Here is a 123,496-nt window from a genome sequence, read left to right as displayed (position 1 = left end):
TGTTTGAATGTGAAGCAGGGTGACTGTCAGCAAGCAGCCAGGATAAACACAGGTAAGAAAAAAAAAATCAAATCAAATCTGTGTTGCCTCTCAGTTGGACTTGGTCTCCCCTTGTCTGAACCGACTCCATAAAGCAAGCTGTTTCCCCTCAGCTGATCGCCCAGGTGATCGCGGTGAATGCCAGGACGCTGTAAAGAATTACAGAGCCGATGTCTGAACAGAACAGCAGAGCAGAGAGCCGGTGAGATCCTTCCATGTACCTGTCAGCCTGAAATGATGGCTGACTTCCTGTGGGCTGGAGAAACACTAATAGTCTCCAGCTGGACCGAGAGGAATTTTCACCGTGTGTGTGTGTGTGTTTGCCTCTAACAGCAGGAAACGTTACACCTACGTTAGGTCAGAGGATGACTTAAACACATGAATTCCTGCGTTCACCTGGTGTGGCACTTTCCCAGCAGAAGACTTTTGACTGTTCAGGGCTCAGAATGAATCCGACGGTGACTTCATGTGGAGGTTTGACAGCATCCTATCTGATCTTCTGCAGACTTTGCAGCTGCATTACGAATATCCCGCCAGCATTGTCTGCTGCCATATTGGAGCTCCGCTGGAGAATTTTATATGCACAGATAATGGACAGATAAAGTAAACGGCATCACAGCCAGAACAGACTCGGTGAGAAAATATTGTGTTCATGTGGCTGGAGGTGGATGGAGGAAATATACGAAATATTCTGACAAGGTATGTTTACTGTGAGAGAGTAAAGTGACTTGTTTTTTGCCCTGCATGACCTTTACTTTACTGCAAAAATCACATATACAAAATATTAATCTACATCTTCTAAGAACATAATAAAGAAATGTGGTTAATTAACATAATTAATAAGTTGCAAATGTTTGTTTTCTGATAAAATAGCCAATCCTACAATGCACTATGTATGCAGTGATAGTGACTCCAGCATTATTCAACTCTTTTCTGATCATGTTTAGGCATTGAAAGCTCTTGGTTAATGTTTGGGAAGGATCATGAACTGATACAAAAAAAAAAAAAAATGGCAGCAGCAATCACGATCTGTCCTTAACTGAAGTGGTTTTGTTGCCTAAACCTGACCACAGTCTGGAGGTGATCTGGATTCTGGTGTCACGGTCCTGCACTTCCACCTCCCACCATCCATCCTGCCCACCTCCCTGCAGCTGCCACGTAGTAAATGTACAAGTATACAATACTCAAGCACAAGTACACAATATTATACCAGTGTAAAATGCGCAAGTACAACGTAGAAGAAGTTACTTTATCGATGGTTTAGTTGTCCAATTGATAAGCTAACTAATAGACCAACAAACACCTGCTATCACTGACATTTACTAACAGTAGAGGGCACAATTTTTATTTGTATTGGAGATTTTTAGCTGCTGATCAACAAGGATCTTTAAAGATATTATACTGTATAACCAAAAATGCAACTGAGCTGCAGTGTGTGCCGGTGTTTGTCGATAAGAACGAAGCCCTGTAAAGTGAAGGCAAGATACATGTAGAGGTCTCAGTGATACACTGAGGGTGTTGTGGGTAAGCGGAGGTCACAGAGGAGCCGACGCTCACACCTCCCAAATCTCAAAACACGTTGTGCAGACCCTGCTCGTCAAACAACTTCCTGTCAGGTGGTGGGTTCAAAAGAAGAAAGAAAAAATGTTGACATTTCAACAAAAATAAGCCTTCTGTGAAAGAGACAAGGCGCGTGAACATCTCCACACGGAGCTCACACTGTGTGGTTCATGGCTGCTCTGTGCATCACATTTATCAAGCAGAAATGACATCACAGAAAAAAAAAAATTTATTTCATTTGGACTGAAATTGTTTTTGAAGATTTTGGCAAGAAAGAGAGAGAGAAAAAGATTTAAGAGGTAAGATTGAGTGCATGCTGTAAAAGCTAAACGCGGGCTGTTGATTTTATACGAGCGGTAGGCTAATCCACAGTCACCCGCGGTCACAGTGACCTTATCTTAATGGCATCATAAAATCTTAACAATCACTCAAACTGAGAGCAAATTCACCGCACATGAAAGAGGACACTTCTCTTTTTTTCAAACCAAACTTGTTCTCATTTCAGCTCTACTGTGTCTGCACGTTATTTCATAACCGTCTACAGCACGTGCCCTTTTAACGCTGTAATGTAGGTGGACTGTGTATGGGTGTAAAGTCTGCAAAATTGTCCAAATATGACAAGGCGGAAGCATGAATCTTTGCTTTGCTCTTGTGGAAAATGACCACCCTTGACTTGATGAATTGGCTTCTGTTTAGGAGGGACAAATGCACAGCGTGTTAATGATTTTTCCACCATAAAAGCTGGATAACTTGATTTTTATTGTAGAAATGTATCTCGCCTCTGGCTCAGAACAGTCTCGAGCTCATCTGACTTTACTGGAGTGAAATTAAACATTATCACTTCATCTCTCCACCTCCACCTTTTTCCATCATCAGAATTTCTCTCTGCTCAAGCGCGAACTTTCTCTTGTAATCTTGTCATGTATGTTTCATGGCGCAGACATCCACTCAGCCCCGTCGTATCTGAACTCGCAGCTCAGTTGCTTTGATCTGACGGGAGAAAGTGCAGTGCCTCTCTGGGGGAAGAGACAAGCAAGTCTTTAACATGGATCCAAGAGTTTCCTCAGAGGATAAACAATACATCACCAGCGGTTGGAAATAATTAATTGCATTTATTTTAATGTGTGTGTCTCAGTAGTTTGGGGTTCACACACGAACATCTTTATTTGGAATAAATATCCTCTTCCAGTTGACTGAATGTCTGTCCCATGCTGCTTTTCCCTGAAAGATAAGCAAAAACTCTGGTGTGATGTCGGCAAACAGAGGGAAATCATTACCAAACCTCGACGCTTTCGCCTGTGTTTCTCAGCCTCTTGCAGGTAAGAGCTCAAGTCAAACCGCAGCGCATACTTGAGATATCTGGCTGGAGGAATGCATGTGCTGCTTTCCATCGCGAGGTGTGTTTTCAAGGTCTCCAGGCTGCATGGAGGTCCCTGCTCCAGGCCTGCTCCGCATTAAAGCCACATGTCTCTGTTTTTCTTTCCTTCAGGCTTGTCATACCTGCAGCTCTCACACGTGCACGCTGCCGCCGTAAGGTGAAAACCTCACAGCTCCACACGGTGACTGTCTGGGTTTTACTCGGTGGGAAAGAGTCATCGGAGGTTTTAGAAACTCTTATAGCCACATGAAAACTTTCTGAAACATGGATGACGACTCGGAGAAGAGGTGAAGGAACCAGTAACTGGTGGAAAAAAAGACTGGATACACTTCATTTCATGTATTTATAGGCGAACACACCATAAAACACCTGGCAGGGAAAATCTTCAGCGGTGCTCATAAAATAACTTTAAAAAAAAAACCTAATAGCAGAGTTTTATCATTTTCTAGTAATTGTTGAGAATAAAAACATTATTTCCTGTCAGAACAAAATGCATAAAACGTTTCCACAAAAGCAACGAATTAAATTAAAAAATTAAATATTTCCTCTGAAATTAAACACATAAAAGCTGTGTTAACTGAATTTCTGCCCACCTGAGGGAAGCAGACACAGAGCCCAGCACTAACAGCTGAGATGCTATGAGAGCAGTGACAGTGACCCAAAACAGGAAAGTTTAAAGACATTAAGTCATTGATGCTTTGCTAAAATTACAATATTGATTACAGCAGCTTTAACTCTGACCCTTTGCGTAGACATTAGCTGCTGATGTGCTCTGCAAACTGCAAGTCGAATCATCCAAAGTCAAATTTGATTTGAATCAAAGAGCTCATGTTTGCTGTGCGTTACATTACTTAAAGCTAGAAGAACAGATTAGTGTCCTATTTTGTCCTCCTGCACTGCAGCAATGTGGCTCTGAAACAATCGTATTTTAGACATTAGAATGAAATTCAGGAACCGTTCAATATGTTTACTTGCGCTTCACGTCGTGTTTCATGTACATGTAGGGTGTTCAATAGCAAAATGATGAATCAGCGTTCTGTGGAGCGCTCTGAGGGAGCTGATGTAAAGTACAGGACAACGTACTGTGGTACAAAAGCCCTTCAGTAAATACTGCCTTACTTAAAGTACTGCACTTCAAAGAGGCGTTTTAGGAGATTTTCTGCTCACAGTTGATGTTTTTTTCACTATAAGACGAAAACATTCTTTCCTTTCTGCTGAAGAACAGTGAGCTCTCCTGCAGCCTTATTATCACAGTCAGTGTCTTCATCAGCTCTGCCCTGCTCCACATCTGGACGGCTACATGCTATATATTCACACACAATCATATGAAGGTGATGCGATATGCTCTCTAACACACACACACACACACACACACACACTGAGAGCTGGACAGGAAGGGCTTGGGTTTCATGTTTCCTGCGCTGTATTCCCCAGGCTGTTGGCTGATGTGAGCCGTTCCCAGTTTCCTGCAGCTTCCAGGTGAGTGTGCGGCTGCAAACTCGTGTTTTTACTGGGAAATCAGAAATCTCCTACTTTCACATCCTTTCCAGCACCTACTTATAGTGGGTTTGTCTGGGTACTTCTACACACACACAGACACAGTTATGAACATATGGTACAAGTCAAATCTTGGTCTTCATCCTCTAGTATCTTTACCTCCTAACTTTAACTTCAACACTTTATTTGAATGACTCTTACAAAGTATTATATAAAAAAAAGTTATATAATATATACAGGGTTTAGAGGGTATATCAATGCATATGTAACTGCCTAAAAACACAATTTTTTACACATTCAAACATGAAATTTGGAATTAGGTTATATCCGAAACCGTACCCCAGCAGGTTCAGGCCCCTTTCACTCTTCAATCATTAAAAAAGAAGAATTTTCAGGGTGATGTGAGGAATTATTTAAACAGCTAAAAGCACAACGCAGGATGCATTTATGAGGAACTCTTCAGGTTGTGTAAAAGTATCCAGCTTTAGTAAAAGTATGTGAATAAAATGGAAAAATAACACCACCACCGCACCAATAGGCATGAGTAGAAAGTCAAAACAAAGATACGTGCATTCAAAATGTGAAAATTGTGTAAATTAATATGCAGAGTGAACAGACTGCGACGATCATATTACACGTTTTAATCGATTTACTGAGGGAGAAATTTCAGCTTGATCCTTCTCTCCATCGACAATCATGTCAGTAGATTCTTGAAACTTGCTTGAACACTTTTGGTTCATCTTCATTTCTAAAGTCAGATTTACATTTTCTCTGAACAGTAATTCAGTTAAAGCATCGTGTGATTTGAGGGCCGAGCGGCACCGAACAGTAATGCAGCTGCAAAGATAAAAGTATGCATTGTTTTTCAGTTCATGCATATTGATTTTTGTACTGTAGACCTGCTGAAATGGAAGCTTTTGTCCACCTTTAATGTAGGAAAACAGCCCTGAAACCTCAGACTAAATGCATACAGTGCACGGCTGTGAGCCTGGAGCTGCCGTTTGTCTAAAAGTTTTACCACTAAAACTTCCTTTATCACCGTTTCTTCAGTCCTTAAAGCAGCTCTAACTGTCGTTCCCACATCCTCTCTCTTTCCCCTCCATCTCCTCTGCCGTCTTTATGCTTCTTCAGTGCAGTCGTCTCTGCAGTTTTAATGCTGCTGAGGTGGAGTCGTCTGTCTTTACAATGTGCTGCTTACGATGCCTCGGGGCGCACCGTCTCCATGCTGATCCTCTCCTCCAAACAGACGTAGACCTGCTTCGCTGTGCACAATATTTGATGGCAGTGCTGCGTTACAGCACCTGCAACTGAAGATTTCCATGTCGAAAAGAAAGGGTGTTAGTGTAGAGGACAAAACGCACCATCTCTGGAGTGAACGTACATGCTTGCAGCAAACTACTTGGAGGATGAATCGGCTGCGACTCGACTTTTTATTCGCTGTTTTCAGTCAGTGATTCACGTGGAATAAAACTCAACAGTTTACAGTAGCTCTGTTGATATTATGAAAAGTATTATCATAAGTGTCTGTCTAGAGGTAATTAACTGTATATACTGTTTAGTATTGAGACAGACAACTGTTGATTGATATTCAGAAAAAAAATCTTATCTCATCTGTGATCTGTAGACAGAATATGACCAGTAAGTCAGTTCTTTATACGACCACTTAATGTGCAAACAGCTGGATGATCTACGTGGCTATAAACAGGAAACAGCATCATTTGTGTATCTCAAGGGTCAAATATCGTGACTCTGTAGTGCGACCATTACTTCTACTGTGGCACATTATGTGTATTGATCACACATAATATGAAAGGACGTCATGAATGCTACTACTACTTTGTACTTCTACTGCTGTTACTATGTCTACCTACCTTACTTTTACTGTGACGCTACCACTAGTGGTATTTATACTGCTACAACTGCCACTACAGCTACTGCTATTAATCCTGATACTACTGCTGATATTACCACATCATCTGCTACTATGTAAACTACTGCTATCACGAGCCCTGCCATTACTACCTCTTGTACAATAACACAAACAGAGTACAGTGCAGAATCCTGTGAATGTGTAAACACTGAGCTGCTTTCTGATGGTCTGATACCATCAGAGCCAAGAGGTGGTGAGGAGGCTTTTCCTTTCCATCGTGTTCCCCGGTTCTCCGTACATTCTGTTTTCTGCATTCAGTTTTGTGGAAAATCGATCGAGAATCTCAGGTACAGTTGTTAGATACGCACTGGAGGAAAAAACCTCTGCAGCAACAGAGGAATTGACCGGCCTCTGAATACCTCACTCAGCTAAATATAGCCAGGAGATGCATGTCTGTCAGCCTCCCCCTTCCTCCCCCTTCACCATCCCCTCAAGCCCTTATCTTAATTATTTCCAGACCTTTCAGTCTGCATGCACACACACACACACACACACACACACACACACACACACACACACACAGCTGATTAAAAAAAATGCCAGCGTTGTGTTTACAGGCCGTCCTGCTGATCTTAAAGTCCAGTGAAGGCGCGACGGTGTGTGTGACGGCATACGCTGTTCATCTGTGTGCGCATGTTTTCTGTAAGCTTGTATGTGTTACATGCAGTCCACGTGTGTGTGCATGCGTATGAAGAAGATATTAGGAAAAAAGCTAAATTATTTTTATTGATTTCACTAATTAAACCGCCTGTAATCACAGAAGAGAAGCATGAGAAAATAAGAGGTTTTTAAGGGAGTTTTAAGATTTAGCTCGTTAGCTTTGACTCATGCATACGTGACATTTTCCTGTCGACTTGCCAGCAAACCATTCCTTTAAAATTGAAACTTGCTTGAGCTGCATAAGATAAAATAATAGACTGTTATGCTAATATAAAATCATAAAGTCATGTTTACACTAATTACCCATTAATGTTACATGACCACTGTTCATGCAGCCTAAGTACAGTCTGACTTGAAAAGCGACTTCTCCCTTGTCAGAACCTGGCATCCACATTACCCACAATGCAACCTGACAGATTCTTCCTCATTGCAGCAAATGTAAGCTCTAGCCACTAGCCTCAAGCAGCCGAAGCTCACTCCTTTCTCTCCACATCACACTGCTTCAATGAAGAACAAGCTAAAACATATTTAATACGCTGAACTGCAAAATGCACACAGTCCAATCTTAAGGCAAAAGAAGGGGAAAACAGAAGGGAAAAGTGCATCTTAAGAAGTTAAGATGGACTTAATGTTTACAGTGATAATTACACAGCTCACTCTTGTTTCAAGTAAAAAAATAATAATACAGCAGCATGTTTTGCAAGATTGCTATGATGAAGTATTTAATTGGCTAAAACATCATCTGGCCTTTTCAACTTCTAGACATGATAGATGTTAGATGTGCAAAAGGGTATCCAGAAAAACATCTTCAGTGTTATGTTCAGAAATTGTGTGTGTGTGTGTGTGTGTGTGTGTGTAGTGTGTGTGGCTCCAGGGTAGCCGGAGAGTGTGTAGAGATGGATGTGTGTGTTATTAGAGATTAGATTATGTCCATCCTCCTGTGCAGCCCCGGCGTTTCCCCCCGTGTGGAGGCCTCTGAGCAGTGAGGTGTGAGATCCACTTACCAAACCTGACTCTTCCAAACACCTGAGGAAACACTCCAGCACACACACACACACACACACACACATTACAGACACTGAGTTATGACTGCTGTGGGTCCAAAGCTCGCGTCTGCAATATGGAGAAAATCAGCGTTTAACCGAAGTGCCTTCCAGCAGCAGGGCCGCATACTGAGGAACACAATTTCATGTAATCGCCTCCTCATATTTTCTGAATACCTGTCGATTTTTTAAATTATGAAATGCATTTGAATAGCTGCCATCAGTCCCACTCATGACTGTGTCTTTAATTCAAGCAATAACATCAGATAAAACTTAAATGATCTCTGTGGGGAAATTGGTTTGCAGCGGCAGCGAAGAATAAAGTGACACCAACATCACGAAATGGAAGTTTGATAAACACACCGTGACAAAAAAAAAATGTTAAATGGCTTCAAGGAACTGTTATGTTGGCAGCAAACACTGCAGGCTTATTATCTTTCCCACTCTGATGCGTCATATTGAGACAAATTCCCTAATGGCGTGGATATGCACACATCAATAATTCATCATTTCATTCAGCTAATTAGCTGCTCCTGCAGAAAACACTGCAAATGTCAAACACGTTCAAATAATTGGTATGTCTCTGTCATAGTAAATGAACATATGAGCGGTCCCGGACACTTTTTTCATAATGCTCACTAATGATTTGAGTTAAAAAGTTATTGCCTGTAATTGATTTCTTTTAACGAGCCTTGTACACAAACCAGTTAGAAACTGGCTTTAAAGTCTAAAGACGCTGATGCTACATATTTTCTTATTGTTAATACATCCCATGAAAAAAGTCAGAGCTGGACCCACCTCAGTTGGCCTGTTATTTGTTTTTTTTTTTTTATTTGGTCTTATTTTATGTTTCTCATTTAATTCTAATATAATTTTCCTATTTTGAAACTCTAAGGTTTTTGGCATTCGGCCGTTAGACACAGGCAGGAAACACGGCTGAGAAACGCTGGGGGGGAAAGAGGGGCATAAAATTCAAACGTTCTACCAAAACAAGCTCCAACACTATTCCTCAAAGCCAGCGTCACTGCATCCGGGGTTCAGTCAGACCTTTCTCCAGTGCTGACACGCAGTGTGGAGACGGAGAGGCACCGAGAGAGCAGGGCTCATATACTGCTGAGTATGAGTTGATGGACTGCAGGTGTGCAGACCGGAGCAGGTGTGTAGAGTGGGCAGCAATCAGGGAGCCAGGAGAGTGAGAGAAGCACCGCACCCACACACACTCACACACACACAGCTGTGGAGCTGGATTCATGAATTGTTTTTGCAAAATGACAATAAACGATTATCACAATAGTTGCCAGTTTTTCATTTCCTGTCAATAAACTAAATGATTAATCAACTAATCATTTCAGCTGTGCTTGTATACACAGTTTGACAGTTTAGTCCATAACAAAAACATCATATTCTCTCAGCTTTGCATGCAGAAATGTTCATTTGTGAGGTTGTCAGATAATTACAATGGAGTAAGAAGTACAACATCTCCCCAAAAACAAACCATCACGTGAAATTTTTTAAGTGACTTGATATATTTGTGAACTGACAAAGAGGACAATGTGGAGTCCTGCTGTCCTGACATTTGGACCCGCTGTCTGCCAGATTTCACCAAGTTGAAAGAGAGGTGACTGGATTTGAAAGTGTGTGTGTGTGTGTGTGTGTGTGTGTGTGTGTGCACCAACTGTCTGCTAACAATGCCAGGACAAACACAGAACGGTCAGGCAGCTGCCCGCAGGAGGGAAGTTGTGCCTTTGATGTGTTTAATATGCAGCACATCAACATCCACTGAGTCGCCCTTGCATACGAATGTGTGTGTGTGTGTGTGTGTGTGTGTGTGTGTGTGTTCAGTGTGTTCACGTATGTGTCCATTCATACAGCTCATCTTTCAGCCTCACATGCAGTTGGTTGCGCTTAAAGTGCCACACACACACACACACACACACAGCATACACACTTTCATATTGTTGTATTCAGTGGTGGAAGTAGTATTCAGATCCTTTCTTTAAGTACAAGTACTCATCCCAAAATACTCCAGTTTAAACGTCGGCATGAGGAGTGATCATTGGTCAGTGTTAGGGTAAGAATCTCAGGGTGAGCCAATCAGAGGCAGAGTAGGGCGGGTCGTCCTGCTGTCATAGTGGGATTCATAAATTCCTGAGCTGTCCTCTTCCACGATGTTGCTTCTGCAGACATCTACAGTAGCCTAGAACGGACAAAGCAAACACAGGCTCTTGAACGCGCCTCTTGCGGTTTTCGTGGCCACCGTTGGTTCTCCTCTTCCTACGCTTGGAAGGGGAGCACTCAGATGGTTGTAGTCTGCAGCCTCACCACAAGATGCCACCAAATCCTCCACACTGGTCCTTTAACTTTCTGTAATGTCTAATTATTTCAGCTCCAGCTTTACTTGTATATACTGTTGACGAGTTTAACTCATAAATAAACATACGTTATTTGTACAGTTAAGAAATTGTGTGGTTTTGTCTGCTGTAAACGCTGTCATGACCAGTAATGACCACCAGGGGGCAGCGAGGCTAACTGTGACTGCATGAATCAACTCTGGCAGTGAGTTATTCTGCATCCTTGAAACAAACATTGAAAATAACAAAACAGAAAATGTTGGTTACAGATTGTAATCTTGTGGTTTCATGTATTTCTGTTCTGGGATAATAAACAAATGTATGAAAGAAAGGATTTAATTACTTTGGTTGAATTGGACTAAGTTGATTTCAGAGTCCTGGAGTTTGTTTTAATGGGAATCTTTCTGCTAAATCTGAGTGAAACGCACTTTATATACAACTACACTGCAGAGGCAGAGCTTAATTAAGTGCTGCTCTGTAGTCATATAGAGATGCCACCTGTATTATTTTAAGGACATGCTGATATTATATTTAATAGTTTATTCAAATGTTAAAGGTTGAACTGAAACATGAACTTTCACTGTGCCGTGATATCAAGCAAGTTTGCTTCTATTGGGCTTGTCAGAATCTTGTATGTCAAACAGTTGGTTGACATCGAGTTGATGAAGACTCTGAAAGCGCCTGTCTGTCTAAATCAGTGTTTCTGTCCTCAACTGGGGTTCAGGACCCTTCAAGAAGTCCAAGCGTCAAGAGACGATCACAGAGATGAACTACATGTTCGTACATACTGTAAGACAAAGTTAAATATTCTCTGACTAGGTGGACTCACTCACTTATTATCATTTTTTCTTTAGCAAAACTCTGGTTGTCCATCAGCCCAAGAGTACGTACTTTAGGATTAACCGCTAAGGGAAAAATACATTCATATTCATCCCGACCGAAGATTCAGACCTGCTGCTGCTTTGCTGCCCTTTATGGTTTTATCCTTCACCTAATTTGTTCAAGAACACAAAATCCCACAAGTGAGGTGCGAGCACTTTGTACTTTATCTTCAAGCTGTGAGAGCGACTCCGTCATTTTGAAGGTGTCATTGCCATTGTCACCGCTCGTGATCACGTTACATAATGAAACGTTTTCCCTCCTGACGCCTCCTCACCTGTCTTTGCTCTGTTCTTATAGGATTCATTATATAACTGCTGTACTCCGTCTCTCTTTTGAACTCTTGTCTCTCAGCTGTCACACAGAGGTACATTTGAGGCTTGTCTCACACATACAAACACACACTTCCCATCACTTTTTGGGACATCACATAGACTTACATTCATTTCCTGAAGTCCTACTATGGATTTAAGTCACAGAGATTTGCTTTGTGTCTCTATAAAAGGAGACACGTCCCCACAATGTGACCATGTAAACAGATTTATGTCCCCACAGTCATACACATCCACACACACTATTTCTGTGCATGAAACAAAGCTACACTTTGCTTCACTTCAATTGATCCAAAGTCGTCATTTGTAGCAACATGTTAGGAAAAAAAGGAAGATAGCTGTCACGACTCAGGGCCCAAATGCAGACAGAGCAGGATGATTTCAGTGATTTATTGATCGTGAAAGGCTTACGGGCAGGTACTGGTTCAGGTTTGGGTAGCAGCAGCTCGAAAACAAACACACAAAGCAGGAAAGCAGCACCACAGTTTGGACCGCCTGGGGAGATTAACCAGAACTGGGCTGATTAGTTGAAATGGAAAGCAGGTGAGGAGGAGGGCGGGGGAGGTCAGGTGATTGGGGGCATGTGGTGGATGGAAGGAGAGTGGAAATGATGGCAAAAAAAAAAAAAAAAAATGCATGGCAATGAGGGAAGATGGAGGTGACAGAGAGGAAGAATGAGGAAAAACAGGACTGAGGCAGACACTGTGACAATAAAAGGTCAATCCAGACCATCAGACCTGAAGTCTGCAGTCTGGGCTCAGATCTGCATAATCCCTAAGTTTCTTCTTCTCCTGTTCAACTGGTAGAAGGACTTTAGGAGTCATACTATCTTTTTCCTCCTCAAATTAAAAGATAATGTGTTTACTATGTTCACTGTCTTAGCTTAGCCAATTAGCACTGAACACAAAGTACAGCTGAGGCTGATGACATCTTACATGTATTCAGTCATAAACTAAAGTGCTTGATAGCACCTGGATGATGCTGCATGAAAAGTCAGATGATCTTGATTACAATTCACCCTGAGGAGGACAGGGAAATCCATCCCATACTTTGAGTCAAAAGCACAAATATGCATGCAGTTCTGTTCATTTCACATATTGTGTTCGACCACTTCAAGGCATCATTCACAAATGTACTCATCAGTTCAGACTAAAACATTTTCCTTGTATGCTACAAATGCAGAAAGATGCGTCCAATCAAGCCCTTCATCTCCATCAGTCCTTCACTCTGTAATTTTCCCCAAACTCAGAATCTGTCGCCACAACGGCCTGAACGCAATCAGTTTCTTCACCAGCAGCTAACTGGGAGTCATTCATGCAGGCTCACGTCTGAATTCTCCTGTTGCACAGCAGTGGGACCAGGACGGATGTGAAGCACACACCTGCGTGATGCTGTCACCTGGGAACCTGGATGTGAAAAAACATGAGCCAGCTCAGGTACAATATTTGCATTTGGCTTTGATTTAAGTTTCTGTAACAGTCTAGAAGTTTGTGAATGAATTGATTTTTGTTGTATTATATTCAGTGTATTGTACTCAACCACCACATGTTCCTTCTGACAGAGAAGCTTTTTATATGTACTAAAATGCATATGAAACAACACCAGGAACATTTGGCAATGCTGTAAGTCCAACAGTTGCAGCTCCATCAGGAGGCTTTGAATTCCTTTCCCTCACTTGACATGAGACAGAGCTTGAACAGGTGGTGCTGTGACTCTGGGTCGTTTTGGAATATCGCGTTTGATATTTATCGTGATGTTTTCTCTCCTTCTTCTTATTGACCCGCTGCAGTGCGGTTGTGTGTCTGAAGAGCTGCAGGTGGGCTGATGTGATTGGTTGATATGTATGCTGTTGGCTCCCTCGTGTCAGCCTCTCTGTAGTGTGATACACTGCATGTAGGATATCCCAATAGTTTGCAGTGCAAATGAGAGATGTTTTGGTGAGGAACAGTATGTGATTTATTTGGTGAGTAATGGATCTTTATTCTTGAGGTGAGATGGGAGTCACATTTGCTTCTGGAGTCTTATTTAAGTCATGCAGGACTCCAACAAGACGCACCATCCCTCAAAACTGGACCGTGGCACCTGTGACGTTGCACTCAAACTCAAAATGTTCAACTATGGCACCCTCATGAGGATGTGCAAGGTACTACATCATTAGAGCAACACTTCCACTTGAGTGCTGATGACGTTGACTCGACACAATAAACCTCCTGCAGCAGTAGTGAAATAACTAACTTTAAAATAAACACCTTGTTCACTAACTGGAAGACAGAAAGTTTTCTTGAAAATCTGTTTTTTAATTCTGATTATATCTACACAAAAAACCACTGAGTGCATCTTGTCATTTTTTTTGCATACATACATAAATCTAGACAGCATCAGCAAACATGACTCAGAAAACTATAAATAAGTGCACGTTCATGCATCACTGACACATGGAAATCTCTGCAGGACATCCGTGTGCATGAGTCTCGGTGAACCTTTGCGGGTCTCTCTGGGACCAGTTTAAACGACCGAACCCGTGGGACCCACAGGCAATTTCTATGCTTTTACCAGAAACATGGAAGACTTTGTTGTGCTGATTTCAAAGCCTGGCTCACACAGTTCGTCGTCTTCATCTTGGCAAAGGCCTGAGGAGCGCTGCCAAACACACGGGCCACTGAACCGCCAAGGGATTTGAATAAATGTTTCTGGAATCATTGCTTCCTTGTGTCCTTGTTAAATGAATTAAAAGGAGATGATACGGTAGCTCTGCTTGTTTTGGATGCAGGGAAAGAAACAAGGACTGTAGACAGAGACGGTTTAGAGTTGCTCTTGGTTATGCAAATGAAAAGGCGATTAATGTAGCTGATGAAAACAGTGGATCTGAATTGAATGCTCTTTTTTTTTCTGTGATGGTCATTTATTTATGAATTCAATGGAGAGAAAGCAAAAGGGGCTTTCTTCACGTGTCATTACAGTTGCAGGAAGAAAGAAAAAATCCGAAGTGGCAGCCATGGCTGCTCAGTAAAAACTACAGAAGTATCAACAAACCTGTGGAGAAATGGCAAAACCACCACTGCTGGCATTGCTATTAATGCCATCAACTCGCCTTATTTAAGGGAAGTATACACAGTTTGTTTGTATTTGGTTTCACGTGTTAGTGAGCTGCTACAAATGTCACAAATCTGATGTCAGAGGAGGTTTTGGTACAGTTTGTACACATTGATTCCATTCAAACTAGAAGCAATTTTACAATGCTCGTCATCTGAGGAGGCAACACCGTGCAGGTAACTCGTGGTCAGTGGACATCCACGAGGTCTGTCTTAACCTCTGGACGCCCAAAAGCTCCAAACATAAAGCAACAAGTGTGAAGGATCCCGAGGCCTCACAGGTTAACTACCGAATGATTCCGAATCGAATGAAGACATCCAGTTGGACTAAAATAACCACATCTGTCTGTAGTCAGTAATCAAGATAACAGAAGCTGGAAACCAAAGACTTTCTTTAAAGCAGCTTGAAATGGAGGAGGTTGACGTGTGATGCATTATTGAGCAAAGTGCAAAAGAGTCTTCTTAACTCTCAGATTTAAGAGTTACGGCTGCATGAATTTAAACAACTCTGGAGTCTTTTCATGTCACCTCGTCCCCTCCTTTCATGCTAACCGAGACTCAGACCGACTGTGCTGATTGACGGCATCATACGAAATCCAGGATAGATGGAAACATTCACAATACTGTCTCTTTATCTTGTAGAGTCAGTCAAATGAATACAAAAATCTGCACCAGATGGGAACAGAGATTCTGCCTCCCATCCGCCCTTGTCATTAGCCTGTTGAGCTAATTACACATTGCAGACTACATGCATACAGCCGAATAATACATGAAAGTGATAGCCTGGTAATTTTCACCAATTTAAAACAGCGCAAAGCAACACAGCTCTGCTCCTCACTGTTTTCTTCTCTAACAAGCTGGTGTAAACGTGTGAAGGACAGGAGACACCTACAAAGGTCTATGTGATATTCTGTTTATTTCTGTGTTTGTCTGATCACAGCTTATACGCTGTGATAATAAGGGACACTGATGAAGGCTGCACAAAACAGGCTCAGCAGTGAGGTTTATAATTTTCTTGACTCTCAGAGAGATATTTTATGCCTGTTTGTCAAATGTAGCTCAAAGCATGATGAACAAAGTGAGTCTACACAGCACACTGTTTGAAGAGTTTACTTCCAAAATGAGATACAGCCTTCAGTGCATCATGAAAAAAAATCTCCCTTATCCTTCTCTGATGTACATCATTTATTGATATTAATATCCAGTGTGTTTTATTTTGTGGCATCTAGCACTGAGGTTGCAGACTCCCTCATGGTGACCACCAAAAACACATAAACTCTGTCTACAGTCAATGTTTTTTTTGTCTGTTCTGGGCTACAGTAGAAACATGACAGTGCAACATGGTGGACTCAGGAGGACCTGCTCCCTTTATTGATATAAAGAGCTCATTCTGAGGTTATGAAAACACAACAATTGTTATTTTCAGGAGATTCTCCAGTAAAGAAAACCTAATAGAGAATGTAATATTATATTTCTGCCAAGAGTCCCCCTATTAATAGCTGTATGATTGCATTATGTGTTAGAAGCCATGAAAGAGGACCAGAGTAACTGTAAGTAAACTCGTATTTTTACCCTGTTGGTACATCACAATCTAGATTATGAAGTAAACTTAGGCAGCGAGGACTGTGAAGTTCAGCTGAGGTCCAGATCACTTTAGAAACCTCGCAGCAGCGTCAGGATGTTTGCTGTTTGATTGTGTTCTCTTTCAGCATCGCTTCCTGCTTCCTCGTCTTTATTGCTCATTAAAAATACAGCAGTTATAGCTTTTGTACACAAGGTGCCTGCAGCCACATTCAGAAAACAAAGCGTGATGATGGATATCCTGTCAGAGGCGGACCGGCTTGTTCTCAATCAGAAAAGCAATGACTGACTCCTCGAAGATTAAATTAAAGTAATGAAAACTGCAAAACATCACTGTGGTTGTATTGTGAGGGCATAGTTTCTTTGTTTCTGTTTATGCTGCTGCTGTGGCTGCCGGAGCACAGATTTATGATGCAGGAGTATTATATTAGGCACAGCTAGAACAACACACCAGGGAAACAACCGGATGTGTTTAAACTTTCCTAAACCTCCCTTACTCTTCTGTCTCTGGCAAACATCACGATGAAACGCAGCGAGGACGTGAAGAAAGTGAGTTAGGAGTTAACTCGTGACCTGAAGTTCAAAAGTTCAAATGTGGGCGTAGAAGGAAACGAGCATATTCGTTAAACAACAACACTGAATGCCACATGGGAGATGAAGTTGCCAAGATCTGGTGTAAGCAGCTGTTTCATCTCTGTTAAAAGAAAGAGGAACTCACATGTTATGATTCAGAATCAAGTTTTGTGGATGGTGACAAGAGTTTGAGTCTGGTTCTCTGTCGTTCTCAGTGTACTTCCACACGGTGCAGCGGACAGACTTACAGGAAAGAGACCAACTCAGACGGACAGTGAAATGAAGGAATGATGGATAAACAAGCATAGCTGCAGATGCAGTTATGTGCAGCAACAGCAGGTCAAACAAACAAATGTAAATTAGGATATGGGTGTTGCGTTTCCCCTCAAAACAAAACTTAATGGCGGTCGCTGGTCGGGGAAACTAACAAAAAACAAACTGCACTCAACACAAAATGGGTCCCTTGGGGTCTAAAAGGTGATGGGGAATAACTTATCCACAAACACCCACTAATTCTATCAAAATGATAGAAGAACAAAAGAAATGAGCCCCAAAACAAAAAAACTCTGAGTCACTAAAAAGGAGGGAGTGAAGTTCTGGAAAAGAAAGAATCACTACAGTTTAAGAACATTCACACACTCATTCACAACACCGCACACAAAACCAGGAGAGCCAACTGATGGTGTTAACCCTCCGGTGTCACACAGCCAACTGAAGCAGAGCCACAAGCCTCCTTTTATAGAGCAGCCCGGCTGATTAGTCCCAGCTGCGCTAATGAGTGCAGGTGCCATCAATAGGTGCACATCACTGAAGGGGTGGAGCTTACTGCCTACCTTCCACCGTAACATGGGCCAAAAAACTAGCCCACTATCATGTTTGCTTTCTTTAATTCGCTTTGGTATATTGCAGCATGCAGGTCTGCAGTGCAAAGGTTTTCGCTCTATGACCCGACATCGGGAACTTATATGAGAAAAAACACAAGCACTGCAGGCGGTTTGCACATGTCCTGGTATCTTCACATGGGCTCAGTTACTACAGCTTCAGTTCCCAACACACAAATATAAATCCACTTTTACTGAGGAACACCAGAGCTCAAATATAGCCTCAACCTCAAGTGTCTGATGCTTGTACATCTCTTTCTGCAGGTACAGTGGTGGAACAAATAATCCCTGCCTTTCAAAAGCCGGAGGCTGATGAGAGCTCTGTCGAACTGAAGTGACAGAAAGGGAGCAGTCAGATACATAAACACAAAGAAGAGAAGATAGGCAGAGAAAGAGCTTTTCAACAATGCTGCTTAATAAATCGAGGAGGCAGATCAAGGCTGGTTCTGCTATCTGGGTGAACTCGCGCTGGAGCGAGCCTGGTAGGGACAATAACGTGTTGGAGGGAGCGAGATAGTGAGATCAGAGTGAGATAGTTACCAATAAACTGTGTTTTCCTCCCTGCCCCTCATTTCCTTTTCAGTTCTCTTCTATTGTGTTTTGCCAAGGTGGTTCGAGGTGACGAGCTGCTGAGTGTGATATGATGAGTCTGACGGGAGGTTAAAACATTTATAAACGCATGAAAGCTTCACACTTTTCCACCAAGACTTCGACTGTCTGAAATGAATACAAGCAGAGTAAGCAGTGCTGGTTGTAAAAAAAAAAAAAAAAACACCCTTTGTACACTTGGAACATAGATTAAAAGGTGAGGTGGTGGCAACCTTAGCTTTCAAACAAAATGAACAATGTGCTTTACAGATAAGATTAAGCTTGTTAAATTCCATTTTGTTCTTATCAAACTTAAAACTTTATCTTTCTTTACATTTCCATTTTCAGTCTCATGTTGTGGTAACGCTGTACTTAAGGTCAACTTAGGTTTAGGCATGCTAACCACTTGGTTATGTTGCACCTGGGAGCAAGGGTTTGGACCCAAATGCAGACTACAAAGTCTATTTTTTGTTTATTAACAAAAAACAAAAAAGCAGTTAACAAAAGGCTTATGGGAAGGTGAAGCAGGTAAAGGTCGAATCCAAAGAAATCAGTCCAAACAGGCAAACAAATGCAAAAAGGGAGCAGAATTCAAAACAAGTGAGGTCCAGACATAAAACATAACATAAATCAATGGTCCAAAAGCAACTGGAAACTCTGGGAATCTGGGAAACACTGGGAAAACTGTTTGAGTGAAACAGACCCATTCCATCCATTCATGGAGAGCGGAGAGTTGATTCGGGTTAGTGGGCTGAGCAGAGAAATAGATCTGTTTATCATCTGCATAACAGTGAACACGCATCTTGATAGCAGCTGAGCAAATGACCCAGAGGAAGCAGGTACGAAATGAAATGAATGAAAACACGAGTGGTTCGAGGATCGACCCCTGAGGGACGCCACACAGCAGGAGAGCTGAGGGGGACACATGATTCTCACAGCAGAGAAATGTAAAGGAATAATTAATAAGGAACAGATGAGGATCACATTACATGTATAAAACAAAAAACATCACGTTTGTTCTTTCGCTCATCAAAGCGAAAAGTGACGAGAAGTACAGGTTTTTCCACACCAGCGTATTAAAAATGCTAAAAGCTAAAGCTAATCAATATCCCAAGACCATTATAGTAATTACACTAATTTCTGTTCATTTTCATAAACAAGTGTTTGTTACATCTGTCCCTCGAATGCAGTCTGCCCTGCAATGACCTCCTGTCTCTCTCTCTCTTTCTCACTGTGTGTCTGTGGTTTGTGATTGCCTGAGTGGAGACAGGTGTGGGGCCTGAGCAGAGCCTCTCCAGCTGCACTGTAATCAAGACGCCTGCAAAGACTCGGCTCCGCCACATCCACCCTGCCAGATCGTCGTCCCCGCTCAGTCCGGATCCAACCCCTTTGTCTCATCAGCCCTCCTCCCCCGTCTCAGATCTCTCTTCTCTCGCCTTGGCTTTGTCTGCGCCTGCGCTAGCTTAGCCCTTTAACAGTATTCATACAATTATTACAGGTGATAGTATCATGATTGCGAATGAAGAATGATGAATGTACAACAGTGCAATCAGTTCCTGGATTTGGTGTAAGTAGAAGAGAAGATGCGTAGACATTCACAGTTATATTCAGTTATGTTTCTGACCTTGGAAAGTCAAAAACCCTGCAGTTTCCTTAAACACGCTATCACTCCTCTCTCACACACAATGACAAAATGTCTTTTTCTCCCATCTCTGCGTCTCCCTGTCTCACATAAAGACTTGTGTCTGAATTCCCTTTGACAGAAGACGACAATGCAAGAAATAAACCGTGGAGCCAGAAATCTGAAGAGAGCTCAGAAAGAGTGCAAGTTAATACACAAGAAGCGGGAAGGAGAGTGACTATAATGGGTTTTGTGACTCAAAATGAGTCTTTCTGACATTCCCCATCTGGTCAATAATGAAGATTTGTCACTGAGGAGGCTCATTTCTCAGCCTGTAGACAGAATAAACAAAGACAAACAATAAATAGTCTTGTTTAACCTTTACTTCCTGGGAGTCTTCCATGTGAGCTTGTGGCTCTATGGATGCATTACCACACCCCCAACAACAAACCACAACAAACTTGCTACTGCTGCTATAAAAGCTTTATACAACAATATTTAGTAAACCTTTAGATTCCAATGTACAGCTTGATTCCTCCCAATTTAAAGTGCCATTAATACCAGTGTTACAGCATAGAAGGTACTGACACATATATGTAGTTACAAAGGAAAGAAACGTGAAGAAGGAGCAGCAGAATGATTTTGCAACAAAAATTCAGTCTAAAAAATGATGGTGAGAAAATGTAGATTGTAAAACGTACGTGAAGAAGATGACCTGGAACAAACATTCACACGGAGAGGAAAGACGTTAACAGACACTCAGTGATTTAAAAACGATGAAGACAAGAGCAAAATAAATGAAACGTTTCTTCTGTCATGCTCTCAATAAATCAAAAATGAATGCAGCTGCAAAAAACTAATGGGACAGATAAGTGGTCCCCCTAAACTCAGTGTATTCCTGTAACACTCAGAGTATCATCGCCATCTAGTGGCCACAGTGATGACTGACAGGCAGAGAAGGCTCTTCACTGTGACGCAGAGGGTACAGTGTCGTACTGGGATTGTGGAACAAAAGGACTTTAGATTTTTTTTAATAAATCATCTCAGCCGTCACAACATGCATCCATATTTGTCCTTCTGTCCATTTTGTCTGCTGCAGCAACCAACTTCAAATGTGATGGTTTAATTTCTTTAAAATAAACACACCCACAATCCCAGAAGCTTACAGAGAGAAGATAATTGGGAACATCTGACTTCCTGGAGGAAGAGATAGTACGGAAGTAAAGGAACACAACGTCAAGCAGCGTCCTGAGTCGACGCTTCAAGCTACATGTCTGTTCTCTGAGAGCAGAACCAGGTTTATTCATCTAGAGGTCGGGAAATTACTTTATTCACTGTGACACTCGAATTAACTCAGAGCACTTCACACTGCACTTCAAGACTTCCATTACACACACCGGACTGGTTAAGCCCCTGTCCCCCCAGATTTTGCAATCTTTAAATGGCCTTTTCAACAATGATGGGCTAATTAAGTCAATTATTCCTGACAGACTCCCCCTGGTGTCTGCAAGGTGCCACTGCGCCCCAGCAGCTTCAGGCCAGTTGAAGCCTCTGCACCTTGTGACGGTGAATGTTGGATACTGTGTGCTTGTCCTGTTTCTTTTATCGCTTTCTCATTTAAGCTTTTAATTTCAATATTTCCATTTGACTCTTCATCAGTTTGATTATTTTCTATTTTCAGATTTGATGGCCATTAAAAGCTTTTACTTCTTCCACTTTGTGCTCATCAATTTCAATCTTTATCCTCAGAGATGCATAATAAAACAGCCCAATTAACAGTGCATCAGGGTCAAATGAGTTTCTTTGAAGCCTGCCCACCTTCTCAATGCACACTCATTGCTTTTTTTATTTTGCACTACTGACCAAACTCATTGTTTGGCTTAAATTGAACAGGTACAGTTGAATTCATCAATATTCACTTGTTGCGCAGGTTTCTGAGAGAGAGATTTTAACTATTATTTCTTGTAATGCTGATTTAATGATAACGAATGAACTAACGGTGGACCAGTCTGTTAATCTGAAGCGTTAACTCTCGATACAGGGATTGCTTATATCCAGCTCAAAAGGACACCGTCTGACCACGACTTCAATGAAAAGTCTTTTTTATTAAACACAATAATGGGGATGAATATGAATAATGAATAATACGACAAATAATATGGGTGATATGACGTAACACAAACAACTGTATGGAAAAACTTATGGCAAAACAATGGCAGAATGAGTTTGGCAATAGTGAGAAGTAGTTTGAGGGAAAGTGGGGACGCGAATGCAGTGTTAATTTCTTGAATGAATGACTGAGAGAATCTAAGGAGAACTGACAGTATTATAACCTTACGACACCATCTCCTTATTCGAACCCACATAAGCATGCCTACTTTGCCAGCGTCTGCTCTGAACTGACACAAAGGGGCTCCAGGCTGTCGTTCGTGGCTCCAATCTGCACCGCGATCCAACGGGCGAACCAACTGAACCGCGGTTGAGAGCCGATATTGGACAGGGATGTTTCAGGAGCTGGAAGGCCTCCAGTGTCGGCTACAGACGAGGAACGGCTCCTGATGGTTATTTAACCCAGACAAGTGGGTCCAGGCTGGCTACAGGTCTGTGGTGCAGAGAGGTTTGCTAACCGCTACAAACCTCTAGATGGTTCCATAGAAGAAACTCAGACAAACTTTTGAGGAGAATTAAAATCACAGTTTTGTCATTTTATGAGCCAGAAACACAGGAAAAGCATTGATATCATACAGATTAGGAATTCAGTATTGTAAGAACATCCGAAGTTGAATCAAACATATAGATTTTGTTATCCGGGTGTGATGGGAAACAAGGCACACAGACATACAAAACAGTTTGCTTCAGGAATGTCTAATTTACAACCTATCAGCATTATCTGATTTTGGAGGTTCCTCTGAGACCTGGCACTCATCCATTCAGACAGATATTTACTGTCCTTATCTCTCATGGAGCTATCTGTCCGTGTCTCTTGCTCCCATGAAGGACTGTGAGAAGGTGTTCTACAGCCAGACATCTTGACTCTCTCTGAATTAACACTTCCCTGTAAACAGATGAAATGGTCAATAGCTCTTAAAAGTTGGGATGTTTTACAACTCCATTTCTCCTGAAGGAATGCAAAAAGGGGGAAATTAGGTCAGTTACAGTTCTGCTACACTATCTTTGCAAAAAAAAAAAAGCATGTAATGGTATCTTGATCCTTTCCTCCAAGGTCAGATGATAAACACACACATGTGGTAACACTGTTTCCCCCACACGTTTCAGTTCCTCAAATTCTGTTTCTAACTCACATTCACTTTTTCAGTTGTGTATGCACAGTCTTCTGGTCAGTTTCCACTCAAACTTAAGAAACCTTTATGTCTGATGCAAGGAAAAACTCCCAAAGCTACAATTTCCATATTATCAAGCTGACAAAAATAATTTCAAATCAAGCAAGTCAAGATAAACACAAATAAAAATGTTTCACTGCATATGTGACCAGCAGTGGTGCTACGATAAATGCATAGTTCAAAAACACAGAATGAATAAATGTAATACATCAATCAAAGCGTAAATTGTTTGGAGTCATCTACTTCAACCCAGGTGTTTTGCACACCGTAGAGGGCCATCACTGCAGAGAGGTTCAAGAACTTACGATGTACAGTGATTTGGATCAGTTCCAACGCAGAAGCTGAGCCACGTTGTAGTTTTGAGTGAGGATTTCCCGATTTGATCTTTCAGCCATTTCTCTCTATTCAAAGTCTATTATTGCTAACATGATCTTCTTTGTCTGTTGTTGGTAGCATCGCGTGCTGTCGGGCCACAGCAGCTAACAATCTCCTAATCACCAACAAACAGACTATGAATACGCCCAAGATCAAGACCAGTCCTACAATTATCCCAAGTCCTATCAACACTGCTCTCCAGGATGAGGAGAAAAACTGATCCCACCCCGACTGCGTACCCCTTCCTCCAAGTGAATTCTTTGCAAGCTCCTCACTTAGGTTCCTGAGATCATTCAGTGCTTTTGTTAGTTTTCCATCCTTTGCTGTGTGCATGGGAATACCTGCACAATACAGGTATCCATTGCGCTGACACATTCCCTGTTGTTCAGCCAATGTGATATCTCGTACAAACCTATGGTGCAAAGTCATTTCAGAGGCTGTGTGCAACTGTTCTTTGCTTGTTATGTGAGTCATAAATCTTTGTTGATTGTACCATGCATGATTGATCCAATGTGCATTTCTGTGCATCTGCACCCAGGGATATATAGCTCCATAATCTGTAGATACATGTGACGTAGCTAGGTTTTCCTGAGGGATGCCAACTGGCCAACCTGTACTTGTAATCCACACTCCATCATCCTGCTTCACTGATCTTTTAACAATTCCGTGGGTTGACTCGGTTTTGGGCACCAGTATTGTAATTCCTGATGTTAACATTACCATAGCACATCGGCCTTTCCATCCTGGAAGCAACGTCTGCCGTACTTTCCCATCCCCACAATACCAAAAAACATCCGCTACTGCCACTGTACCATTGGTCGCCAAGTCTGGAGTAGCCATAACTAAACCATTTTGTTTTCCAGGCATTGACACGTCTCCTGAGGCATTAAGTGTACTATTACACTGCTCTAGAGGTAACCACCCTAAGTCTTCTCCATCTGTAGCATTGCTCTCAAAACACCCAGGATAAACCATTCCAGGGAGTACCTGCACTACAGGTGGCAAAACACTTCCTGCAGGAGCAAGCAGTCCATCCAAGGTGGCACATGGCCCTGTCTCATTACCCAACCATAATCTACTATAATCTGGTGACATGAAATAAACGAGACACATCAAGGGACAATATTGAACTGTCGTATCAGAGCCCTCGGCAGCGTTGGTTCCATTATTAGGTCTGCAATCTAAACCCTCAAATGGCACAGCCTGTATTACCGGTACATGCTTACTGTCGTAACACACTATGGATGACATGTTTGTTAATGTTGCAGCTGTTGCGTTCATCCACCTGTAAAACAGATTACCCTTCAAAGCCTCTGTGCTTCTCCTGCTTCTCCTTTGTCTATAGTTAGATTTTTCAGATGATATCACCCATACTGCTAACAGTAGCACAAGTAGCATTGCAAGTCCAGTCACCACTCTCCTTCCATACTTAGCTCTGGTGTTCTTGCATGCTTCCTCGGGATCCATTTTCTTCATTCTCTGAGAGCCTCCCGTGCTCAGGAGCTGTATCCACCTCATCCTGGATTTCTTTTTGCCTCAGCAAGTTGTCCTTGATCTCCCTCTGGGTTCTTCCTAGATCTGCCGCTCTGGTGTAGTGGTTGGGGTGATACCAATCACACTTCTTCCTTGTACCTTGAGGGCAGTGGGTGTGGTTAGGATACTCTGAATGGTCCTTCTCTAACAAATCTAACAATATATTGACTTATAATTTGTATCTGTGCTTATATTTCATTGAAATGACTACCATCATTTCATTTCATGTTTGGTATATAAAAGCCTTAAATAATTTAAAAACATCAAAACTACTTAACATATTGAACATTTTATTTCTGTTATACAACAGTCTCACCAAGCTTGGGGGTTAATGTTACAAAAGTGGGACATTTCTTGATCATATTTAACAAATAACTTATACGATCATACTATTACTTTGTCTTGTATTAATTTAGAAAAACAGAAATTGAGTCTCAGATGAGGGCCGGCTTCCTTCGTTCACTGAGAAGAGCCGGTTCATAGAGCCGACTCGTTCATGAACGACACACCACTTGTCACCACTGGGCTGATGAGCTTCATTGTACCGTTATATGAAGTTGTCAAGCTGTACTAACCAATGAAGTTTGACTTCTGAAGCAAATGAAAACACATAAAAGCGGTGCACCAACGTTACCAGTGGCTCTCGTGAACATCTGTAATTTAGAAATTTAGTAGTTGTAATTTGGAGGTTGTTAAAAATGTTACAGGAATAACGTTACCTGTGATCCGCGGGCTACCGGAGAGAGAGCCGGTGAAGGACGTGTGAAAAGGTCGCCGAACTTTATTAATAAGTGTTCATTTTCACTTCCTGTAGAGTTATTACTACTCCAAACACATTGCCTCCAAAACGGATTTAACTGACGCCTGCAGTTACCGTTAAAATCGGTAACCAACGAGACAGGAAACTGAGGCTGCTTCACAATAAAAGTCTCACAATGGCTGATCGGCGGAGAGCTTTTATTATGAAGCATAAACGGGAAGTGTGATTTTGTATTGATGGACTCTTAATCATGAAGACTCCCACGCCTTGTTCCACCACGCGGGAGACGTGGGGAGTTTCCGTATCATCATATGTCAAGAGTGGGTGCAGGTGTAAGACAGCTGGGGCCATTAAAAATGAAAAATATAATGCAGGGCGTCAATTCAATGTGAACAGAACTCCAAGGTACAACAATGTGCCATTTCCTATTTTTACACATTCAAGTGTGGACAGTTGAGTCCACGCTTGAATATTTAATATATATAATATTTAATATATAATATATTTAATTTTAATATATATTTTAATATTTGGATCAATTGTTTTTTAATTACAAGCATCACATTTCGTTGCCTAACCATCCCTCCCTACTTAACACGGGCAGACAGCCTACTGTTGATTACTTTACTCAGCTGTATATGTTATCGCAGTGAAACAGCCAAGACGGATGAAGTTACGTGGTTAACATCACGACATCGTGTAAACTTCGCAAGGACATTTGGATATTCGCATCGCTTCGATAAGTTTTCTTAGATATGATTAAGTTTCTAAACACATCGAGACCAGACATTTCCAAACTTGATTTCATTATCAGTGTGAGGAAGAACAGTAACGCGGTTATGTGCAAGAACAACAAGTCACTAACGAGATGAAATCGTTTTGCTCACCTTCGACGCTTGCGACAGGAGAGCACCGAGAGCAGCTCGTGATGGCGGAGAGGAAGAGATGCGCCGCGTGGACCCTTTTCACTGCAGCTGACAGGGAAACTTCCACATGTGATGTGTGCAAGAAAGTAATTCGCCACTGTGGTACCACCACAAACTTATTAAAGCAGCTCACCCTCGAGAGAAGTCTGCTTTTCAGCCAAAAAATCAGGAGTATCCAGGTCATCTCTAGCATTAAGTAATGTTTTTCACAGTGTAACTGGTGATCAGAGAGGCCATTTCAGCAGACTGATTAAACTATTATCATATGTTGAAAAAAATCCGAATTGTTTAACTGGACCTCAAAAATATCCACTTATGTAAAGATATATACCTCAAACCTGAAATATGAATATGGCTGAATATAATAACCCTTTGTGTTAACTGTTGAAGGAAAATTAGTATTCCTATTTAGGCTACATGCAGATTACAGTTACAGACTTAATTGTCTTAATCATTTTGTTATTTCACTTCGATAACTCACAACGAGCCATGGATATTACAAGGACCATTGCTGAGATGATCGTGAAGGAGCTACAACCCATCTCTGTGGTTGAACAGGAGGGTTTTAAGAACCTGGTGAAGACGCTTGATCCCCGCTTCAGGATTCCAAGTAGGAAATATTTCATGGAAGAGAAAATACCTTCATTGTATGAAGAGTGTCGCTCAAAAGCAAAAAAAAAAAAAAAAAAAAAATGCCTCGATGCTGCTGGCAGTGCTGTATTGACCGCTGATCTGTGGACATCAAGAGCCACAGAGGCTTGTTCAACTGTCACTTGCCATATTATTGATGACAAGTGGTAAATGCAAGCGTATGTGCTAGAAACCAGTAGTTTCTCAGGAAAGCACAGTGCTTTTGTTGACTTGTTTTGCACAACTGACTGTTATTACTGACTTTATTTTTCCACAAAGATCTGTGTGCAATGTAAAGTATTTTCTGTTGTGTTGTTTATATTGTTATATTTATATTTTGTTACATTATTTTTATAAATACATAGTTAATAAAAAACCTCTTTATTTGCCAAAAATCTTTGTCCTGTGTTTGATCATAATCATAATCAAGCAACTAAAGACAAAATCACAAAATTATTCAATGACCATGACATGTCAAGTAAAAAGTATCGGTATCGGCGATACTAGCCCTGTATTTACTTGGTATCGGATCGATAACAAAATTCCCAGTATTGCCCACCTCTAGTGAGCAGCACCACACTTGGCAGGCTACAGTGTTTGGGTGCGCCGCTCTAATTTACCCGTGTAGAACGTTGCGTCACATTAGTTCCACTTTTGGCGCTCACGTGTAAAATCATAATAAACTTATAATTTCTTTATTTGGTCAACACGCGGGGCTACAGGGGTGGCCAGGGACATGTCTACAGAGGCACGGGCCTCCCTAGGCCTCCGTGTAGAACCGCCACTGGGTGTTGTACCGGCAGTAGTGCATCCACTGATCATCTCCAATTTTAGACCAATTAAACTCATATAACTGTAATCTTTTTTTAGACACATACTGCATTCTTGAAGTGTTCCATGCTGGTTTTATGGATCTTCACAACACTGATCTGTACTTTTAAACTTATTAATAATCTTTTAGTAGAAATAAAACTCATCATAAAAGTCATGTCTTTCCACTGGTGTAATGATCACAAACTGTGGTTTTGTTCTCTGAATTTTCTGGCTATACATGCGTTTTTCCATGCTGGTCATGAGCGACCGTCCTCTCGCTGCTCGCTGTTCCGACCTGCAGCATCTTCAGTTTCTCTGGAGTCAGAGTCCTGTTTGTTTGGAGCAACCTTTGACGTTCTGAGTAACTTTTGAGCCCTGAGGAACTCCACCGGGGACAGGTGCTAAGGAGGACACAGAGAAACCTAAGCTGATAGAAAAACTTCGGATGAGATCTGAACCACTCCAGAGCAGCAGCCCGTCAAAGGTGGTTTCTCTGTGTCCTCCTTAGCATCCGTCCATGGTGGAGTTCCTCAGGGCGCCATTCTTGGACCAGTCCTCTTTTACTGATCTTTGTGCTTTTACAGTGTTGCTTTCATTCTGAATTATTTGCTTTATTTTGATTGCAGAGCACTTTGGTCAACTGTTGTTTTTAAATGTGCTTTATAAATCAACATAGATTGGACTAGATTGGATAGGAAGACTGCACCAGCTTGTGATTGGTCATAATCTTTCATTTGCAAACATTCAGCTTCATATATAATTATCTTTGGTTAATTAGCATTGGTTGTTACTTTGCTGTCAGCCTGTTTGTATCTATAACTTGGCTTCAGTCTCTGCAGCATCGCAGCTCAGGTGAGTTCTGAAGAACTCCTGGATCTTCTTCCACAGGTGGACTTCAGCTGCTGAATGAGCCTTGGACTCACCTCCCCACAGGACTGGAAAGCCTGCAAGTCCATGTAAAGATGAGGTGCAGTGCGGTCCGTACGGTGGCTCCAGTAAGTGTCCAGCTTTTGGGTAACACAAACTCTCAAAGTTCTCCTTCCCATGATGCTTCAGTCTCTCCACCATCTCGTCCACGTAACCTTTGCTGTCCCAGTTGAGGTCGTCCTCTGAAGCCACAAAGAGGAGACGTCCTTCGGCTTGTTCAACGGGGATCAGACTGCCCTTGTTCTCCTCTGCCAGGGGATTGTTAACACCATACTTGATAATGGTAGCTCCTGACTCAGTGCGAATCACCTTGCTGGGGTCGAATAGTAACGGTGAGAGGATCTGATGACTCTTATAGAACAGAGGGAAGCCCAGATTGGCACTGCAGCCGTTGATCCACACTACGGCCTCAACACCCGGCACAAAAGCAGCAAGTGTGAGCGCAATATCTCCTCCCTTTGATCGGGACACTACGCCAATTCCTTTACTGCCCACCTGTGAAAAAACAAGAAAATTAGTGGTGATAAAATCTGTAGAAACACACAGAGCTTAGGAACTGGTCTATGAAGGTGAATCAGCAAACAGTGTAAAGACTGGATGAAATGTGGAGGTCTCATCAAGCATGCAGGCTCAATCAACTAGTGAAAAAAAACATTTCCTTTGTTGTCACATACAACATCCTGTGACCCCGGGTTCACAACTTGCTTCTGCTGTGCTCACAAATAGGAACCAGAACATTTCTGGCTTCCCACCAAATGTGTCAAAATGAAAGGTCTATAACTTTATGCTGCTGTGTTTCAAACTTACTCAAAGGACTCACCTTAGGCTGTCGTTGTAAGAAATCCTTTGCTTCTTCAAAGCGGTCCAGATGAATCTCTTTGAAGGTGCCAATCTTCTCATTGTACACCGGCACAGCCAGAACCACAAAGCCCTTGTTGGCCAGCAGACAGGCTCTTCTTTCTGACATAAAGCTGCACAAATCCAACACAGCAGGAAACGGACCGTCTCCTGGAACACAGACATACGAGTGAATGTCAGCAGATAATCACAGAGCAACTCTGAGCAAGGAAGGGACAGATACTTTCACCTTATAGCTTGGTATGACGCATTCTCTTAAAACATATGATTGGTTGTTCAATTTCGTCACAAGGATCAACTTCATGAATCTGACCTCTGAAATACCATTCACCCTCAAGGGAGCTGTGACTGGATTGTTTGATTTGTTGGTAAACCAACTGAATCCTTATCAGACTGGTGCCATCAAAATACAAATAAAGTTGGGAGCTACTTTGGGCCTTCTGTATTTATTTAGCCGATGTTATTCATTACATCTGTCCTTTTCCTGCTCTCCTGGTGATCCTAAAAACATTGTTATGAAGAAGAAGAAGAAACACACTTTTTATTATCACACACAACAATGCAATGCACTACATGCACACACACCATGCTTATGTGAAATTAATTCTCCACGTTTGACCCATCTTTGGTCCATCCCTCCTCCGCGGCGGGCCAGGAGCGGTGGGCTGCCAGCCGACAGCGGCGCCCGGGGACCCAGTTTCCTTCGTCACCATTGGTCAGGTGGTGATCTTGCATGTTTTTATGGAAGGGGCCTTTCTGTGTGGAGTTTGCATGTTCTTCCCATGTTCACCAGGGGTATCCTCCATAAAAACCCCCCACTAAAAACATGCAAGAAGATCACCACCTGACCAATGGTGACAAACAGCAGGCACTGAAGGCATGGTGGAGGACACGCCCACAGACAGGAATCAAATCCGGGACCTTCTAACTGTGAGGCGATAGTGTTGCCACTGTACCACCGTGCCACCCACCCATATACATTCATAACAACATACTAAAGGCTTTAATTAAGCTCTGATGAGGCAGAACATGGAGAACCACCGACCTGGGGGAGTAAACAGGACTCCCTGAAAACTCCCCTCTTTGATGGGGAGCCGGCTGACTCCATCTCCCATCAGAAGCCTCTCATTGGTCGCCTCTGCCAGCATCTTGCCCTCACCTTCCTCCTTGTGCACAGAGAACGTCACCATTTGTTGCTGCAGTGCATTATCCTTCTTAAAGTACCTGTGTGGGGCATCTGATCTCATCGACCACAGCAAACCCATGGGTTCAACCCCAACATAGCTCCCACCAAGTGAGGGGTCTCTGTCCAGGTCGATCTCCCCGCTCTCATCAGCCCTGTAGGTGGCCGAGGAGCTGAACACCACCCCCTTCTCGTCAGTCGATCTGGCTCTCATGGTGACCACCTGTCTGGGTCTCAGCCCGGCCACCTTCACCTGAACGGGCTCATCATACAAGCATCTGGCGTTCGGCAGCAGCCTCAGTGTGACTTGAGAGGACATCTCTTCTCAAACTGAGGATCCTTTGACTGGAACAAAGTAAACAGGCCAGTCAGCAAATATGACCAAATCTACCTGTGACAGCATTGACACTGTAGTGCATTTGATATTGAGCTACAGAACATTTTGTTCATGCAAGCAGACAGAATAAATGAGATAATTAAGTCTGCAAACTGGAAAAACTGCTTGTTGAATGTTGAAACTGAGCCTTTTCATGCAATGTGTCGCAGACCTGCCCACCAAACTCCATTCAAAATTTGTCAACTTTTAAACTTTTAATTAGCAGGCGACAGCTTTCCAATGTTAACGTTTATTTAATCATTTTAATGCAGTGGAGGTCACCGTTTATTGCAAAAGATATGAGGCTGCAGAATGTTGAAATGACCTGCGTCAGTATTGACACTGTCATGTATCTGATAAAGAGCTTCACTATTGTGTAAGAAAGCAGAGAAATTTAAGGTCAAATGGTTCATGGTTTTGTGCAGATACAGACTCGATCAGTTGTATTATCTGGGATGTAATATATATGTAAGTCTGTTAAAACACCTGTACAGATAACTCAATACCGCTTCTCTCCAAAGTGGCATCAAAATCTGCATTAATGACCGGGCAGTTTGTCGTTGCATGAACAAAGTCCATAAAGGTTACACATTAACTTTGGGCAGTTTTTCCCCCTGTGTTTCCTTTTGTTTTCCCTTCCCTCCCTTGTCGTGCTCCTCCCTGTCTGTCTTCCTCCCTCTGTGTCTGTGTGATTGACGTGTTACCAGCGCAGGCTCGTTGCTTGTGCCTGACAAACTCTGTTATCACAGGTTGTGTTTAGTGTGATTATTGGTAAATATTTTAACCTTTCTCATTTATCGACAATTGAGATATTTCAAAATGTGTTTGTACTTATTCATGTGCATGTGATCAAGCTCCATCTTTTCTTTCTTTCTTTCTTTCTTTCTTGTTTGATACTGTGTGTATTAGCATTTAATGGTGTCTGTAACTGAGTGGTGCTTGAATGTGTTTCAGGTCTAAAGATATCAGTTACTGACGAATGTAAGCACTATTAATTTTCACGCACGCATTCAAGTAGAACAATATGTCTGACAACTGAAAACACTTGGTGTTTAAACTGCCAACTGCAACTGCCATGTGGGTTAAGACCTGCCCCACCAAATTCAATTCAAAATTTGGCAAATTAAACTAAACTTCATGAGCAAGCAATAACATAACCTGCAGTTTCACACTGCAATTAAATCTGATGAATCATGGGTCGTTCTGGTTAATTCGGCAATGAATGTCAATGAAATCTGGAAAAAAAAATCTCAACAGAAGGTTATTCTGGGCTAAAGGTCAGCGATGTGAAAGTGGGTGAAATGGTCACGGAACTAATTTCCAAAGTTAAATTTTATTTCAGCTTCTTAACACCATGGAGGTCATCACATAACTTTATTCTGTTGAAGTTTAACGTTGTGTTAATGTTAAAAGAAGTTTTACGGAGGCAGTCAAGCTGAAACCACCTGACCACAGGACAATAAATGCGATGCAATACCTTTTTATAATTTGATTTAATTACAACCACAAGCGTTTGGTGAGTCTGGTGAATATCGAACTGCATACTGGGTACTGTGCTTGATCAAACATATCAAAATTATGTAAATGGATAAGTTAATCAATAATCGAGTTACTAACCTGTTATGTGAGCCTCGCGCCGACCTGCTTTAACCGCTGCTGAAAACATCAGCTGGTTTCATTGAATGAAGCTCTGTGCAGTTCAGCTGTTTGGCCTGCAGAGGGCGCTTATCAATCTGCGTTTTGTTTTGTTCTGTTTTTTCAAACTGTCAGAGGGTTTTACACACGAGACCTGAAGTTACACATCAGAGGTGAAAACTAACAAGTGTAGTACTTAAGCACACTTTTGTAATACTTAAACTTGAGTATTTTCATCATGTGCTTCTAAACTTTGCTCCACTTCAACCTGATGCAACATCAAAACGCAGCTTTCATGTTCATGTTTCTACAATATGAATCCAATAATATAATAATATAACACTCTGCAGAGGGACATTATGCAAACTGAGAATTATCGCTTTTATTCTTCATTCTCCCCACTTAAATAAATATTTATATATTGATGGAGTATTTTTAAGTTGTGCAACTGCTGATTTTACTTCAGTAAAGAATATGAATACTTCTTCCAACACTGCCAAAAATGTTGGAGATTATTGATGCAAGGTCAAGTACAATTTGATTATTAAACGTGCAGCATGCGGCACCACTAGTGTTGGTTTATCTTGGAATCAATGATCAATGTGCAGGATTTGGAAGTTAAGGATAAAAAGTTTCATGTCGTCATTTATTTATTTATGAGGGCAACACACATTAAGCAACATTTCTGTTGCCAGCTGGATACTTTTCAACTCAAATGAGGTGATGGCTAAAATTTACAAACAGGTAATGAGACACCACAAAGACAGCAGCAGCAGCAAAGTATGCAATTAAACAGTCTTTGTTCAATAATGGCAGTGTAGTTGTCTTTGAAGCCTTCTTGCTATAATATGTAAAGTCCACTGTGAGGCTCTCACGTCCAGAAAACCTCCAACACTTCATGCTCGACAAAGACATGATTTGTAATTGTAAAAACAAAGAAATCTACTGAAATAATTTTACATAATTACTTCGCAGTCCTGACAAACACATCCAGAAGTTTTAGCCTTCCTTCAGTGTTGACTATGACTGTGATCGTATCTATAACTTGGCTTCAGTCGCTGTAGCATTGCAGCTCAGGTGAGTTCTGAAGAACACCTGGATCTTCTTCCACATGTGGACTTCAGCTGCTGCGTGTGATCTGGGCTCACCCCCCCACAGGACTGGTTTACCCACAAGCCCATGAAAACTGGAGGGGCAGTAGGGTCCATAAGGCGGCTCCAGGTAATGCCCTGCTGCAGGGTAACACACACTCTCAAAGTTCTCCTTCCCATGACGCTTCAGTCTCTCCACCATCTGATCCATGTAGCCTTTGCTGTCCCAGTTGAGGTCGTCCTCTGAAGCCACAAAGAGGAAACGCCCAGCAGCTCGTTCAATGGGGACCAGGCTGCCCTTGTTCTCCGCTGCCAGCGGATTATGCATTGCATACTTGCTAATCATGGCCCCTGACTCAGTGGGAATCAACTTCGTAGAATCAAACATTAATGCAGGCAGGATCTGGCTCCTCTTATAGTAGAGGGGGAGCGCTGTGTTGGCACTGCAGCCATTGATCCACACTGTGGCCTCAACATTTGGCAGGAAAGAAGCCACTGAAAGAGCAAGATCTCCACTTTTTGACAGTGATATCACACCAACTCCTTTACTTCCGACCTGAAAAAAATGCCCCCCATGTTTCCCAGGTTAATATCGCAATGAAAGCTTTCATGTTTTCTGATGAACACTTGTGTGGAGGGATGCCATCTATTTCCAAAGAGTCTAACTTAATGACCAGAAATCCTATTGAAACTCAGCTCTGACCCAAAACTAGACTGACCATACGCGTAAACTTTCCAATATTAAAAGCAATAAATCATGAAGACTCAGATGTGTCATCATAAACTCACCTGATCTTGTTTTTTCAAAAACTTTATCGCCTCCTCAAAATAATCCAGATGGACCTCTTTGATGTTCTTCGGCATGTCGTCGTGGCCATACAGAGCTACAGTGAGAACCACAAATCCTCGGCTGGCCAGCAGAGACGCCCTCTTCTCCGACAGACCTCCACCCAAAGTGTACAGATCCAACACAGCGGGGAAAGGTCCTCCTCCTGGATCGAAAGGTTCATTTAATGACAACGTATTTCATAAATCTTATAAATGACTGACACACACAGAGCACAGAAATTCTATCCTGAGACGCCTCGTTCAGATTCATTCATTTCAACCGGACCTGAAGGCTCAAACGCTAACAATAGAGGATCATTCGGGCCCTTTTTATGTGAAGCACTTGGTGAACCTGATTTCTTTGTTGCAAAGCATGTTGAGCTGCAAGTCTTGTATAAAAAGTGCTCTCCGAATAAAGTTTATTATTATTATCATCACGACGAACGGGTGTGAACACAGGTCCCGGACCCTGAGCATGCTCAGTGAAGTCTGCCTGATGCAGAGTGACCCTCTATTGATGAGAGTGAACTACAGGCCGGATGAGTGATTTTCTGTGGAATGAGATATATCATGCTGTGGATGAACAGACTATTAAAAAGATCAATTAACGCTGACATTGTTTTGAGGGCAGCCACCAGCCTGCTGACCATAAAATAATGTCAGCGTCATCCTCTGAATTTACTGATTAAATGATTTTAAGCATGAGAAAGACAAAACCTGGAGGAGTAAACAGGACTCCCCGAATGTTCCCCTCTTTGACGGGGAGCCGTCTGACTCCATCTCCCATCAGAAGCCTCTCATTGGTCGCCTCTGCCAGCATCCTGCCCTCACCTTCGTCCTCGTGCACAGAGAACTTCACCACGTGGGGGTTCAGCGCGTTGTTTTTTTGACACCTTTTGTGCAGGATCTCCGGCCTCATCGACCACAGCAGACCCATGGGTTCAACTCCAACATAGCTCCCACCAAGTGAGGGGTCTCTGTCCAGGTCGATCTCCCCGCTCCCATCAGCCCTGTAGGTGGCCGAGGAGCTGAACACCACCCCCTTCTCGTCAGTCGATCTGGCTCTCATGGTGACCACCTGTTTGGGCCTCAGCCCGGCCACCTTCACCCCAACAGGCTCATCAAACAAGCATCTAACGCTCGGCAGCAGCCTCAGTCTGACCTGGGAGGACATCTCTTCTCAAACTGAGGATCCTTTGACTGGAACAAAGTAAACAGGACAGTCACCTCTTTCATCAAATGTGACACAGAAGACATGATGGGTCTGTTAAAGCACCTGTATGGGTAACTCGGAGCCCCTCCTCTCTTAGGTGGCATCAAAATCTGCAGTAATGACAGCAGCTTGTTTTTGCATGAAGGAACTCCATAGATGTTACACATTAACTTTGGGCATATGGACAGTTTGATCTGCAGTGCACTGGTCTCGAGTCTCACGGTCAGGAGACATATAGTTCAAACATTCAAATAGATCAAATGAGATATTTAAGTCTGAAAACCGCAATAACGGCATATTTAATGTTGAAACTGAGCCTCCTGCTGCTGTGTCGCGTCCGCACCAAATTCCACTCAGGATTTGGCCATTTTAACTCGCTTCAATAAGCGAGCGACAAGTCTCCGATGGTAAAGTTTGTTTCAGCGTTTTAATGTCATGGAGGTCACAGTTTATTGCCATAGCTGTGAAGCTGCAGAATGTGCGCACGTTGAAAAGAAGTTTTACAGACGAAGGGAGTCTGAAACCGCTTGATCACAAGACACGACGTGCGTCCTAACTCCTGTTATGTGATTTCATCATAACCAGATCACAATCCTGAGTGTGATGAATGTCGAACTGTACACATGGTACTGAGATTTCTAAGACAAACTGTGTCACTAACCTGGTATTGTTAGCCTCGTGCAGTCCTGGTCCAACGGCTGCTGAAGACGTCAGCTTGTAATTGAATGATTCTCTGTGCAGTTCAGCATTCTGGCCTGCAGGGGGCGTTCGTCAATCTGTGTTTCAGAGGGTTTAACAGCCAAATCAGCAATCAGTATAGTACTTACTCACACTTCTGAATATTTTCATTATGTGCTTCTTTACAGGGGATTACGTTTTATGTCACACCTACTTTGAAGATGAGTCTTTTACATTCAAAATGTTTGACTGGCTCATAAAACACGATGTACGATATGAGTAAACTTCCCAATAGTAATGTAAAGAAGATAAACTTTGCTCCACTTCAACCTGATGCATCAAAACGCAGCTTACATGTTAATGTTTCCGCAAAATTAATCCAATAATATAATAATACAACACTCTGCAGGGGGCCGTTATGCAAAGTGAGTATTAGCACCTTTTATTCTTCATTCTCCCCACTTAAATAAACATTTAAATACACGACTTTTAATCGTGATGGAGTATTTTTAAGTTGTGCAACTGCTGCCTTTTCTTCAGTAAAGGATGTGAATACTTCTTCCACCACTGCAAAAAATGTTGGTACAAGATCTCTTGTGATTTGATCATTAAACGTGCAGCGTGTGCAGGATTTGGAAGGAAGGAAGGAAGGAAGGAAGAAAGGAAGGAAGGGCGTGAATAACAAATTATTTCTGACATTCTTTTGTTGCCAAACCAGGCAAAACGCAGCGCAAAAGTTAGGAGTACAAAGTTTCATGTCATGGATTTATTTTTATTTTCTTGCACTCTGTCTTGTTGCTGCTGTAACATGTGAATTTCTCCCATTGTGGGATAAATAAAGTCTATCTTATCTTATCTTATCTTACAGCAGAGGGGGAGCGCTGCCTTGGCACAGCAGCCACAGATCCACACCTGGCAGGTAAGAAGCCACTAAAAGTGCAAGATCACTTTTTGACTGCGAGCGTGGAGTGGAGTAACATTAGCTCCACACTTCAGACTGCAACATGAGATCAGCTGGTTTTGTTGTGACAGGAAAGCCTCCTCTGCTGTTTGCTGTCTTGGTATGTTGCTGCTGTATGTAAATGTACTTGATAGACGTGCCCCGTGGTACACTGACTGTTGTACTTATATACTTTGGATTGTCTGCCGAATAAGAGATGTTGAGATGCCTAATCCTATTCCTCATCTAACTCTGAGAATGATTCACACTACATTTACTGATTAACTTAAATTATGGGGCAGGTTACTCCGTCCAGAACACATGTAGACTTAGGCCTCATTTTCATTCCTATTGTCATCATCTTATCTTTCCTAAGATGTAGAAAAAGAAGTAGAATCATGTTTTGAGTTGAGTATCCCTGTTATTTTTATGATACCTTTATCTCACACTGTCACTGTAAAAAAATATACCATGATATTCATTTTCAAATCACCCACCCCTAACTTCAACCCAGGTGTTTTCCACACCATAGAGCCTATGGAACCTATCATGCAAAGTAATTTTAGAGGTTGCATGCAACTATTCTTTGATTGAGTCCAGGGCTATTGTCATGTGGAGTACCCATAACTAAATCATTTCCTTTTCCCTGCGCTGACACGTCCCCTGAGGAATTCAGTGTCGTATAACACTGCTCTAGAGGTAACCGCCCCAAGGCTTCTGCATTTGTAGCATTACTCTCAAAACATCAGGGATAAACCATTCCAGCTCTTACCTCCACTACAGGTGGCAAAACACTTCCTGCAGGAGCAAGCAGTCCATTAGCGGTGGCATATGGCCCTGTCTCGTTACCCTTGAAAAAGGTGAGAGACTTCAAGGACCAATACTGAACCACCGTATCAGAGCCCTCAGCAGCGTTGGTTATATTATTAGGTCTGCAGTCAAATACCTCAAAGGGTACAGCCTGTATTACCGGTCCATGCTTGTTGTTATAAGACACTACACATGACATGCTGCTATTGCCGCAGCTGTTGCGTTTAATCCACCTTTAAAACAGATTAGCCTTTCAAAGCCAGGGTGCTGCCCCAGCTTTTTCATATTTTGTAGTTAGATTTTTCAGATGATATCACCCATACTGTTAAAAGTAGCACAAGTAGCATCACTCGCCCAGTCACCACCCTTCTTCTGTACTTAGCTCTCTTCTCCTTGTGTGTCTCCTCGGGCTCCATTTTCTTCAGTCTCTGTGAGTCTCCCATGCTCAGGAGGTGCAAAACTGTTGTCACTTTCCTGTCAACCTGTTTGTATCTATAACTTGGCTTCAGTCGCTGTAGCATCGCACCTCAGGTGAGTTCTGAAGAACTCCTGGATCTTCCTCCACAGGTGGACTTCAGCTGCTGCATGAGCCTTGGACTCACCTCCCCACAGGACTGGAAAGTGTCCGACTCCATGTAAAGATGAGGCGCAGTACGGTCCATACGGTGGCTCCAGTAAGTGTCCAGCTTTTGTGTAACACACACTCTCAAAGTTCTCCTTCCCATGATGCTTCAGTCTCTCCACCATCTCATCCACGTAACCTTTGCTGTCCCATTTGAGGTCGTCCTCTGAAGCCACAAAGAGGAGACGTCCTTCAGCTTGTTCAATGGGGATCAGACTGTACTTGCTCTCCTCTGCCAGGGGATTTTGAAGAACATACTTGACAATGCTAGCTCCTGACTCAGTGTGAATCACCTTGCTGTGGTCAAACAGTAACGGTGAGAGGATTTGATGATTCTTATAGAACAGAGGGGTGAGCACATTGCCATTGCAGCCGTTGATCCACACTACAGCCTCAACACCCGGCACAAAAGCAGCAAGTGAGAGCACAACTTCTCCTCCCTTTGATTGTGATACAACGCCAACTCCTCTACTGCCCACCTGTGAAAAAACAAGAAAATTAGAGGTGATGGAATCTGAATAAACACACAGAGCTTAGGAACTGGTCTATGAAGGAGAATCAGCAAACAGTGTAAAGACTGGATGAAATGTGGAGGTCTCATCAAGCATGCAGGCTCAATCAACTTATAAAGAAAAGACTTCCTTTGTTATCACATAATTGTGTGACCCTGTGGTCACACAACTTGTGCTGCACTCACAAATAATCAGAATCAGCTTTATTAACCTTGTATGTGTGCACATACGTTAGACTGTTTGCTTCTTCAAAGTGGTCTAGATGCATCTCATGGAGGTTTTCGCGGTTGTCATTGTACACCGGCACAGCCAGAACCACAAAGTCCCTGTTGGCCAGCAGACAGGCTCTTTTTTCTGACATAAGGCTGCACAGATCCAACACAGCAGGAAATGGACCGTCTCCTGGAACATAGACATACGAGTGAATGTCAACAGTAGATCATCTAAAATCAAGGCAAGTCTGAGCAAGGGAGGGACAGATACTTTCACCTTGTTGCTTGGCATGACGCATTCTCTTAAAACGTGTGGGGGGGGGGGGCAATTGCAGCACCACCACAACATGGGTGTAGCTTTTGGCAACTTTAATTTCAGGCTTGTTTGGTGTTGCACACACCAAACACTCACAGGCAGACAAAGATCCAAGAAGTGCAGGGCAAGACTCCTGGTCAGAGACAGGCAGGTTCAGCAATGAGAGATCAGTCCAATAGTAATACAGTCTTGCATGGAAACATGAACAGTGTGCCAATGATTGAGTGTGGGACAGCAGTTTAAATACTAGACTGATTGGGAATGAAAGTGTGTGATCAGATGAGTTGGCAGGTAGACGTGGCTGGTAAGGGAGTGAGAGTGGAAAAGTACTGACTGAGCATGTGAGCAGATGAAGGAAAATGGCAGCAGGTAAGAGACTCAATATACTGTGACAGTGATTGGCTGTTTAATTTTGTCACTAGGTCAACTCTTCGTATTGGAAAGATTTTTGAGTGACCCCGTTGTTACGGGACTGTTTTTAGCTTTGTGTAGTGTGTCGTTAATATGGTCCCTGGTATTGTGAATGCTGTGTCACTGTGACATCTTCCCAGGACACGAAAAGGCAATCAAGCCATTGTTAATCAGTCACATCTGTCCTGTTATGACAAGTCAAAATGTCTGCTTTGAAAAAGGCACTGAAATCTAAGTGGATATTGCCACAGTGTCCTAAGAAATAAATATTTAGAACCACCGACCTGGGGGAGTAAACAGGACTCCCTGAAAACTCCCCTCTTTGACGGGGAGCCGTCTGACTCCATCTCCCATCAGAAGCCTCTCATTGGTCGCCTCTGCCAGCATGCTGCCCTCACCTTCCTCCTTGTGCACAGAGAACTTCACCTCGAGGGGCTGCAGTGCTTTATCCTTGATAAAGTACCTGTGTGGGGTCTCCGGCCTCATCCAGCACAGCAGACCCATGGGTTCAACCCCAACATAGCTCCCACCGAGTGAGGGGTCCCTATCCAGGTCGATCTCCCCGCTCCCATCAGCCCTGTAGGTGGCCGAGGAGCTGAACACCACCCCCTTCTCGTCGGTCGATCTGGCTCTCATGGTAACCACCTGTCTGGGTCTCAGCCCGGCCACCTTCACCCGAACGGGCTCATCAAACAAGCATGTAACGCTCGGCAGCAGCCTCACTCTGACTTGAGAGGACATCTCTTCTCAAACTGAGGATCCTTTGACTGGAACAAAGTAAACAGGACAGTCACCATTTTCAACAAATGCGACACAGAAGACATAAAATCAAGCAGTTTAAACATTGACACTGTCGTGCATTTGATAAAGAGCTTCACTATTTGAAGCATTTTGTTTCATTCATCCTGCCAGCAAAGCAACAACCCTGTCACTGGGTTTGGAAACAGAGAAATTAAAGGCCCAATGATACAAATTAACAAAATAAAACAAAATAATAATATTATACATATATATATATATATATAATTATTATTATTATCATTGGTAAGTATTTTGGTGATTATATATATATATATATGTCTGTTAATACATAGTTTGGTGCTGATACAGACTTCACTGCACAATAAGATTTCACCTTTTGGGAGGTAATTTAAAATATTTCTGAATATGCACTGACTGAAGAATGTCCTCCTGTCTGTCTGTCTCTTTCTTTCTTTATGTGATTGTCTGAGTGGAGACAGGTGCGCTGAAGGCAGAGCACAGCCTCTCCGGCTGCATCCCATCCTGTAATCAAGCCTCCTACAAAGACTCCTCCACCCTGACAAACTGCAGCTCCGGCTCAGTCAGCCTGTGTTTCCTTTTGCTACTTTACATTTGCAGTCCTGCAGCTAACCCTATTCTCCTCTCCCTGCAGCTCTGTCTGCTCTGCTCTGGATCCACTTTCCTGCACCTTCATCACATCTAATGGGGAAATGTTACTGGAAATAAGCAAAATCATCTGCCAACAGAACAGGAAAATGCCATTTACTGACATTTAAAATAAATAAATAAAGATATCTAGTCTAGAACACTCACATCTTATCTGAAAAGTAGTGCAACCACATAAAAAACGTGCATTTGTCTGGATACAAAGACTTTCTGACTTTGACAAAGCAGATTTTTAGTGTCCATCAAACAGCTTTACAATTCTGGAAATTCTACTTTCAAATATTAAGTACTCAGAACCAGTAACAACATCTCAGCAGCAGTTTCTAATATTTTATTATGGTAATTAAGGACAAAAAAAGTCTGAAACAAGTGAAATGCCTGAACATAAAAACTGCCTGATAAGAAGACATATCATGGCAGACAACAAACAAGCATTTCTATCCCATAACTCCTGTTCAGCCCAGCAAATTCCTCTCTGGACCTGCTCGGCACTGCTACCCACTCACTGGTCTCTGCTTTGCCCCCGGCTCACATCCCATTCCCTTTGCCCAGCAATACGTGACCCTAAATCTCTTACCTGACTGTATCTGTGTGTGCACCAGGTTTCAGCTCCGCCCCTCAGTATTCTCCGAATAACTGAGCAGTTTTGATGTCCGTGGTCAAATATATATGTAGGTCTGTGGAAATGTCCCTCCTCCACACAGAGGCTTCAAAATCTGCCCTTCTCTTTTCTCCATGAAGGAACTCCACAGAGGTTACACATTAATAGTCTGTTCGAATTGTTAATAGCAAACTAATGTTGTCATATCAAAACAGAACATGAGACACCATTCTTTACTGAAAACATCAGCTGGGGTCACTGAGTGAAGCTCTGTGCAGTCTGACACTCTGGCCTGCAGAGGGCGCTCATCAATCTGTTTGTTTCAAGCTTTCAGACACCTGAGACCTCAAGTTACAAATCACTGGTGGAAAGTAAGAAGTGTAGTACTTAAGCACACCTTTGAGGTACTTGAACTTGAGTTTTTTCATTATGTGCTACTTTAAAGGGGAGTTATTGGACTGTTTATGCCCCTGCAGTTCTTTTATATTCACAATGTACAACTGGCTCACAAAATATGGAGGTGTCTGTGATGCCCCTTATATGGGCCTGTGTTCTCTGGAACCATGTGTAAAACAAGCTGATAAAGGACAAGCTGATAAAGTCTAGATTTTTCCATTTGAGGTCAACTCGTTTCAATCATGTCATGTAGTGACTTTTAAAGGGTTGTACATGGGTTTATCTGAACGACTATTATCTTTCATGTTAGCGTTAGCCAGGCCTCCCTTTCAAACTTGCAGTTGGCACAGAATGCTGAGGCTCATCTTCTAACAGGAAAACACAAGACCACACTTCGCCTGTACAGAGCTCATTTTATTGTTATTAAATGGGCTAATGTCAACGTATCTCTCCAACCTTTTACAACAAAGTCCCATCAAGGTCACTCAGGTGAGGTCCTTGTCCCAAGATCACGTCTGAAGCACAGAGAAAATCACACCTTTGCAACACTAGAATGAGTTGCCTCTGCATGCTGGGCTGACCCCGACACTGCCTGTTTTTAAATCCTGTCTTAAAACACATCTTTATTCTCTGACTCTTAACTCGCTGTGACAGTGGCCTGTCTACATGACTGTCTTTTAAACTGGTCTTTGTGCTTTTACTGTGTTGGTTTTATGTTTCATATGTCGCAGAGCACTTTGGACAATTGATGTTGTTTTTAAAATTTGCTTTTTAAATAAATGTGGATTGCATAGGAAGACTGCACCAGGTTGTGATTGGTCATAATCTTTCAACATAATTCAATGTACAAACATTAAAAGATTCACTCAATTGCAAACATTCAGCTTCATATATAACTATCTTAGGTTAATCGGCATTGGTTGTCACTTTCCTGTCAACCTGTTTGTATCTATAACTTGGCTTTAGTCTGTGCAGCATCGCAGCTCAGGTGAGTTCTGAAGAATTCCTGGATCTTCTTCCACAGGTGGACTTCAGCTGCTGCATGAGCCTTGGACTCACCTCCCCACAGGACTGTGAGGTCCAAGATCCCATGTAAAGATGAGGGGCAGTGCGGTCCGTACGGGGACTCCAGTGCGTGTCCAGCTTTTGGGTAACACACACTCTCAAAGTTCTCCTTCCCATGACGCTTCAGTCTCTCCACCATCTCGTCCACGTAACCTTTGCTGTCCCAGTTGAGGTCGTCCTCTGAAGCCACAAAGAGGAGACGTCCTTCAGCTTGTTCAATGGGGATCAGACTGCCCTTGTTCTCCTCTGCCAGGGGATTGTTAACAGAATACTTGGTAATGGTAGCTCCTGACTCAGTGCAAATCACCTTGCTGGGGTCGAATAGTAACGGTGAGAGGATCTGGTGACTCTTATAGAACAGAGGGTAACCCGCATTGGCACTGCAGCCGTTGATCCACACTACGGCCTCAACACCCGGCACAAAAGCAGCAAGTGAGAGCGCAATATCTCCTCCCTTTGATCGGGACACTACGCCAATTCCTTTACTGCCCACCTGTGAAAAAACAAGAAAATTAGAGGTGATGGAATCTGAATAAACACACAGAGCTTAGGAACTGGTCTATGAAGGTGAATCAGCAAACAGTGTAAAGACTGGATGAAATGTGGAGGTCTCATCAAGCATGCAGGCTCAATCAACTAGTGAAAAAAAACATTTCCTTTGTTGTCACATACAACATCCTGTGACCCCGGGTTCACAACTTGCTTCTGCTGTGCTCACAAATAGGAACCAGAACATTTCTGGCTTCCCACCAAATGTGTCAAAATGAAAGGTCTGTAACTTTATGCTGCTGTGTTTCAAACTTACTCAAAGGACTCACCTTAGGCTGTCGTTGTAAGAAATCCTTTGCTTCTTCAAAGCGGTCCAGATGAATCTCTTTGAAGGTGCCAGGCTTCTCATTGTATACCGGCACAGCCAGAACCACAAAGCCCTTGTTGGCCAGCAGACAGGCTCTTCTTTCTGACATAAAGCTGCACAGATCCAACACAGCAGGAAACGGACCGTCTCCTGGAACACAGACATACGAGTGAATGTCAGCAGATAATCACAGAGCAACTCTGAGCAAGGAAGGGACAGATACTTTCACCTTATAGCTTGGTATGACGCATTCTCTTAAAACGTATGATTGGTTGTTCAATTTCGTCACAAAGATCAACTTCATGAATCTGACCCCTGAAATACCATTCACCCTCAAGGGAGCTGTTACTGGATTGTTTGATTTGTTGGTAAACCAGCTGAATCCTAAAGGCTTTAATTAAGCTCTGATGAGGCAGAACATGGAGACCCACTAACCTGGGGGAGTAAACAGGACTCCCTGATCTTGCATGTTTTTATGGAAGGGGCCTTTCTGTGTGGAGTTTGCATGTTCTTCCCATGTTCACCAGGGGTATCCTCCATAAAAACCCCCCACTAAAAACATGCAAGAAGATCACCACCTGATCAATGGTGACAAACAGCAGGCACTGAAGGCATGGTGGAGGACACGCCCACAGACAGGAATCAAACCCAGGACCTTCTAACTGTGAGGCGACAGTGTTGCCACTGAACCACCGTGACACCCACCCATATACATTCATACCAACATACTAAAGGCTTTAATTAAGCTCTGATGAGGCAGAACATGGAGAACCACCAACCTGGGGGAGTAAACAGGACTCCCTGAAAACTCCCCTCTTTGACGGGGACCCGGCTGACTCCATCTCCCATCAGAAGCCTCTCATTGGTCGCTTCTGCCAGCATCTGGCCCTCACCTTCCTCCTTGTGCACAGAGAACGTCACCTCGAGGGGCTGCAGTGCTTTATCCTTGATAAAGTACCTGTGTGGGGTCTCCGGCCTCATCGACCACAGCAGACCCATGGGTTCAACCCCAACATAGCTCCCACCGAGTGAGGGGTCTCTGTCAAGGTCAATCTCCCCGCTCTCATCAGCCCTGTAGGTGGCCGAGGAGCTGAACACCACCCCCTTCTCGTCAGTCGATCTGGCTCTCATGGTAACCACCTGTTTGGGTCTCAGCCCGGCCACCTTCACCTGAACGGGCTCATCATACAAGCATCTGGCGTTCGGCAGCAGCCTCACTCTGATTTGGGAGGACATCTCTTCTCAAACTGAGGATCCTTTGACTGGAACAAAGTAAACAGGCCAGTCAGCAAATATGACCAAATCTACCTGTGACAGCATTGACACTGTAGTGCATTTGATATTGAGCTACAGAACATTTTGTTCATGCAAGCAGACAGAATAAATGAGATAATTAAGTCTGCAAACTGGAAAAACTGCTTGTTGAATGTTGAAACTGAGCCTTTTCATGCAATGTGTCGCAGACCTGCCCACCAAACTCCATTCAAAATTTGTCAACTTTTAAACTTTTAATTAGCAGGCGACAGCTTTCCAATGTTAACGTTTATTTAATCATTTTAATGCAGTGGAGGTCACCGTTTATTGCAAAAGATATGAGGCTGCAGAATGTGTCCATGTTGAAATGAAGCTTTACAAAAAGCTTGAAACTTTGATCATAACCAGAAGCTTTTGGTGAGTCTGATGAGTTTCAAACAGCACACTGGGGACTGAAACTGCTCAGAAAAATAGCGACACTGACCTGTGATGTGAGCCTCGTGCCGTCCTGATGGAAATGCTGCTGAAAACATCAGTTTGTTGAATGAAGTCCTGTGCAGTTTGACACTGTGGCCTGCAGAGGGCGCTCATCAATGTGTGTTTAATTCAAAGTGGCTTCTCCACAGCTGAGATCTGAAGTTCCAAATGACTGGCTGAAAGCAACATTAAGTGCATTTACTTACTTACTCAATTACAGCATTTAAGGACAGGTCAAAGACTTGTTTTGTGCCTCTGACAAAAAAGAGGGTTTGAGATAAAAGACACAGAGTTTATTAATGTCTGTGAGCATCTAGAAAACATTGTTGCCCTCTAGTGGTAGTGTAGGCAGACAGCAACGCACCTGAAAGCTTTTGGCTGTTGATTATGTTTTTGACCCTGAATCATGGCCCACATATTCACCGTATTTATTGTACAATTAAATAAATATTCAGCATTTTCGAACATACTGAATGAATGGGAGATCTGGTGAATTTGTTGTCACTCATTCATGTCTGTGATTGGTTTAGAACCAAATATCCTTTTTCTTACTGTAAAAATGAAAAAATGTCGGCTCTAAACCATCACACTTTCATCCTATTACCAGCTTGAATTTTCAAGTAGAGTCAGATTTTATGTTTCTGTTTATATTTAACATTATATTTCATTGTTGGGATTATTTCTGGCACCATATCTTTCACCATAACACTTTATTTTCTGGCATTGACAGACCTTCAGTGACAATGGTGAGCATTTGCACTCCGCACTGTGCTGGGTTTCAAGTGGTAAATCAATCGTGTGTGTAGAACATGTGTGTGTTCAGAGTTATGGTGATTTTTTTTTTAAATTTTATCCACCTCGCAACATCCTCCACCCTCGCTTGTGAACGACTGAGCCTTTCCAGGATGCCTCTTTCAAACCCAATCATGATCCTATCACCTCTTACCAATGAACCCGATTACCTGTGGAACGTTCCAAACAGGTGTTTTTGGAGCATTCCACATCTTTCCCAGTCTTTAGTTGCTCCTGACCAAACTTGTTTGAAACGTGCTCCTGCAACAAATTCAGGATAAGCAGATATTTACAAAAATAAATGAAGCTGATGAGGTCAAACATTAAATATATGGTCTGGAGTACATGCCACATTAAATAGGCTACAGCTAGCAGACAGTTAGCTAACAGCTAGCCCAGCTCACTCTGAAGGTAACATCTGCCCACCTGCACCTGTAAGTGTCAAAGCAGCATTCACTGTCTTATGGGCTGTCTCATGTCACACGATTTCTTGGCTGGGACCAGTAATTTCCTGGAATCTCCACTGGTTGCAGAGCAACTGCTCCTACTCAAGAAGTACGCCATATTTCCCAATATATCAAACTGGTCATTTAAATTGTAGGTTTACACTAGTCCTATTTATCTGTTTCTAAAACAAACAACACATTAACATAACCATATAAAGACTGTCAATGGTTGGCATAAATCCAGGTTTTAATTAAAGTTTAACATCCATTAACCAGGATTCATACAGCTTTACAGTGGAGATCAAAAAATATTAATACTTGATTTATTCTGGAATATTGTTATTGTTCATTGTTCAGAATTTGCTAGAATATTAGCTGTGGTTATACCACTGATTGGGAGACAACTGCAGTGAAGGAACTGCATATTGCTGGAGGAGGTTCTCATTTGCATTCACCCCGCCATGAAACTGAACAAGAGGTCCAACTCCTGCTGCAGAAAACATCCCCAAACCACGACACTTCCTCCTCAAACTTAACTGACTTCTGAACACATGTTGGGTAACACACACTCTCAAAGTTGTCCTTCCCATGACGCTTCAGTCTCTCCACCATCTCGTCCACATAACCTTTGCTGTCCCAGTTGAGGTCGTCCTCTGAAGCCACAAAGAGGAGACGTCCTTTGGCTTGTTCAATCGGGATCAGACTGCCCTTGTTCTCCTCTGCCAGGGGATTGTTAACAGCATATTTGATAATGGTAGCTCCTTCCTCCTTGTGCACAGAGAACTTCACCTTGAGGGGCTGCAGTGCTTTATCCTTGATAAAGTACCTGTGTGGAGTCTCCGGCCTCATCCACCACAGCAGACCCATGGGTTCAACCCCAACATAGCTCCCACCGAGTGAGGGGTCTCTGTCCAGGTCGATCTCCCCGCTCTCATCAGCCCTGTAGGTGGCCGAGGAGCTGAACACCACCCCCTTCTCGTCAGTCGATCTGGCTCTCATGGTGACCACCTGTCTGGGTCTCAGCCCGGCCACCTTCACCTGAACGGGCTCATCATACAAGCATCTGGCGTTCGGCAGCAGCCTCACTCTGATTTGGGAGGACATCTCTTCTCAAACTGAGGATCCTTTGACTGGAACAAAGTAAACAGGCCAGTCAGCAAATATGACCAAATCTACCTGTGACAGCATTGACACTGTAGTACATTTGATATTGAGCTATAGAACATTTTGTTCATGCAAGCAGACAGAATAAATGAGACAATTAAGTCTGCAAACTGGAAAAACTGCTTGTTGAATGTTGAAACTGAGCCTTTTCATACAATGTGTCGCAGACCTGCCCACCAAACTGTGTTTCCTTTTGCTACTTTACATTTGCAGTCCTGCAGCTAACCCTATTCTCCTCTCCCTGCAGCTCTGTCTGCTCTGCTCTGGATCCACTTTCCTGCACCTTCATCACATCTAATGGGGAAATGTTACTGGAAATAAGCAAAATCATCTGCCAACAGAACAGGAAGATGTCATTGACTGACATCTAAAATAAATAAATAAATAAAAATATCTAGTCTAGAACACTCACATCTTATCTTAAAAGTAGTGCAACCACATAAAAAACGTGCATTTGTCTGGATACAAAGACTTTCTGACTTTGACAAAGCAGATTTTTAGTGTCCATCAAACAGCTTTACAATTCTGGAAATTCTGCTTTCAAATATTAAGTACTCAGAACCAGTAACAACATCTCAGCAGCAGTTTCTAATATTTTATTATGCTAATTAAAGACAAAAAAAAGTCAGAAACAAGTGAAATGCCTGAACATAAAAACTGCCTGATAAGAAGACATATCATGGCAGACAACAAACAAGCATTTCTATCCCATAACTCCTGTTCAGCCCAGCAAATTCCTCTCTGGACCTGCTCGGCACTGCTACCCACTCACTGGTCTCTGCTTGGCCCCCGGCTCACATCCCATTCCCTTTGCCCAGCAATACGTGACCCTAAATCTCTTACCTGACTCTGTATCTGTGTGTGCACCAGGTTTCAGCTCCGCCCCTCAGTATTCTCCGAATAACTGAGCAGTTTTGATGTCCGTGGTCAAATATATATGTAGGTCTGTGGAAATGTCCCTCCTCCACACAGAGGCTTCAAAATCTGCCCTTCTCTTTTCTCCATGAAGGAACTCCACAGAGGTTACACATTAATAGTCTGTTCGAATTGTTAATAGCAAACTAATGTTGTCATATCAAAACAGAACATGAGACACCATTCTTTACTGAAAACATCAGCTGGGGTCACTGAGTGAAGCTCTGTGCAGTCTGACACTCTGGCCTGCAGAGGGCGCTCATCAATCTGTTTGTTTCAAGCTTTCAGACACCTGAGACCTCAAGTTACAAATCACTGGTGGAAAGTAAGAAGTGTAGTACTTAAGCACACCTTTGAGGTACTTGAACTTGAGTTTTTTCATTATGTGCTACTTTAAAGGGGAGTTATTGGACTGTTTATGCCCCTGCAGTTCTTTTATATTCACAATGTACAACTGGCTCACAAAATATGGAGGTGTCTGTGATGCCCCTTATATGGGCCTGTGTTCTCTGGAACCATGTGCAAAACAAGCTGATAAAGGACAAGCTGATAAAGTCTAGATTTTTCCATTTGAGGTCAACTCGTTTCAATCATGTCATGTAGTGACTTTTAAAGGGTTGTACATGGGTTTATCTGAACGACTATTATCTTTCATGTTAGCGTTAGCCAGGCCTCCCTTTCAAACTTGCAGTTGGCACAGAATGCTGCGGCTCATCTTCTAACAGGAAAACACAAGACCACACTTCGCCTGTACAGAGCTCATTTTATTGTTATTAAATGGGCTAATGTCAACGTATCTCTCCAACCTTTTACAACAAAGTCCCATCAAGGTCACTCAGGTGAGGTCCTTGTCCCAAGATCACGTCTGAAGCACAGAGAAAATCACACCTTTGCAACACTAGAATGAGTTGCCTCTGCATGCTGGGCTGACCCCGACACTGCCTGTTTTTAAATCCTGTCTTAAAACACATCTTTATTCTCTGACTCTTAACTCGCTGTGACAGTGGCCTGTCTACATGACTGTCTTTTAAACTGGTCTTTGTGCTTTTACTGTGTTGGTTTTATGTTTCATATGTCGCAGAGCACTTTGGACAATTGATGTTGTTTTTAAAATTTGCTTTTTAAATAAATGTGGATTGCATAGGAAGACTGCACCAGGTTGTGATTGGTCATAATCTTTCAACATAATTCAATGTACAAACATTAAAAGATTCACTCAATTGCAAACATTCAGCTTCATATATAACTATCTTAGGTTAATCGGCATTGGTTGTCACTTTCCTGTCAACCTGTTTGTATCTATAACTTGGCTTTAGTCTGTGCAGCATCGCAGCTCAGGTGAGTTCTGAAGAATTCCTGGATCTTCTTCCACAGGTGGACTTCAGCTGCTGCATGAGCCTTGGACTCACCTCCCCACAGGACTGTGAGGTCCAAGATCCCATGTAAAGATGAGGGGCAGTGCGGTCCGTACGGGGACTCCAGTAAGTGTCCAGCTTTTGGGTAACACACACTCTCAAAGTTCTCCTTCCCATGACGCTTCAGTCTCTCCACCATCTCGTCCACGTAACCTTTGCTGTCCCAGTTGAGGTCGTCCTCTGAAGCCACAAAGAGGAGACGTCCTTCAGCTTGTTCAATGGGGATCAGACTGCCCTTGTTCTCCTCTGCCAGGGGATTGTTAACAGAATACTTGGTAATGGTAGCTCCTGACTCAGTGCGAATCACCTTGCTGGGGTCGAATAGTAACGGTGAGAGGATCTGGTGACTCTTATAGAACAGAGGGTAACCCGCATTGGCACTGCAGCCGTTGATCCACACTACGGCCTCAACACCCGGCACAAAAGCAGCAAGTGAGAGCGCAATATCTCCTCCCTTTGATCGGGACACTACGCCAATTCCTTTACTGCCCACCTGTGAAAAAACAAGAAAATTAGAGGTGATGGAATCTGAATAAACACACAGAGCTTAGGAACTGGTCTATGAAGGTGAATCAGCAAACAGTGTAAAGACTGGATGAAATGTGGAGGTCTCATCAAGCATGCAGGCTCAATCAACTAGTGAAAAAAAACATTTCCTTTGTTGTCACATACAACATCCTGTGACCCCGGGTTCACAACTTGCTTCTGCTGTGCTCACAAATAGGAACCAGAACATTTCTGGCTTCCCACCAAATGTGTCAAAATGAAAGGTCTATAACTTTATGCTGCTGTGTTTCAAACTTACTCAAAGGACTCACCTTAGGCTGTCGTTGTAAGAAATCCTTTGCTTCTTCAAAGCGGTCCAGATGAATCTCTTTGAAGGTGCCAGGCTTCTCATTGTATACCGGCACAGCCAGAACCACAAAGCCCTTGTTGGCCAGCAGACAGGCTCTTCTTTCTGACATAAAGCTGCACAGATCCAACACAGCAGGAAACGGACCGTCTCCTGGAACACAGACATACGAGTGAATGTCAGCAGATAATCACAGAGCAACTCTGAGCAAGGAAGGGACAGATACTTTCACCTTATAGCTTGGTATGACGCATTCTCTTAAAACGTATGATTGGTTGTTCAATTTCGTCACAAAGATCAACTTCATGAATCTGACCCCTGAAATACCATTCACCCTCAAGGGAGCTGTTACTGGATTGTTTGATTTGTTGGTAAACCAGCTGAATCCTAAAGGCTTTAATTAAGCTCTGATGAGGCAGAACATGGAGACCCACTAACCTGGGGGAGTAAACAGGACTCCCTGATCTTGCATGTTTTTATGGAAGGGGCCTTTCTGTGTGGAGTTTGCATGTTCTTCCCATGTTCACCAGGGGTATCCTCCATAAAAACCCCCCACTAAAAACATGCAAGAAGATCACCACCTGATCAATGGTGACAAACAGCAGGCACTGAAGGCATGGTGGAGGACACGCCCACAGACAGGAATCAAACCCAGGACCTTCTAACTGTGAGGCGACAGTGTTGCCACTGAACCACCGTGACACCCACCCATATACATTCATACCAACATACTAAAGGCTTTAATTAAGCTCTGATGAGGCAGAACATGGAGAACCACCAACCTGGGGGAGTAAACAGGACTCCCTGAAAACTCCCCTCTTTGACGGGGAGCCGGCTGACTCCATCTCCCATCAGAAGCCTCTCATTGGTCGCTTCTGCCAGCATCTGGCCCTCACCTTCCTCCTTGTGCACAGAGAACGTCACCTCGAGGGGCTGCAGTGCTTTATCCTTGATAAAGTACCTGTGTGGGGTCTCCGGCCTCATCGACCACAGCAGACCCATGGGTTCAACCCCAACATAGCTCCCACCGAGTGAGGGGTCTCTGTCAAGGTCAATCTCCCCGCTCTCATCAGCCCTGTAGGTGGCCGAGGAGCTGAACACCACCCCCTTCTCGTCAGTCGATCTGGCTCTCATGGTAACCACCTGTTTGGGTCTCAGCCCGGCCACCTTCACCTGAACGGGCTCATCATACAAGCATCTGGCGTTCGGCAGCAGCCTCACTCTGATTTGGGAGGACATCTCTTCTCAAACTGAGGATCCTTTGACTGGAACAAAGTAAACAGGCCAGTCAGCAAATATGACCAAATCTACCTGTGACAGCATTGACACTGTAGTGCATTTGATATTGAGCTACAGAACATTTTGTTCATGCAAGCAGACAGAATAAATGAGATAATTAAGTCTGCAAACTGGAAAAACTGCTTGTTGAATGTTGAAACTGAGCCTTTTCATGCAATGTGTCGCAGACCTGCCCACCAAACTCCATTCAAAATTTGTCAACTTTTAAACTTTTAATTAGCAGGCGACAGCTTTCCAATGTTAACGTTTATTTAATCATTTTAATGCAGTGGAGGTCACCGTTTATTGCAAAAGATATGAGGCTGCAGAATGTGTCCATGTTGAAATGAAGCTTTACAAAAAGCTTGAAACTTTGATCATAACCAGAAGCTTTTGGTGAGTCTGATGAGTTTCAAACAGCACACTGGGGACTGAAACTGCTCAGAAAAATAGCGACACTGACCTGTGATGTGAGCCTCGTGCCGTCCTGATGGAAATGCTGCTGAAAACATCAGTTTGTTGAATGAAGTCCTGTGCAGTTTGACACTGTGGCCTGCAGAGGGCGCTCATCAATGTGTGTTTAATTCAAAGTGGCTTCTCCACAGCTGAGATCTGAAGTTCCAAATGACTGGCTGAAAGCAACATTAAGTGCATTTACTTACTTACTCAATTACAGCATTTAAGGACAGGTCAAAGACTTGTTTTGTGCCTCTGACAAAAAAGAGGGTTTGAGATAAAAGACACAGAGTTTATTAATGTCTGTGAGCATCTAGAAAACATTGTTGCCCTCTAGTGGTAGTGTAGGCAGACAGCAACGCACCTGAAAGCTTTTGGCTGTTGATTATGTTTTTGACCCTGAATCATGGCCCACATATTCACCGTATTTATTGTACAATTAAATAAATATTCAGCATTTTCGAACATACTGAATGAATGGGAGATCTGGTGAATTTGTTGTCACTCATTCATGTCTGTGATTGGTTTAGAACCAAATATCCTTTTTCTTACTGTAAAAATGAAAAAATGTCGGCTCTAAACCATCACACTTTCATCCTATTACCAGCTTGAATTTTCAAGTAGAGTCAGATTTTATGTTTCTGTTTATATTTAACATTATATTTCATTGTTGGGATTATTTCTGGCACCATATCTTTCACCATAACACTTTATTTTCTGGCATTGACAGACCTTCAGTGACAATGGTGAGCATTTGCACTCCGCACTGTGCTGGGTTTCAAGTGGTAAATCAATCGTGTGTGTAGAACATGTGTGTGTTCAGAGTTATGGTGATTTTTTTTTTTTTATTTTATCCACCTCGCAACATCCTCCACCCTCGCTTGTGAACGACTGAGCCTTTCCAGGATGCCTCTTTCATACCCAATCATGATCCTATCACCTCTTACCAATGAACCCGATTACCTGTGGAACGTTCCAAACAGGTGTTTTTGGAGCATTCCACATCTTTCCCAGTCTTTAGTTGCTCCTGACCAAACTTGTTTGAAACGTGCTCCTGCAACAAATTCAGGATAAGCAGATATTTACAAAAATAAATGAAGCTGATGAGGTCAAACTTTAAATATATGGTCTGGAGTACATGCCACATTAAATAGGCTACAGCTAGCAGACAGTTAGCTAACAGCTAGCCCAGCTCACTCTGAAGGTAACATCTGCCCACCTGCACCTGTAAGTGTCAAAGCAGCATTCACTGTCTTATGGGCTGTCTCATGTCACACGATTTCTTGGCTGGGACCAGTAATTTCCTGGAATCTCCACTGGTTGCAGAGCAACTGCTCCTACTCAAGAAGTACGCCATATTTCCCAATATATCAAACTGGTCATTTAAATTGTAGGTTTACACTAGTCCTATTTATCTGTTTCTAAAACAAACAACACATTAACATAACCATATAAAGACTGTCAATGGTTGGCATAAATCCAGGTTTTAATTAAAGTTTAACATCCATTAACCAGGATTCATACAGCTTTACAGTGGAGATCAAAAAATATTAATACTTGATTTATTCTGGAATATTGTTATTGTTCATTGTTCAGAATTTGCTAGAATATTAGCTGTGGTTATACCACTGATTGGGAGACAACTGCAGTGAAGGAACTGCATATTGCTGGAGGAGGTTCTCATTTGCATTCACCCCGCCATGAAACTGAACAAGAGGTCCAACTCCTGCTGCAGAAAACATCCCCAAACCATGACACTTCCTCCTCAAACTTAACTGACTTCTGAACACATGTTGGGTAACACACACTCTCAAAGTTCTCCTTCCCATGACGCTTCAGTCTCTCCACCATCTCGTCCACATAACCTTTGCTGTCCCAGTTGAGGTCGTCCTCTGAAGCCACAAAGAGGAGACGTCCTTCGGCTTGTTCAATCGGGATCAGACTGCCCTTGTTCTCCTCTGCCAGGGGATTGTTAACAGCATATTTGATAATGGTAGCTCCTTCCTCCTTGTGCACAGAGAACTTCACCTTGAGGGGCTGCAGTGCTTTATCCTTGATAAAGTACCTGTGTGGAGTCTCCGGCCTCATCCACCACAGCAGACCCATGGGTTCAACCCCAACATAGCTCCCACCGAGTGAGGGGTCTCTGTCCAGGTCGATCTCCCCGCTCTCATCAGCCCTGTAGGTGGCCGAGGAGCTGAACACCACCCCCTTCTCGTCAGTCGATCTGGCTCTCATGGTGACCACCTGTCTGGGTCTCAGCCCGGCCACCTTCACCTGAACGGGCTCATCATACAAGCATCTGGCGTTCGGCAGCAGCCTCACTCTGATTTGGGAGGACATCTCTTCTCAAACTGAGGATCCTTTGACTGGAACAAAGTAAACAGGCCAGTCAGCAAATATGACCAAATCTACCTGTGACAGCATTGACACTGTAGTGCATTTGATATTGAGCTACAGAACATTTTGTTCATGCAAGCAGACAGAATAAATGAGACAATTAAGTCTGCAAACTGGAAAAACTGCTTGTTGAATGTTGAAACTGAGCCTTTTCATGCAATGTGTCGCAGACCTGCCCACCAAACTGTGTTTCCTTTTGCTACTTTACATTTGCAGTCCTGCAGCTAACCCTATTCTCCTCTCCATGCAGCTCTGTCTGCTCTGCTCTGGATCCACTTTCCTGCACCTTCATCACATCTAATGGGGAAATGTTACTGGAAATAAGCAAAATCATCTGCCAACAGAACAGGAAGATGTCATTGACTGACATCTAAAATAAATAAATAAATAAAGATATCTAGTCTAGAACACTCACATCTTATCTTAAAAGTAGTGCAACCACATAAAAAAACGTGCATTTGTCTGGATACAAAGACTTTCTGACTTTGACAAAGCAGATTTTTAGTGTCCATCAAACAGCTTTACAATTCTGGAAATTCTGCTTTCAAATATTAAGTACTCAGAACCAGTAACAACATCTCAGCAGCAGTTTCTAATATTTTATTATGCTAATTAAAGACAAAAAAAAGTCAGAAACAAGTGAAATGCCTGAACATAAAAACTGCCTGATAAGAAGACATATCATGGCAGACAACAAACAAGCATTTCTATCCCATAACTCCTGTTCAGCCCAGCAAATTCCTCTCTGGACCTGCTCGGCACTGCTACCCACTCACTGGTCTCTGCTTGGCCCCCGGCTCACATCCCATTCCCTTTGCCCAGCAATACGTGACCCTAAATCTCTTACCTGACTCTGTATCTGTGTGTGCACCAGGTTTCAGCTCCGCCCCTCAGTATTCTCCGAATAACTGAGCAGTTTTGATGTCCGTGGTCAAATATATATGTAGGTCTGTGGAAATGTCCCTCCTCCACACAGAGGCTTCAAAATCTGCCCTTCTCTTTTCTCCATGAAGGAACTCCACAGAGGTTACACATTAATAGTCTGTTCGAATTGTTAATAGTAAACTAATGTTGTCATGTCAAAACAGAACATGAGACACCATTCTTTACTGAAAACATCAGCTGGGGTCACTGAGTGAAGCTCTGTGCAGTCTGACACTCTGGCCTGCAGAGGGCGCTCATCAATCTGTTTGTTTCAAGCTTTCAGACACCTGAGACCTCAAGTTACAAATCACTGGTGGAAAGTAAGAAGTGTAGTACTTAAGCACACCTTTGAGGTACTTGAACTTGAGTTTTTTCATTATGTGCTACTTTAAAGGGGAGTTATTGGACTGTTTATGCCCCTGCAGTTCTTTTATATTCACAATGTACAACTGGTTCACAAAATATGGAGGTGTCTGTGATGCCCCTTATATGGGCCTGTGTTCTCTGGAACCATGTGTAAAACAAGCTGATAAAGGACAAGCTGATAAAGTCTAGATTTTTCCATTTGAGGTCAACTCGTTTCAATCATGTCATGTAGTGACTTTTAAAGGGTTGTACATGGGTTTATCTGAACGACTATTATCTTTCATGTTAGCGTTAGCCAGGCCTCCCTTTCAAACTTGCAGTTGGCACAGAATGCTGTGGCTCATCTTCTAACAGGAAAACACAAGACCACACTTCGCCTGTACAGAGCTCATTTTATTGTTATTAAATGGGCTAATGTCAACGTATCTCTCCAACCTTTTACAACAAAGTCCCATCAAGGTCACTCAGGTGAGGTCCTTGTCCCAAGATCACGTCTGAAGCACAGAGAAAATCACACCTTTCCAACACTAGAATGAGTTGCCTCTGCATGCTGGGCTGACCCCGACACTGCCTGTTTTTAAATCCTGTCTTAAAACACATCTTTATTCTCTGACTCTTAACTCGCTGTGACAGTGGCCTGTCTACATGACTGTCTTTTAAACTGGTCTTTGTGCTTTTACTGTGTTGGTTTTATGTTTCATATGTCGCAGAGCACTTTGGACAATTGATGTTGTTTTTAAAATTTGCTTTTTGAATAAATGTGGATTGCATAGGAAGACTGCACCAGGTTGTGATTGGTCATAATCTTTCAACATAATTCAATGTACAAACATTAAAACATTCACTCAATTGCAAACATTCAGCTTCATATATAACTATCTTAGGTTAATCGGCATTAGTTGTCACTTTCCTGTCAACCTGTTTGTATCGAAACTTGGCTTTAGTCTGTGCAGCATCGCAGCTCAGGTGAGTTCTGAAGAACTCCTGGATCTTCTTCCACAGGTGGACTTCAGCTGCTGAATGAGCCTTGGACTCACCTCCCCACAGGACTGTGAGGTCCACGATCCCATTTAAAGATGAGGTGCAGTGCGGTCCGTACGGGGACTCCAGTAAGTGTCCAGCTTTTGGGTAACACACACTCTCAAAGTTCTCCTTCCCATGACGCTTCAGTCTCTCCACCATCTCGTCCACGTAACCTTTGCTGTCCCAGTTGAGGTCGTCCTCTGAAGCCACAAAGAGGAGACGTCCTTCAGCTTGTTCAACGGGGATCAGACTGCCCTTGTTCTCCTCTGCCAGGGGATTGTTAACAGAATACTTGATAATGGTAGCTCCTGACTCAGTGCAAATCACCTTGTTGTGGTCGAATAGTAACGGTGAGAGGATCTGGTGACTCTTATAGAACAGAGGGAAGCCCACATTGGCACTGCAGCCATTGATCCACACTACGGCCTCAACACCCGGCACAAAAGCAGCAAGTGAGAGCGCAATATCTCCTCCCTTTGATCGGGACACTACGCCAATTCCTTTACTGCCCACCTGTGAAAAAACAAGAAAATTAGAGGTGATGGAATCTGAATAAACACACAGAGCTTAGGAACTGGTCTATGAAGGTGAATCAGCAAACAGTGTAAAGACTGGATGAAATGTGGAGGTCTCATCAAGCATGCAGGCTCAATCAACTAGTGAAAAAAAACATTTCCTTGGTTGTCACATACAACATCCTGTGACCCCGGGTTCACAACTTGCTTCTGCTGTGCTCACAAATAGGAACCAGAACATTTCTGGCTTCCCACCAAATGTGTCAAAATGAAAGGTCTGTAACTTTATGCTGCTGTGTTTCAAACTTACTCAAAGGACTCACCTTAGGCTGTCGTTGTAAGAAATCCTTTGCTTCTTCAAAGCGGTCCAGATGAATCTCTTTGAAGGTGCCAATCTTCTGATTGTACACCGGCACAGCCAGAACCACAAAGCCCTTGTTGGCCAGCAGACAGGCTCTTCTTTCTGTCATAAAGCTGCACAAATCCAACACAGCAGGAAACGGACCGTCTCCTGGAACACAGACATACGAGTGAATGTCAGCAGATAATCACAGAGCAACTCTGAGCAAGGAAGGGACAGATACTTTCACCTTATAGCTTGGTATGACGCATTCTCTTAAAACGTATGATTGGTTGTTCAATTTCGTCACAAAGATCAACTTCATGAATCTGACCCCTGAAATACCATTCACCCTCAAGGGAGCTGTTACTGGATTGTTTGATTTGTTGGTAAACCAGCTGAATCCTAAAGGCTTTAATTAAGCTCTGATGAGGCAGAACATGGAGACCCACTAACCTGGGGGAGTAAACAGGACTCCCTGATCTTGCATGTTTTTATGGAAGGGGCCTTTCTGTGTGGAGTTTGCATGTTCTTCCCATGTTCACCAGGGGTATCCTCCATAAAAAACCCCCACTAAAAACATGCAAGAAGATCACCACCTGATCAATGGTGACAAACAGCAGGCACTGAAGGCATGGTGGAGGACACGCCCACAGACAGGAATCAAACCCAGGACCTTCTAACTGTGAGGCGACAGTGTTGCCACTGAACCACCGTGACACCCACCCATATACATTCATACCAACATACTAAAGGCTTTAATTAAGCTCTGATGAGGCAGAACATGGAGAACCACCAACCTGGGGGAGTAAACAGGACTCCCTGAAAACTCCCCTCTTTGACGGGGACCCGGCTGACTCCATCTCCCATCAGAAGCCTCTCATTGGTCGCTTCTGCCAGCATCTGGCCCTCACCTTCCTCCTTGTGCACAGAGAACGTCACCTCGAGGGGCTGCAGTGCTTTATCCTTGATAAAGCACCTGTGTGGGGTCTCCGGCCTCATCGACCACAGCAGACCCATGGGTTCAACCCCAACATAGCTCCCACCGAGTGAGGGGTCTCTGTCAAGGTCAATCTCCCCGCTCTCATCAGCCCTGTAGGTGGCCGAGGAGCTGAACACCACCCCCTTCTCGTCAGTCGATCTGGCTCTCATGGTAACCACCTGTTTGGGTCTCAGCCCGGCCACCTTCACCTGAACGGGCTCATCATACAAGCATCTGGCGTTCGGCAGCAGCCTCACTCTGATTTGGGAGGACATCTCTTCTCAAACTGAGGATCCTTTGACTGGAACAAAGTAAACAGGCCAGTCAGCAAATATGACCAAATCTACCTGTGACAGCATTGACACTGTAGTGCATTTGATATTGAGCTACAGAACATTTTGTTCATGCAAGCAGACAGAATAAATGAGATAATTAAGTCTGCAAACTGGAAAAACTGCTTGTTGAATGTTGAAACTGAGCCTTTTCATGCAATGTGTCGCAGACCTGCCCACCAAACTCCATTCAAAATTTGTCAACTTTTAAACTTTTAATTAGCAGGCGACAGCTTTCCAATGTTAACGTTTATTTAATCATTTTAATGCAGTGGAGGTCACCGTTTATTGCAAAAGATACGAGGCTGCAGAATGTGTCCATGTTGAAATGAAGCTTTACAAAAAGCTTGAAACTTTGATCATAACCAGAAGTTTTTGATGAGTCTGATGAGTTTCAAACAGCACACTGGGGACTGAAACTGCTCAGAAAAATAGCGACACTGACCTGTGATGTGAGCCTCGTGCCGTCCTGATGGAAATGCTGCTGAAAACATCAGTTTGTTGAATGAAGTCCTGTGCAGTTTGACACTGTGGCCTGCAGAGGGCGCTCATCAATGTGTGTTTAATTCAAAGTGGCTTCTCCACAGCTGAGATCTGAAGTTCCAAATGACTGGCTGAAAGCAACATTAAGTGCATTTACTTACTTACTCAATTATAGCATTTAAGGACAGGTCAAAGACTTGTTTTGTGCCTCTAACAAAAAAGAGGGTTTGAGATAAAAGACACAGAGTTTATTAATGTCTGTGAGCATCTAGAAAACATTGTTGCCCTCTAGTGGTAGTGTAGGCAGACAGCAACGCACCTGAAAGCTTTTGGCTGTTGATTATGTTTTTGACCCTGAATCATGGCCCACATATTCACCGTATTTATTGTACAATTAAATAAATATTCAGCATTTTCGAACATACTGAATGAATGGGAGATCTGGTGAATTTGTTGTCACTCATTCATGTCTGTGATTGGTTTAGAACCAAATATCCTTTTTCTTACTGTAAAAATGAAAAAATGTCGGCTCTAAACCATCACACTTTCATCCTATTACCAGCTTGAATTTTCAAGTAGAGTCAGATTTTATGTTTCTGTTTATATTTAACATTATATTTCATTGTTGGGATTATTTCTGGCACCATATCTTTCACCATAACACTTTATTTTCTGGCATTGACAGACCTTCAGTGACAATGGTGAGCATTTGCACTCCGCACTGTGCTGGGTTTCAAGTGGTAAATCAATCGTGTGTGTAGAACATGTGTGTGTTCAGAGTTATGGTGATTTTTTTTTTTTATTTTATCCACCTCGCAACATCCTCCACCCTCGCTTGTGAACGACTGAGCCTTTCCAGGATGCCTCTTTCATACCCAATCATGATCCTATCACCTCTTACCAATGAACCCGATTACCTGTGGAACGTTCCAAACAGGTGTTTTTGGAGCATTCCACATCTTTCCCAGTCTTTAGTTGCTCCTGACCAAACTTGTTTGAAACGTGCTCCTGCAACAAATTCAGGATAAGCAGATATTTACAAAAATAAATGAAGCTGATGAGGTCAAACATTAAATATATGGTCTGGAGTACATGCCACATTAAATAGGCTACAGCTAGCAGACAGTTAGCTAACAGCTAGCCCAGCTCACTCTGAAGGTAACATCTGCCCACCTGCACCTGTAAGTGTCAAAGCAGCATTCACTGTCTTATGGGCTGTCTCATGTCACACGATTTCTTGGCTGGGACCAGTAATTTCCTGGAATCTCCACTGGTTGCAGAGCAACTGCTCCTACTCAAGAAGTACGCCATATTTCCCAATATATCAAACTGGTCATTTAAATTGTAGGTTTACACTAGTCCTATTTATCTGTTTCTAAAACAAACAACACATTAACATAACCATATAAAGACTGTCAATGGTTGGCATAAATCCAGGTTTTAATTAAAGTTTAACATCCATTAACCAGGATTCATACAGCTTTACAGTGGAGATCAAAAAATATTAATACTTGATTTATTCTGGAATATTGTTATTGTTCATTGTTCAGAATTTGCTAGAATATTAGCTGTGGTTATACCACTGATTGGGAGACAACTGCAGTGAAGGAACTGCATATTGCTGGAGGAGGTTCTCATTTGCATTCACCCCGCCATCAAGCTGAACATGAGGTCCAACTCCTGCTGCAGAAAACATCCCCAAACCATGACACTTCCTCCTCAAACTTAACTGACTTCTGAACACATTTTGGCTTCAGTCTTTCCCCAATTTGATGCCAAACATAATGTTTCCCATCAGACCCAAATAAATTGACCTTAGTCTCATCAGTTGGTGTTATTGAATGAAGCTCTGTGCAGTTCAGCAGTCTGGCCTGCAGAGGACGCTCATCAATCTGTGTTTCAGAGGGTTCGACAGCCAAATCAGTAACATGCAGTACTTAAACGTGAGTATTTTCATTATGTGCTTCTTTACAGGGAATTATTGTATTTTCATGCCACAGAAAAGTTAAGAGTACAAAGTTTCATGTCATGTATTTATTTTTAAGGACAACACACATTAACCAACATTTCTGTAGCCAGCTGGATCATTTTGAACTCAAATTTACAGGCAGAGGACAAGACGCCATGAAGACAGTAACAGCAGCAAAATATGCAATTAAATAGTCCTTGTCAACTAATGGCTCTACGATGGTCTTTTAAGCCTCATATTGCTAAAATCAGATAAAAACACAGGCATGATTTGGCTCCTCTTACAGCAGAGGGGGAGCACTGCAGCCACAGATCCGCACTGTGGCATCAACACCTGGCAGGTAAGAAGCCACTGAAAGAGCAAGATGACTTTTCGACAGTGATATCACACCAGATCTGCCTTCCTGCAGGAAATGACAGAACAGATGAATTGCTTGTTTGTGTCTGTATGACTGTCTTTTAAACTGGTCTTTGTGCTTTTACTGTGTTGATTTATTTTGAATTATTTGCTTTATTTAGATTGCAGAGCACTTTTAATAAACTGTTGTTTTTAAATGTGCTTTATAAATCAATATATTTGGACTGGATAGGAAGACTGCACCAGCTTGTGATTGGTCATAATCTTTCAACATAATTCAATGTACAAACATTAAAACATTCACTCAATTGCAAACACTCAGCGTCATATATAATTATCTTTGGTTAATTAGCATTGGTTGTCACTTTCCTGTCAACCTGTTTGTATCTATAACTTGGCTTCAGTCTCTGCAGCATCGCAGCTCAGGTGAGTTCTGAAGAACTCCTGGACCTTCTTCCACAGGTGGACTTCAGCTGCTGCATGAGCCTTGGACTCACCTCCCCACAGGACTGGAAAGCCTACGAGTCTATGGAAAGATGAGGTGCAGTGCGGTCCATACGGTGGCTCCAGTAAGTGTCCAGCTTTTGGGTAACACAAACTCTCAAAGTTCTCCTTCCCATGACGCTTCAGTCTCTCCACCATCTCGTCCACGTAACCTTTGCTGTCCCAGTTGAGGTCGTCCTCTGAAGCCACAAAGAGGAGACGTCCTTCGGCTTGTTCAACGGGGATCAGACTGCCCTTGTTCTCCTCTGCCAGGGGATTGTTAACAGCATACTTGATAATGGTAGCTCCTGACTCAGTGCGAATCACCTTGCTGGGGTCGAATAGTAACGGTGAGAGGATCTGATGACTCTTATAGAACAGAGGGAAGCCCAGATTGGCACTGCAGCCGTTGATCCACACTACGGCCTCAACACCCGGCACAAAAGCAGCAAGTGAGAGCGCAATATCTCCTCCCTTTGATCGGGACACTACGCCAATTCCTTTACTGCCCACCTGTGAAAAAACAAGAAAATTAGAGGTGATGGAATCTGAATAAACACACAGAGCTTAGGAACTGGTCTATGAAGGTGAATCAGCAAACAGTGTAAAGACTGGATGAAATGTGGAGGTCTCATCAAGCATGCAGGCTCAATCAACTAGTGAAAAAAAACATTTCCTTTCTTGTCACATATAACATCCTGTGACCCCGGGTTCACAACTTGCTTCTGCTGTGCTCACAAATAGGAACCAGAACATTTCTGGCTTTCCACCAAATGTGTCAAAATGAAAGGTCTGTAACTTTATGCTGCTGTGTTTCAAACTTACTCAAAGGACTCACCTTAGGCTGTCGTTGTAAGAAATCCTTTGCTTCTTCAAAGCGGTCCAGATGAATCTCTTGGAAGGTGCCAGGCTTGTCATGGTATGCCGGCACAGCCAGAACCACAAAGCCCTTGTTGGCCAGCAGAGAGGTTCTTCTTTCTGACATAAAGCTGCACAAATCCAACACAGCAGGAAACGGACCGTCTCCTGGAACACAGACATACGAGTGAATGTCAGCAGATAATCACAGAGCAACTCTGAGCAAGGAAGGGACAGATACTTTCACCTTATAGCTTGGTATGACGCATTCTCTTAAAACGTATGATTGGTTGTTCAATTTCGTCACAAGGATCAACTTTAATTAAGCTCTAATGAGTCAGAACATGGAGAACCACCGACCTGGGGGAGTAAACAGGACTCCCTGAAAACTCCCCTCTTTGACGGGGAGCCGGCTGACTCCATCTCCCATCAGAAGCCTCTCATTGGTCGCCTCTGCCAGCATGCTGCCCTCACCTTCCTCCTCGTGCACAGAGAACTTCACCTCGAGGGGCTGCAGCGCATCATCCTTCTTAAACTTCTTGTGTGGGGTCTCCGGCCTCATCGACCACAGCAGACCCATGGGTTCAACCTCAACATAGCTCCCACCAAGTGAGGGGTCTCTGTCCAGGTCGATCTCCCCGCTCTCATCAGCCCTGTAGGTGGCCGAGGAGCTGAACACCACCCCCTTCTCATCAGTCGATCTGGCTCTCATGGTAACCACCTGTCTGGGTCTCAGCCCGGCCACCTTCACCTGAACAGGCTCATCATACAAGCATCTGGCGTTCGGCAGCAGCCTCACCCTGACTTGGGAGGACATCTCTTCTCAAACTGAGGATCCTTTGACTGAACAAAGTAAACAGGACATAGAAGACATAAAATCTACCTGCATCAGTATTGACACTGTCACGTATCTGATAAAGAGCTTCACTATTGTGTAAGAAAGCAGAGAAATTTAAGGTCAAATGGTTCATGGTTTTGTGCAGATACAGACTCGATCAGTTGTATTATCTGGGATGTAATATATATGTAAGTCTGTTAAAACACCTGTACAGATAACTCAATACTCCTCGTCTCCAAAGTGGCATCAAAATCTGCATTAATGACCGGGCAGTTTGTCGTTGCATGAACAAAGTCCATGAAGGTTACACATTAACTTTGGGCAGTTTTTCCCCCTGTGTTTCCTTTTGTTTTCCCTTCCCTCCCTTGTCGTGCTCCTCCCTGTCTGTCTTCCTCCCTCTGTGTCTGTGTGATTGACGTGTTACCAGCGCAGGCTTGTTGCTTGTGCCTGACAAACTCTGTTATCACAGGTTGTGTTTAGTGTGATTATTGGTAAATATTTTAACCTTTCTCATTTATCGACAATTGAGATATTTTAAAATGTGTTTGTACTTATTCATATGCATGTGATCAAGCTCCATCTTTTCTTTCTTTCTTTCTTTCTTTCTTGTTTGATACTGTGTGTCTTAGCATTTAATGGTGTCTGTAACTGAGTGGTGCTTGAATGTGTTTCAGGTCTAAAGATATCAGTTACTGACGAATGTAAGCACTATTAATTTTCAGAAAGCAATGGAAAGCACCAAAAATCCTAAGAGAGAAATGTAATAGCAGCGTCCTCACAAGTTTGGCCAGACCAAAGATGAATAGTGATGGGAGTATAAAGTCCACTCAAGGAGGAGGTAGTTTGTGTAACTGTGTGTTTTTGGTTTCTGATTGACATTAATAGTCAGATCAAACTGTTAATAAACTTAGTAACGTCATGAAATGTCATGCACGCATTCAAGTAGAACAATATGTCTGAAAACTGAAAACACTCGGTGTTTAAACTGCCAACTGCAACTGTATGCCCTGTGGGTTAAGACCTGCCCCACCAAATTCCATTCAAAATTTGGCAAATTAAACTAAACTTCATGAGCAAGCAATAACATAGCCTACAGTTTCACACTGCAATTAAATCTGATGAATCATGGGTCGTTCTGGTTAATTCGGCAATGAATGTCAATGAAATCTGAAAAAAATCTCAACAGAAGGTTATTCTGGGCTAAAGGTCAGCGATGTGAAAGTGGGAGAAATGGTCACGGAACTAATTTCTGAAGTTAAATTTTATTTCAGCTTCTTAACACCATGGAGGTCTTCATATAACTTGATTTTGTTTAACATTGTGTCAATATTAGAGGCAGTCAAGCTGAAACCACCTGACCACAGGACAATAAATGCGATGTAATACCTTTTTATTTGATTTAATTATAACCACAAGCGTTTGGTGAGTCTGGTGAATATCGAACTGCACACTGGGTACTGAGCTTGATCAAACATATCAAAATTAAATAAATAGATAAATTTATCAATAATCGAGTTACTAACCTGTTATGTGAGCCTCGCGCCGACCTGCTTTAACCGCTGCTGAAAACATCAGCTGGTTTTATTGAATGAAGCTCTGTGCAGTTCAGCTGTTTGGCCTGCAGAGGGCGCTTATCAATCTGCGTTTTTTTTGTTTTGTTTTGTTTTTTTCAAACTGTCAGAGGGTTTTGCACACGAGACCTAAAGTTACACATCAGTGGTGAAAACTAACAAGTGTAGTACTTAAGCACACTTTTGAAATACTTAAACTTGAGTATTTTCATCATGTGCTTCTTTATTGGGAATGTTTGTATTTTTTATGCCACAGCTACTTTGAAGATGAATCTTTTACAGTCAAAATGTTTGACTGGCTCATAAAACATGATGCACTGTTAATGAATAAACTTCCCAATAGTAATATAAAGAAGATAAACTTTGCTCCACTTCAACCTGATGCAACATCAAAACGCAGCTTACATGTTAATGTTTCTACAATATGAATCCAATAATATAATAATATAACACTCTGCAGAGGGACATTATACAAACTGAGTATTAGCACTTTTTATTCTTCATTCTCCCCACTTAAATAAACATTTAAATGCATGACTTTTACTCATGATGGAGTATTTTAAGTTGTGCGGCTGCTGCTTTTTCTTCAGTAAAGAATATGAATACTTCTTCCACCACTGCCAAATATGTTGGAGATTATTGGTGCAAGGTCAAGTACAATTTGATTATTAAACGTGCAGCATGCGGCACCACTAGTGTTGGTTTATCTTGGAATCAATGATCAATGTGCAGGATTTGGAAGGATAAAAAGTTTCATGTCGTCATTTATTTTTTTATTAGGGCAACACACATTAAGCAACATTTCTGTTGCCAGCTGGATACTTTTCAACTCAAATGAGGTGATGGCTAAAATTTACAAACAGGTGATGAGACACCACAAAAACAGCAGCAGCAGAAAAGTATGCAATTAAACAGTCTTTGTTCAATAATGGCAGTGTAGTTGTCTTTGAAGCCTTCTTGCTATAATATGTAAAGTCCACTGTGAGGCTCTCACGTCCAGAAAACCTCCAACACTTTATGCTTGACAAAGACATGATTTGTAATTGTAAAACAAAGAAATCTACTGAAATAATTTTACATAATTGCTTCGCAGTCCTAACAAACACATCCAGAAGTTTTAGCCTTCCTTCAGTGTTGACTATGACTGTGATCGTATCTCAAAGAGGAGGTAGTTTATGTAACTGTGTGATTTTGGTTTCTGATTGACATTAATAGTCAGATCAAACTGTTAATAAACCTAGTAACATCATGAAATGTCATGGACGCATTCAAGTAGAACAATATGTCTGAAAACTGAAATCACTCTGTGTTTAAACTGCCAACTGCAACTGTATGCTCTGTGGGTTAAGACCTGCCTCACCAATTTCAATTCAAAATTTAGCAAATTAAACTAAACTTCATGAGTAAGCAATAACAAAGCCTACAGTTTCACACTGCAATTAAATCTGATGAATCATGGGTCGTTCTGGTTAATTCGGCAATGAATGTCAATGAAATCTGAAAAAAATCTCAACAGAAGGTTATTCTGGGCTAAAGGTCAGCGATGTTAAAGTGGGTGAAATGGTCACGGAACTAATTTCCGAAGATAAATTGTATTTCAGCTTCTTAACACCACGGAGGTCATCACATGACTTGATTCTGTTAAAGTTTAACGTTGTGTTAATGTTAAAAGAAGTTTTATTGAATGAAGCTCTGTGCAGTTCAGCTGTTTGGCCTGCAGAGGGCGCTTATCAATCTGCGTTTTTTTTGTTTGTTTTTTTCAAACTGTCAGAGGGTTTTACACACAAGACCTAAAGTTACACATCAGTGGTGAAAACTAACAAATGTAGTACTTAAGCACACTTTTGAAATACTTAAACTTGAGTATTTTCATCATGTGCTTCTTTATTGGGAATGTTTGTATTTTTTATGCCACAGCTACTTTGAAGATGAATCTTTTACAGTCAAAATGTTTGACTGGCTCATAAAACATGATGCACTGTTAATGAATAAACTTCCCAATAGTAATATAAAGAAGATAAACTTTGCTCCACTTCAACCTGATGCAACATCAAAACGCAGCTTACATGTTAATGTTTCTACAATATGAATCCAATAATATAATAATATAACACTCTGCAGGGGGACATTATGCAAACTGAGTATTAGCACTTTTTATTCTTCATTCTCCCCACTTAAATAAACATTTAACTGCATGACTTTTACTCATGATGGAGTATTTTTAAGTTGTGCAACTGCTGATTTTACTTCAGTAAAGAATATGAATACTTCTTCCACCACTGCCAAAAATGTTGGGGATTATTGGTGCAAGGTCAAGTACAATTTGATTATTAAATGTGCAGCATGCTGCACCACTAGTGTTGGTTCATCTTGGAATCAATGATCAATGTGCAGGATTTGGAAGGATAAAAAGTTTCATGTCGTCATTTATTTTTTTATTAGGGCAACACACATTAAGCAACATTTCTGTTGCCAGCTGGATACTTTTCAACTCAAATGAGGTGATGGCTAAAATTTACAAACAGGTGATGAGACACCGTAAAGACAGCAGCAGCAGCAAAGTATGCAATTAAACAGTCTTTGTTCAATAATGGCAGTGTAGTTGTCTTTGAAGCCTTCTTGCTATAATATGTAAAGTCCACTGTGAGGCTCTCACGTCCAGAAAACCTCCAACACTTTATGCTTGACAAAGACATGGTTTGTAATTGTAAAACAAAGAAATCTACTGAAATAATTTTACATAATTACTTCGCAGTTCTAACAAACACATCCAGAAGTTTTAGCCTTCCTTCAGTGTTGACTATGACTGTGATCGTATCTCAAAGAGGAGGTAGTTTATGTAACTGTGTGATTTGGTTTCTGATTGACATTAATAGTCAGATCAAACTGTTAATAAACTTAGTAACGTCATGAAATGTCATGCACGCATTCAAGTAGAACAATATGTCTGAAAACTGAAATCACTCTGTGTTTAAACTGCCAACTGCAACTGTATGCCCTGTGGGTTAAGACCTGCCTCACCAAATTCAATTCAAAATTTAGCAAATTAAACTAAACTTCATGAGTAAGCAATAACAAAGCCTACAGTTTCACACTGCAATTAAATCTGATGAATCATGGGTCGTTCTGGTTAATTCGGCAATGAATGTCAATGAAATCTGAAAAAAAATCTCAACAGAAGGTTATTCTGGGCTAAAGGTCAGCGATGTCAAAGTGGGTGAAATGGTCACGGAACTGATTTCCGAAGATAAATTTTATTTCAGCTTCTTAACACCACGGAGGTCATCATATAACTTGAGTCTGTTAAAGTTTAACGTTGTGTTAATGTTAAAAGAAGTTTTGCAAACTGAGTATTATCGCTTTGTATTCTTCAGTCTCTGTGCTTAAATAAACATTTAAATGCATGACTTGTACTCATGATGGAGTATTTTTAAGTTGTGCGACTGCTGATGCAGCGCCCTCTTGGCTCGAATAAATAAGACGTGGAGTTTCAAGAACGGGTGTCACATTTACTTGTATTGCACCGTGAAAACTACAGAGGAAAAAGACAGAAAAAACACTTTCCTGTAGCTTCACAACTCACATACAAACATGACAAAGTTTAACAGTGCAAGTATTACATTTGTCTTCCTGAAATTATTCTTATTCACATGAACATAAATCATATCTTTGACAATAACACACAATCACTGTTTCATACCTCGCTCCGCACACAGTGCCGAGGGCGCTGACTTAAGGGGGTGTGGACGACGGCTCTTTCCGTTTGCCTTCATCGACCAGCCCTTAGAAACAGCGTTCGTTCAATACAAAGGCAACGAGGTAAATAACGAGATAGACTAACTTCTCGAGATCTAACATGGAAACGGGATACATGGCTAACTTTAGCATTTAAACTTTAACCTGTATCCTCGATGATCTCCAAACTTAGTATGACAACCGTAGAACAGCTCGAAAAGTCTCGACGTACGGCAGGAGGAAACAGCAACCTTTCAAAATAAAATATCGTAACAAGCCAAAAAGTGGCAGTGCAGCGCCAGATCATCGGACATCAGATCCATATAACAATCACAGCAGAGGTAATTTTAAAGTCATTTACAGCTGATTTTACTTCAGTAAAGAATATGAATACTTCTTCCACCACTGCAAAAAAATGTTGGAGATTACTGGTGCAAGGTCAAGTACGATTTGATTATTAAATGTGCAGCATGCTGCACCACTAGTGTTGGTTCATCTTGGAATCAATGATCAATGTGCAGGATTTGGAAGTTAAGGATAAAAAGTTTCATGTCGTCATTTATTTATTTATGACGGCAACACACATTAAGCAACATTTCTGTTGCCAGCTGGATACTTTTCAACTCAAATGAGGTGATGGCTAAAATTTACAAACAGGTAATGAGACACCACAAAAACAGCAGCAGCAGAAAAGTATGCAATTAAACAGTCTTTGTTCAATAATGGCAGTGTAGTTGTCTTTGAAGCCTTCTTGCTATAATATGTAAAGTCCACTGTGAGGCTCTCACTTCCAGAAAACCTCCAACATTTTATACTTGACAAAGACGTGAATTGTAATTGTAAAAACAAAGAAATCTACTGAAATAATTTTACATAATTACTTCGCAGTCCTAACAAACAAATCCAGAAGTTTTAGCCTCCTTCAGTGTTGACTATGACTGTGATCGTATCTCAAAGGGGAGGTAGTTTATGTAACTGTGTGATTTTGGTTTCTGATTGACATTAATAGTCAGATCAAACTGTTAATAAACTTAGTAACATCATGAAATGTCATGGACGCATTCAAGTAGAACAATATGTCTGAAAACTGAAAACACTCAGTGTTTAAACTGCCAACTGTAACTGTATACTCTGTGGGTTAAGACCTGCCTCACCAAATTCCATTTAAAATTTGGCAAATTAAACTAAACTTCATGAGCAAGCAATAACATAGCCTACAGTTTCACACTGCAATTAAATCTGATGAATCATGGGTCGTTCTGGTTAATTCGGCAATGATTGTCAATGAAATCTGAAAAAAATCTCAACAGAAGGTTATTCTGGGCTAAAGGTCAGCGATGTCAAAGTGGGTGAAATGGTCACGGAACTAATTTCCGAAGATAAATTTTATTTCAGCTTCTTAACACCACGGAGGTCTTCATATAACTTGATTCTGTTAAAGTTTAACGTTGCGTTAATGTTAAAATAAGTTTTATTGAATGAAGCTCTATGCAGTTCAGCTGTTTGGCCTGCAGAGGGCGCTTATCAATCTGCTGCAGAAAACATCCCCAAACCATGACACTTCCTCCTCCAAATTTAACTGACTTCTGAACACATTTTGGCTTCAGTCTTTCCCCAATTTGATGCCAAACATAATGTTTCCCATCAGACCCAAATAAATTGACCTTAGTCTCATCAGTTGGTGTTATTGAATGAAGCTCTGTGCAGTTCAGCAGTCTGGCCTGCAGAGGACGCTCATCAATCTGTGTTTCAGAGGGTTCGACAGCCAAATCAGTAACAAGAAGTATAGTACTTAAACTTGAGTATTTTCATTATGTGCTTCATTACAGGGAATTATTGTATTTTTATGCCACAGAAAAGTTAAGGGTAAAAAGTCATGTATTTATTTTTAAGGACAACACACATTAACCAACATTTCTGAAGCCAGCTGGATCATTTTGAACTCAAATTTACAGGCAGAGGACAAGACGCCATGAAGACAGTAACAGCAGCAAAATATGTAATTAAATAGTCCTTGTCAAATAATGGCTCTATGATTGTCTTTTAAGCCTCATCTTAATAAAATTAGATATAAACACAGGCATGATTTAGCTCCTCTTACAGCAGAGGGGGAGCACTGCAGCCACAGATCCGCACTGTGGCATCAACACCTGGCAGGTAAGAAGCCACTGAAAGAGCAAGATGACTTTTCGACAGTGATATCACACCAGATCTGCCTTCCTGCAGGAAATGACAGAACACAACCACAGTAGAGCTCAGGAAGGTTCATCTGTCTTTTTTCAGTCATGCTGGAAACACCTGAACACTGTTCACCTGGGACAGATGCTTCTGATCTTCCACCACATGATTCACAAGCAATTCAAGTATCTGAGTCTGATTTGGTGCATATTTTTTTTGCAGCAAACACAAAGTACAATAAATCGAGACGGTCCCATGAGCAGCTAAAGGAACACAGTCAAACACACAGTCTGGTGCTTTCTTTACTCGTCCTACTGAGGGGATACTGACACTAATACATCCCTCAGTGTTCTTAAACCTTATTGTGTGACTGTCAATACTGACACTGCAGTACATCTCGAACAGCTTCACTATTTGAAGCATTCTGTTTCATTCATCCTCCCAGCAAAGCAACAACCCCATCACTGGGTTTGGAAACGGAGAAATTAAAGCTCTGTTTATATAAATATATATGTTCATATATGTATGTACAGACTCCACTGTTTCACCTTCTGGGGGGTAATTGTTTCTGAATTGAAATTGACAGAAGATTCTCCGAATAACTGAGCAGTTTTGATGTCCGTGGTGTAATATATTTGTAGGTCTGTGGAAATGTCGCTCCTCCACACAGGGGCTTCAAAATAAATCAACATAGATTTGACTGGATTGCATAAGAAGACTGCACCAGCTTGTGATTGGTCATAATCTTTCAACATAATTCAATGTACAAACATTAAAACATTCACTCAATTGCAAACATTCAGCTTCATATATAATTATCTTTGGTTAATTAGCATTGGTTGTTACTTTCCTGTCAACCTGTTTGTATCTATAACTTGACTTTAGTCGCTGTAGCATCGCAGCTCAGGTGAGTTCTGAAGAACTCCTGGATCTTCTTCCACAGGTGGACTTCAGCTGTTGCATGAGCCTTGGACTCACCTCCCCACAGGACTGGAAAGCCTACGAGTCTATGAAAAGATGAGGTGCAGTGCGGTCCGTACGGTGGCTCCAGTAAGTGTCCAGCTTTTGGGTAACACACACTCTCAAAGTTCTCCTTCCCATGATGCTTCAGTCTCTCCACCATCTGGTCCACGTAACCTTTGCTGTCCCAGTTGAGGTCGTCCTCTGAAGCCACAAAGAGGAGACGTCCTTCAGCTTGTTCAACAGGGATCAGACTGCCCTTGTTCTCCTCTGCCAGGGGATTGTTAACACCATACTTGATAACGTTAGCTCCTGACGCAGTGTGAATCACCTTGCTGGGGTCGAATAGTAACGGTGAGAGGATCTGATGACTCTTATAGAACAGAGGGAAGCCCAGATTGGCACTGCAGCCGTTGATCCACACTACGGCCTCAACACCCGGCACAAAAGCAGCAAGTGTGAGCGCAATATCTCCTCCCTTTGATCGGGACACTACGCCAATGCCTTTACTGCCCACCTGTGAAAAAACAAGAAAATTAGTGTTAGGTAGTGCTTGTTTTCCTCCTCGCCCTGTTGTTTCTGTGTGTTCCCTGCCCTCTTGTGGTCTTGTGTTGTCTTCCCTGTTTGTCTAGATTTAAGAAGAAGAAGAAGCATTGGGGGGAGCCATTCCCCTTTATTGTCACACATCATGCACATGCAGGACACTGCACACGAAGGTGAAATTTGTCTTCCGCATTTCACCCATCCTGGTCGTCCTTCCTCCGCGGCAGACCAGGAGCGGTGGGCAGCCAGACCGGCGCCCGGAGACCCAGCTCGTTGTCACCATTGGTCAGGTGGTGATCTTCTTGCATGTCTTTAGTGGGGGTATATTTTACCCCAGGTGAACATGCAAACTCCACACAGAAAGGCCCTTTTTTCCTCAAGCAGCAGGCACCGAAGGCACCCCCGGTGCCCGCAGCGAGAATCAAACTCGGGACCTCCTTGCTGTAAGGCGACAGTGTTGCCACCGTGCCACCGTGCCACAAGATTTGTGTATGGGCTGCACCTGCCGGCGACCTATGCCAGCCCTGCCTCCTGCCACACCTGCAAGTCATCAATTCATCACTCAACTCCTTCACCTGCCTGTATATAAGCCCGGCACAGTTCACCTGTATTCGTGGAATTGTCTGCTTGTCTCAGTGGTATTTCGACCAGTTACCTTTCCTGTGATCTTCTCCTATTTTGTGCCTATGCTGACTTGGATTCTCTCCTCTCCTCTTCAGAGTTCCTTCCTGTTGGTGAGCCCTCAGCCCAGCCCCGTCTTGCCTGTGAAACAGGAGTTTTTGTTTCCGACCAGCTCACAGCGTTGTTTGCTCCCGCCTTTTGTTACCATTTTTCTGGACTGCTTTGTTTAATATATAAGTGTATTTTCAGTTATCCACCCGTCTTCCTAAGTCTTTCCCTGGGTCATCACTGTGGGTTCAATCGTTCTGTTTGAGTGTGCTTGCAGCACACAACAATTAATGGTGATAAAATCTGAATAAACACACAGAGCTTAGGAACTGGTCTACGAAGGTGAATCAGCAAACAGTGTAAAGACTGGATGAAATGTGGAGGTCTCATCAAGCATGCGGGCTCAATCAACTAGTGAAAAAAAACATTTCCTTGGTTGTCACATACAACATCCTGTGACCCCGGGTTCACAACTTGCTTCTGCTGTGCTCACAAATAGGAACCAGAACATTTCTGGCTTCCCACCAAATGTGTCAAAATGAAAGGTCTGTAACTTTATGCTGCTGTGTTTCAAACTTACTCAAAGGACTCACCTTAGGCTGTCGTTGTAAGAAATCCTTTGCTTCTTCAAAGCGGTCCAGATGAATCTCTTTGAAGGTGCCAGGCTTCTCATTGTACGCCGGCACAGCCAGAACCACAAAGCCCTTGTTGGCCAGCAGACAGGCTCTTCTTTCTGTCATAAAGCTGCACAGATCCAACACAGCAGGAAACGGACCGTCTCCTGGAACACAGACATACGAGTGAATGTCAGCAGATAATCACAGAGCAACTCTGAGCAAGGAAGGGACAGATACTTTCACCTTATAGCTTGGTATGACGCATTCTCTTAAAACATATGATTGGTTGTTCAATTTCGTCACAAAGATCAACTTCATGAATCTGACCCCTGAAATACCATTCACCCTCAAGGGAGCTGTTACTGGATTGTTTGATTTGTTGGTAAACCAACTGAATCCTTATCAGACTGGTGCCATCAAAATACAGATAAAGTTTGGAGCTACTTTGAGCCTTATGTATTTATTTAGCCGATGTTATTCATTACATCTGTCCTTTTCCTGCTCTCCTGGTGATCCTAAAAACATTGTTATACATTCATACCAACATACTAAAAGCTTTAATTAAGCTCTAATGAGTCAGAACATGGAGAACCACCGACCTGGGGGAGTAAACAGGACTCCCTGAAAACTCCCCTCTTTGACGGGGAGCCGGCTGACTCCATCTCCCATCAGAAGCCTCTCATTGGTCGCCTCTGCCAGCATGCTGCCCTCACCTTCCTCCTTATGCACAGAGAACTTCACCTCGAGGGGCTGCAGTGCTTTATCCTTGATAAACTGCTTGTGTGGGGTCTCCGGCCTCATCGACCACAGCAGACCCATGGGTTCAACCCCAACATAGCTCCCACCAAGTGAGGGGTCTCTGTCCAGGTCGATCTCCCCGCTCTCATCAGCCCTGTAGGTGGCCGAGGAGCTGAACACCACCCCCTTCTCGTCGGTCGATCTGGCTCTCATGGTAACCACCTGTTTGGGTCTCAGCCCGGCCACCTTCACCCCAACAGGCTCATCATACAAGCATCTAACGCTCGGCAGCAGCCTCAGTCTGATTTGGGAGGACATCTCTTCTCAAACTGAGGATCTTTTGACTGAACAAAGTAAACAGGACATAGAAGACATAAAATCTACCTGCATCAGTATTGACACTGTCACGTATCTGATAAAGAGCTTCACTATTGTGTAAGAAAGCAGAGAAATTTAAGGTCAAATGGTTCATGGTTTTGTGCAGATACAGACTCGATCAGTTGTATTATCTGGGATGTAATATATATGTAAGTCTGTTAAAACACCTGTACAGATAACTCAATACCGCTTCTCTCCAAAGTGGCATCAAAATCTGCATTAATGACCGGGCAGTTTGTCGTTGCATGAACAAAGTCCATGAAGGTTACACATTAACTTTGGGCAGTTTTTCCCCCTGTGTTTCCTTTTGTTTTCCCTTCCCTCCCTTGTCGTGCTCCTCCCTGTCTCTCTTCCTCCCTCTGTGTCTGTGTGATTGACGTGTTACCAGCGCAGGCTCGTTGTTTGTGCCTGACAAACTCTGTTATCACAGGTTGTGTTTAGTGTGATTATTGGTAAATATTTTAACCTTTCTCATTTATCGACAATTGAGATATTTTAAAATGTGTTTGTACTTATTCATGTGCATGTGATCAAGCTCCATCTTTCCTTTCTTTCTTTCTTGTTTGATACTGTGTGTCTTAGCATTTAATGGTGTCTGTAACTGAGTGGTGCTTGAATGTGTTTCAGGTCTAAAGATATCAGTTTCTGACGAATGTAAGCACTATTAATTTTCAGAAAGCAATGGAAAGCACCAAAAATCCTAAGAGAGAAATGTAATAACAGCGTCCTTACAAGTTTGGCCAGACCAAAGATGAATAGTGATGGGAGTATGAAGTCCACTCAAGGAGGAGGTAGTTTGTGTAACTGTGTATTTTTGGTTTCTGATTGACATTAATAGTCAGATCAAACTGTTAATAAACTTAGTAACGTCATGAAATGTCATGCACGCATTCAAGTAGAACAATATGTCTGAAAACTGAAATCACTCAGTGTTTAAACTGCCAACTGCAACTGTATGCCCTGTGGGTTAAGACCTGCCCCACCAAATTCCATTCAAAATTTTTCAAATTAAACTAAACTTCATGAGCAAGCAATAACATAGCCTACAGTTTCACACTGCAATTAAATCTGATGAATTATGGGTCGTTCTGGTTAATTCGGCAATAAAATGTCGATGTAATCTGGAAAAAATCTCAACAACAAATTTAATCTGGGCTAAAGGTCAGCGATGCGAACTGAAACTGCTCAGAAAAATAGTGACACCGACCTGTGAAGTGAGCCTCGTTCCGTCCTGATGGAAATGCTGCTGAAAACATCAGTTCGTTGAATGAAGTCCTGTGCAGTTTGACACTGTGGCCTGCAGAGGGCGCTCATCAATGTGTGCTTAATTCAAAGTGACTTCTCCACAGCTGAGATCCAAATCAGTGGCTGAAAGTAACATTAAGTGCATTTACTTACTTACTCAATTATAGCATTTAAGGACAGGTCAAAGACTTGTTTTGTGCCTCTAACAAAAAAGAGGGTTTGAGATAAAAGACACAGAGTTTATTAATGTCTGTGAGCATCTAGAAAACATTGTTGCCCTCTAGTGGTAGTGTAGGCAGACAGCAACGCACCTGAAAGCTTTTGGCTGTTGATTATGTTTTTGACCCTGAATCATGGCCCACATATTCACCGTATTTATTGTACAATTAAATAAATATTCAGCATTTTTGAACATACTGAATGAATGGGAGATCTGGTGAATTTGTTGTCACGCATTCATGTCTGTGATTGGTTTAGAACCAAATATCCTTTTTCTTACTGTAAAAATGAAAAAATGTCGGCTCTAAACCATCACACTTTCATCCTATTACCAGCTTGAATCAGTCAGAGTCAGATTTTGTATTTCTGTTTGTATTTAACATTATATTTCATTGTTGGGATTATTTCTGGCACCATATCTTTCACCATAACACTTTATTTTCAGACCTTCAGTGACAATGGTGAGCATTCACATCCAGCAATGTATAACGTGTGTGTGTGTTCAGTTATGATGATTTTTTTTTTTTTTTAATCCTCCTTTCGACATCCTCCACCCTCACTTGTGAATGGCCGAGCCCTTCCAGGATGCCCCTTTCATACCCAATCATGATACTATCACCTGTTACCAATGAACCTGATTACCTGTTGAATGTTCCAAACAGGTGTTTTTGGAGCATTCCACATCTTTCCCAGTCTTTAGTTGCTCCAGACCAAACTTGTTTGACACATATTGCTCCATCAAATTCAGAATAAGGAGACATTTACAAAAAATAAAAATGAAAAAAAAAAAAATTAAAAAAAATCAATGAATCTGATGAAGTCAAACATTAAATATATTGTCTTTGTGCTGTTTTCAGTTGAGTGCATGTCACATTCTGTCTGATGTTTTATACAGTGTCCCAGGTGTTCTGGAATCAGTCTGTTTGAAGCAGGAGACACAGAATGAGCCACAGTTTGAGTTGAGCGTTACTGTGATTTAATTCACTATGTCTTATATCACAAAGAAAGTCTTTAAAAATGCAGACTAGAATTTCTGTATATAAACTGTACACAAAAAGCAAGGCACTATACATTCAGATTCATCACGCTGCTGCTTCTCTTCCTCGCCAAAGTCAAACCTTTAAATTACAACTCTTACATCTCTGCTCTCAGGAGCTCAGCGAGTCAGAGTCACTTCAGCAGTTTCAAACAAAACCGAGCGACACGAGTTTCCTACGTGGCCTGACAGCATCCGGACACTGTAGACGGAAAAAAAAAAAAACCTCTCCTCACGACATGTGATGCAACAGGATCTGTTTTTACATAGATACAAAGGAACAAACGCGCCTACACACACACAAACACAGATGAACATTACGCACACACACACACGCACAAACATTATATACAATCGCACGCACATACATACACAACCGTAGCATGGCACTCTGACACCAAGCGTCCTCGTGCGCACGTTTTCTTCAAGTCCACGAGCGGTGCCTGAAGTGTTTGGAGGACACACGAACAGCGTGTGTGAAGCACATCGACGTGTTTCCACCTTCTCTTAAACCGCGTGAATTGAATTTCTGTACATAATGACAAAGTTGAAAGGGAAAACATGACTATAAGCAAGGCGAGTGCATCTCCAGTCTCATCCTCCGTCACGCTCTCTGCAGATTTTCTGTCTCAACGTCGTCGCACGTTAACACCGAAACTGGTTTAGGTGGCGTTTCCTGCGTCTTCGTCTGAGCCGTCCACGTTAAATCCGCTTTGCACGCCATCTTCCATTAAAACCTTCTCTAAAACAGTCCTTTGGCCTTCTTCAGGTTCACTTGCTTCCACCCTGGTAAACTTTCGTATTCCTCTCTCTTCATTTCCAAAGCTTTCTGCAAATGGAAGAAGAGACGTGCAGCTCATTAATCAGGAAGGTGAGGACACGGGGAATTGGAAAATTTCCAATCCGGTGTCAAAGGGAGGTATTGGTGATCACAGCTGTGGAGCTGTCATTCACTGACCACTGGAACTACTAAAGAAATGAAAGATGGAAGAACTTTTATGACCTCGAAGGCACCATTATTTGTGTCTTTAAGTGAGGAGTTTTTATGCCTTTAAAGCACGTCTGAATGTTTCACTGATGAAGCTCTACACTGGAGAGTCTTAGAGCAGGTACACTGGATCAAAAACCAACACAGGCCAACTGGTTCTTTCACAGTTAGAAGCTAAAATTAAGCTACAGAGTAGAATTTTTCACATTAAAGTGCATCAACATGGATCTTTATGAGAAAATAAAGCAACATCTAGTCCATTTTGGACTTACCTATGACATATTTCTTACATTTACATCTGTTAGTTCACACTGTTTCCTCTCATATACCTGGTCAGTACTGGCATATATGACAGGACAACACACCGACGTCATGCTACGATGCATGTAGTGCTCTGTGGGTTGTTACTGTGGACCAAAACCTCAGCAAACCAACTCGACCAACAAACTGCCTCACAGTTTAGTTGTTTCAGGCCTCCGTGTCGTGCTCCACAGACAGACAGTGAGTCAGACTGCAGTGTAGCTGACGGTGAATCATAAGTGCATTCATCTGAACTGAGAGGAGAGAGTCTTCGGTGGAAGGCGTGTGTGTGTGTGTGTGTGTGTGTGTGTGTGTGTGTGTGTGTGTGTGTGTGTGTGTGTAGAGGAAAGCAGCAGAGAGGTGTACAGGAGTGTGGTGCAGCCCAAGGTGTTGAGCTCAGACACCTTTGAAAGAGGAGAAGAGAGGAACAACGGCTGCACAGTTAATCTTCTCAATTATCACTGCAGTATGAATTTGAGAGTTTAGTCACCTAATTTACACCCTCACTTGTTCATATTAAGGAAGAGTGTTAAAAGTGTTGAATCCCAGGTTTATCATCAAAGGCATGTAGAAGCTCATTCCTGCTGGGGAAAAAAAGAAGATAAAAATGAGAAATATTAGAAATAAAACCAACAGCCTAATCGTGTCAGCTCTATGGGATGCTATGTGATTCAGCTATCCAAATTTAACGCTGGCCTCGTGTGACAGTTTCATCGTTATCAGTTCTATTATTTTGCCTTTTTGTCCGAGCAGGAATGAAGCCGACAGCCCGTTTGGGTCAGTTGTCATTTTAAATTTGTTATCTACTGTGTGAAAAAGCCGGAGTGTTAAATGCTTTGTGACCGCAGCTGATACAAAGGAGCAGTCGGTATGAATCTTTTCAGACGTGATGGTGCAGCCGAGCGTAACGCTGTCCTCCTCAACCGGCACCAAGCTCGAGAAACAGGAGTGAAACAGGAGTGAAACAGAAGTGAAACAGGAGTGACCGAGAGTGTTCAGATCCACACCGAGAAAAACAGAGTGCTGACGTGCTCGAGAGAAGGAGAGGCTCGGAAAACGCTGATGAATCAAATGAGTGGCTCTTCTTACCTGAATGCACCTACAGCTTGGGCTGTAAAGTGAGATCAGATGGAGTTAGGATGGGTGACATGAATGAGGTTCTTCTGTGATGAACTCTTGTCAGTCAGTCTCCATGTTTCTCTGCCTGAATGATGGATGTCTTGCAGTGCAACGTTTAGTCAGTTATCTATGAAATACACCACTGTCAGAGTTTTTACTGTCCTGCAGTGGAGTTTTCCTTTTAAAGGTAACGATGGGAGAAATCATTTACCCTTGAATCTTCACTTCTCCACATCATCATGCTCTAATTTGTCCAAAAAAATGTCCAAAAAAGTCTGATAAAGGGAGGGAAACATGCTCTCTAAACACAGATCTTCATTTCCAACCCTGACTCCAACATTAAAGCAATAAATTAAAATAAAAACCGCAGGATTATGTGTGTTTACCGACCTCAAAGTCCTGGTCGGACAGGTAGAGCTCCAGGCGGAGCGGGTCGACTCCCTCTGGGAGCGGCCGGGCCTGCAGCTGAGCCAGAGGGAAGGTGTTCTGACAGAGCCGGGCCAACACGTCCTCCACCAGGATGATCTGGTTACACACCTCCGCCTCCTGCAGCCACAACATGAAGCCCTTTACACTGACAGCAGGTGTCTGCAAGCTGTGCGTTTTCACTATGAGAATACCGTATGTAGAAAAGAGATGCGTTTGTGTGCAGAGATTGAGGATAAAACAAGAATAACGAGGAGATACGTGAGCAGACCGACTGAAAACCCTCCTCACTGATATCATGATACAAATGAGAGCATGTTTTAACATCTTCTATGATTCACTGATTGGTGTACAGCCATGATCTGATGTTAGGTGCACGCTGACCCTCTCGGTGATCTCAGCCACGTCCTCTCTGTGCTCCCAGCTGGGAAACATGTTGGTGAAGGTGAGTGGCTCCAGACCAGCGTGGATCAGGTACGACTTCTGCGGCTTCTTCTCGTTTTTCTCTGCAGCACAAAAACGCCACAATAATTCTCACCTCAACTTACAAAAATTAATGGCATGACTAAAATTTGTCTAAATCTAAATCCTGCAGGTTAATTTCAGCAGGTTTAATTAAAATTGGGGATTGGGGACAAGAATATATATAACATATATTCTAACATACTAATAATACATCAGTCCCGCTCTCACTTGTCATTTCATCGCTCTAACCTTTGCAGTACTGCAGCACGGTCTCCATGGCACATTTTCTGTCTGCATCCCAGCGGATACGAGCCGAGCCGGTGCTCTCGCTGTCCTGAGGCCACCAGCCCTGCCACAAGTAAACCTCGTGGAAGTTATCCACCAGGAACAACGCTGCCGGGGAGAGAAAGCATTATAGCGCCACATGCGGGTAAGACGTGTACACATCGGGCTGATGTAAACACTCCATCGTGGTGCGTTTAGGGCAGTATGTCTGTGTCCAAGCCTCACCAGGCTGCGGTGTGTTGTACAGGTCTTCCTGCAGGAAGGGCAGGGAGCTGACCAGGTCTGGAGCTCCGGACGGGTGGAAGGACTCGTTGGCCACAAAATCTCCAGATGTGCTGCTCAGCTGGAAAAGCCGTGGGGTGAAGTTAAATTTGCCTGGATCTGAAAAGGAAAATCAGACACCAAGATGAAACGAGATCAATCGTTCCTCCAGGTTTAGCTTGTCACCTCGATTTGGGTCAAAATGCATGATCCCTCTCATTTCTGCCAGGACAAACTAAATAACTCTGTGTCAGCTGAGGCCTCGTGTCTGACTGAGAGACAGTGAATGTGCATCGGTCAGTACACGGGTACAGACTGTACCTTGCAGCATGCAGTCGTAGGCCTTCCTGTCTTTTCTCCCCAGAGCCTCCCAGAAGCCCGGAGGCTCCACTCCCTCATCACACTCATGGATGGTCACCTTACTGCTGCTGTGGAGACCCGCCTCCAGTGGGCACCTGAGAGAATCGACCCATGAGCAAGAATAATTAATGACACAGCCGCTGACCAGTCGTGAATCGCTGCTGATTGAAAGTCATCCTGCAGCGTCCTCATGCAGACTCACTGTTCTTTGATCTTGAGCGCGGCCGTGTTTCCGACGCTGCGAGTGTGTAGCTGCGACTTGCAGCCGTGCCACAGGTAGATGATGGCCTTGTTGATGTTGAGCAGGATCATGGAGGCTCTGGAGCGCAGGCTGCTGCAGTGACACGCCACCTCCAGCAGGTGGCCCTCCACCGGCACCTCGCCCCGCACGCAGTACAGACGCCACTCACCTGCACAGGGACGAGCAAGTGAATATGATCAGAGGAGGGATAAGAGGGGTTCACGTTAAATTAAAAACAGCATCATGTCCTTCACTTTCACACCGGTGAAACTCTCATAAGAACAGGATTCATTTTATTCAAATGATGATGACTTCTTTTAGAAAATGTAATTCAGATCTAATCAAATCAAATTCAGATGTCAGGATTATGCAAAATAAGTGCTGAGTTAAGAATTCCACACATCAGATTTGGAATTAAATTATTGCCAGACTTACTGTATTATTGCTTTGCGTTTTATAAATTGGTACAATTTGGCACAAAGGTTATAAAATGTTTAACTTCAGCAGTTGATGTTTTACAAGGGATATTAGTTTTTAACTGCTGCCTAAAATTAAAAAAAATATGCTGGAGAAATAATGTGCTGTTGGCAGATTTTGGCTCAATCTTTTGCATACAAGCAAACATGAATTCATCATTCCCTCAGTGTTCAAGAAAAACGTCTGTCCTGGTGAAATAATCTGCATCATTGAGGCACTAAACAACCACTTTGCCTCGCAGAGGAAAATGACAGGGACCTAACTTTTTAAACCAGGAATGGCCATAGATAATTAACCAGCATGAAAAGCAGAAATGTGAAATGTTTACTCTGAGTGTTCTCCTCCTCTTCCTCCCTCTTGCCAGCGTGGACGATCATCCCACCGTTGAAGCACTGCAGGAAGCATGGAGGCTCCTTTCCCTGCTGCACCTGAACCTGCGACACACAGACGCAGGAAAGCGGTTATGAAGCTAATGCAAACACAACACATTACGCACAGAGAATCTGGAGAAGCTAGTACAAGAAACCAACATCAGGGAACATCTGGAAATCAGTCATTGAGTTGTGATGCTAAAAAATCCATACTGATGTTTTCTCCCACACTCAGTCCTCAGTGAGAGGGTTACTGTGTTATAGAGGCAGCCTTTGGCGTTCATTCATAAGCGGTTTCTGTTTGGATCATCCGGTCCTGTACCTGTGCCCCTCTTTCCTCGTCCAGCTCCACCGTCATCAGCGCTGACGTCCCTTTCTCGCTGACGGTGGAGTGTCGACCCTGCCAGAAGAAGTAGCAGCATTTCTCCTTGCCCGGCCCGCTGCTCCTCGCCTCGGGGTTCTGCCTGCGACCAACTGGGACAACGCGAACCAAAACCACTCTGAATTCCAAATACTGTTAAATATTAATGTTCTTATTGCAGCAGAACGCAATTTTATCTCTTTGTGGAAAGTGAAATTGAGGCTTTTGAAAACGGCTATGACTAATTCCAACACCAACGCTCAATGCTCATTTAATAATTAAGTATATCTGAAACGCAGCTGTTGTTTTATGGGGGTTATAAATTGCATCTGGTGATACTGGAGTATGATACCGGTGACGAACCTGACGTGCTGACCATGTATTTCCACTTGACCACGTAGGCGTCGCCCTCATGGAACTGGCCGATGCTCTGGCGTGGCAGACGGCTGTAGTCGAACTCCAGGATGTGCCAGACGTCCACTGACGCTGTGCTGATCTCCTGAGTCCTCATGTGGTCCTCGGTCTCCACCGGGCCGTAGCCGCGGCCGACATTTACCCCGTCCAGGATGGTGGAAATAGATGACTGGAGCATAGGCAGCATCAGGGCGGCGTCGTAAGGCCGGCATTCTCGCCCCGGGGCCTCCTGAGAGAGGAAAGGGGAAATGATCACAGATAAGAGTCATGATGGAAGTGAATTTTAAGAACTGATAAAGACAACTTCCATCTGTAACAGGCAGAATAAACCACATGTGTTATTGTTTTAGCGGTCTGTGGTAACACATGCACTCATTCTTCTGGTTTTGGTCCCAGTGGGTAACTGACAACATTAACTGAGCTTGAGTTTGAGCCACAGTCCAATAAATAAACAGAAGGGGAGACTGAGAAAGCATATGTGTGACTTGTAATGCACTAAGTGTTGGATTTGCACCTTCTGCTCAGGTACGAGCTCGCCGCCTTCCTTCGGCGATGGCAGCTTCGCTTCGGTCCAGTCTATAAACTTCTCCTTGAACAGGATCGTCTCGTTGTGCTCTGTCAGCCTGCCGAATATCGCCCAATCAGGACGGCCCTGGCCCTTCCTATCAATGAGCACACAAAGAAAAGAACATGAATGTAAGTCAGTAAAATGTTACTGAAAGAGAAGACAGTGGTGTGTGTGCACGCGTGTGTGTGTGTTTCCCACCTGGGGATGAGCGTGTTGCAGCCTCCAGGGTCCAGCGGGTTGATGTCACAGCAGGTGTAGTCGAACATCCCGTTCCAAAGGTGTTTGGCAAGCTGGAAGGCCACTTTCCTCTGGGCCAGGGTCACCTCTTTACCGTGCCACACATACACCTCGCTGCCAAAGTCAAACACCAACACCTGCAGCAGCAACAGACACGAAGGGAAAGCATCGACGGTCATTTTTGGTCATTCGTCCAAGTTAACTAACAACACACAGCTGCTTTATTCTCAATGAACGTTTCTGCAAGCACCAGGTGGACACTACTAATTAATAGGTAGATCCCTTTTAAACCAGGACCCGTCTATATTCAATGTATGTAATAGCATGCAGAGTGTGATATTACATACAGTACAATAGAAACTAACCGATTTGAAGTCAGCTCAGGCAGATTAAAGGCAGAATGAAAAATAAAATCCTCCGTCATTCATATGCAAAATAAGAAATGTTACTGCAGTGCACTTCTTGGTCACAGCCCCAGTTTCCTGAGCCCATTTGATTTTTCCAGCAGCAGCACTGCACAGATGGATGTGGGAGTTACTCGCCGTGGCACCTGCTGTTGCTAAGCAACAAATTAAAAGCAGCTTGAAGGAAACAGCTCCTCTTAAAAAACTGAAATACTAGAAATATTGACATTAAGAGCTCGGTGCCTTAAAGGAAATGTCCACCATCAGATACTCCTGAATTGAATTATACCACAGCATTGCTGGTGCTGTCTTACATTCTGGTGAAGAACAGTTTCCAGAGTCGGCCAAAGGCACTGCTCCTATTCATCTAATCCAGGTTAAAAACACTGACAGCACAGCCTTTCCGTTCAAATGTAGAAACAAGAACGGATGTTGAGACCACAGACCTCCTTGGACTCCAGCAGAGAGCAGCGAGGGACCTTCCCCCACTCGTCATCATCGGGAACCAGTTTGTCATCCAGCAGTCTGAAGATGCAGTTTGTTTCCACGATGGCGTTCTCAAACTGCTCGTCCTCCTCTGGTGGGCCTGCCGCTGTAGCAGGATTAGACAGACAGATATTATTATCGTAACTGTCTGCATGCATCCAAAAGCGCCCAGAGTGTCTGAACACTCACTGTAAGACAATTCAAACCCTCAAGTTTGAGGGCAGCAATCTGAATGTTCTAGACAAACTGAAATATCAGGGGCTCCTGTCTTACGTTGGTAAGCAGTCTGTCCTCCTAGGATCGTCCAGAACTGCTGGGTATCTGCACCCTGCGGGTTGACCCCTTCCTCGATGGTCTGCACCTGCTTCGCCCTGCAGCCCATGTCCTTCTTCGTCTGGATGAAGGTGGCCAAATCCATCGCCTGCAGGCAAGAAGCAAAGATCTGTTTTTCAACCTTTAAAAACGGTGTCAGAAAGGACTTCATGCTAACTTTGATGTACAAGGAGGAAACGGTACAACTTGAGCACACTTGTTGGGGGTTTTTGTGCATAAAATCATCATAAAATGGGTAAACAGGCTCAGGACGAGGAGCCAGAGAAGAAAAACAAATGTTTATTAGAAAGTGTCTAGACAGATCTCCTTTGGGGAAATGGAAAAGCTGTAGAATAGCCTGAAAGCATGTGTTTGATGAGGAGCACAGATGGGTATTTGTGCCTGTGTGTGTGTGTGTGTGTGTGTGTGTGTGTGTGTGTGTGTGTGTGTGTGTGTGTGTGGAGAATGGAAATGAGAGGCAGATTCATCAATGAATCATCTTTGTTCAAACGCCAGTTTGACAACAGTTGCGTTGATGGTGGACGTCCAAAGCAAAGGTCTTGAGTATGAGGCACAGTCTGTAATAATGCAGGCTGGACGCTCACCTTAGCCTTCTCGATCACATTGGAGAACTCTCCGATCCAGACGACGCAGTGCTCCGGGGTGACCAACAGGAAACAGTCGCCGCTGTTCAGTGATGACGCCCTTGGCTCCACTAGTCTGGTCTGAACGTGACGACGACCTGGACAGAATAAAGTTAATCATCTGCTGGGTTACAGCACAACTTTCAGTTATCAGCTCTGTCTGACTAAAAACTTCTAGTGGCAATAAAGTTAGTTTATGGCAAATACGCTTTTTCAAAGGAATAGTTTGACATTTTGGGAAATACGGTTATTTGCTGTTTTTGCTCTCAAATCTGTCTTTCAAATATGTTACAGCTCGCAGACAGTTAGCTTAGCATCTGGAAACAGAGGGAAACAGCTAGCCCAGCTCACTCTGAAGGTAACATCTGCCCACCTGCACCTGTAAGTGTAAAAACAGTAATTTCCTGGAATCTCCACTGGTTGCAGAGCAACTGCTCCTACTCAAGAAGTACGCCACATTTCCCAATATATCAAACTGGTCATTTAAATTGTGGGTTTACACTAGTCCTATTTATCTGTCTCTAAGACAAACAACACATTAACATAACCACATATAGACTGTCAGTGTTTGGCATAAATCCAGGTTTTAATTAAAGTTTAACATCCATTAACCAGGATTCATACAGCTTTTTAACAGTAACATTAAATTTCACTTTAAAGGTGCCTCAAGCAAAAATTTCTAGACTCTCGAAGCCTGTAACATCACATCAATTTTTTTCAAGGAGTATGTGTGAATTCAAGCATATTCCAAACTTTCAAGACTTTGTACGAGCCCTGATTATTAATCCAAGCCCTGGAGGTACAGAAAGCGACAGTGGCAAAGGCTCATGCAGGTAAAACCGATCACACATTGTAGCTCAGCGCTTTCGAACAGGGCTTTTACCTTTGATCTGCATCAGCATGAGGTTCTTGTACGGCACGGCGCTGTTGTTGGACATCTGCTCGGAGGTGTTGATGCTGCGCAGACTGACGCTGCTGAAGTTCTCTTTACTGGCCAGACCTGCCAGAGCAGCCTCAGAGTACTCAGAGGTTTTACTGACTGGAATGAGAAAGAGTGCAAATGTTCCAACAGTAAATTTGAAAGAAACTTATTCTCTAGTGTAAACGCTGCTACAGAAGTGGGTCATATGAGGCTGCATTCCAATTAGTGCCGTTTACTCAGTAAACAAAGTGCTGGAGATTGATGAAGTTTCATCGGCTGTAGCAACGATAATATCTCCAACTTTCCACTGGGATGTTTAATTTCAAATCACACATACATTAACAAACGCCCTCACGGTTACACTCACTCTTCTCAGCCTTCATCCTCTTGCTCTCCAGCTGCGCCACATTCAACCTCTGCTCGGTGTACTCGTGTCTGATGTCCTCTCTGGCCGCCAGCATCTTCAGAGGATTTCTGGACGCCTGGACGTTCCTGGACGGACGCACCGAGCGCTTATGCTGCACCATGGCCGAAGTCAACCTGGAAAGGGAGGAAAGTGTGTGAGCATACGTGCAGGTGGTGCATGACGTGCGTGGGTCATCCATCATTTGAAGCTTTATTATTTTCTTACTTGGGGCCCTGCGAACCGAAGATGCTGTCAAAATCCTCGTTGATCTCGATCCTGGTGGGCACGCGTGGAAATTCAGCGACGCGTTTGTAGAACTTGGAGAAGATTTCGTCATCGAGCTTCATCACTTCCTTCACAGCCTTCTCGGTAACTGTTATGGTGGTTTCCTGCAGACCTGACACTACGCGACAAAGAAAAACAAGAAGCGGAACTCGATTAGGCCCTAACACGATAAGAAAATCGATGCACAAGGGTCGAAATCGCAGCAGAAAAACAGGCTTGTGGAAAGAACTTGAAAACGTCCCCTCCAAATGAAGAGAAATGAAAAATATGACAGATTCTTTAGAGGTCTACTGCAGGTGAAGATGACACAAAGCATTTCTTTTAAGAAAAATATGACTTGGGGAGCTTACAGTCAGTAAAGACGTACGTACCTTTGCTATTCAGACGTCCCAAGAAGGTCTCCAACTTGTCTAGTTTCTTATCAGACTCCATATTTGGTCTGGCCTCAATTTCTAAAAGGGAAATAATTCAATCTCATTATTGGTGACATAAAACACTAAATTCTACATAATTTGGTCTGTTTTGATATGATTGTTCAATTCCGATGTTTTGAAGTTATTCATCAAGTGTTTGTTTGCGTGCTGTTGATGCACTTGTGCATCGTGCAGAGCATACGGTACGAACTTCAGAGACAAAGCACTGTTCTTTTCTGGATGAAGCAACAACAACTCTGCTGCGCTGAGGTGGCAGTGGTGACACAGGAAAAGCAAATCCTTCTCACCCTCTTGAGGTTTGTTGACGGCAGGCGTGCTGCTCTTCAGTTTGGTGGAGACTGGGGACAGGATGGGACTGATAACTGAGGAGGAGGCTGCCAGGCCTGCAGACAGAAACGTATATATATCAATTCACAGCGGCGATTTAGTCAAAACATAATGAGTTTACCACCTGTTTTTGAAAATACGTCATTAGAATTATCATTAAGAAATTGTACATTTGTCAAAAAAGATACAAAGACAGTATAATTTGTTTAGATGTTGTGCTTATGTTCAGAACTCAGATTCGGTGTCTCTTCTGAAATTGCACTGGACAACTTCACATGGTAGCAGCACTTGATGGTCAAGAAACCATCTGGATTTTGACAAAGATCAGACAATGATTTAATGTGACCTAAATGTCTGTAAAGAAGATGTTAGGGCACTTTGGGGGCCTCCAGATTTTCCTGCACTGTCCGCGAACAAAATGGGTGTATTTATAAATAAAAATGATGCCCAGTGGCATTTTCAAATGGGGTGCACCTCAGTGAAGACGGGTGGATAACAGCAGGTCTGTGCACTGACCTTTCTTGACCATACGTGCAGCCACGGTGTACTGAGTGGAGTCGTTGGCCGCTCCTTTGCCCTTTGTCTTCCAGGCATCCTCACGAACCGAAATCATCTGTTTTCTCTCCTCAATGGTCATCTGGGCCTCGATCTCCTCCCCCACCTTCTGTACAGACAAGAGGAAATGGAGCAAATTATCAAATTCTGAAAGATTATTAAGTTAAAGTGGCAAGTCTTGCATGCAAAGCAAGGAATTAATCTCTGCACAGTGAGGCTGACTGTCTGATGTAATTTCAGCATTTTTCAGTCATGTTGGAGTTAATTTCTAAACAGGTTTAAGCACTGCATAAAAACTTAAAACAAGGTTGTGTACCCAAACCAAAAGGCTTCCAGACACCTCTGGATCTACTACTTAAGAGTCAGAGGACTAAATCACCTCTTGCACAACTTCACTATTACATGTGACAACACACCTCGCTTGGGAGCAACTATTCATGTAGCCACAGTCTCAAACCAAGCAGATATAAAAAGATTTGATGCACTCAAGCGTGCGAGGTGCATGTCCTTTGTAGCCTCTATGATCTACTTCATTCCACTGATGAAGTGATGGCTTTACACTGAGCTGTACTTGTGCAATCAGAACCAAATAAAACTCAACAGCACCCAAAGCGCCCGTCACACCAGTAGCCGCAAACCAAGCAGAAGAGATAAGACCCCAGTACATGCAGAGCACTCGAGCGTGCCAGGTCCTTACCTGGCTATGATGGTCAATATACTGACACTTTTGGCCAAGGGAGATAGGAGGAGAATAGGTGGAAGAGAAGACAGGTTCCTGAGGATATAGAGGTGGATGGACACGTGAAAGAAAGGAAAGGAAAGGAGGAAGCGGAAGGAAAAACGATGAGCATGCAGATGAAGGAAGATAAAGGATGGATGCAAAGGAAAGAGGGCCAGAAACTGGGAATGCAACATGACTGTTAAACACTGGCTATTCTTCAACTGCCAGAGCTAATCTAAAAGCTCTGCAAGCACAAATGAAACAACTTGATGACACATTTGAACATGTTTTTGGAATATACATGCACAATGCAAATATCCATATGTTAGACAGCACAGTAGTGAAAGTCATTAAAGGCCATTGAAGACAATGTGAAGTTTTACTGTTAGAAATGAAGCTGTAAACGGCAAAAGCCATGTCCCCTCTGCTCCTCGGTAAGCTGAGACCGGCACAGCTTGTCACAGGCACAGAAGGTCACATATCACATTACCAGCGCAGTGAAACCACAGCTTAAAGCTTAAAGGTGCATTAAGTAACAATTGGTCTTGAAAGGCAATATATCTACATAATCTATATATCTAATCCACAGTAGAGGTTCCCAGCATTTTATCTTGTGACTCTTTCAAACAATACAACTCAGCAAAGGTCACATATGTTTGTGGCTCAGATTATAGAACTATTGAATAATCTTTAAAGGCTTTAAAGATCCAGTATGTAACAGGAAAAAGGTAAATGGTCTAAAAAATAAAGACAAAATTATGACGGAGAAAAGATTTTTTCTAACCTTCCCTCAGATTGAGAGTTACAGACATTTTGTTCTCAAGCCAAAAAACAATTAAAAAGCAACTGAAGATGTTTATCCAAAAGGCAAAACAAATGGATTTCACTTTGAAGTGAATTCATCACTTGATGCTCCTTTAAGACAGAATTGGCAAAAAGCTGAAGAAAGCTTGGAAAAGTTCCAGCATCAGAAACTTTCCAACCACTATCCCACCATTTCAAGTGCAGAGCACCCAAGACCCACAGATTCAGGAGAGGCAATCACACCAAGCTGTGATTGGACAGCACAGGTCCCACACAAAGCTGATTGGTTTAGGGTTGGTCTTACCCACAGCTGTTCAGACACAGACACAGCGGAGTAGTCCTGAACGACCACCCCTTCCTCCTGAGGGGTTAAACACAGGGGAAGGACTCGATCAGAGGGAGGGAGGGGGGGTCGACCATTGTTGCTCTAATGGGTTTAGGGGTGAGACCGCCTGGAGGATTACCATGCAGGGTTTAAGCAGGCAGTTTCACCCAACAGAATACTAATGTGAAGCAGATGAGCTGCAGTAAAAAGTGTAAATCCTGAAATCAGAGGCTGGTTGAACTTTAATTTAATTCCAGCTGCTGTTTAAACCAAGAGAGATGCATAGAAATACATGAAAGTGATTCTTGAACCATTTCCTTCTCCCAAATAAGCTTTCATTATTGAAACTTAGCCTGAAGCTTACCCAAATCTGATCTTGTAAAAAAGGAGAATCTATTCCCCAAACCCCAGACCGCTAATTCTACGAGCAGACTGTCCCATATGCTTCCTGGTTTATAGCCTATGGGGGCTGGATGCTACACTGATCTGGACCACTGGGCTCAAACAACAGATGGACTAAAGGAGGAAATGAAAGGAGCACTTAGCTAAAAAGAGGAGGGACAGGAGCTGGCATGGTAACCATGAAGGAGGGGGGGTGGGGGTGGTGGGGGGGCTGGCACTTGTGTTTTCTCTGGTTATTTTGGTAAAGCTGTTAAACCATTATACCAAGAAGCGTGACATTTTTGAGAGATGGATGCATTTTTTATATTCACAGTCCAAAAATATTTACATAGGCTCGAATGACAACACAGTTTCAAGTCACAGGTGGGCCGCCGATTGGTCGAAGTTTCAGGGATCTGTACCAAACGCAACTTTACAAAGATGTAGCTTAGAGCAAAAAACAATAACTCTGGTTTAACAAAAGTGTTTGCTTGGTTCAATGCAGAGGATGATCCACCAACTGCGTCCAAACCACCGTATTTAAAGCAATGTGACATCACAATGACCGAGGTTAACGACAGGACAGAGGCAGGGGGGCAGGGGAGCTGCTGTGCACACCTGAGCTGCAAAGACTGAGATGAAAGCCCTGCAGAATGTAAAATCAGGCCCACAGTTAGTCCCAGTTTGTGGGACTGGTTTGTTATCATTGATGTCTAAAATGCAAAAAACTAAAATTAGATCTGAAGCACAAAGTGGGGCGAGCACACATTTATTTTGCTGCTTGTGCTGTTTGCTATAAAGGACACTGCTGTGCTGAAGGTAATCCAGACAAAAAGGGAAAACAGTGAGATGATGCCCATCGTTGACATGCTTTGACGATAATAGGGGTAACAGATCATATTGAAACAATAACCACTTCTTAAAATGTTTCCAAACTGTATATATATTGTGCGATTGTGGGTGTGAACATGAATTTGAAATGCGAACGCTGTGCAGAACAGACTGACCTTCTGGCAGGTCGGCTCTGTCTCCCATAGTTGAGGCTGCTGCTCGGTGGACGCCACCTGAACCACTTCCTGTTTCTTGTTGATCCTGTTCCTCCAGTCCTCCTCTCCACTCTTCTTCAGCAGTGCCACTCTGATGTAGACAACGAAAAATGTATATTAATAAGAGACTGTTCTTGATCACACCTTGCTCTGCCACTGCTAAAATGTAAGCTACAGGACACAATTTATCAGAATTACTATGGGAGTTTATTTTAGGGGCTGACAGTTACTGTGACCAATGTGTCATCAAAAAACAATCAAACAAAGGGAACAAAAAGCTGCGCCTTTCCATTATTTACATACAGGTCATAAGAAAAAAAAAAATCTTTCAAGGGTGAAAAACCAGGTCAGACATTTTTGCTCTGCAGCCAGCGAACGTGATTGTTGAAAACGGTCTATAAAGCGCTGATAAGGGATGGCTGAGGGGTAAAAGAAAGTATGTCATCATCTGTGCAGCTGGAGTGTGGACAGGGCAGAAATGAGGGCATTAGGAGGAATCTGCTAAATCTCCGAGGATCTCTCCGGTCCACACAGCTCTCTGCTGACTGGGAGGAGAAACACTGTGTTGCTAAAAATGAATCTCTCTCACCTCCAACATTTTAATAGGGTGGAACAAACCTATATACTGCAAGGAAGGGAAGGGCAGACAGTGACTTCTGCCTCATTCTGTCAAACAGTGCAAATATATGAGGCATTGGCTTTTCACCCAGCCTGCAGAAAATCTCTCAGTGTCTGATCTCTGCTGAGTTTTTACTTTTGTAAATGTAATCAAGGTTGACTTGGAGCAGCAGCTTTGCGAGGTGTCAGTTTTTAAGGAGCACTTTACCCCTTTGCCTTTATCTGCCTTTGCTTTTGTAAACAGGCTATTATTTGAGACCTGGTTTTTATTTGAAAAGTCATTGTGATGGCAATAGAAACGTAACGTATGAGTCCTCACTGCTGTCCACATGTTCTCATCTAGAGCTGCAACGATTAACTGATTAATCAATTAGATGCCGGCTCTTAGATTAATCGCCAGCTATTTTGATGATCGATTGATCGGTTTAAGGGAAATAAAAGCCAAAATTCTCTGATTCCAGCTTCTTAAACGTGAATATTTTCTGGTTTCTTTACTCCTCTATGACAATAAACTGAATATCTTTGGATTGTTGACAAAACAAGACATTTGAATGTGCCTTCTTGAGCTTTGGGAAACAATGATGCAAGTCAAAGTGCACCAGTTTAATTTTCTTTAACTTCTGCCAATGATTTCTGTAATCTTTTAATGATGTTAAATCAGTGTTTTTGGCAGCTACTGTCAGCTGGCAACTTAGCCAGCCAACATCAATAGTTGCAGCAATTAACCCAACAAGTAATGTGTTTCTAATATCTACAAACCCTCACTGTTCAGCTGTCACTCACCTCTCCTTGATGGACATCTGTTTGGAGGACATGCCGTCAGACAGAAGGTCTCCAGACCCTGTGGGGGACAGCAGATCTCCAGAATGGACACTGTGCCTGCTGAAGTCCTCGGCGTGGTCCGCGGACTGGGACTTGACCAGCGCCTGGGGGAAGGACTGGGGTTTAGGAGGTGTCTGTGGAGGCACCTGGGGTTTGGGCTGAGGCTGGGGGGCTGTCTGTGGGTAAGGCTTAGGGAGCGGCTGGACGAATCTCTGAGGTTTTGGCTGTGTTTGTGGGGACTGAGAGAAAGGTTTGGGGTACGTTGGTGGCGGCTGGGAGTACGGCTGGGGCTGGATGTCGGACGGGGGTTTGGGTAGGGTTGGAGGAGGCTGCTGTGTGAAAGGTTTTGAAAGAGTTTGAGGAGGCTGGATGCTGGTTTGCTGCTGGCTGCTTGAAACGTGAGACACTGTCCTGGATGACACTTTAGCTATCAGTGGCTTCAGTGGCGCAGGATGATCCGGCAAGTCTGAAAGAAAAGCATATAGTATATAATCATGTAGTCCCAACACCTCAGACTTCAATTATTTATCATACAGTATCTTGTTTTTTTACTGATGTCTCTTATGGTTACACAATCCCTTCTGCTGTTGTAACACGGCAAAATTTTTCTCAATGTGGGATTAATAAACGATTACTTATTTTGCCTAATCTAAAAGGTACAACAAAACTAATCGGAGCATTAAAGTATGGCGGTTTGGAACAGTTTGTACACACCCACAAAGTCCTGAAACGAAGATCAGCCAAAGTGAAAAAGTCCTGTCTGGGTGTAACATGGGTGTAATGGACCCTTAAAATCTATCTTGAAGCTCCTTGAGACAAAGCAATTTAAGATCTGACAGGAGGGACTGGGACTGCTAACAAAGGTCCCCATCCTACTGGGAATGTCATGGTTCATGGTCAGTGTCTTAAACCACAGGGGTGCAGCAGAGAAGAATTCTCCACCCCCCTTACATCCATTTTTTACTTACTGTTTCATTACTGTAAATACTGTATGGTAATTTTTGTAGGGAAGAAATGAGATTAGTATCATACAACATGCATATGCATATTCTGCATCAGGTGTCTGTGGGGACTAAAATCTGTTCACATATTCACAATTTGACGACCCATCTCCAACATTAACAAAACACAACACCTTAGGCTTATGACTTTGCCTTTGTTAAGGTCAGGGAAAGCGTTGGTGTTAGGGCCCCCAGGGAATTAATCTGAGTCAATGCAAGTCCTTCTACCCCCTGATACTAGTATAACAGACTGTACTTTAGTGAAGATCTACCCATGCAGAACTAAATAAGAGCACAGCCAGAAGACAAGGCTTTCATTGTGTCCTTCCTGTCCTCTACCTGCTTCATGTAAGTGCTGGCCAATTGTTCTGCACTCTCACTGAGTGCTTTCATCTTTTTGTGTGCATGCATGGGAAAAGACCACCCCGATACACATTGTGCATTAGCACATAAAAAACAGGTCAGGCCCATTATACTGTAGCATGTGCACGGCTAACCCACAGGCGTAATATGGTGCAAGGGGACCACAGCCCCTTCATAGGCCATGACAGTGAGCACACACAGTTCGACTGAAAATCCTTGATGTCTGTTAGCTGACAAACAACTTGTTTAGAAAGGCTTTCCTCTTTCTAGACAAAGGGAGCCACGAGGCAAATGCATGTAAAAATATGCTAATTAGATGCAGCTTCTGACGTCTGTCTCTCCTTCACACACTCTCTCGCTCTCTGTATCAGCCAAATCAAACACCCCCAGCTGGGACGAGTGTGTGTGCAGCCGGCAGAAAGCAATCGTGCGTGGGAGCACGCTGCATGAGACAATGAGGATAATGAGAACACCTCCTTCCCTAGACATTGCTTCCGCTTTTTTTGTCACTCCCTTTCTCTCCTCTCTTTATGTCTGTTCAATCCTAAATTGTCTTCCCACATCCCTCCTTTAATCCTCAGCTATTCACACCTCTCTATTATTCTTTCCCCGACTCCTCTCTGCCTCTTTTCTGTGTGAGACATTGGAGAAGTCTCCTACCTGAGATGCCAGCCAGGCTCCGGCCGCTGCTCCTCTCCTGCTCCTGTGTGGAGGAGCTGTGAGCTGTCTCTCTCAGGTAGCCTCCTCTTCCTCTTTCTCCCCCCTGTACTCTCTCCCTGGTCTCCTGGGAGTCTCCGTCTGCGGCTTTCCAGCTGGGCAGAGGCTCTGACTCGCCCCTCTGAGGCTGGGGATGCTGCTGCCGCTGCCTGCCGTCCCGGTCGCTGTCAGGGGAGTGTGGCTTTCTCTTAATGCTGCCGTCTTGGCTGTCTTCTCTGGCTCCTCCCTGCTGTCTCCCCCTAACCTCCTCCTCCTGATGCTCTCTCCTACCCTCCTCCTCCGCCTCCCCCGGCTGCCTGTGACCAGCAGAGGAGGTGGGAGGAAGAGGAGCCCCCACTCTCTCTCCGCTCTCAGGGACGAGAGGGGAGGAGTTGAGCTCAGGCTCAGGGTGGCCAGGGTCCCCGCTCTGGGTCATGGTGAAATACCTCAACGCCCTCTCCTGGTGGCTGGTTGTGGTGCTGGAAGCCTGTTGGTGGGCAGGGATGTAGGGGACAGCAGTGGACTTCCCTGGACGGAGACCGTCATCATCGCTGACGCCGCCGCCGCTGGCTGGCGTGATGGTTACTGCGGTGACGGAGGCTTGGGAGGTGACGGCTGCCACAGAGCGGACGAGGGAGGCTGACAACGGCTCCAGTTTGATCTCACCTCCGTTTTTCAGCTGCAGGAACAGCAGGAATCATGTCAGAAAGTCAGCATGGATGGATGACAACAGGAGAGGTGAAGGGATTGACACAGAGAAGGAATGGATTAGGCTGAGGCAAGGAGGTTAGAGATTAATAGAGGTGTGTGTGGGTGTTACAGTAGTTATAGTGTGATGAGCAGATGGATGGATGGAGGAATAAAGTGGGATGAGAAAGAGGATGAGAGGTAGGATCGAGATGGATGGATGGATGAGGGGAAGGACGGCCGCAATCGAAGCAAATTAGGGAAATGATTTCAGGTTTGCTCACGACGCTGCAGCAACTCTGTCATTCACAAAATGGCAGCAGGAAGCACAGACTTTAACACAAATGAAACACAGAGCCAAAACGGACACATTGAGTCTGAATATTTATGTTCACTCACAGTTTATGAACGACAATCTGAGCTATGTCATTCATAAACTATTTTCATATCATAATGGCATTCATCTTGGCGGTCTGGTAACTTCCATTTTATTTGCATTTAACCCATTTGGTTTGCACAATGCATGACTTTGTCAGTGGTGTCCTTAAGGGGGAAACCTGGTATATTTCAACCTAAAATATTTCCCATGAATGTGGCCATTGTGACTCTATGGGTCAGGAACTTGATCAGGAATGTCTGGATGACTAAAGTGAATAAAAACCTTTTCACCTCTGAACCAGAAACAGTACCTAACTTCTACTTGATACCACTGCACTGATACTGTGATGACAAAAACTATATTTTGGTGCTTTCGTACAATATTTTAGTGATGTGACCTCAGAGAAAAGGCATTTATTATTCATTTGATTCAGCTGGAAAGATCAAATAAGTTCAGGAAATTTGACTGAAATAATTGATTTTGGTTGCAACACGAGGTCTGTATTGACTCTCACACATTTCTGCACACCGTCAGTATCAAGGCCATGATCGATCCATATACTTATTCCCCAGGTAAGCATTTTTGCCAGTTTATTCAGGTTGGGAGGAGGCCTGAATAGACTAGCATGCAGCATTTGCAGTCAAATATTCCCATGCTTGTTATGCAATGAACGAGCATGTCACAGAAGCTGCTCACATCCAAAAATTAGGAGCCGAGGAAAACAAACAAGGCACCCTAAACTTTAAAACCAATTCCTCGTGACAAGGCAACATATCTACCACAGTCATTTCAAACTTTAAAATACACACTGGGTTGCATTTATGGACATCATTAAGCTCAGCTCAGCTACTGTAAGCAAGACAACAGCGGTCACCGGCAGGACCAATCTGATCTATCAGTAGCAGGATCATTCGATGCAACCAATCGGAAGCTCCGTACAGGCAGCGGGTTTCTTACATGGTCTCCCTGATTGGCCTCTAAGTCACCGTTACACACTGCAGAGGTTACCAGCAGCTCAGCTTCCTGTGTGAAGACCAGTGATTGACTATGACTCACTGCTGAGAATACGGTGGAGGTGAATTCAACCTGTTACGAAACATCTGACGCTGTTTTCCTTGCAACAACATGTCCCATGTAGAGTGGGAAGGAATATCAGTTCTTATCTTATTTTTGTACTGACCTGTGCTTAAGTGCTTAAACGTCAGTGGAGGGAATTATAGGATCTGGAATTATGGGATGCAAATATACAATTTCTACACAGAAGACAATATATATGTACGAAGTTGTGACACGTCAAATACAAATACATTCCCTCATGATTACACAAGCAGCGCTGTGGCTGTGGGCTGCTGCACCAACAGACAAAATGGTTCCCCTATTTACATTATTTCTGGGCTTCCATATGTGAATTGTTGGTGATTTGTGACATCTAGAGGCCACTGTATTAAAAAGCAAAAGTAGAATAAACTCTGTGACCCCTGTTCATTTTGTCTGAGTTTCTCCCAGCTGCACAGAGAACGATGCCATTCATCCATCACGCCCCAGTGGAAACTGGTACACTGCAAAACACACTGCAGTGAGTGACCTGGAAGTGAATTGTCTGTTGCTTCAGGCCTGTTTACTGTAAGGAGATCTTACACATCTGTTCTACTGGAGAAGAAATGTTATTAGATGAAATAAGACCTTCTTTGATCTTGAGAGGTTTCTTCAACATTAGGTCACATTTTGTTCATGAAACCTGCCACATGAGATAAAACCTTTTTTACCTGCTCCACCTCCCCCTGGGTAATGGGTTGAGTCTGAAACCGAGTGTTGGCCCTGCGCTGGCGGGTGTCTCCTCGGGCTGCCTCGGCGGTCTTGCCTGTAGGGTGAGACAGGCGGTTGAAGAGGGCCATCTTCTCAGCCAAGCTGAGGGTGGACAGGTCAGGCTCATCAGAGCCGGGCTCCTGGCCATCTCCCTCCACACCAGCACTGGAAGCCTGAGCTGGTTTCTGGTGTTCCTGGGTCCCCCTCTCCTGATCCTGCACTGTTGAGCCTGGCTGAGATGAGGCCTGGATGCTGGGTAACGACAGAGGGATGTCAGTGAGGCATAAACCTTCTCATAAGTACTTGATTTAAAATGAAAGCTCATCTTTGCGGACTGGAAAGTGTTAATGTATGTGTATGAAAAAACCTGGTCCAAACAATTAAACAGGTATTGTCACCATGCCTGCAAAAGGATGGCGGAAAGTTTTTTATTTATAGATTTTTAATATGGGAGGATAAGGCATCTAAAATTAAACAAGAGTCAGATATATGGTACTATGTTCATGTCAAGAATAAAACACATTACTGAATTACTTTCAAATATCCTATGACATGGATGACTGAGAATCTTCACAGACAAAAATATTTGAGTATTTTATTAAAAGCTTGTTAAATCTCAGTTTTAAATTAAACAACCGTAACATGTCTCTACTCAAGCATTTAGTCAAGTCTCTACTAACCATGCAGTCTTAAGCTTTCAAAAGCTAATGTACTCCTCTGCAAATGAGCTGAACATGCATGTAAATACCAGCTAGCAGGTCAATCACTGTGACAACTGTGTCAGATTACATGCACAGCAACAGAGACATAAGTAGATCAGCACACATATGCAAGATAATCATATAATGCACTCAGATGATTGCAGGGGATATGGCGATCTCCCAGCAGTGTGCTAAGTTAAACCGCGGTTGGTAAACAAACTGCAGGACACGTGAACTCAGACATGCAGAGGGCTTTAACTGGCTCAACCTCTGACCTTTCCACAAGATATGCAACCGACTTTTATGACCTGCATGTGAGAAACACTGCAAGAGGGAATGCTTGGAAACTGGGCATGGAAGGTACTGAATGAGTTATTGTGTAAACACCGACTTCCTTCCCCTATAAGGTGCACACAGCTAAGAAGCAGCACGAGGGGGCAGAAATAACAAGGTAAGATGAGCTGGATGAGCAGATCAGCACTGCAGCCAGGAGAGGGAGATGGAGAGTAAAATGTCTCTGAGGCACATTTACATTTAAATCACAAAAGTGGATTCAACACAAGATTAAAATTCATTAACATTCTATTGCACCCCATCCACTGTAATTTCTAAACCCACTGAGGTTCATCTACTATAATGCTTTCATTTAACTGAGATATTGAAAATCATTGAAACTTAGATGGTTAGAGACATTCGATGGGTTAAAAGTATACACAACCACATAGTAAATCCTACAGGTGACACAGAGCAACACATACAGAATACAAAGTACATATAAGTAAGCAGCCAGGCTCAGCTGTACCTCGTGCTGACTATAGTGGGGCTGGGCACGCGAGTTACATTAGGATGGATGCCCAAAGGTTGTGACGATGTGGCAGGATCACTTAAAAGTGGAGAAAATGAGGAATAGATGGCAAAAAAAAAACTGTGAAATGCAGATAATGTACAGAAAAGTACAGACAAGAACAGATCAAAGAATAAAATAAAGAGGAGGGAAAGGAAAAGAAATACAGCCCCTCTTCAAATTCTATGATACAACAGTTACACAAGCAAAAGCCAAGCTCTACCTTGAAGCATTGACCACCTCCTTGTTGGTGACAGGTTGTGTGTGGGAGCGATCCTGAACTCTTCTCAGACGCCTTTCTACGGCAGCGTTTCGAGAGCGTGGTTTGGGAACACCTCCCTCTGATGTCCTCTCCAGCTCCTGGAAGAATATATCAGGAAAACATCATTACTCTGGTTTATTAAACTGAGGCCTTAACAGTGATACCTGAAGTGAAAAACAGAAATATCTACTTAGATGTCTATGGATGCCCACTTAACTTGCAGGATACACCTCTTACACCACTGCCCTGAGCAAATCTGAACAAAGCTGCAGCTTTTTAAAACAATACTCAGTCTGAATTATTCAGTATTAATCATCTGTCCTTGTCAGTGAAATGTACATAAAGTGGGAAGTGTACCCTGAAGAGAGACCTCTTGGCAGCCACACTCATCTTGGCTCTATCATCCAGTTTTCCTTCATCTAATGAAAAAAGAATTGTGTTACGTGGCATCAACTGTACTTAAACTTCTGCTAAAATGACAATCAAATTTAATTGAATTAAATGAAAGAGAATTATGCAAAAATGCTGTGCAGAAATGCAATGAACTGAACTTACCTTCGGCATCTTGTAGCTGTGACGGGCTTAGACGAGACCTGCAGAAAACATTAATATACATTAAGCATCAGTGTTTAGACTCTGTTTTTTAATTTGAGGAACCACTGGATATTATCATTCTCTGAATGCCAACTTAGAACCATGCTCTGCCATCCAATTCTGTGTAAGTAAAATGATTCTGAAGAGCTCCTGCAGATCACCACACAGAGCCCCCCCTGTACCTATCTGACTCCAGCCGCTCTGCAGAGGTGATGGGCTGGGTCCTAAACCTCTCCGACATGCGGCTGTCTCCTGGAGTGATGTAGCGTCGAGGCCTCCGAGCACCCCTGTCCCGATCACTGCCGCTAGCCGGATCAACATCCATTGCTGACAGATCTACTTTAGTCGTCTCACTTTTATAGTGGTGTATAGATTTAGAGAGATTGACGAGAACAACAAAAAGGAAAAGTGGAAGTTGGAAATCTATTAACGTTGGTTGGTTTTGATGTTGTTTTAGTGAACAGTTTACCAGGAACTGCAGTCAGGTTAGAAAAACAGGGTCTCACACATTGCTGTTGGCACACACGCTGAGCACAGCCTAACTGCAACCAAACAGTGAAGAGCCATTACCTAATGTTAAAAAGCAGCAGCAGACAACTTCCAAAGGGTAACTTGCAAAAACTGATTTTCACTTGCACAAGGAAAGTTAAGCTCGTAAAACAAAACTGCAGACACTGCAATAAACATGATAATGGCAGATGCCATAGTGCTATCCTTGAGACATGTCATGCCACAGATTCACTTAGTATCATCATTATTGTCTTGGATCATTTGATTATTTATTTGCAACAGCTTAGTAATGCAGAGTTAGACAGTTATTTAGCGATGCAACACAGAACCCATGCCAGTGGACCTACAGCTCAGGTTTCCGGTTGGCATTCTCCAGATAAGAGTGTCGCAGCTGTGCTACTGACACTCTGGTGTCCAGGGTGCCCACTTCCCCATTAGCCATCCCTGATGGAGGGACGGCTCTCAGTGGCTCCCTGCCAGCTGCTTCCCTCTCCATACGATACATGGCCGAATGCTGGCTTACACCGATATCTGACATGGAGCGGGTTCGTATCTTGGGTTTGGGCCCTCCACTCATCTCCATGCTTCTGTGTTTGGTCTGAGGCACAGAAGAGCCCTTCTGGAGGTAGACAGCTGAGTCAAACCTCTGGTGTCCAGATGGATCCTGCTGCTGCTGTTGCCTCTGAGGCTCAGAGTCTTCGTCTAGTCGGGGCTCTCGTTGTTTTCTCTGGGAGTCTGGTTGCTGACTTGGAGGCTCTTGTTTTTGAGGTTCATACTCTTGCTGTCTTTGAGATTGCTGTTGTCTTAGAGGCTCTTGTGGCTGTCTCGAGTGGTCATACTGATGCTGCTTTTGACAATCTTGCTGCTGAATCTGAGCACCATGTTGTCTTTTTGTGGATTCAAACTGCTGTTGCGTTGGAGGCTCTTGCTGCAGAATTCGGGGATCTTGATGGTACACAGGCTCAGATGGTTGATGCTGCCTGGGCTGATGATGTACAGAGGTGTGGGAAGGCTGTAAAGATCTACATACTCTCTCCTCTTGACTGTCACGGCTAGACAGATGCTCTCTCCCTCGCTCTCTGATTCTCTCAACATTTCTCTCCCTCCCCCTTTCCCTTGGTCTCTCCCGATCCCAGTCTTCTTCATCTCGACTCCTCCTTCTCCATTCCGGGCTGTAGTTCTGCCAGTCCATGTCTTCATGCCGGCCCCTATGAGTATCATCCACACTCCTTTCCCTTCGGCGGATCTCTGAGGGCAATACAGCTTTCCTGCTCTTAAGCAGGCCCTCTGTATGGGCCTCTTCTTTCAGTGCCTGCTTGGCCTCCAATCTTGCCTCCCTGTGGGTGGCATAGATTTGGTCGGCACTCACTCTCCTTCGTGGTAGTACCTCAGGAGGTCCAGAGAGTTTGGCAGTGGCCACAGGGGCAGGGATGGCCAAATATGGCTGAGAATCCACAGCAGGGCCAGAGCGTTGGCACTCAGGAGCAGGAGGAGGATAGGCTGTTTGGCCATAGGCAGGATGGTGGCCTGGGCTGGGCTGAGGCTGGGCAACAGTCCTTTGCTGGGTGGACTCTGAGCGCTGTGGTGTGTACTGAGTAGTGTTGCCCTGAGTACGGTGTCTGTTAGCCTGCTGCCTGTCTGGACTCCAGTCAGGAGGCGTTTGGATAGTTTCATCCCTGGGCAATCGTTCCTTAACTCGGATTCTTGAGGGAAGGAATGGATAAGGGACACTGAGATTCCAGTTCAATGAAAAAGCCACGGCACACTCCGAACTCAAACGTCAATTCAAACAAGAGGTAATCTAAAGGGCATACATAAAGGGTATACCAAGTTGTTTTTTTTTCCATGGGCCACAAAGGCTGGTAAATTCTAAAATAAACCAGGCACAATCTCATTATCTAACTGGATATTTTGAGTAGAGTAGTGTCTTTTAACAATTATCGCCTACTTGCCCAGGTGGATGGTAGAGTAGACAAGCCTCAGACCTAACATCCGCAGCTCAAATCTAAAAGTATTTAACTGATTTTAATTTTGCACACAATTTGGTTCCTGCTAAAAATGTTGTTCCCCCATTTAATGAATCTCATCAATGATGTGTGACCCATTGTGAAACGTATTGCACAAAGGACATGAGACTATCATGGGACAAACTCAAGCTCCCAAATCCTTCTTCTAGAACTGCAACAAGGTCAAGAAGCAGCAGGCCCTGGGTTTAAATTTGAGTCTTAGTTCAAGCAACTCTCACTCTCTCTCTCTGATGTCTCTGTGCCAAAAAAGTAAGCCAAACTATTTTCATCAACAACCCTCTGACCCCTGGTAGCCAAAGGTTGCTCTAATCTCATTCAAGACCACTAAGCCAGACATAATTGATGGGCCTCTGCTTTATCTGACATGGCATGAAGGACTTACACAGTGTTCGTACTAAAGTACATGATTACACACTAATACTAGCTAGCATAAGCAGCTGATAAGATGACAAAGGCAGGTAGTGCCAGTGGCATATACTGGACATTTATACTAGCTAAAAGGTGATCATAGTATTGTCTTCTGAAACACGACAGACACTAAAAACCAACAGATCGTGTTGGTTTCCCTTTCTTTGGAAAATATTTGTTTATGTGTACCAATGAAATCTATCAAACCTTATTAAGACTCTCCAGAAAGGGTTTCCAGACCAAGCTGGGCATACCTCCACAATTTCACCTGTCAAAGGTCAAAGGCTGACCATGGTCCTTCATCCTTTTACAGGCTATCGGAAAGGAAGCTATGTCATGTATCTGGGCCACAGTCCACTCCAGAAATAGATGTACAACCAAGGACCTCAATGGGAAACCATCCGGGATAAACAATTTAGTAAAAATCAAAGTTTTCTGGTAGTCTGTTTCTCTCCAGAATCCTTTCAGCGCAAAACCACATCAGGTGATTGAAAAATATACATTGAGTCTCTTAAGGGTAAATGCATGTCTTATGCAATGCCACTGTCAAAGTCACTGACAGGGTACAAGACTATGTAATTTCATAGGGGTTAACAGGCCAGAATTTGAGGAGGGGGGATGTGACTGCAGCCTCAGCTGACAAGTGCTGAGTCAGTCTCTGACTCACTGGCGACTGGGTCAGGGCATCAAGCTGACTAATGTTGTCACCTCATCAACTCCGGTTCACTACCACCACTCAACTACTCATGCAACCGAGGCCACACACAGTCACACCAATTTCACAAGGATGTAGGTGCCAGGGATGGTCAAAAATGGTCTGATTTACAGAGTTGTGGGTATGATTTACAGCTGTGCTTTGTAAGATTATAACATAAATGAGCGTCATGGTGGCAAAAGAGAAAAGTGAGTTTGAAAAATGCTGCTCTAGAAAAACAGATGAAGATGAGTGTATGTATGCTGATGAACAAATGTTAAGTTTAAGTTAGGGATCACAGTTTGTCAGTTGAAATGTGTTAAATGGGAGACTATTACACCTTTTAATAAGGGAAGGATGACTGAATGAGGTATAATATTGGACTGTTATATGGTATCTCTATTGGAACAAGTTATCTGCATGTCCACCGAGGACATGTGTTTAAAGTGCTGGCTCATTATCTTGTTTATTTTCCTTTTTTGAAGGTGTCCCCAGCAGTGTTATGGCAGGGTGTCTGCAGATTGCAGAATATTGAACACTTTCTGAAGACATTTCTAACATCTTTCATTATCTTTAAAGACCCATGAGTACCTTGTGAAAGACATATGAGTGTAAGCAACTAAAATTTCAGCATGGTTTCCAGTGCTTACATGAAAATACTGCTCAATCAGCCTTTTTTCCCTGAACATCAAGTGAATGCGGCCAGCTTCAACACATGTACCCAGTGGACTACAGGGCTTTGTAAGGGCTTCACACTGAGCAGACAGTACCTTGAGGGCCAGCTGAAGAGTGTCTGAGTGTCACTTTCTGAGTCTGTGTTGAGAGACCAGTCGCTCTTTGACAGGGCGGCCAGGCTACAGGATGATGTGGTGACAGTGTCAAACCCTGAGGGAAACTTCTGATCATTCTTTTAAAGATCAGATCAAAGTGAGCTGCACTGATCAGTTGAACCAAAGTCCGTCGTATTTTCAGGTGCTGAGCAGTCTGAGGATCGGTTTAAAAGTTGCTGTGTTGTTCACCCTGCACATGCTGATCAGAAGTCTGTCATTAGAGTCTATTTTCAATTGTTGCTTCCTAACCTCTATCATTTATATTCATCGAGTCAAATTCTTTCACATTGACTTGATGAATATTACAATTCTCATTCCTTTTGTGGTAGCATCTTCAAGTTTATAATAGAATTTGACATAAGCTCTCTGTTAATGAACCAAGCTGCAGTTAAATCAGGGCTACCTCTTGGAGCAAGCAGGGAAATCATATGCCCTCCAAAAACCAACGCTGCAATCTACCCGGCTGCCCTGCAACCTTTCCCTGATGAGCTCCCCAGAGCACCTTTCTATGTGAAACTGGAGCAGTGCAAGCGTGACAGAGCCGGACTCACAGTCTAGAAAGATCCTAATACTGGCATGGTGGAAAAAGCAGTGGAACAGCTAGCTTGGCAGCCAGTGGACAAGTCCAAGCTGCACCAGAATGCTAAAATATCTCTCTTTGTTTATTTTTAGATTTTTAGATTCGTGCACAATCCAAATTCAGTTAAAAGTTTGGCAATTTTGTTACAAACTCTGTAATGATCAAAGACATGTATAAGATGCTCCGAAGAACAGGTGATTAGCAGCCAGTTGATCAGTGTACATGTAGTCAAGAAAACGTTGGTTCATATGATTGAAACTCTCTGGGACTACATGTAGACGAAAAATATATTACAGACACAACATTTGACTTTTTATGGGCAGCAATACACAGCAGATAGAAATACCCACAGAGGAATTTAATGGCTTGTTATGATGATCTGCACTGATAATGGTCCACGTTTTCAGTATTTCTGCTCAAATGACTTAAGTATCTGCATTGAGTACAACTAGAGTGTCTTTTATAATGTGACAGTACATGCATATGTCTAGGACTATGCACCAAAAAGCATGTATTCTAGCATCATGGTAGACTTGAAAGGAGTATTAGGTTGTTTTTGCAGGACATAATACCATAAATCAGGTATGCAAGTTTCATTTTTTTGCATTATTCTTGTATTATCATGTCTTGAGTAAGAGTTTTCCACCCTATCAGACCCATGGCTAGGAGTTTGTGAAGTGGTGAGCCTTACTTCAAGTGTTTTCTGGATGCTTTTCTAAACTTACCCCTGCCTGTTGAGGATGCTCTGGGCCTGCTGCTCTATGAATAAATCCCCTGGTGAGATTCCGTAGCGAGTGGAGGGCAGGGAGGCCCGGCGGGCGGTGCGAGGGGAGCTGGGAACCGCTGCGATGCTGTAATCCCTGGTGGAGGCGGGGCTTGTCTCCTGGTGGCCGTCGTCCTGATGGTGGTGGGGGTGCTGCTGCTGTTGGGGCGGGGGCGGATGCTGCTCCTGGGTTTTGGTTCTAGAAGTGATTGTGCGCTCTTGAGCTCTACCACGCCGGTAGTTCTCCATGTTCATCGCTCTTTCCCGCTCGGAGAATCCTCTCGGTCTTTCTTGGGTCGGGGCAGGGGCTTGGTTTGAGTGGGCAGAGCTGGAGGTGGAAACAGGGGTATGATCTGGGTGAGTCCTCATGTAAACTTTGCCAACTCCAGAGCGGTATGGCACCCTGGGCCCCCGCCCTGGCTCTTCCACTTCCTGTCGGTCTCTGTCTCGCCTGGCTCCCATCTGTCGGTCAGAGGCGTCTGGATCACGCCGGGAACGGTAGCGTGGTGTGTAATCGATGTCCGGCTCCTGATCCAGGAGGATGCCATAGCGCTCTGACAGCTGGCGGCGTCGCTCGGCTTTGTAACGGGCGATGCGTTCAGCCTTGGAACTGAGGCTGGTGGGGTCTGTGGGGCCACATGTGGGTGTGGAGGAGGTGGATAACGTTACTGGATCAACATACACCAACACTGGCTCTGGACGGGCGCTGCCAACACCACTTTTGACCTGAGGTGATCTGTCTTGGGATGACACCTGCTTCTGGGGTGCCTCCAGCTCCTCTCGACTGTAGCGCCTCACTGTGGTAAATAGTGGAAATACTCCATTACTTAACAGCAACATTCTTTGAAAATTTTCTAAAAGTAAGAAAACATATTGGTTATTCATATCCCATGGGAAGTACAGTTACTCCCATAAAAATCACCATTTGACAAACCTACTGAAGTATTAGACTCTTGGAAATGCCTAAAAAAGCAAACAAGTATGGATTCCTCATGTCAGCTATGGTCCACAAATCAATTAATAAATCGAAAAGACATCATGCTATATTGACCATGCACAGTACGTTTTAACTGTCACACAACCAGCTCTACAGTCCTACAGCTGTCTTGATTGTAATGAAGTAAACACTCAGTACCTTCCATCCCACAAACAACAACAAACATGTTATTATTCTCAAAAAAACATCACAGATTTTCATATCAATTAGTGAATCTACTCCTTGCAAAATCTTGCAAAACATGCATTGAACTGTCATTTGAATTTTTTTGGTTTTGTTTTCACTGACACAATCACATTCATTAAACCAGTCCAGCTGCCCAGTATAACCACATGTATAACCACATATATCCACTGCTGGCCACTAAGCAGCTCCACTGGAGGAACTAGAGTTGCTCACATGCTGATGCTGGTTTACAAATACTGAACACAAACGAGAGTTAGTCTCTCTTTTCAAATATGACTGTCAGTGTCAATTCAAGACTTGAATTGACACTGACCACAAGGCAGCATCATATATTTGTTCAGTGCATCGTGCCATGCTTACCCATCACACAAGGCTCACAGGGATCTGAGGCGCGGGTGTACCGTGGAGGATCCTCCTCCAGCATTCTGTTGGCTACCAAACCACCGGGGACCAGTGCAGGCGGAGCATCACTTTCAATCCCCTCCAGGCGCCGGGCTATCCGATCCTTCCTGTCAGACACAAAAAGGCAGAGGGTAAAGATGAGCAGCCGCTGAGCTCATGAAAACATTTTAATGGTTTTATGTGAAAATGCAGTGTTATAAGCCCTGAAGATACCTGTTCATTCCCAACTCCTTTGTGACAGGTCCTTCAAAGTATTTCTTCAACTCTGAAACTGAATATTAGAGCAGAAAATCGAACATTTAGTCTGAATGTTAAAAGTGACAAACTGTTTTATTCTGAGTTATTTTGTGTGTTTAGAACCATGGCACACCCTTGGGAAGTGCAGCCAGAAGTTTGGCATCTGTATCTGAAACACTCTTGACCAAGGTGGTCTTGTCTCCCAAGAAGAAGTCACTCTGGAAACTGAATGAGAAGACAGAGTCACAAACCTGCTATCGAGAAGAGACCTAACACATTCTGATTTCCTAATGGGTGCAAAATCAATATTTAATTAAAACAGCTGAGCAGAACTGCTTCCCTCTCAAAAATACGTGGTAATTATAGGATGAGCAGGTGCTTTATTAGAATTTATGTTGTAAGTGATAAAAGAGATGCAAAGTGGTGATGCTGAAAGTTTAGATCAGCAAAAGTTTAAAAGCATGAAACAGTAAAATTGTGCCTGGTTTCCTACTTCAGCTCTCCCCACAACTCTGCCTCAAACACCTTGTCTTAAAGAGGTGACGACAGGTAAAGGTGAAACTCAGCTGGAGTCACTTCCAACACAATCCAGCTTAAGAACTAGGTCATTAAGTCCTGACTCTCTTCCAAGTGGAAGCAGACAATCAAGGTCTTCTTAATGTCCTCATGTCACAATCAACAGGTCACACAGGCCTCAAGCCTTCATATATCAATTGTGTGCATTTAGCAAGGGGAGTTTCAACAATCAGTATTATTTTGAAGGAGCAGATCAGTTGAAATTGCTCGTACATCTGTCTGATATCTTTCCAGACGATCCTGTCCACCACATCTTAGAGCTGAGGATGCAAATGGGAGAAAATACAGAGGAGCTGCTCATCATGTTGCTTTTTCTCCTCTTTAAAAAGAAGGTTTCGACGTTCTTAATCTTTATTTTTAGGACTGGGTGTTATTGAAAAATGTGCAGTTACATCAGTGAATTTTGTCTTACATGTTCTGTAAGAGGGAACATAAGATGGTCACTGCACTAAAGCTCTACTGCTGAAGAGCCAGCAGAAACACTGCACATTAATGCAAAAGGGGGCTTTGTGCAAAGTGCCCCTGAAGGAGGTATTATGGCTCTAATGCCATGTGAACAAAAAAGTGTCTAAGGGATAAGCTGTTCCAGGCATCTCCAGCTTTTAATGCTTACAGCGCATGATAAGCTTAAGCACTCTACTGTGGTAAACCTATATCCTTACATATCCCTAACTTGATGACAATGCAAAAATCAGACTATTGTAAATGCTCTTAGAAAGCAGAACATGTCATTTCTGTAGCTCCACTTTCTGCCTCACCTTAAGGCTTCTGTTGGCAACGAGGTCGAGCTGGAAAGTTTGGTGGGAGCTTTAGATCCAATTCCTAAAAAGAGAAACAAGACTCAGTCAAAATAAAATCCACAATCCACCTTCTACACCTTTCAATTCAGAATTCAGTACTGCTGTGCTGACACTGGGAGTACTGGACCTTCTTATTTTTGTCGAAATGAACTGTGCATTTCTGGCATTTGGAAGAACAGTAGATCTGCATCGGAATAAGGCTCACTTTATTCCCCTAATCCATAGATTGATGCAGCAACTGATGACAGTCCAGCCGTTAAGACAGCATTCAGATGAGTATGATAGATGGGACGAGTATGGCTGCATTTTGAAAAACACAACAGCTAGCACAACAAGGGTCCCGATGCAGAGCAAAAAGCAAACTTGGCTCAAGGTTGCCACAAAACAATGCAACACAATCCCACATGAGTTGGCCACATTCCTGGTCGACGGCATGGTACTTTGTAACCAAACAAAATATGTCAGCAGCATCAACAGCTGGCATCAGTCTGGTCAGATCTGTACTTCTCTTTGATCAAAAAGGTCTTGATTTAAACTGACATTGGACCAGTTTTAGCTGCTAATATTAAGATTTGGCTTCTTTCGTTTTGCAGGACAAGCTGTTTCTCAAGGTGACAGAAAGTCAGCATTGTTTTTGATCTGAACACCTGGTCAGGCACCTATTCAGGGTTTGTAGGTTTGATTCCCACCAGGCTACCTGCACTGAGACTGCATGGTGTCCACAAAACAGCAAGTACAGACTAGACCAAACTTCAGCCCATTCACAAATCTCACTTTAATGATGAGACACCGTACTTGGAACATGCTTCACAAAATCTTTTACCACTTCTTAGAAGTACAGAAAACTGAATCAAAGTAATTTTTAAAAGGCTGTATGTTTTGTAGTTATACACATAATTACTATCATTAATGCAGCAAAACCACAGTATTGAGTCAACACGTTATGTAATAAGTTTAATTCAACTTTTTTACCATTGTACCACTCATCTATTGAATAATTCATTATGATAAAATAAAAATACAGCACTGGCACAAGCTAATAAATAGTTCATGTGCAACTGAAAACATAATGACGATATTTCCAGTCTGAGTATGACTCACAAAAAGATTATTCAGAAAGTTCACATCCAGTTCCCAGCTGACAGCTGACCCTCTCGCTCTGACATCACAGCGGCCTGTGGTAAAGTTGTAGCTCAGTACAGAAGATTGTGTTACTGCTCCAGACGCCTCCAGAACATATTCTGCTTATTTTGACCTCTGAAGACCATGGAGCAATAGAGCAGGGAACGTTTGGCAGGACAGGAAGTACGAAGTGGAAGGTGAAGGAAGTTCTTACGCTCACTTCGACAAAAAGTTCAAGGGCTTCTCAGTATTCTGAGAAGTGACCCAGTGAAATTCAAGGACTCAAAAGTGGCTTGTTTTGATGAAAGGTGTGACACAAGTCAGAATTAGACATAAGGAGGAGGACAGAAATCTGGATTGGTGGTCTTCATTATATAACATGAAAGCATGATTGCAATTCTCCTGCACAGATTTTCCTCTGGACGTACAGCACTGATCCTACAAGAAGCAATGGCCGTGACAACTTTGGTGTTCTATTTTCATACTCAAAATCCATAAAAGTAATAACCTTTAAAGCATTACTTCATCTCTAATGCGCAAACATTCAAGATCTTGGAAGCCTGTGGGAACCTCGTGGAGGTGTGTGCACATGTGTCTGTCTGTTTATCTGTCTGGAAAGCCCCTCGCGCACAAGTCAGTCCGGCTTTCCTTGGAAACGCCTGCAGGTTGTCAACAAACCAAGCAGCACAAGGCTCAGCGCTGGCAGTGCCAGAGAGCAGCTTAGGCTGCTGACGGTCCCAAAGCGAGCGTGGTGAGGAGAGGGATTTTCTATAAATATTCAGAGGTGCAAAATAGACTCGCTGAGTGAACTGGGCCTTCGCTTGCACACAATCTGTTTGTGAAGGTTGCTGGTTGAACATGAGCAGCCCTCCATCTCAGCAGGCAACGATAGAGTGCACTGACCAGGTCGAACAGACAGGAGGAAACAGGAAAAAGCTCAACAGATAGCACACAGCAGCGGCGCACACCTGTTGAATATAAAGCACCAAATGAGTGCAGTAAAAATGGTCTTTCACTCCTCATTCATTCAGAGCAGCCTGATGCTAACATCCGTTCCCATGGTGATAGACCTTCTGCATCTATTTATAATATCCCAAATTCTTAAACACATTAGAAAGGGATGGGTCGCTCTCACACATCACGAATCCTTGTTGCATCTGATCCAACCAAGAAAACAGAAGCAAATTAAGGAGTCAATCAGTCAAGCTGCCACACTGAACCCCCCCCGCCTACCGCATCAGTAACAGCCACCAAACTGTCATTTATCACAGTAAGGAGCTAAACTGCATTAACCAAGTCCCCCAGGCAGTCCAAAGAGTTAAAGGTATTCAAGTGGGTTAAGTAAGTCCACCTATAGCTAGTCCAAGCCCTCACCTTTAAAAGGCCTTACCTTGGCCACAGGGCTGCACATGGTTCACATGGTAACTAGAAATCCATGGGTTTCGAAACATGTTTAGGGAGAAGAAAGGAAGGATGCCCTCTGCTTTAACTCCCCCCTGGTCACAGTGGTGGTGAGGGTGGCGGACAGCTGGAGCGGCAGAGGTGGAGGCGAGGGCTGCTACCAGAAAGCAGACAGGCAGGGATGGAGGTGGAGACACGACCACGAGCGCTCGGCCACAGCAGAGTGACTGCTACACCGCAAGCTACAGCCAACACAGACTGGCTGTCATACAGTGTGTGTGTGTGTGTGTGTGTGTGTGTGTGTGTGTGTGTGTGTGTGTGTGTGTGTGTGCGCGCGCACGCAAAAGAGCTGAGAGAGAGAGACAGCACAGCAGGGTGCTAAAGCAGCTCAGAGCCCTAATCAGATTACAGGCAGAAATTAGCCTTGATGATAAAAACTCTGGAACAGGATTGGACGAGGGTGCCAGCAGGGCTGCAGGGGGTGTTATGGGGTCCGGGGCAACTGGAAGTCAGATGGTATCCTGCACACACGCACACATCAGGCATGCTTCAGCCATGATGGCCGGGTGCCACGAAGCGTCCGAAAACTAAAGCCTGAATAGCTTTAATATTAATACTGTTATCACAACATTGTGGAATCTCCTCTGTTTTTAAATGCAGCTGCAGTCCACCAGGTCGTAAAATTCAATGTACCACTGGGAATATGATTCATTATGGTTGTAAGGTTTTTACTGGCAGACTTGTCTTGATGCCAGCTCGGTCAGTAAGAAAGACTTTATTAAACTGTCGTGCAATGCAGCAGAACAGCATTTAGCATTTCCTGTCGTATTCTAATCACCAGCAAGGATTTCTGACAATATTCTCTTTAAAACTTAAACAAACGGCTGTATTTTATTTCAGTTTCCACTATTCCTCATCACGTGCCTCATATTTACTGTCTCACTGTCTTCCTCTACCTTCTCGACAGCTTTATCTCTTTGTCATAAGTTGGCCTGAACTCAGACGTACAGACACAATCACACAAAGTGGGTGCAGACACAATCTCACCTAACTGATGGCAAAAGCCTGTCATCACATCAGGTGGTGTGTGTGTGTGTGTGTGTGTGTGTGTGTGTGTGTGTGTGTGTTTTCTTTAGCCTTTCTTAATCTCCCAATTGTTCACACAAGTGAAAGTATTTCATAGAGACTCCAAATCAAACTGCAGGTCCAGCTGTCCAAATGGAAGGTACCTGAAGAGCTTGGATCACTGTTAAGTAGCCTAATTCACTCTCAATTACACAGCCTGAATACAAAAGTTAAAGCAGCTGGAAAAGGCACAGATGTGCACTCATGCCTCACATCCCTCAAAGCAGCAGTTTCCATTTGCTTTACTCTTTGTCCAAAGCAACATACAAGTACAAAGCATATGTACCTGTATGGCGTGCAGACACCTGTAGGCTTAAAATCATATTTTGTTGCATGTAGTATGTAACTAAATGTACTTCCTGTGAAGTCAGGATCACAGCTAATCAAAACTAAAATAAAAGGAAAGCTAAAAGTCTGAGTGACGTGAGTGCTAACCATAAGTGTGTGAGTATAACACACACACAGAAGTCGGCTAAACATTCAGTTACTGCAGCCCTGTCAGCGAGCATGGCTGCAGTATTTCCTCAGAAAATGCATGTTAGGATGTCTCCGTCTCGTCCTCTCCTTCCTTGTGCTTCCCTTTGTTTTCCCCCTGTCCCTTTGTGTCATGTGAGTCATCTCCTTGTGTTTCCTTGTTCGTGTGTGTGCGAGTGTGTCTGGACTGGGCGGTTCCTCCTCAATCATGGCCGACACCTGATCCAATCAGACATCACAGCTGCAGCCAATCCATGAATCACCAGCCACAGGACAAATACCTTGTTGTCCTCTCTGGCCTGGAAACACGTCTCTGCCGTTTAACCCTCACAGTGCCTCATTCTTTACTCAAGTTTTTGCCTTGCATTTTTCCTAGTTTCTAAACTCTGCTCTCCTTGTGTCTCATCTCCTCATGTGTCTACCTGCCAAATCTGCCCACCTGAAACCCAGCAGACTGACCTCACCTGCCTGCCTGCTCCTTCCTGGATCAGCACTCATCTCAGAGCGATCAGTTTACCTTTTGTGACAATAAATCAAACCGTCTGAATCTGTGCTCCACATTGGGAGTCCAGAGATTTACTCAACCCTTAACAGCATCACTCTTAAGTGAAAATGATCAACTTTTTGCTGTTTAGATTGTGTTGCTGCTCGCTGGGGTTTGACCTCAGTGTTCACAATAAACCTAATCCCCCGAAATCCCCCAAAAATCAATCTCGCAGTTTATCATTCTCCCTCTATCTTCGCCACCCACTTAATTATCTGCACTGGAAACCAGAGATCTATTAGTATAAACTCCAGCACTCAGGAATCAATAAGAAGTAACAATCACAGAAAAGCGCAGTTTGTTTACTCTTACAAAATAGCCTGTCCTTGAAAAATGTCAGTATAATACCCCTTAAAACGATGTGTATTATGAACGTCAGATCTACAGTATGCCACAGTGCACAGGCCACAGACCCCCACTCGACTCTAAAAGCCGTGTGAGCTGTATCGAATAAGTGACCTGATAATAAAAGCTCTTGTCGCACACTTTTGAACTGTGTCTTAAGTCCTGCTCACTTGCACACTCGCTCTCCTCGCCTCTCTGATGCCGTTTCTCACCCTCTCACACACAAACTCCCCCCACCTTCCCGAGTCTGCCTCCGCTCCCTGCAGACGCCCCTAATAAGGCAACATGTGTTGTGAGTGGCTGCCTTGGGGAGAGGTCACCCTGTCAGCCAGCCGACCAGCCGTGTTTACTAGGGGATCGTCTCCACGCCTGCTCTCTGCTCTGCCTTGTTTTCCTTCCCACTCCTTCTCCCTTTCATTCCCCACATTTGTCATCCTTGCCATCCATCTCGCTGCCTCCTCTGGTCCCTCCTACTCATTCCTATCAGCTGCTTTTCTTTGTGATTTTTTTCTTCATCTGCTTGCTTCTTCCTCTCTCTCTCTCTCTCTACACCCTCTGTTTACCCCTCCTTCCACTGCCAACTCCCACACCAGCCTGCACAGCAACAAACACGACACATCCTCCATCACTCACCATCACGCCGCTTGCATACATTTTAGTTTCAAAACAGGCCACACATCATTCATAAAGCTTTTCTTAGAAGTAAACCTCACTGACATAAGACATAATACTTGAAACCAAGTAACCAGTCTGAGGTGGACTATGTTTGAGCGAGCTGAGGGACAATATGGGAACTTGTGTAAGACGAAATGACAAGTACGCAGATTTAACATCTGTATAATTTACTATAAATTCACGATAATTTGTTGATAAATTAGCTCTTCAATCTTGGGGTTGGTTGTTTTCAGAAGCCGTTTAAGAGTTTTGTATCTCACTTTATATTCTGCAAGTTTCCCTGCTGTTTTGCACTTTTTTTCATTTAAATATACAATAAATTAGATCATTTGCTCGGACTTTAACTGTCTCTTAGTTCACTGCGTCACAGACAAATAAAAATGTGAAACTCAGCTCAACATCTTGCAACACTGGATGTCCAAACCAGTCCATAAAACCCAACACCCAGGACATCACGTAAACACCACGAGGTGAGGCACTTCAGCAGATCCCTGTGTGACTCAACATCAAAAGCATCTCTGAGCTCGTCATACAGGGTTTCTGTTGTGTTGGACTAGCTGTTGCTATCCCTCAAAGAATACACGCAGCACCGATGAGATTCTGTGGGGTGGTCAATTGAGTGATGGCATCTTTTGGGTTGTCAAGTGGGCGCCCTCCTTCTTGGGTGTTTCACTGATAGGCCCAAGACACCTCCAGAGGGTTCAGCAGTGAATCCCAGTGTCCCAGGTTCACTCTCTAGATGCCATCAACTCACTTAAAGGCCCAGGCAGAGTCCTTTCTCTTCATCCACAGCCACTGGCTCCTCTTCCCTCGTGCTATGAACCCTCTGCAGCCTACTTCCACTGGACGTACCTTCGCTTTCCAGCCTTGTTGGTGCGCGTCAGCTGCAAGTTCAGCGTACCTCAGCTTCTTGCGTTCGTAGGTCTTCTCCACTGCACTCTCCTAGGGCACTGTGAGCTCGATGATGTAGACGAGCTTGAGTGAGCGTTTCAGCTAAGATGGACTTTTTTCTATAGAAACCAACAGCGCATGGTCCTTTGTTTCAGTCTGAGCTTTGCTGAGCTCAAGGCTTAACGTGATGTACGTCATGACTGCAGCTGAGCACAGCCTTTTGTTTTACCAGGCCAAACTTACACCATGGTTTTAACTCTAAAACAACTTTCAGGCGATGACCATCCTCAGTCACTGAAACATTTTTATATAATAATTTCTTAACGGTTGTCGCTTAAAGTTAAACATACAACAGCGTATTTTTACCACACCAGGAAAAAGGATGAAACAGCTCATTTAAGGTAAATGTGATGAACAATCCTCAGAGCTTGGAAATAATTACAGTTTTTTGAGAACTTAAGGTCTGACCCTACAGCAGATGCTTTGGCCATTTTTGATAAATAAAGCTCTAAGTTAGACTGAATGTCCTTCTTGTGGACACAGGACTGGAATGTGTAGCACAGGCTGATTGTATTGGGAATCAAACCTGCATGTCTCACCTCTACAGGACCCTCACACAACCTGTTGGCCTTGCATCAGTTTAGCTGCTGTAATAGTGCTTAGTAAGCGTTTTTCCATCCAAAAGACTTGCTTGTGGACAGGACCGGTTCCAAATCAGGCTTCATGCTAACAGATTTAGGAGGCAGTTCAGGACGGTTTGTTGATTTTTCTCCGTCTGTTCAGCTGTACTGGCACACAGCTCCTCGTACTAACTACTCACTTCTCACTTCAATTAATTTGGAGACTTTGGGAGCAGCAGACACTGTGCTCCACGCTAGCCTGCCTTTATTAGGATAAACCTTCTCTGTTTAGGTTAGCTTGTACAGATGCACTAACGTACACTATGACACAGACACACATGCAGTATTATAAACATTTGCACGCACATGCAGGGGAAGTACATGATCCAAACGCTCTCTCATACACACAAATACAGTGGTCAAGTGAGAACCTGAGCCAGCAGAGCAGGAAACTTTGTCCTTCCTCCTTCCTTAAACATTTACTCTGGCAGTCGACTATTTCGATCCAGATCTGCGTTCCTCTCTACTGTTTTCCATCAACTCTGCCTGACACTCGGCACAGAAATCTGCCTGCTCTGCTCTTATATGGATATCGATGAGCACACAGCCGGTGATGAGGAGAGATACTTAACAAGTTCTGCAGCTCTTAGACAGAGCAGGAGAGAGGGAGGACAGGGACAGAGAGAGGGAGACAGAGTGAGTGGAGGAGGAGGACAGGAAGGACTTCATGCCAGAAATGGTTACTTGATGGTCTTTTCTTAAAGTTACATTGTCCATGAACATCTTAACGTTACGTAACATGATGAGATAACTTGGTATAGTATGTCTCAGTATTATCACAGGTTCGTTTCTGAAGCTTTTCTTCTTTTGTCTACGTAAAAAGAGAAAAATAAAGGGACCATAAGCTAGCCAAACCCAATATTTAAAGGTCGGAGTGAGTAAATGTTATGACACTATGGTCAACCCCGCCTTATTTTTCGCAGGGACCCTGAAGTTGACTATGATTATATAAGAAAACTTGATCTGAACAATAAAAACATATGTTATTTTTGCAAATCTGTATGGGCAGAGATTTTTCAGTATATACTGCCTGCTGTACTTTTATGTCTAATTATGGAAATTATTTTATTTTTCAAAATACCTGTATACACTTCATATCTAGTGGCACCTGTGCACAGCAACTTTAACTGCCATGATAATGACATCTGCCATGATAATGACATCTTAATCATGGTCACATAGAACTTTTAAGTCATACTTTCTTCCAGGACAGTTTTCTTAATATGTGTAAAATTACCAAACCATGTATTTAATAGTACTTGGATACCATATTAAGTTCTTTGTTTGAGCTATTGTATCGTATTTCTTTTATATTCTATCTTTTGTGCACTGAATCCTGTTGCAACAACCTTACTTCCGACAAAGTGTTTTGGATTTACAATGATTACAACATCCAGAAACATCCAGATGGTCCAATGAATTACTGTGTACTACCAGCACACTTGTTTCCATACTTAATTATAAGCACACATAAAATGATGCAAAAACATAGCAGAAAAAGATGTGTCATGGCAGTGGTAACAATGAGCATCCTAGTATACAGGAGCTATTTGGGAGCATGGATGTAGTGGCCATCATCACTGATTCATGTCAAACGTAACCCAAACAGCAGTCATACTGCACATTCAGAAAGAGGTCACCATGTTAGCAGGCCATAGCAGACTGTGGGCAGCTCTGTGACACACTAAGGGCTGACAGTAACAGCAGACAACCAGAGATGGTGCTGAGTACAAGCTGCTGCATATTCACCAGTTTCTGCTTCAAACAGAGGCTGGAAAATGATGAAAGAATGAAAAAGAAGATACTGATTGTTCCAAACTGTTGGACTGGTTCAAATACTCATTAGGGGGCACATTAACAGGACATATTGCTGTTCTGAATCTTTGCCTTTTCATTAACAAGTCATTTTACAGCTATCTGTTGCTACAATCTCCAACACTGTTAAGTACTCTGGTGCTGCAAACACCACCAACAGCATACAAACTATATTTCACCACTGCCTTGACAAAAAAGTCCAAGACTCTGCGCTTGTTTCCAAAGGGAGAAACATACCTGAAAGCTTTTTCTTTCTGTGTTCAACAAAGAAGCTTACAAGTGCAACCAAGAAGACACAGCGAACCGTATATGAATTTGTTCGTATAGACATTAACCTATTATAATAAAGCCTGCAGCCCTTCAGTGAATTCATGTATGACATGTGTCGACAACACGTGGATATGACTCCAAATCTGTATTCTTATAGATGAATAGAATCCAATGGCAGAAGGTCAAGCAAGGGGCCGGCCTGTAAACCTGTCTGTTCATTTTGATGAGTGCAACAGGTGCAGAGCACCAAGCAAGCAACTGCCATACGGAGTCACACGCACTCACTATAAAAACAAAACTGTTGAGAAATGACGCCTGAGCAGCGCTGGAACAACACACCAGGCCAACACAGAGATCAGCTGCACACACATGCCACCATATAGCCATAATCTGCAGCTTGGAATGCTAATACCCATGTGGTTACTTGAGACACTGCAAAGCAACAAGAGGGAGGCTTGGCTGGGTCAACAAATTCAATCCTCCAGGGGGAGAATCTAAACCAGAGACCAGTCAAGCACTGTTGAGATCTGGGATCTACACTTGTGGGTAGTTTGGTGAGTGTAATAATGATTGACACTGAATGACTTTCCCCATTTTAAAAGACAAGTATGCAGGTACAAACTGGCAGCCAAACTTTATAAAGTGCTGCTGCCCTCTGTTTTTCTTTTGTGACAATTTATCCTGGGTTCTGCACTAAAACGAGTCTTTGGGGCATGATGCAAAAACATGATATGGATTTTGTTCACCATTGGTTCACAGTGGGATTAAACTATGAATTTACTTTTACGTTTTACAAATGTACAATTCCTGTCTATTAGATCAGGTGTGAGGCAACATCTGCACATTTAAACCTCTTGTTCTGATTCAGTAAAGGATGGTTTCATTACTCACTCTAATGCAGGATGACGGTTTTCACAGTATACTGTATTAGTAATATTAAACAATACAGGACATAATATTTGGAAAAATTACAATAAAGTGTTTGTTTAACCAAAAAAAAAAAAAAAAAACACTTCTGTTTTCATTCCTTTATGGGTCAGTATAACTGACATAATAATAAAATAATTGCATAATACCTTATACTGTGATACAGTAAAACTGTGATATTTACTGAAACGCCCAATTATGAAAATTTCATACCACTGCAACCCTAGTTAGTACATGTACGTCACAAGGAATCTGGCATAGCACACAAGTAAATTTCATAGCCTTAGATAATGGCCACGCAACCTTTTATCTACTTAGCATTTACCTGAGAATCTTCAATTTGCAACAGAAAGCTACATCAGAAATGAT

General features: G+C 43.1%; 11 protein-coding genes across 16 annotated transcripts; all 11 read right to left on the bottom strand.

Annotated features, from left to right (window-relative positions):
* Positions 1–29,196: 29,196 nt before the first annotated feature.
* Positions 29,197–38,671, bottom strand: LOC143328803 (acyl-coenzyme A thioesterase 1-like). Its single transcript, XM_076744134.1, has 4 exons — positions 37,156–38,671; positions 31,214–31,696; positions 30,131–30,318; positions 29,197–29,805 (listed from the first exon to the last, which is right to left on the bottom strand). Exons 2-4 carry the CDS (start codon positions 31,668–31,670, stop codon positions 29,197–29,199), a joined length of 1,254 nt encoding a protein of 417 aa, XP_076600249.1. The 5' UTR covers positions 31,671–31,696; positions 37,156–38,671.
* On the bottom strand, positions 33,976–35,966 carry LOC143328804 (acyl-coenzyme A thioesterase 1-like). Its single transcript, XM_076744135.1, has 2 exons — positions 35,243–35,966; positions 33,976–35,009 (listed from the first exon to the last, which is right to left on the bottom strand). The coding sequence occupies exons 1-2, from the start codon at positions 35,315–35,317 to the stop codon at positions 34,401–34,403; spliced, it is 684 nt and encodes a 227-aa protein (XP_076600250.1). The 5' UTR covers positions 35,318–35,966; the 3' UTR covers positions 33,976–34,400.
* A 91-nt stretch (positions 38,672–38,762) lies between the features above and the next one.
* On the bottom strand, positions 38,763–41,736 carry LOC143329587 (acyl-coenzyme A thioesterase 1-like). The gene is made up of 3 exons (XM_076745563.1): positions 41,280–41,736; positions 40,268–40,458; positions 38,763–40,023 (listed from the first exon to the last, which is right to left on the bottom strand). Exons 1-3 carry the CDS (start codon positions 41,734–41,736, stop codon positions 39,415–39,417), a joined length of 1,257 nt encoding a protein of 418 aa, XP_076601678.1. The 3' UTR covers positions 38,763–39,414.
* Positions 41,737–44,369: 2,633 nt separating this feature from the next.
* Positions 44,370–46,577, bottom strand: LOC143329585 (acyl-coenzyme A thioesterase 1-like). Its single transcript, XM_076745562.1, has 3 exons — positions 46,121–46,577; positions 45,304–45,491; positions 44,370–44,978 (listed from the first exon to the last, which is right to left on the bottom strand). Exons 1-3 carry the CDS (start codon positions 46,575–46,577, stop codon positions 44,370–44,372), a joined length of 1,254 nt encoding a protein of 417 aa, XP_076601677.1.
* A 2,174-nt stretch (positions 46,578–48,751) lies between these two features.
* On the bottom strand, positions 48,752–50,387 carry LOC143329275 (acyl-coenzyme A thioesterase 1-like). The gene is made up of 2 exons (XM_076745100.1): positions 50,304–50,387; positions 48,752–49,425 (listed from the first exon to the last, which is right to left on the bottom strand). The coding sequence occupies exon 2, from the start codon at positions 49,412–49,414 to the stop codon at positions 48,752–48,754; it is 663 nt and encodes a 220-aa protein (XP_076601215.1). The 5' UTR covers positions 49,415–49,425; positions 50,304–50,387.
* Positions 50,388–51,688: 1,301 nt separating this feature from the next.
* On the bottom strand, positions 51,689–53,896 carry LOC143329867 (acyl-coenzyme A thioesterase 1-like). Its single transcript, XM_076745985.1, has 3 exons — positions 53,440–53,896; positions 52,623–52,810; positions 51,689–52,297 (listed from the first exon to the last, which is right to left on the bottom strand). Exons 1-3 carry the CDS (start codon positions 53,894–53,896, stop codon positions 51,689–51,691), a joined length of 1,254 nt encoding a protein of 417 aa, XP_076602100.1.
* A 1,454-nt stretch (positions 53,897–55,350) lies between these two features.
* LOC143329274 (acyl-coenzyme A thioesterase 1-like) lies at positions 55,351–57,708 on the bottom strand. Its single transcript, XM_076745099.1, has 3 exons — positions 57,639–57,708; positions 56,142–56,760; positions 55,351–55,354 (listed from the first exon to the last, which is right to left on the bottom strand). The coding sequence occupies exons 2-3, from the start codon at positions 56,732–56,734 to the stop codon at positions 55,351–55,353; spliced, it is 597 nt and encodes a 198-aa protein (XP_076601214.1). The 5' UTR covers positions 56,735–56,760; positions 57,639–57,708.
* A 1,258-nt stretch (positions 57,709–58,966) lies between these two features.
* On the bottom strand, positions 58,967–61,216 carry LOC143329273 (acyl-coenzyme A thioesterase 1-like). The gene is made up of 3 exons (XM_076745098.1): positions 60,760–61,216; positions 59,943–60,130; positions 58,967–59,617 (listed from the first exon to the last, which is right to left on the bottom strand). Exons 1-3 carry the CDS (start codon positions 61,214–61,216, stop codon positions 58,967–58,969), a joined length of 1,296 nt encoding a protein of 431 aa, XP_076601213.1.
* A 2,562-nt stretch (positions 61,217–63,778) lies between these two features.
* Positions 63,779–71,812, bottom strand: LOC143329536 (acyl-coenzyme A thioesterase 1-like). The gene is made up of 4 exons (XM_076745501.1): positions 71,533–71,812; positions 65,784–66,266; positions 65,404–65,591; positions 63,779–65,078 (listed from the first exon to the last, which is right to left on the bottom strand). Exons 2-4 carry the CDS (start codon positions 66,238–66,240, stop codon positions 64,470–64,472), a joined length of 1,254 nt encoding a protein of 417 aa, XP_076601616.1. The 5' UTR covers positions 66,241–66,266; positions 71,533–71,812; the 3' UTR covers positions 63,779–64,469.
* A 2,780-nt stretch (positions 71,813–74,592) lies between these two features.
* Positions 74,593–77,590, bottom strand: LOC143329833 (acyl-coenzyme A thioesterase 1-like). The gene is made up of 3 exons (XM_076745939.1): positions 77,134–77,590; positions 76,511–76,698; positions 74,593–75,222 (listed from the first exon to the last, which is right to left on the bottom strand). Exons 1-3 carry the CDS (start codon positions 77,588–77,590, stop codon positions 74,614–74,616), a joined length of 1,254 nt encoding a protein of 417 aa, XP_076602054.1. The 3' UTR covers positions 74,593–74,613.
* Positions 77,591–79,537: 1,947 nt separating this feature from the next.
* Positions 79,538–115,587, bottom strand: svilb (supervillin b). Of its 6 annotated transcripts, XM_076744717.1 has the most exons (41): positions 115,371–115,587; positions 112,817–112,880; positions 111,616–111,707; positions 111,459–111,516; positions 111,204–111,352; positions 109,623–110,457; positions 104,706–106,061; positions 104,031–104,201; positions 103,810–103,847; positions 103,612–103,673; positions 103,216–103,352; positions 102,951–103,031; positions 101,408–101,699; positions 100,599–100,664; positions 98,540–99,254; positions 96,477–96,981; positions 95,037–95,166; positions 93,628–93,684; positions 92,496–92,573; positions 91,760–91,907; positions 91,204–91,299; positions 90,854–90,934; positions 90,423–90,600; positions 90,159–90,331; positions 89,753–89,908; positions 88,831–88,967; positions 88,187–88,334; positions 87,874–88,019; positions 86,985–87,160; positions 86,733–86,880; positions 86,168–86,447; positions 85,766–85,917; positions 85,401–85,506; positions 84,557–84,764; positions 84,316–84,449; positions 83,959–84,114; positions 83,698–83,841; positions 83,368–83,489; positions 82,948–83,103; positions 82,528–82,549; positions 79,694–80,979 (listed from the first exon to the last, which is right to left on the bottom strand). In XM_076744717.1, exons 1-40 carry the CDS (start codon positions 115,429–115,431, stop codon positions 82,538–82,540), a joined length of 8,004 nt encoding a protein of 2,667 aa, XP_076600832.1. In that variant the 5' UTR covers positions 115,432–115,587; the 3' UTR covers positions 79,694–80,979; positions 82,528–82,537. The 6 variants fall into 6 exon arrangements, with proteins under 6 accessions (XP_076600830.1, XP_076600831.1, XP_076600833.1 ...); XM_076744715.1 differs by lacking the exon at positions 82,528–82,549 and having other exon boundaries at positions 79,538–80,979; XM_076744716.1 differs by lacking the exons at positions 82,528–82,549; positions 100,599–100,664 and having other exon boundaries at positions 79,538–80,979.
* Positions 115,588–123,496: the final 7,909 nt, after the last annotated feature.

Source organism: Chaetodon auriga, chromosome 12 (genome assembly GCF_051107435.1).
Source record: "Chaetodon auriga isolate fChaAug3 chromosome 12, fChaAug3.hap1, whole genome shotgun sequence".
Classification (NCBI taxonomy): Eukaryota; Metazoa; Chordata; class Actinopteri; order Chaetodontiformes; family Chaetodontidae; genus Chaetodon; species Chaetodon auriga.
This window is presented reverse-complemented; position numbering and strand designations above follow the sequence as displayed.

Bases quoted from the DNA above. Each gene is read 5' to 3' on its own strand.
- LOC143328803 (XM_076744134.1), bottom strand. From the start codon at position 31,670: ATGTCCTCTCAAGTCACACTGAGGCTGCTGCCGAACGCCAGATGCTTG. The intron at 30,319-31,213 runs GTCGGTGGTTCT...TCTGTGTTCCAG, and splicing joins AGTCCTGTTTACTCCCCCAG to GAGACGGTCCGTTTCCTGCT. The intron at 29,806-30,130 runs GTGAGTCCTTTG...GTTTTTTCACAG, and splicing joins TCTTACAACGACAGCCTAAG to GTGGGCAGTAAAGGAATTGG.
- LOC143328804 (XM_076744135.1), bottom strand. From the start codon at position 35,317: ATGCCGAAGAACATCAAAGAGGTCCATCTGGATTATTTTGAGGAGGCG. The intron at 35,010-35,242 runs GTGAGTTTATGA...CATTTTTTTCAG, and splicing joins TTTTGAAAAAACAAGATCAG to GTCGGAAGTAAAGGAGTTGG.
- LOC143329587 (XM_076745563.1), bottom strand. From the start codon at position 41,736: ATGTCCTCTCAAGTCAGAGTGAGGCTGCTGCCGAGCGTTACATGCTTG. The intron at 40,459-41,279 runs GTCGGTGGTTCT...TCTATGTTCCAG, and splicing joins AGTCCTGTTTACTCCCCCAG to GAGACGGTCCATTTCCTGCT. The intron at 40,024-40,267 runs GTTAATAAAGCT...GTTTTTTCACAG, and splicing joins CGTATGTGCACACATACAAG to GTGGGCAGTAGAGGAGTTGG.
- LOC143329585 (XM_076745562.1), bottom strand. From the start codon at position 46,577: ATGTCCTCCCAAATCAGAGTGAGGCTGCTGCCGAACGCCAGATGCTTG. The intron at 45,492-46,120 runs GTTGGTGGTTCT...TCTGTGTTCCAG, and splicing joins AGTCCTGTTTACTCCCCCAG to GAGACGGTCCGTTTCCTGCT. The intron at 44,979-45,303 runs GTGAGTCCTTTG...GTTTTTTCACAG, and splicing joins TCTTACAACGACAGCCTAAG to GTGGGCAGTAAAGGAATTGG.
- LOC143329275 (XM_076745100.1), bottom strand. From the start codon at position 49,414: ATGTCCTCCCAAATCAGAGTGAGGCTGCTGCCGAACGCCAGATGCTTG.
- LOC143329867 (XM_076745985.1), bottom strand. From the start codon at position 53,896: ATGTCCTCCCAAATCAGAGTGAGGCTGCTGCCGAACGCCAGATGCTTG. The intron at 52,811-53,439 runs GTTGGTGGTTCT...TCTGTGTTCCAG, and splicing joins AGTCCTGTTTACTCCCCCAG to GAGACGGTCCGTTTCCTGCT. The intron at 52,298-52,622 runs GTGAGTCCTTTG...GTTTTTTCACAG, and splicing joins TCTTACAACGACAGCCTAAG to GTGGGCAGTAAAGGAATTGG.
- LOC143329274 (XM_076745099.1), bottom strand. From the start codon at position 56,734: ATGTCCTCCCAAATCAGAGTGAGGCTGCTGCCGAACGCCAGATGCTTG.
- LOC143329273 (XM_076745098.1), bottom strand. From the start codon at position 61,216: ATGTCCTCCCAAATCAGAGTGAGGCTGCTGCCGAACGCCAGATGCTTG. The intron at 60,131-60,759 runs GTTGGTGGTTCT...TCTGTGTTCCAG, and splicing joins AGTCCTGTTTACTCCCCCAG to GAGACGGTCCGTTTCCTGCT. The intron at 59,618-59,942 runs GTGAGTCCTTTG...GTTTTTTCACAG, and splicing joins TCTTACAACGACAGCCTAAG to GTGGGCAGTAAAGGAATTGG.
- LOC143329536 (XM_076745501.1), bottom strand. From the start codon at position 66,240: ATGTCCTCCCAAGTCAGGGTGAGGCTGCTGCCGAACGCCAGATGCTTG. The intron at 65,592-65,783 runs GTCGGTGGTTCT...TCTGTGTTCCAG, and splicing joins AGTCCTGTTTACTCCCCCAG to GAGACGGTCCGTTTCCTGCT. The intron at 65,079-65,403 runs GTGAGTCCTTTG...GTTTTTTCACAG, and splicing joins TCTTACAACGACAGCCTAAG to GTGGGCAGTAAAGGAATTGG.
- LOC143329833 (XM_076745939.1), bottom strand. From the start codon at position 77,590: ATGTCCTCCCAAATCAGACTGAGGCTGCTGCCGAGCGTTAGATGCTTG. The intron at 76,699-77,133 runs GTCGGTGGTTCT...TCTGTGTTCCAG, and splicing joins AGTCCTGTTTACTCCCCCAG to GAGACGGTCCGTTTCCTGCT. The intron at 75,223-76,510 runs GTGAGTCCTTTG...GTTTTTTCACAG, and splicing joins TCTTACAACGACAGCCTAAG to GTGGGCAGTAAAGGCATTGG.
- svilb (XM_076744715.1), bottom strand. From the start codon at position 115,431: ATGTTTCGAAACCCATGGATTTCTAGTTACCATGTGAACCATGTGCAG. The intron at 96,982-98,539 runs GTAGGAGACTTC...CTTTTCTTTCAG, and splicing joins GAGCCTGGCTGGCATCTCAG to ACTTGCCGGATCATCCTGCG. The intron at 88,335-88,830 runs GTGAGCGTCCAG...TCTTGCCTGCAG, and splicing joins ATGTGATCGAGAAGGCTAAG to GCGATGGATTTGGCCACCTT.